Source organism: Stegostoma tigrinum, chromosome 31, assembly GCF_030684315.1.
Source record: "Stegostoma tigrinum isolate sSteTig4 chromosome 31, sSteTig4.hap1, whole genome shotgun sequence".
Classification (NCBI taxonomy): Eukaryota; Metazoa; Chordata; class Chondrichthyes; order Orectolobiformes; family Stegostomatidae; genus Stegostoma; species Stegostoma tigrinum.
This window is the reverse complement of record NC_081384.1, coordinates 3,062-124,957: the sequence shown is the minus strand read 5'-3', so window position 1 is coordinate 124,957 and position 121,896 is coordinate 3,062. Positions and strand designations below refer to the sequence as shown.

Here is a 121,896-nt window from a genome sequence, read left to right as displayed (position 1 = left end):
AACCGGCCTCTCTCCGCCCGACGCCCCCCCCCTCAATAACCGGGAACCGGCCTCTCTCCGCCCGACGCCCCCCCCCTCAATAACCGGGAACCGGCCTCTCTCCGCCCGACCCCCCCCCCTCAATAACCGGGAACCGGCCTCTCTCCGCCCGACGCCCCCCCCCCTCAATAACCGGGAACCGGCCTCTCTCCGCCCGACCCCCCCCCCCTCAATAACCGGGAACCGGCCTCTCTCCGCCCGACGCCCCCCCCTCAATAACCGGGAACCGGCCTCTCTCCGCCCGACACCCCCCCCCCCCCGCGGGAGAGTGTGGTACCGAGCGATGAACAAACAGAAGGAAGGTGCCGGTGAGTGTGGGCAACGTTAAAGACTGAGACGGGGCGGGAACCGGGGCTTTGATGTACATTTTCTTTACTTCAGTACAACTGAAATTCTGAGAAGGGTGAAAAGTTTGGTCAAGCTTGCTCTTGTTAAACTAAATTTATTCTAAATCAGCAACAGTAGGTCATCTGAAATTCGGGAATATTTACAGTTGAAAACTGGAGTGAAGACTTTCAGGCCATCAGACATCTATCTGTTCGAAAAGAGAACAGCAGATACTGGAAATCAAACACACAAACAGAAATTGCAGGAAAAACTCAGGTCTGGCAGCATGTGTGGAGAAAAAGCAGAGTTAAGTTTTGGATCCATTGATCCTTCTTTAGAACTGATTGTTGTTGGGAAAAGTTGGTGCATATGCATAAGATAGTTTGTGTACGCCGGTGAGGAGTAAAAAGATGGGTGGAAATGGACCCCAGAGAGAGAGAAAAACACTTGGACGGACAAAGGAATGGATAGCCTGGGAGAATCAGTAGCTCTTAATGGGGACTATTAGTGGCCGACAGTGGGTTGTTTGTGGTACCAGGGCGGTACGGTGGCTCAGTGGTTAGCACTGCAGCCTCACAGTGCCAGGGACCCGGGTTCGATTCCAGCCACTGGCAACTGTCTGTGTGGAGTTTGCACATTCTCTCCGTGTCTGCGTGGGTTTCCCCTGGGTGCTCTGGTTCCCTCCCACAGTCCAAAGATGTGCAGACTAGGTGGATTGGCCACACTAAATTGCCCGTAGTGTTCAGGGGGTGTGTGGGTTATATGGGGATGGGTTTGGGTGGGATGCTTCAAGGGGCGGTGTGGACTTGTTGGGCCGAACGGCCTGTTTCCACACTGTAGGTAAGCTAATCTAATATGATGACAAGGCCTAGTGCGTGGGGTTTAGGGTAAGGACATGGGAGAAGGGGCTAAGGTCTTAAAATGTTGATGGTTCTGAGGTAGGATCACTGGACCTGAAACATTAACTCTGATTTTTCTTCATCGATGCTGCCAGATGTGCTGAGCTTTTCCAGCAATTTCTGTATTTGTTCCTAAAATATTAAATTTGATACTGAGCTCCGAAGCAGGGTTTCCAAGCAGAAAATGAGAAGCTGTTCTTCCAGCTTGCGTTGAGTTTCACTGGAGCACTGCAGCAAGTACAAGACCGAGATGTTGGTTAGGGAACATTCTGGTGTGTTGAAGTCACAGGCAACAACTTCAGGGTCATTATTGCGGACAGAACATTCGTGTTCTGCCCAGGCTGCTTTTTTATCTCAGCAAAGATCTGTGGACTTGTGGACAGGATAGAAAGTCCTGAAAGGATACAGTGAGACACAGACCATTTGCAGATGTGAGTGGAGAAATCACAGATGGAATTTAATACAAGGCGGGGAGACTAGGACCCGTGGGCACAGCCTTAAAATTAGAGGAGGTAAATTTGAAACTGAAATGAGACGACATTTCTTCAGCCAGAGAGTGGTGGGCTTGTGGAATTCATTGCCGCAGAGTGCAGTGGAAGCCGGGACGTTGGATGCCTTCAAGGCAGAGATCGACAAATTCTTGATCTCAGAAGGAATCAAGGGCTACGGGGAGAGTGCAGTGAAGTGGAGTTGAAATGCCTATCAGCCATGATTTAAATGGCGGAGTGACTTGATGGGCCAAATGGCCTTACTTCCGCCCCTATGTCTTATGGTCTTATGTGTCAGGTGCTGCTGTTTGGGAGATCAAATGGTAAGGATGAGCATACAGTTAATAGCAGGACCCTGAACAGCATTGATGTACAGATGGATCTTAGGACTCAAGTCCATAGCTCCCTGAAAGTGGCCACTCAAGCAGACAGGGTGGTAAAGATGATGTAAGGCATGCTTGTTTTTATTGGTCAGGGAATTGAGTACAAGAGTCAGGATGTCATGTTCTATCTTTTTAGAAGACTTTGGTTAGGCCACACGTAAGAGTACTGCGTTCAGTTCTGGTCACCACATTACAGGAACGATGTGGAGGCTTTAGAGAGGGTGCAGAAGAGGTTTACCAGCATGCTGCCTGGATTAGAGGGTATGAGCTATGAGGAAAGGCGAGAAAAACTTAGTCAGAGATAGTAGGAACTGCCAGTGCTGGAGTCTGAGAATAGCAAGGTGCGGAGCTGGATGAACACAGCAGGCCAGGCTGTATCAGAGCAGCAGGGAAGCTGATGGAGAAGATAACAAGGTGTAGAGCTGGGTGAACACAGCAAGCCAAGCAGCATCAGAGGAGCAGGAAAGCTGACGTTTTGGGTCTGGACCCTTTTTCAGAAATGGGGGAGGTGATTCTGAAATAAGTAGAGAGAGAGGAGGAGGCAGATGGAAGATGAATAAAGGAGCAGATAGGTGGAGAGGAGATGGACAGGTGAAGGAGGTGGGAATGGACCCTGTAAAGGTGCATGTAGGTGGGGATTTAGGGTAGGGGTTGGTCAGTCCAGGGAAGATGGACAGGCCGAGGAAGCAGCGATAAGGCTGGTAGGTAGGAAGTGGGGTGGGGTTTGTGGTGAGAGGAGTGGGTAGATGGGAGAAAGGATGGTCAGGTTAGGGAGGTGGGGATGAGCTGGTCTGGTTTTGGGATGTGCTCAGTGGCATTGAGATTTTGAAGCTTGTGACGTCAACATTGAAAACATTGGGCTGCAGAGTTCCTCAGCAAAACATGAGGTGCTGTTCCTGGCATCGTTGTGACACTGGAGGTGGCCCAGGATGGACATGTCATCCAAGGAGTGGGATTGGGAGTTGAAGTGGTTTGTGACTGGGAGGTGCAGTCGTTAGTTGAGAACTGAGCGTAGGTGTTCCACACAGCAGTCTCCAAGCCTTCGCTTGGTTTGTCCGACTGTAGAGGAGGTCACATCGGGAACAGCGGATACAGTATACCACATTAGCAGATGTGCAGGTGAACATTTGTTTGATGTGGAAGATTTTCTTGGGGTCTGGGATGGGGATGAGATGTAGCAATTCCTGTGGTTGCAGGGATAAGTGCCGGGGGTTGTGGGGCTGGTGGGGAGTGTGGAGCGGACAAAGGAATCACGGAGAGATTTGTCCCTCTGGAAGCCAGGTAAGGGTGGGGAGGGAAAAATGTCTTTGCTAGTGGGATCAGATTGCAGGTGGCAGAAGTGTTGGAGGATGATGCATTGGATCTGGAGATTGGTGGGGTGGTACGGGAAGATGAGGGGGATTCTGTTTTTGTTGTTATTGCAAGGTGGGGGTGTGAGGGATGAGTTGCAGAAAATGCGAGAGATGCAGTCGAGGGAGTTTTTGACCACTGTGGAGGGGAAATTGCGGTCCTTGAGAAAAAGGGACATCTGGGATGTCCGAGAGTGGAATGCCTCGTCTCGGGAATGGTGAAGAAGGGTCTGAAGAAGGGTCCAGACACAATGTCAGCTTTCCTGCTCCTAGAAAAACTCAGGTTGTTTTCTTTGGAGTGGCAGATGGTGAGGGGAGACTTTATAGAAATCTATAATGTTATGCCACGCATAGATAGGGTTGACAATTGGAATCTTTTTCCCAGAGTTGAAATGTCTAATACTACAGGGCATGTATTTAAGGTAAGGGTGGAAAGTTCAAAGGAGACGTGAGGAGCAAGCTTTTCACACGGAGCGTGGTAGGAGTCTGGAATGTGCTGTCAGAGGTAGTGGTGGAGGCAAATAGGAGCATTTAAGTGACTTCTAGATAAGCACATGAATATGCAAGGAATGGAGGGATTTGGACCAAGGGCAGGCAGGAGGGATCAGTCTAAGTTGGTGTCATGTTTGGCACAACATCGTGGGCCAAAGGGCTTGTTCCTCTGCTGTACTGTTCTATTGTAGAGGATACTGAGCAGCAAATACAGTAAACTACAATAAGTGAAATACAGGAAAGTGCTGTATCATCTGGAAGATGTGTCTGGGGACATGGATAGTGAAGAGGAAGGCAATAAACTGGTATTTGCATAGGAAGATGCTGTGGGGTGTGGGGGCAATGTTGGGAGTGGACGAAGGTGTTCCAGAGGGAATTTTCCCTGTGGAAGGCCGTCTAGTGGTGGCATTCTGTTGGAGGTGGCAGAAATGGCAGCTAATGACCTTTTGGATGTGAATGCTGGTGGGGTGGACAGCAAGGACCGGGGGAGGGAAAAGAAGGTGAGAGGGCTGAAGTCAGGGAGATGGGTCGGACACACTGAGGTTCAGTCAACCACTGGTGGTGGGGAATCCTGAGCTAAGGAAGGAAACAGACATTTCGAAGGCTCCCTTGTAGCATCATCTGGCATCATCAGAATAGGTACAACAGGGACGGAGAAACTGAGAGATTGGAATAGATTCTTTACAGAAAGCAGGGTGTGAAGATGAACAGTCAATGAAACTACTATAATTGGTGATCTGTGATAATGGGAACTGCAGATGCTGGAGAATCCAAGATAACAAAGCGTGGAGCTGGATGAGCACAGCAGGCCAAGCAGCATCTCAGGAGCACAAAAGCTGACGTTTCGGGCCTAGACCCTTCATCAGGAGCTTTTGTGCTCCTGAGATGCTGCTTGGCCTGCTGTGTTCATCCAGCTTCACACTTTATTATCTTGTAATTGGTGATCAGCTTGTTTTGCTTTGCGTGCCTGAGCAGTTAAAGGCAAGTATTCTATATGCCTATTTAACTGCCTTGCCTGCTTGCATTGCTGCCTTCAAATATCTGTTGGAATGGATGCTCCCTCTCATCTTCTGCCATTCAGAAAGTTCTCCATTGCTTTTTTCATTGTCCCAAAATGCATAATCTCTCATATTTCATGAGTAAACTCGATTTGCCACTGTTCAGGTCATCTGACTAGCTCATCGATATCATCCTTTAGCCTCGACTTCCATCTTCGTAATTTACCACACCACCATGATGTGATTGGTTGCATTTTAGTACATTAATGCAAGTGGCTCCACAGATAGTGGATGAACTGATAGTAATTTTCCAAGAATCTGTAGACTCTAGAAAAGTCCCAGAGGATCTGAAAATTGCTAATGAAATTTTTATTCAAAAAGGGAGAGATGCAATAAAAAGGTTAATTACAGGACAGTTGGATTAATATCTGTCATTGAAAAAGTATTACAGTCTGTTATAAAAGATGTAATAGTAGAGTATTAAAATACATAATATGATCAAGCAGAGTTAGCGTAGCTTCATGAAAAGAAAATAATAGAACTACTGAACCATTGAAATGATACAGCACAGAGGGGACCCATTTTGTCCATCTTGTGTTAATACAAAGACCGCCGAATGCCCTTTCTAACCCCATCTTCTGGCACACAGCCCACAGCCTATAGCCCTGCAGCTTACAACACTTAAGGTGCAGATCCAAGTAATTTTTAAAACAGTTTAAGGTCTCTACCTCCAACACATGAAGCAAATTCCAGATACCCACCACACCCGGTTTAAAAAAAAGTTTTCCCCTCTAATCCTTCTGTCACTTAGCTTAAACCTATGACCCCAGTTTTTGTTCTTTCTGTCAAAGAAACAAATCCCTCCTGTCTACTCAATCTCTATCCCTAAGAGTTTTGTATGACTCAATCATGTCCAAATTTCCCCACCATCACCCTGCCCTTTTCTGTTCCATGGAAAGCAACCGTAATCTCTCCAATCTCTCCTTATAGCTACAATTCTCCAGCCCTGCGATATTCTAGTAAATCGTCTCTGCACACTCTCCAGAACAATTACATCCTCCCTGTCATGTGATGACCACAACTGCACACAGTACTCCAGTGTAGCCTTACCAATGTCTTGTACAGTTTCAGTATTATATGGCTACTTTTGTATTCTGTACTTTGGCTGAAAAAGGAGAGCATTCCATTTGCCTTCTTTATGATGTTTGCCTTCATTACTCAGACTTTTGAGTGTAGGAATTGGGACTTCATATGAAGTTTGTACAGGATGTTAGTGAGGCTTCTTCTGGAGTATTGTGTGCAGTTCTGGCCACCCTGCTATTGGAAGGAAATTATTAAATTAGAGTGGACTCAGAAAAGATTTACCTGGATATTGCCAGGAGTGAACACAGCAGGCCAAGCAGCATCTTAGGAGCACAAAAGCTGATGTTTCAGGCCTAGACCCTTCATCAGAAAAGGGGGATGGGGAGAGGGTTCTGAAATAAATAGGGAGAGGTGGACCGAAGAGGGGTAGAGGAGAAGAGAGGTAGGGAGGGGATAGGTCAGTCTGGGGAGGACAGACAGTTCAAAGGGGTGGGCTGAGGTTAGTAGGTAGGAAATGGAGGTGTGGCTTGAGGTGGGAGGAAGAACAGGTTAGGGAGGCGGGGACGAGCTGGGCTGGTTTTGGGATGCAGTGGGGGAGGGGGGTTTTGAAGCTTGTGAAATCCACATTGATACCATTGGGCTGCAGGGTTCCCAAGCTGAATATGAGTTGCTGTTCCTGCAACCTTCAGGTGGCATCATTATGGCACTGCAGGAGGCCCCGGATAGATGCGTCGTCTAAGGAATGGGAGGGGGAGTTAAACTGGTTCGTGACTGGGAGGCGCAGTTGTTTATTGCGAACAGAGTGTAGGTGTTCTGCAAAGCGGTCCCCAAGCCTGCGCTTGGTTTCTCCAATGTAGAGGAAGCCGCAACGGGAACAGCAGATGCACTATACCACATTGGCAGGTGAACATCTGCTTAATATGGAAAGTCGTCTTGGGGCCTGGGATTGGGGTGAGAGAGGAGGTATGGGGGCAAGTGTAGCACTTCCTGCGGTTGCAGGGGAAAGTGCTGGGTGTGGCGGGGGTGGAGGGGAGTATGGAGCAGAAAAGGGAGTCCCAGGGGGAGTGGTCTCTCTGGAAGGCAGATAAGGGTGGGAATGGAAAAATGTCTTTGGTGTGATCGGATTGTAGATGGCGGAAGTGTCAGAGGATGATGCGTTGTATCCGGTTGGAGGATGATGCGTTGTATCCCTTGTCTGCTCCACACTCCCCTCCAACCCCACCACACCTAGCACTTTACCCTGCAACCACAGGAAGTGCTACACTTGCCCCCACACCTCCTCCTTCACCCCTATTCCAGGCCCCAAGATGACCTTCCATATCAAGCAGATGTTCACCTGCACATCTGCCAATGTGGTATAGTGCATCCGCTGTACACGGTGTGGCTTCCTCCACATTGGAGAAACCAAGCGTAGGCTTGGGGACCACTTTGCAGAACACCTATGCTCTGTTCGCAATAAACAACTGCACCTCCCAGTCACGAACCATTTTAACTCCCCCTCCCATTCCTTAGACGACACGTCTATCCAGGGCCTCCTGCAGTGCCATAATGATGCCACCTGAAGGTTGCAGGAACAGCAACTCATATTCCGCTTGGGAACCCTGCAGCCCAATGGTATCAATGTAGATTTCACAAGCTTCAAAATCTCCCCTTCCCCACTGCATCCCAAAACCAGCCCAGCTCGTTCCCGCCTCCCTAACCTGTTCTTTCTCTCACCTGTCCCCTCCTCCCACCTCAAGCCACACCTCCATTTCCTACCTACTAACCTCATCCCACCCCACCCTTGACCTGTCCGTCCTCTCCGGACTGATCTATCCCTTCCCTACCTCCCCACCTAAACTCTGCTCTCCACCTATCTTCTCCTCTATCCATCTTCAGTTCTCCTCCCCCTCGCTCCCTATTTATTCCACTTCCCTCTCCCCATCCCCCTCTCTGATGAAGGGTCTAGGCCCAAAACGTCAGCTTTTGTGCTGCTGAGATGCTGCTTGGCCTGCTGTGTTCATCCAGCTCGACACTTTGTTATCTCAGATTCTCTAGCATCTGCAGTTCCCATTATCTCTGTTGCCAGGATTAGAGAGTTTTGAGTTATTAAAGTAGGTTGGGACGTTTTTAACTGGAGTGTAGCACATTGAGGATGACCTTATGCAAGTTTATAAAATCATGGGGGCATAGATAAGATGAATAGCAAGGGTTTTTTCCCTAGGGTGGGGAAGTTCAAAATTAGGGGCATATTTTTAAGGTGAGCTTTTCCTCACTTCATAAATTTAAAGTTATTGCAACAGAAGAGGAATTCAGGCAAGATGGGCCGAATGGCCTCCGATGCTGTAACAATTCTGGTAAAGTCAGCCTCATTGTTGTGGGTCTGGATAACGTGTAGGTCAGACTATGTAAGAGTGGCAGATTCTTTCCATAAAGGACATTAGTGAAGCAGATGGGCTTTTACAGTTGACACTGGTTCCGTGGAAGTCATTAGAATAGCTTTTTTTTTTCCAAAATTCTAGGTTTTTATTGAATTCCAATTTCACCATCAGCCATGCTGGGAATTGATACCCGCAACACTAGAGCATTTAACTGAGTGTGGATTACTTGTCCAGTGACTGCACCATTGCCTTTGCTGTATCCAGTTCAATTCAACCATTTATTTCTTTACATAAAAGTGAACTGAATTGGTTCTACAGTAGTATTTGTCATGGTAGGTACCTCAGTTGGAGATTAAGATGTATCATTCTCTCTTTACCTCTGTCTGAAGATGCTTGCAAATTTTTACTATAGACTGTGCCATTTGTCTCACAAGAAATGATTTCAGTATTAATATGGGAATTGATATGTATAATAAACCCAAAAAGAGCATCTTACTGCTAAGCCTATGATGTTTAAACAGTGATTAAGGATTAAGGCGTTCTCTGTCATAGAGAATAGATTCAAGTTTAAACGTCAGGCAATTTTAACATTTTAATTGAAATTAAAAATCTTTTCTTTTTAGCTGCCTCCGTTATTTTGAAGTATTTGAATGACCAGAATCGGCCATACAGTGCACAAGATGTTTTTGGGAATCTCCAGCGAGAATACAGCTTTGGGAAAACAGTAGGATTGTTTGGTGTTGTTGCTTGTTCTTTATTTTAATTTTAAAATGTTGTCTCTCTATGAGAATTAGCAATTTTTGAGGAATGGAACTGTCTCAGGAGATACCATGAGCCAAAGGCATGTGCCTCTTGGTGTATCAATCTATTCTATTGGAAATTAACATATGGACAGAGTAAGACCCCTTGGCTGATCCAATCTGTCCTGTAAAATGGATGCTTTTTGTATCACAGTAAATATATTGTACACCTTACTGTGAGATATGTAATCTTCTGGAGGAGGCTTGAAAGCCTGTCCAGTTCCAGAAAAATATCAGGCATATTTTCAATCTAGTTCATTGAGGTGCATGAACTAGTTCAGTAAACTACACTGACCTTATGTAATATTATATAATCTAGAGTATGATAACTTTTGTCTTAGGTGACCTCTGTTAGAAACAGGTAAATAAAAGCAAAAATAGTCGGATGCTCGAAATCTGAAATAGAAATTGGTTCCAAAGAAGAATCATACAGGACACAAAGCATTAATTGTTTCTTTCTACACTGATGCTGCCAGAGCTGATGAATTTCTCCAGCACTTTGTTATTCTTTCTGCATGATCACGTCCTGCCTAGCTTGACAGGATTTACCATTCACTGCATCAGCTGGCAGCCAAGTCCATAGGACTGCTATTCTCAGGGAAAAGGACCACCTCCAAACTATCATTTGACATCTAATCTACTCAGTTCTTACATAATTTGAGATTGAGATTCTTGGTTTTACCTAACAGATTTTAGATTTTACCTGATCTGTTTCTACAAATAAACTCCCTTTTTATTCTGAGGATCAAGCCTCACTCTTCATGGAGTTGACACAAAAGTTAAAAATGTTAGACTAAGTTCACAAAATTCCCAAATTTACCTGATTGCCAAAACCAGGTTGATAGAAAGCACTGACTAGATTTTATACTGAACAAAAATGACTATTGTAAGTAATTATATTGTAGCTACAGGCAAACAGTTATATCCTATCAGTATGTAATAATTAAAACTCCTTTATAAACTCCCCCCAACAAGTACAGACAGGGGAAAAAAACATATGGATGGAGAGGAAAAACTGGAAAGTCATTTCAACTTTTTGCCCTCAAATGTGTTCAGTTCTTGTCACCTTATTACAGGAAAGATGCAGAAACTTTAGAGAGAATACAGAGGAGATTTACCAAGATGCTGAGATAATAGGAACTGCATTTGCTGGAGAATCTGAGAAAACAAAGTGCAGAGCTGGATGAACACAACAGGCTAAGCAGCATCTTAGCTGCCTGGACTGGAGGGCAGGTCTTCTGAGAAAAAGTTGAGGGAGCTAATGCTTTTTGCATTGGAGCAAAAAAGGATAAGAGGTAACTTGATAGAAGTTTAAAAGATGATGAAAAGCATAGATAGAATGGATAGTCAGAGACATTTTCCCCAGAGCGGAAATGACTATTACAAGGGGGCATAATTTTAAGATGATCCGAGGAAGGTATAGGGGAGATGTCCGAAGTAGGTTCTTCACACAGAGTGGTGGGCGTGTGGAATGTGCTGCCGGCAGTGGTAGTGGAGTCAGATACTTTAGAGATTTTTAAGCGACTCTTGGGTAGGCACATGGAGGATAATAAAATGTAGGGTATGCAGGGTAGATTGATCTTAGTGGGATAATAGGTTGGCACAGCATTGTGGGCCGACGGGTTTATACTGTGCTGTGCTGTTCTACGTTCTAAATTCTGTTGAATTGGTCCTTGCTGATCTGAACGTTTCTTCATGGCTTCACTTTTTTTAGATGCTTCCACTGGTTTGCAAGAGGCACAGGATATCTGATGTACTTCTAAATTGTCTCTGATTTATCTTTAAATCACAGCATACAATAGTTGCTGAGGGAAAGATTAACTGGTTTTCTTCAGGTTTAAAATAAGTTTGACTGCAGGAAAAAAGAGACAGTTTCCAGGTTGGTGGAGATCAAATCCCTTTGCTTTAGCTTTTTCCCGACAGCAAGCTGTTCAGTTAGCTGACACCGGATTTCTCAACTGTTGTCAGGCATTGGCTTTTGTCGCTGGTTGATGGACTAATGACCAGTTTTCAATCAAATTGTTGTTGCCAACTAGCTGCATCTACACACAACCCAGTGGCTCCTGTTTATCTGCAGACACTCAATTGCTGCTTGTTCAAACAGCGACTTGCCATTGTTGTCAGCTTATTTGCTTTGCAAAACATGCAGATATCCTTTCAGAATGCTAATTTTATAACCATTCTTCCCCATTTTGGTTCACATTTTTAAAAAAGCACAAAACAGAAAGACAGTTCTTACAAATCTCATACGAAGTGTTCCTAACTCTGCATTTTGCTAAAGTGGAAAACCTCTGCACATTAAGCTTATCTTGGTAACTGATTTCAATTGACAGCTGGATAAGTCTCTCACTCTCTCTCTCTCACTCCTTCCCTCCCACGCCCTCTCCCTTCCTCCCACGCCCTCTCCCTTCCCCTCCCCCCCCGACGCGCTCTCCCTTCCCCTCCCCCCCCGACGCGCTCTCCCTTCCCCCCCGACGCGCTCTCCCTTCCCCCCCCCACCCCGACGCGCTCTCTGACCCTTCCCACCCCCTACCTCCCCCACTGTCTCTGCCGGTTTGGGTTTAGGATTATTGGACTCAAACACAGTGAGTGGTAAGGTTTAGTGTCTTTTGTTTTGGCTTTTGAATTCAGTTGGTTTAAACAAGGTGTGCCTTATATAGTCACGGCTCTTTCAGTCACTGAGAGATTCCTTGGGCTGGAAGAAATCCCATCAGGAGTTTTACAGAAAGTGAGCAAGGCAAATTTTTGGAATTGACAGACAAGCTGAATTTGGGGTTGCTTTTGACCGTGCGAAAAGCAAAGTTAATTGCATCAATAGTCCAACATTTATAATTGCCATCGGAATCTTTGGAAATGGCTAAAATTTAATTACAGATGATGGCCCTTGAATTGGAGGCAAAGAAAATGAAAGAATAGGCAGGGATGAAGGTATAAGGTTTAGTGAGGAGGTTAGTGATAATGAGAAAACCCGTTGTTGCCAAAGCCTGGTGGGGATATATGTTTAAACATGTCCAAGCATTGCCTCACTTCAACGCAAAGTATGTAAAAGCCTTTTTTATTTCATTGAAGAAAGTGGCTAAACAAATCAAATGGCCAGTGACCACATGGGTAATGTTGATCTGAACAAAATTGCTGGGTACAGCTTGTGAGGTATTTACATCACTATCAAAGGACATGCCTGGAGAATATAAGGAATTGAAGGAAGCTGTCTTAAAGCTGTGTATGAGCTAGTGTCAGAAGCCTGTAGACAACATTTCAGAAATCTAAGGATGGACCCTGGTCAATGTACATAGAGTTTGAAATTATTGATTGTATTTTAGTACACATGATAATAAAATCAGTGAAAAACTTTGTTTCTGAGCGGTACAGGCAGATCACAGCAAGCAAAGGATGTACAAATCAAAAAGACTTAAGGAGAGTCTAGGCCCAAAACGTCATCCTTCCTGCTCCTCTGATGCTGCTTGGCCTGCTGCGTTCATCCAGCTCTACACCTTGTATTCTAAGGCTTACAGGCATACTGGTTACATTGCAGGTTACATTATTTAATGCTAGAGCCCATTCAACAATCTGATAATGGCTAGAATGAAGCTGTTCCTGAACCTGATTGTGTGTGTGTGTGTGTGTGTGTGCAATTTTGATTGGTGGATAAGGACATTGAAAATAGATTGACCATATGACACTCTTAGAGAAATGATTATTTTGGAGGCGGTCAAAAATTCATCCCTGAAATAGCAAGAACTCATGGAAGAGCAGAATGTTAAGACTGCAAGATTAGTAGCAGAAATGGCAGATGGTTATGAGCTGGTTCATAAATCAAAGCTTGGCTTCTGACGTCATTTTCAATTTGTGTGGGATAGAACTTGGGGAAAAGAGAAATTCTCAGGTGGTGAGGGAAAAGGAGATCTCATTGAAGATTATGAAGATAGTTTACCACAGGGTGAAAAGGAAAGACTTGAGGGGAAAAATTTAGTGAAAAAGCTCAAGTGTTTTTATTGCAATAAAGCAGGTCACATGAAGTCAGTGTTGGTGGCTTTAAAAAAGCTCTGGGAAGATGGATGTGGGAAAACAGGATAATCCATTGAGTTTTTCTGAAGGAAAGCACAGTGGAGGCTAAAAAGCTGCACCAGAACCTACAACTTGGTCAGAGGTTGGTTGAGAAGAAAGTGCCAGATCTCTTTAAAGAATTTAATTGCAAGGTTAAGATTTATTCATACATTGCCAGGAAGAGCAGGTGAAGAAATTAAAATTTTAAGAGATAAGGGAGCATGTTAGCCTTTGGTGAGAGACGAGCAGATATGTAATCCAGAAGGAGTATTGCTAGAAAAGGTGACTATGTATGTGTAATTCATGGTGAGAGAGTAGTGTTCTACTTCATAAAGGGAGGTTGGAAAGTCTGGTGAAAAATGAAGAAGTGGTGTTAGGAGTACTAGAAAATCTCTCGGTTCCGGAATACAATTTGTCCTTTGGGATGATGAAGCTGGATCACAGGGTCGGAGTGATGCCTACTATGTTGTTGAAAAGCCAGTGGGAAATCAGGCAACTGAGGTATTACAGGAAGTATATTCTGGGATTTTCCTGATTCTTTGGGAACAAGCTTATTGAACCGTAGGTTGAATCAGGGAGGAGGAGAAATCAAAGAATTAAAAATAAAGTTGAAATTTATTTGTTAGAGACTATGTTTGATCAAATGTTTGAGAAATGAACAAGAACAGGTGGAACACAAAGTAGATAGTTTAGTTCAGATAAATTAACTGAATTACAACAGAAAAATGAAAACATTAAGCAGTTGTCTCAAAAAGCATACACAAAAGAAGAATCTGAGTGTATCCCAGAATGTTACTATCTTAAAAATGACACCTTGATGAGGGACTGGAGACCAATCACTTATTCAGGTAGATGAGAAATGGGCAGATGTTTATCAAATTGTTTTACTAGTGAGCTACAGAAAGGAGATGTTGCGGGTAGCCCATGAATTACAGCAGGAGGTCATTTAAGAGTAAGGAAAACTCTAGCCAAAATCCAAAAACATTTTTTTAAGCATGCATTGGGATGTGGTTGAATTTGCTGAACATGTCAGGTATTTGGGAAATCTCATGCAGTAATAAACCCAGCACCCTTAATACCTGGTTTGAGGAATCTTTTACAAGGGTCGTAATTGATTGCATAGGACCCCTACCTAAAACAATAAGTGTGAGTCAGTATTTCTTGACCATACCGGTGGTATGGTGGCCCATAGTTAGCACTGCTGCCTCAGCACCAAAGGCCCAGATTCCGTTCCAGTGTCAAGCGACTCTCCGTGTGGACTTTGTACATTCTTCCCATGTCTGTGTGGGTTTCATCCAGGTGCTCAACGTTTTTCCCCACAGTCCAAAGATGTGCAGGTTAGGTGGATTGGCCATGCTTAATTGCCCCTCCTGGGGATGTGCAGGCTAGTTAGATTTGCCATGGAAGGTGCAGGGATAGGGTGGGATGCTCTTCAGACAGTTGGTGTGGACTTGTTGGGCCGAATGGCTTCCACACTGAGATACAGTCAAATTAAGGATCAAATGTTACATCAAAATTATGTTTTTGGAAAGAGGTTATGAATAGCTTGGAAATAAAATGATTCAAATCCACTGCCAACCATCCACAATTGCAGGGAGCATTAGAATGGTGGTATTAGAGGATTAGATAGGGTGGACAGTGAGACTCTTTTTCCGAGGATGATGACTTCAGCTTGTTCAAGGGGGCATAGCTACAAAGTGAGGGGTGATGGATTTAAGACAGATGTCAGAGGCAGGTTCTTTACTCAGAGAGTGGTAAGGGCGTGGAACGCCCTGCCTGCCAATGTAGTGAACTCAGCCACATTAGGGGCACTTAAACAGTCCTTGGATAAGCATATGGATAATGATGGGATAGTGTAGGGGGAGGGGCTTAGATTAGTTCACAGGCCGGCGCAACATTGAGGGCCGAAGGGCCTGTTCTGCACTGTATTGTTCTATGTTCTATTAAACTTTAAAGACCACGTGATGGGCTTATAGTCAAGACGATGCAGAGGATTGGGGTAAAGCGATTCCATCTGTACTTTTTGCAATTAGGGATGCACCAAATGAATCTATCAAATTCAGTCTGTTTGAATTAGCTTTTGCACATGAGTTGAGAGGACCACTGAGATTAATTAAGGAGAAATGACTAAATCAGAGTTCAAAGACCACATGTTTGTACTATGTGTCAAATTTTAGGGAAAGATTAAATATAGTGGATGAATTTGCTAGACAACATTTGAAAGTAGCACAGCATGCGATGAAACAGGAAGCAGACTGATTTTTTGACTCACCATGTTACTAATGGAGATAAAGTGTTGGTGTTGGTTCCAGTGGTCGGTGAACCTTTAATAGTAAGTTTTAGTGGGCTTTTATTGAATGGAAAGGAAATTGAATGAGGTGAATTATTTGATAAGAATGCCAGATAGAAGGAAATCTCAGTGTGTGTCATGTGAATATGCTTAAAGGGTATTTTGATAAGGAAAGAAAGCAAAACGAGAATGTGATACAGGTTACAACAAAGAGTGAAGAAGCAAGTTCAATGATTCTGAATTGGACATTGCTCAAATTAAATTGGACAGTGAGGAAATTCTCAAAAATAGGAATAAATTATTGAATTACCCTCCAGAGGAAAATCGAAATGACCTGGAAGAGTTGTTATAATCACAGAGGGAGACATATGGGAATAAGCTGGGAAGTACTAATCTAATTAAGCATGTTATTGAGATAGGAAATGCTGTTCCAATAAGCATCATCCTTACAGATTTAACTCTCTAATATTGACACTGGTTCAAAAAGAGGTTGAATGCATGCTCAAAGGCAACATAATCAAGGTGAGTTGTGGCAACTGGAGCTCACCCATAGTAATGGTGCCAAAACCAGGTGGTATCCAAGGATTGCGTGGATAGTGGCAGTTACAGTTCATATCCTATTCCATGTTTGGAAGACTGTATTGAGAACGTGGGACAATCAACCTATATTTCTAAGTTGGATTTACCCCGAGGATATGGTGTTTTGGCTTTCGTTAGCAGGGGGATTGAGTTTAAGAGTCGTGAGATCTTGTTGCAGCTCTAAAAACTTTGGTTAGACCGCACTTGGAATACTGCGTCCAGTTCTGGTCGCCCTATTGTAGGAAAGATGTGGATGCTTTGGAGAGGGTTCAGAGGAGGTTTACCAGGATGCTGCCTGGACTGGAGGGCTTATGAAGAGAGGTTGACTGAGCTCGGACTTTTTTCATTGGAGAAAAGGAGGAGGAGAGGGGACCTAATTGAGGTATACAAGATAATGAGAGGCATAGATAGAGTTGATAGCCAGAGACTATTTCCCAGGGCAGAAATGGCGAGCACGAGGGGTCATAGTTTTAAGCTGGTTGGAGGAAAGTATAGAGGGGATGTCAGAGGGGGGTTCTTTACGCAGAGAGTTGTGAGAGCATGGAATGCGTTGCCAGCAGCAGTTGTGGATGCAAGGTCATTGGGGTCATCTAAGAGACTGCTGGACATGCATATGGTCACAGAAATTTGAGGGTGCATACATGAGGATCAATGGTCGGCACAACATTGTGGGCTGAAGGCCCTGTTCTGTGCTGTACTGTTCTATGTTCTATGTTCTATGATACTGGCAGGTACCTTTATCCCGAGGACCGAAGACAATCATAGACAGCAAGAACTGCAGATGCTGAAGTCAGAGTCAACACTGTGTGGAGCTGGAGGAACATAGCAGGTCAGGCAGCGTCAGAGGAAAGGAAAGTCTATATTTCAGTTTGGGAGCCTTTATCAGAACTGACCAGGTTCTCATGAAAGGTCCCGATCCAAAACATTGACTTTTCTGTTCCTCTGATGCTGCCTGACCTTCCAGCTTCACCACTGCACCAGCAGTATATAAAAGTCCTAACCAATAAAGTCATTTCTGGATTACCCAATTGTGTGGTGCACATCGACACACTGGTGATTTTTAATCTAACATTTGCAGCATCTATTGGAAATATCCAAACAACTTTGGGAGACGGGTGTGGTGATAAACCTGGCTATGAGTGAGTTTGCAAAAGCCCAAATCACGTTCTTAGGCCTTGTTATTGGATATGTACTGATAGCCCCATGGGATGTGAAAACAAAGGTTATTGGGGAGTTTCCCATACCACCAATGAAGACAACAATTCTATGATTCCTGGGATTGAATGGCTTTTATCAGAAGTTTGTACCAAATTTTAGCAATGTATTTGCTTCAGTGACTGACTTACTGAAGAAGTGCAGTAACTTTCAGTGGATGGCGGATTGTCAGAAGATATTTGATGGCCTGAAAGCCCAAGTGTTAGCCACATCTAATATCACAAAGCCATTCAAGATGGCTATCAATGCAAATGATGTGGTGTTGGTGCTGTACTTTAACGAGAAGATGATGAGATAACAGAAAGACTTATTGGGTGTTTATCCAGAAAATTCAATAATTATCAACAGAAATATTCCTAGATTGAGAAGGAGACTTGAGCTTCCTGTTGGCATTGCAACATTACAACATTTATATTGCCAGTAATGTGTCTGAGACAACTGGAAATACTGATCATAACCCATTGAAGTTTTTGAAGTAATTTTAAGGACAAAAATTCCTGACTGACTGGATGGAGCTTATTGCAGACATTCAATTTGGAAATTATTCACTTGGCATGACATGACAATGTAACTGCTAATGCATTGTCGCATCTGGGATGAAGGAAGACAGGTGTTTGGTGGTGAGAATACACGGACTGAAATAGACTGTAGTAGTGAATGTTTGTATGCTTAGAGTCAATGTAGTATATATGTATTGAAGTGTACTCAGCATAAGACTAAGCATTTTTAAAAATTAAGCAATCTTTGTACATTGATAGTTCATTTTTTATAAAGGGGGAGGCATGATGATGCAGTCACTTTAAGAGGCATATTTTGTCCAGGTTTCTTTTGAGAAAAATTGAACGAGAAGTACAAAGCAGTCTGTGGTAATGTGAACAGCTTATGAGACCTTGTGGTTTTTTTAAAAATTGGAACAGTAGAAGCAGCTTGGATGCGTGTGGACAGCTCTCACAGACCAGGATGTCTGGCTTTTTTTAGCTTCTAGATTTATTAGAACTTGCTGGAGTTTTGATAAAGGAGAAGCTACAAAACCCTGGTGAGACCACACTTGGAATATTGTGTCCAGTTCTGGTTGCCCTATTATAGGAAATATGTGGAGGCTTTGGAGAGGGTGCAAAGGAGGTTTACCAGGATGCTGCCTGGACTGGAGAGCTTCTTTAACGAAGAGAGGTTGACTGAGCTCGGACTTTTCTCTCTGGAGAGAAGGAGGAAGAGAGGTGACCTGATCGAGGTGTACAAGGTAATGAGAGGCATGGATAGAGTCAATAGCCAGAGACTTTTCCCCAGGGCAGGATTGACTGCCACGAGGGGTCATAGTTTTAAGGTGTTAGGAGGAAGGTATAGAGGAAACATCAGAGGGAGGTTCTTCACCCAGACAGTTGTAAACGCATGGAATACTTTGCCAGTGGTAGTCGTGGAAACTGAGTCATTAGTGACATATAAGCAACTGCTGGACATGCACATGGACAGCAGTGAATTGAGGGGAATGTAGGTTAGGTTATTTTATTTTTGGATTAGGAATTTTCCATGGCACAACATCGTGGGCCAAAGGGCCTGTACTGTGCTGTACTTCTCTATGTTCTATGTTCTAAGCTGTGTTTTTTCCCCTTCCTCGGTTACAGCTAGAAACCGGGGTTTCTGTTCCTACTACAGGCATTGCATGTGAGAAAATCTGATTTATGAATTTGTGTTTTTACCAAAGGGTATATTTATGGGATATTACTGCATTGGTGCAGTTAATTAGTAATCGTTACTATGTCTGTTATTCTGTTAAATTTTACAATAAAGTTAAGTTACTCTAAGTTCTTCTTTCTTTTGTTGTATTTTAGTGATATTACTTGAATAAATTTTATTTTGCAAAGCCCTGTATAGTTTGACCAGTCAAGTGGCATCTGGGACACAGCACTTTACACTTCTTTAAAATAAGAAAAAGTTAGGGCCTAGGCTACCTCGTTAAAATATTTTGAAGTGGTCTGGTCTGCTATCTCTCAGTTGGGGAACCTAAATTCAGAACTCTTTGTCCATCTGTCTGTCTTCTTTCTCTCTTGCTCTCTCTTTCTCTTTCTTTCTCTCTGTATGTCTCTCTCTCTCTGTCTCCTTCCCCCCCACCCCCCATACTGAAAGGGTGTTCTGACCTTTTAAACAAAAATCCTTTAATGGAAGTAACCAGCAGCTACCTGAACTTATTTTGAAATTGGAGCTGTATAGTACATTACTTAGGCCACACGTGGAATACTGAGTGCAGTTCAGAACTCAAATCTATAGGCAGGATATAATTGCTCTGGAGAGAGTGTAGAGGTGATTCACCCCAATGCTGTTCAAGCTGAAGTGTTTCAGCTCTGAAGAGAAACTGCATACATTTTTTCCAAAGAAGGGTCCAGACTCGAAACGTCAGCTTTCCTGCTCCTTTGATGCTGCCTGGCCTGCTGTGTTCATCCAGCTCCACATCTTGTTATCAACATAGGTTAGTGTTGTTTTCTTCTGAGCAGAGAAGCCGAGTCGGGGAACCTGACTGATGTCTACAAAGTTATGGTAGGGAGAAACATTTTCCCTCAGAGATCATAGATCTAAGGTAAGGGAGAAGCGGTTGAGAAGGGATTTAAGGTGAAATGTTTTCACCCAGAGGGTGGTGGGTCTCTGGAACGCTCTGCCTGAAAAGTCGTAAAAGGTGGGAACCATTACAACAGTTAAGTATATAGATGAACACTTGGAACACCATAGTATACAGGGTATGAACGGAGTCCTATGAAGTGGGATTACAGTAGATAGGTGCTTCATGCCAGCGTGGTCTTGATGAGCTGAATTACCTTTTTCCATGCTGAAATCCTGTGTCATAAACACCGCACCCTGTTACTTTCTACCATTGTGAATTATATATTTCCACACTTTGCCTTCCATGTTAAAGGCAGCCAGCAATCCATCCTGCCACTTGTTTCCTCACCCCATATTCTGTAACCTTCCACATCAGTCTTTTTAAGCTATGTCAAAGGCTGTCTGAAAAATCCAATAATTTACTTCAACTGTAATACCATTGTCTGCTCTCTCTTACCTCCTCAAAATAAATCAATAAATTTAGTCTAGCAAGTTTTTTTTTCTATTTTAAATCCACTTTCATGCTTATTTTCTTTTCTAGATGTTCTTCTACCTTTATGTTTAGTATGGATTCCACATTTTCTCTCACCATTGCTGTAGGTTTGTTCTTTTAGTGAAATATGCATTTTCTGCAATCTTTTGAATATTGGTTTTAACTGTTTTTTTCATTTGTATTACCTTATTAAAAGCTGCCTGAAGCCTGGTGTGACTTATTGAAAAAAAATCAAGCCTAAAGGCTTGAAAATATTATATTCTAGATGTGTTTCATTTAAACCACAGATGTGATTGTGTTGAAGGTGATAATGCAGAAAAAAGTGAAAGGCTTAGAAGTGAATTTTTGTTCTTTTGAAAGTGAATGTTATTAGTTTCCTAAGACTTTGCAACTTCTGAGAACTGGAAATGTTCTTGAAACTTGTTTTGTTATTTGGGTTTTGTATTGTTCCTGGAATAGAATCATTTGATGTTTTGTTTGAGGCAGTGCAACAACAATAGAACAGATAGTGTTAGTAAGTTTTGCAGTAGCAGTTCTTTTCATTGCATTTAATCTTTTGTTGCAGACTGCAGTGAAAGCTCTTGAGCAGCTAACTCAAGATGGTAAAATAAAAGAAAAGGTTTATGGGAAACAGAAAATCTACTTTGCTGATCAGGTGAGAAAGTGAGGCATTTTTATGATAACACTTGTACTGAAAGGAGATGTTTAATTGGTTCATTTGTGTTTTGGTGAGCCTTTCTCCAGAATCAGGTAGATTGTCTCTTACCTGCAGTTCAAAAGTATAAAGCAGGGGAACAAGAAATTCAATGTAAACCACAGACACACAAATCACAATTTGCCTTCACATTATTTAGAATTAATAGGTCAGTTTCATTAAATATATTTTCCTTTAGTTAAATTTAAATTTCAGTCGATTTGTTTTTCTAAGGAGCTTTTAGTAATCTGTTTTTGAAGGCAAGTATTGAAGATTGAAACTGGCCTTATCTGATGGAATGGCTGGTTACTGAATATCTCAGATTATAGTTGCCAATGACTTCTGTTGTGAAGCTATCGTGCAGGCTGCAACAAAATCTGGTAACATCCAAATCTTACTACCGGCATACGATATTTGTGCCATATGAATATCAGATATTGAGCAAGAGAGAACCGACCAACCTCCAGCAGCATCGTGATCACCATGTCTTTGGCCGTAAACATTTGAAGAGAAATCATTAAAGAGAATCTTAACTGACCCTAACGTGGCAGAGCAGAGACTGGGATCTTTGTGATCAGTGACTCATTTTTAGACTGTTCATTAAATTCTATAACTGTTGTTAAGGATAGGAAAGTAGTAAACTCAACCACCTGCAAAGTGTCACGCAGTCCTTACAGCATTGAAAGAGCATGTTTTGCTGGAGCATTCCAGTTGAGTCCCAATCCCTCAACTTCATTTCCACACCCAGCGTACATATTTTCCACAAATGCCCATCCAGTTGCCCTTCAGATAACTGAAGCTCTGTACAGATTTTCTGGTGTCCTGACAATTTTCTAACTGACAAGTACTGAACTCTAAAGAATACATCTACCCAACCATTCAAGTACCATCTGTCCTGCATGTGTCAGAGCCTGCAAATTACACATTGTTGGGCATATCAATCATCTCATAAGCAATTGAAGCAGAATATAAAGCATATTTTCTTCCAACCCAAGGGATGACTTACAAAGAGCTTTTTGAGGATAGATGGAGCTAGTAAGATGGATAAGGGGGAACAAGTGGATGTAGTATGATGCTCCACCTGGAAGTGTGGTGGAAGCAGGTTCAAGTGAGACATTCAGGAGGATGCTGGATGATATTTAAATAGACACAATATGCGAGAGTATGGGTAAAAGAAGGAAAGTGGCACTAAATTGTGATGCTCGTTTGGAGATTTGGTGCTGACACAGTGGGCTGAATAGTTTCTTGTGCGGTAACACTTGTGCGATTTTGCATTTCAATTTTTTAAAAGTGATCGGATTAACAGTGTATTAGGACTCGTGGATTTGGAGGTAAATTCCTGGATTGAGGATTTGTTTGTGGATAATAGTAGGAATAAGCAGGACATTTTCAGGTTGGTACATCGTAACTAGTGGAATACCACAATAATCAGTGGAACATAGAGCAGTACAGCACAGAAACGGCCATTCAGCCCATGATGATATGCTGAACATGGTGTCAAATTAAACTAATCCCTTCTGCCTGCCCTTGGTCCATATCCCTCTGTTCCTTGCATATTCATGTGTTTATCTAAAAATCCCTTAAATGCCCCTATCATCAGCCTCCACCACTACCCCTGCCAGCATGTCCCAGACTCCTGTCACTCTGTGTAAAAGACTTGCCCTCACATCCGTCAAAGAGACCAGATTAAATCACACACCAACGGTCCAGACTTCGAGGCAAAGAGATTTTATTTGTGATATCACAGACGGTCACCGCTGACATAGGTCAAGTCTGAAGACTCTGACCAACACACAAAAGAAACAGAACTTATATAGCAGTACAAACAAGTTAAAACAAACTGCAATTTGTACTGTGTTTTAACAAGGCAAGGTCATTACTTAGGCAACCAGACAGACATTAATTAAAGCGGACAGCAGTGAAGAGTGTACAGATGCTGTGAGCCCGAGCTTTTTGCTATCTATCGTACGTGACTTCTCAGACTAGGGAAAGGCTGGTTGCAGTTACAGCAATATGTAAAGTTTCATAAAGCTAAGGTTTCCCTACTTTGTGCTCCTGGTCATGTATTATTTTAACTCATTACTATTCAGCCCAAATTAAACGATCTCAACAAACAAGTATTCCACACATCTCCTTTGAACTTACCCCTCTCAGTTTAAACGTATACCCCCTAACATTGGGCACTTCAACTTGGAAAAAGATTCAGACCATCAACCGTATCTGTGCATCTCATAATTTTACAGACTTAAATCAGCTCTCCCCTCACTCTCTGCCACTCCAGTGTTTTCTAGCGTCTCCTTATAGCTCATGTCCTCTAACCAAGGCAGCATCCTGGTAAATCCTATCTGCACCCTCCCCAAAGGCTCCACATCCTTCTTGTAATATAGCGACCAGAATTGAACAGATTAATCTTAAGTGTGGCCTAACCAAAGGCTTATAAAAATGCAGAATGACATACTGACTCTTCAGCTCAGTTCCGCAACTAATAAAGGCAAGCATGCCTTACACGGTTTTTAACACCCTATCTACTTGATTGGCCACTTTCAGGGAGATCCCTCTATACATCAGTGCCATTCAGAGTCCTGCCATCAACTGTTTACTTTTCCTTACCATTTGTACTCCCATAGTGCAGCATCTCACACTTACTCATATTAAACTCTATCTGTCATTTCTCCAGTATGGATCCCTGCAGAACATCACTAATCATGGACCTCCAGTCAGAAAAACACCTTTCCACTACTACCCTCTGCCTTCTGTGGACAAACCAATGGGGCAGATGCCATCGGGCCCAGGGGACATGTCCACCTTAATGCTCTTTAAGAGACCCAAGACCACTTCTTTCTTGATCTTCAAATGCCCTAGAATAATAGCATGCTTCACACTAATTTCACTACCCTCCATGTCTTTCTCCTGGGTGAATACATAAGGTGGAGGAAGCTAGGGTCAAGTTCAGCTAGAGAGGATTACATGCAGGCAAGGAAGGAGCTCAAAAATGGTCTGAGGAGAGCCAGGAGGGGGCACGAGAAAGGCTTGGCAGAAGGAATCCGGGAAAACACAAAGGCATTTTACACTTACGTGAGGAATAAGAGAATGGTCAAAGAAAGAGTAGGGCCGATCAGGGATAGCATAGGGAACTTGTGTGTGGAGCCTGAGGAGGTAGGGGAAGCCCTAAATGAGTTTTTTGCTTCTGTCTTTACGAAAGAAACGAACTGTGTAGTGAATGAAACCTTTGAAGAGCAGGTGTGCATGCTGGAATGGATAGAGATAGAGGAAGCTGATGTACTGAAAATTTTGTCAAACATTAAGATTGACAAGTCGCCAGGCCCTGATCAGATTTGTCCTCGGCTGCTTTGGGAAGCGAGAAATGCAATTGCTTCGCCACTTGCGAAGATCTTTGCATCCTCGCTCTCCACTGGAGTCGTACCTGAGGACTGGAGAGAGGCAAATGTAATTCCTCTCTTCAAGAAAGGAAATAGGGAAATCCCCGGCAATTATAGACCGGTAAGTCTCACGTCTGTCGTCTGCAAGGTGTTAGAAAGGATTCTGAGGGATAAGATTTATGACCATCTGGAAGAGCATGGCTTGATCAAATACAGTCAACACGGCTTTGTGAGGGGTAGGTCATGCCTTACAAACCTTATCGAGTTTTTTGAGGATGTGACTAGAAAGGTTGATGAGGGTCGAGCTGTGGATGTGGTGTATATGGACTTCAGTAAGGCATTTGATAAGGTTCCCCATGGAAGGCTCATTCAGAAGGTCAGGAGGAATGGGATACAGGGGAACTTAGCTGCTTGGATACAGAATTGGCTGGCCAACAGAAGACAGCGTGTGGTAGTAGAAGGAAAATATTCTGCCTGGAAGTCAGTGGTGAGTGGGGTTCCACAGGGCTCTGTCCTTGGGCCTCTACTGTTTGTAATTTTTATTAATGACTTGGACGAGGGAATTGAAGGATGGGTCAGCAAGTTTGCAGACGACACAAAGGTCGGAGGTGTCGTTGACAGTGTAGAGGGCTGTTGTAGGCTGCAGCGGGACATTGACAGGATGCAGAGATGGGCTGAGAGGTGGCAGATGGAGTTCAACCTGGATAAATGCGAGGTGATGCATTTTGGAAGGTCGAATTTGAAAGCTGAGTACAGGATTAAGGATAGGATTCTTGGCAGCGTGGAGGAACAGAGGGATCTTGGTGTGCAGATACATAGATCCCTTAAAACGGCCACCCAAGTGGACAGGGTTGTTAAGAAAGCATATGGTGTTTTGGCTTTCATTAACAGGGGGATTGAGTTTAAGAGTCGTGAGATCTTGTTGCAGCTCTATAAAACTTTGGTTAGACCGCACTTGGAATACTGCGTCCAGTTCTGGGCGCCCTATTATAGGAAAGATGTGGATGCTTTGGAGAGGGTTCAGAGGAGGTTTACCAGGATGCTGCCTGGACTGGAGGGCTTATCTTATGAAGAGAGGTTGACTGAGCTCGGTCTCTTTTCATTGGAGAAAAGGAGGAGGAGAGGGGACCTAATTGAGGTATACAAGATAATGAGAGGCATAGATAGAGTCGATAGCCAGAGACTATTTCCCAGGGCAGAAATGGCTAGCACGAGGGGTCATAGTTTTAAGCTGGTTGGTGGAAAGTATAGAGGGGATGTCAGAGGCAGGTTCTTTACGCAGAGAGTTGTGAGAGCATGGAATGCGTTGCCAGCAGCAGTTGTGGAAGCAAGGTCATTGGGGTCATTTAAGAGACTGCTGGACATGCATATGGTCACAGAAATTTGAGGGTGCATCCATGAGGATCAATGGTCGGCACAACATTGTGGGCTGAAGGGCCTGTTCTGTGCTGTACTGTTCTATGTTCTATGTTCTAATACTGATGCATAGTGCTCATTTTGGGTCTTGCTCACATCCTTTGCATCCAAATACAAGTTTTCTCCTTTTATCCTTGAGTGGCCCTACCTCCTCCCCAGTTAACCTCTTGTTTTTAATGTATGTATAAATCTTAGGACTTAACATAACCTGCCTCTATGTTCATAACTTAAAGTGTTCCACTTAACCCCCTTATTTAAATTTACTTATGTTTCAAAGGTTGGGGAGCAAATTTTGTGAAGAGAATACAGTGTGAAAGAAATTTAGCCAGTTTGATGAGCGAGTAAAAAGATGAAGATGGAACACAATGTTGTGAAATGTGCAGTTATGCATTTTGAAGGGAAACTTTAAAAAGAAACTTCTTTGGATGAAACTGGCAAGTGTTTACTTCCAGAAGGACCTTGTTAAACCATAGAAAATTAGCATCCGGCTACACTAAATAATTAGGGAGAGAAATAGGATGTTAGCTTTTGTTACAGACCGAATAGAGTACAGAAATGAAACAAGACAGGATTGTCGCAGCACAGAAAGAGATTGTTTCGACCGGTATGTCAGCACCAGCTGTCCAAATTATTAATACTTAAATGCCATTCTTCTATCTTTATACCGTAACCCTACACATTTATCTTTTTGATATATCTAATTACCTTTTGAATGCTTCAGTTGAATCCACTTCCACTGTACTTTACATCAGTGTCATCCAGACCATAATATCTTGTTGCCTGCAAACTTTTTTTGGTGACATAGCTTTTGCTGCTTTTATCATTTACTCTGAATTTTTGTTATCTCATTTTCAGTCCTTCCATGAATAGGAAAAGATTCTCTCTAACCCTTCTCTTCAGACCCCACAATCAAATCTCTTCCCAGCTATCTTTCCTTCAAGGAAAGCAGTCCTATCTTCACTATTTTCATAACTCAAGTTCCTCATCTCTGGAATCATTCTTATTAATCTTTTCTGAATTCTAATGAGTCACATCTTCTCTAAAGCATGGCACCAAGAGCTGCAAACAATATCCTAGCTGGGGCCGAATTAATTTCCTTTAAAAATTCAATATAACCCACTTGCTATTGTATTCCATGTCCAATTTCATAAAGCCCATTCTGTTTTCTTAACCACATTCTCAACCTATCCTGCAGTTTTAAATAACTTGTGTGTCTTTTTGATCTGTACATCCTATGATCAGCTATGCTCGTAAACAAAGCTTTCCACTGTATTTTGGTACACGTAACAATAAATCAATCAATCAGTCAGTCACTTCTGTGCCTAGGTCATGTAGTCCTACATAATTTTTGCTTTTGAAGTTAATGACATTGGTGTTGATCACTGAAGGATTTGAAACAAAACCAGGTCAAACTGTCATTTTTGGAAATGTGACTGTGTCCAGTGAAACAAAACCCTTGGAGTGTTAATGGAAAATTGTTGCTACTGCAGGGTTTACAACAGGGCGTGTAAACTTGGCTCTGGTTTAGAATAATCGTGCATTGATTTTTAGCTTGGAAAACCCAGAGGTTGGAAGCATTCAGGATAATTTTAGAGAAGACCTGCTCATAAGATTTAGGAGCAGAAATGCAACGTTTAGCCCAGTGTGCCTGCTCTGCCATTTAAGTAGATCATGGCTGATCCTCAGATCCTCACTGCCTTTTCCCCCACACCCCGATTCCCTTAATTAAAAATCTGTTTATCTCGGCCTTGAATATACTTAACACCCTGGCCTGTACAACCCTCTGTAGTAAAGAATTTTAAAGAATCTCAATGCTGTGAGAGAAGAAATTCCTCCTCAGATCTTTGAAAAAAAAGAATACAGGCATGGACTATTTTCTAAATGGTGAGAAAATTCGTAAAGCAGAAGTACAAAGGGATCTGAGAGTGTTGGTCCAGGATTCTCTAAAAGTTAACTTGCAGGTAGAGTTCTTGATTAAGAAAGTGAATGTAATGTTGTTTATCTCAAGAGGCTTGGAATATAAAAGCAGCGATGTGCTTCTGAGACTTTATAAAGCTCTAGTTAGGCCCCATTTAGAATACTTTGTCCAGTTTTGGGCCCCACACCTCAGGAAGGACATACTGGCGCTGGAGCTTGTCCAGTGGAGATTCACACGGATGATCCCTGGAATGGTAGGTTTAACGTACAATGAACGGCTAAGGATCCTGGGATTGTATTCATTAGAGTTTAGACGGGTGAGGGGAAATCTAATAGAAACTTACAAGATAATGTATGGCTTAGAAAGGGTGGATTCTGGGAAGTTGTTTCCGTTAAGCGGGGAGACTAGGACCTGTGGGCACAGCCTTAGAATTAGAGGGGGTAAATTTAAAATTGAAATTAGGATACATTTCTTCAGCCAGAGAGTGGCGGGCCTGTAGAATTCATTGCCACAGAGCGCAGTGGAGGCCGTGACGTTAAATGTCTTCAAGGCAGAGTTTGATAAATTCTTAATCTCACAAGGAATCAAGGGCTGCGGGGAGAATGCAGGGAAGTGGAGTTGAAATGCGCATCAGCCATGATTTAAATGGCAGAGTGGACTTGATGGGCCGAATGGCCTTACTTCCACTCCTCTGTCTTATGGTCTTATCTGTCCTAACAAGGTAATCCCCGACTCTGAGATTATGTCCTCTGGTCATAGACTGTCCCATCAGGGTAAACAATCTCTGTATATCTACCCTGTCAAGCCCTTAAGGATCTTGTATGTTTCAATAAAGCCACCTCTTATTCTTCTAAGCTCCAATAAATACAAGTCCAACCTACTCAAAGTGCCCGCATAAGAAAATACCTGGGATTAACCTAGACAATCATCTTTGGACTGCTTCCAATGTGAATGTATCTTTCCTTGGATAAGGTCACCAAACTGTTTGTAGGATTCTAGGTATAGCATTACTAGTGTCTTGTATGATTTTAGGAAGACCACAGTATTTTTAATAGTCCATTCCCTTTCAAACAAAGGCCGAAAGTAAATTCGCCTTTGTTGACGGTAGATTATTGTATAAATATTCTCAGGAGACTCAAGGTACAGACTAATAATTATTTATTTTGTCAACACATCAGTAAGGTACCACTCCAGAGAAACACTGAATTAGAACTCTGACCTCAACAAGAAATCACAAATATTTATGCATTGCGAATCACCATAGACAATACATTACCTGAATTCCAAAATGATCTGATTTGAACAAAATCCTTATTACTCATACACTCCAAACTGGCAGGAGTGCCTAGCATCTCTGTTTATCGTTCTTTCCAGGTGTTGTCTTATCTCCTTCCGAGAGCCTGTTTTATTCCCTCAGCCTTGAAATCCCTGTTGTCTGTTGGTAATTGGTGCTAAATGGTACAGCTTGTTTAACCATGTTGCACTTCTGCAGAATTGTGTGTCTGTCACATCAGCAAACCTTAGCTAAATAGGAATAAATGAACTATATATATGATAAGCTAACTAAATTCCCTGTTTCTTCTAATGTAATTACTTAACTCAGTGTAAGATTTTGTTAATCTTCTTAAAATAAATTGATGTGAGGTTAAGCCATGTTAATTGGGGCAGCACGGTGGCTCAGTGGTTAGCACTGCAGCCTCACAGTGCCAGGGACCCGGGTTCAATTCCAGCCACTGGCAACTGTCTGTGTGGATTTTGCACATTCTCCCCGTGTCTGCGTGGGTTTCCTCTGGCTGCTCTGGTTTCCTCCCACAGTCGAAAGATGTGCAGGCTAGGTGGATTGGCCATGCTAAATTGCCCATAGTGTTCAGGGGTGTGTGGGTTGTAGGGGGATGGGTCTGGGCAGGATGCTGCAATGGCGGTGTGGACTTGTTGGGCCGAGGAGCCTGTTTCCACACTGTAGGGAGTCTAATCTAATCTAATCTAATCCATACCAAACCTGATACTTTGCCTTCCTTTCAGCCCATTAGCCAAAAGCCCAAGGTAGCCAACTACAGGTGCTGTTCGACCATTTAGTTTACTTTCTGCCATCATTGATATTGGCCAGATTTTTAAAAATTCATTCATGAGACGATGATTTCACTGGCTGTGACAGCATTTATTGCCCATCCCAAGTTGTCCAGAGGGCACTTAAAAGTTAGCCGTAATGCTGTGAGTCTGGACTCGCATTTAGGCCAGACCAGATAAGGATGGCAGTTTCTTCCCCTAAAGAATCAGATGGGGTTTTCCCGACAATCGGCAATGGTTTCAAGGTCATCATTAGACTCTTAATTCCAGGCGTTTTTCCCAATTGAATTTAAATTCCACAATCTGCCATGACAAGATTCGAACCCAGATCCCCAGAACATTACCTGTGTCTCGAGATTAACAGTCCAGTGACAATACCACTAGGCCATCACCTCCCCATTTTTCCAGCTTAGGGTCATAAAAGTAAGAGGTTAAACCATCTGTATTATCTAATCCTTTATTCAGGGCTTATAATCCAGTAACCAGAGTTAACATTTCGGGTCCGGTGACCTTTCCTCAGAACGGGAACAGAACAGAGGTTAAAAACCCCAAGAACTGCGGATGCTGGATATCCGGAACAAAAACAAAGTTGCTGGAAAAGCTCAGCAGGTCTGGCAGCATCTGTGGAGGAGAAAACAGAGTTTACATTTCGGGTCTGGTCACCCTTCTTCAGAACTGATGGTGGCAGGGAAAACGTCACTTTATCTGCAGAAAATAGGGAGGTGGGTTGGGTAGGGAGTAAACGATAAGATAAAGCCGAGAGAGAGAGAGAGAGAGAGAAAGAGAAATACAGTTGGACAGACAAAGGAGTTGCTGACGATCAGGCTGGGAGGGTGAATAGTTGTTCATGGGGACTGTTAGTGACTAACAACAGAGGGTGTGCAGTGGCAGGCTATGTGGTAACAAGGCCTGGTGTGTGGGGTGAGGAGCTGGGACGTTAGAGAGCTTAAGCCCTAAAGTTATTGAACTCAGTATTGAGTCCGGAGGGCTGTACGGTCCCCAAGTGGAAAATGAGGTGTTGTTCCTCCAGTTTGTACTGGGCTTCACTAGAACACTGTAGCAAGCTGGAGACAGAGCTGTTGGCTAGAGAGCAAGGTGTTGCATTGAAGTGGCAGGCAACAGGTAGTTCAGGGTCTTTTTTTGCGAGCAGAACGTAGAACAGAAGTTGCTGGAAGCTCAGCAGGTCTGGCAGCACCTGTGAAGAAAAAAATCGGATTTAACGTTTCTGGTCCACAGCTCTGAGGAAGGGTAACCGGACCTGAAACGTTAACACTGATTTTTTTTTTCACAGATACTGCCAGACCCACTGAGCTTCCAGCAGTTTCTGTTTTGTTCCTTCACTTTCAGCCTTTTCTTAGCTGCAGTCAGTTCTTAAGAAAGATCAGTGGACCTGAAATATTAACTCTTTCTTTATATGCCTAGATGCTGCCAGTTTCTCCAGCAATTTCTGTTTTTGTTTCTGCTTTCTAGTATCCGTAGTTCTATGTTTTTTTTAAAATCTAACATTCCTGTTTGATCCCAGACATTGATAGTCCTTGCACGTTCCTGTTTGGAGTTGGAAACCTCAGGTTCCCAAAAGTAAATTGCTAAATTTCTTCAGACACTTGGCTTTAAAAATATGTCAAATTCAAATTAACGTATTCTGTTCAGAAATTGTTACCTCCCTGGAGCTACTTCTCTGTGTATTTATCCTTGCTCTTAACTAAATATTTAATGCTTGATGAACTACTCCTCCTTGCTTATCACCTGCTGAACCTGCATGCTGGCTTGTTGTGATTTATACACCAGGACTCCCATGTATCTGTGATTTAGCTTTTCTATTTAAATAATATTCACCTGCTGTATTCTTACAGCTAAAGTGCACAACCTTACATTTTCCCACATTATATTCCATCTACCAAGTTTTCACCCACTTGCTTAACCTGTTCTCCATAAGACACTGGCCTTTTTAAATTTGTTTTTAGAATATGCATGTCACTGCCAAGGCCAGAAAATTTATTGTCCACTTCTAATTGCTATTGAGAAGGTAATGCTAAGGTTAAAAGTGTGTTTCTTTGTTGAACTGCTGCAGTTCATGCAGCATACCCACAGCGCTCTCTGCAGTAGCCTGATACAACTGAATGAAATGGCCTAGCAAATCAGAAGGCAACACACAGTCAACTGTATTGCTGACTGTCCACAGTTACAGTGGGCCAGATTGGGTAAGGACAGCAGATTTCTCCCCCTGAAGGACATGTGAACCATCTGGATTTTTATAACAGTCCAATCATTTCATGTGTTTTATTCATGAATAGTTTTATTCCAGATTCATGAATTAATTCAGTTTAAATTCCCTCAAGCTGCTGTGATGTGATTTGAACTAGTGTCTCCAAATTGTTTATTAATAATAATAATGTCCAGTAACATTAACTTCTCTCCTAACTATGATGCAGTCTTGACTTCAGTCAAGCTTTGAAATTGACATAGAGAATCAGTAACTGATGTAGTAGCAGGCACCACAAGCCAGAGGCTCATTACTCTCTGAAAAAAGACACACCAGAATCCAGTGCTTTCCTGATCTTGGGTTAAAAATTTGTTTCCAAGTCCTTCAAAGTATTAAGCTCCTATTCAAAATACGTTTCCAGCCCTTTAATTAGTGGATATACATCTTCTGTGTTACTTCTGAATCTGTGCTGCTAAATAGATAATCCTTTCAAAGGAGTTTGAGGTTCTTTAAGCTAGGAATGTTTTTTTAAGTTCTCCTTTGGACATTTTTTTTCAGGTCCAGCACGACACCCACCATATGGACACAATGCTGTATTCCAGATGTGCTTTTGTTTCACACAGAGTTATCTGTTCATACAACAGTGCTGTTGCGTAATGTTGGCTTCAGTGTGTATAATTTTCAGATGCAAGGATCGACAAATGTTTGAAGCCATGCGCAAAGGAAGATGGTTGTGGTTGTTGCCAGAATGTCTTGGCAACAAGACTTCACTGTAGGAGCTCCTCAGAGTAGTGCTTAGCATCCATCCCTTTTCAGCTACCTCATGAATAGCCAGAGGAGATTCACGCGGTTGATCCTGAGTATGGGGAGCACAGTCTTCTGAGGAGAGATTGAGGAGATTGGGCTTCTATCACTTGGAGTTTAATAATAAATGACCTTATTGAAACATGTAGGATTCTTGGGAGTTTAACAAGGTAGATGTGGAGACATTGTTTTGACAGAGTTGAGGACCAGAGGGCATAATCTCAGAGTAAGAGGTCACCCATTCAAGTCAAAGATGAATTTCTGCTTGCAAAATAAGGGTTATGGGAGAAAAGGCAAGGAAGTGGCAGTGAATGTTATCAGATCAGCCGTGACCCCATAGAATAATGGAGTGGACTCAATGGGCTGAATGCACTCCTTTTGCTTGTAAACCATATGGTTTTAATGGTTTAATTTTGCCACAACTGAGAGGTCAGGCTGTGGATGTTTGATTATTAATGAACAGTGTCCAGAGGATTGGGAAAAGACAATCTGTAACAAGGGAGAATTCCCGTTGCCCATGGACATTGAATTGGATTATCACTGTTGAACATTCTACTAACAATATTCTGGGGATTACCATTGATTAGAACCTGAACTGGACCAGCCATATAAATATTGTGGTTACAAGAGCAAGTGAAAGGCTGGAAGTAACTCAGCTCCTGACACCAATGAATGAATAAGAAAAATAAAAGAATTCATTAATTAGGTGACCTGAACATTGAGAAGTACAGCAATGGTGTTGGTGTTTCATCACCTCCAAGTTCCACACCAAATCTCTCTCAAACCTGGTACGTGCATGTATCCTTTATCATCACTGGGTCAAGGTCTGTTGTTTGGTAATTTTGCAAGATTTGCAGCAACTCCTAATGCACACCACCAACCCAGGATGATGAAGAATAGACAATAAATGTTGTTCTGTCAGTGTTGTTACATCATGGTTTCAGTTATTCTTGTCTGATTCCCTCTCCAGAGTCAGTTTGCAGCTGTTAGTGAAGCTGATTTGAAGACCCTAGACATTGAGATCAGTGAGCTGAGTGAGAAGTTCCAGAATGTTCAACAGAGCTGTCGGCAGATGGAAGCAGGTGTGTTGGGAAGGAACTGTTGAATTTTTAGCAGTTCAGTACTAAGGTTCAGGAATGCCTTTAATTATTTAAATTTTTACACTTCCTCTTCTTTTCCTGTGCTCTGGGACTGGGAGATAAGGAAGAGCAAGGCCTTGGAGGGATTTGAAGGCGAGAATGGGAATTCTAAATTTGAAGTTTGGAACCACTAGCAGTGTTGGTCATCAAGTGTAGAGATGGTAAAATCACTCGGCACACAAGGCCACTTAGTCCGGCGTGACTTTTGCTCTTTGAAGGAGCTATCCAATCATAGAACATTACAGCACAGTACAGGCACTTCAGCCCTCGATGTTGTGCTGACCTGTCATGTCAATCTGAAGTCCATCTAACCTACTCTATTCCATGTATGTCCATATGCTTGTCCAATGACGACTTAAATGTACCTAAAGTTGGCGAATCTACTACCGTTGCAGGCAAAGCGTTCCATTCCCTTACTACTCTGAGTAAAGAAACTACCTCTGACATCTGTCCTATGTCTTTCACCCCTCAATTTAAAGCTATGCCCCCTTGTGCTCGCCGTCACCATCCTAGGAAAAAGGCTTTCCCTATCCACCCTATCTAACCCTCTGAATATCTTATATGTCTCAAATAAGTCACCTCTCAACCTTCTTCTCTCTAATGAAAACAGCCTCAAGTCCCTCAGCCTTTCCTCGTAAGACCTTCCCTCCATACCAGGCAACATCCTAGTAAATCTCCTCTGCACCCTTTCCAAAGCTTCCACATCCTTCTTATAATGCGGTGACCAGAACTGTACACAATACTCCAAGTGCGGCCGCACCAGAGTTTTGTACAGCTGCAGCATAACCTCTTGGTTCCGGAACTCTATCCCTCTATTAATAAAAGCTGAAACACTGTATGCCTTCTTAACAGCCCTGTCAACCTGGGTGGCAACTTTCAAGGATCTGTGTACATGGACACCGAGATCTCTCTGCTCATCTACACAACCAAGAATCTTAGCATTAGCCCTGTACTTTGCCTTCTGGTTACTCCTACCAAAGTGCATCACCTCACACTTGTCCATCAACCACCACCCTCTGTCTTCTTTCAGCAAGCCAATTTCCGATCCAAACTGCTATATCTCCCACAATCCCATTCGTCCGCATTTTGTATAGTAGCCTACTGTGGCGAATCTTATCGAACACCTTGCTAAAATCCATATACACCACATCAACCGGTTTACTCCCATCTACCTGTTTGGTCACCTTCTCAAAGAACTCAATAAGGTTTGTGAGGCATGACCTACCCTTCACAAAACCGTGCTGACTATCCCTAATCAAATTATTCTTTTCTCAATGATTATAAATCCTATCTGTTATAACCTTTTCCAACACTTTACCAACAACTGAGGTAAGGCTCACTGGTCTATAATTACCAGGGTTGTCTCTACTCCCCTTCTTGAACAGCGGAACCACATTTGCTATCCTCCAGTCGTTTAGCACTATTCCTTTTGACAATGACGAGTTAAAGATCAATGCCAAAGGCTCGGCAATCTCCTCCCTTGCTTCCCAGAGGATCCTAGGATAAATCCCATCTGCCCCAGGGGACATATCTATCTTCACACTCTGTAGGATTTCTAATACCTCTTCCTTGTGAACCTCAATCCTACCTAGTCTAGTAGCCTGTATCTCAGTATTCTCCTCGACAACATTGTCGTTTGCTAGAGTGAATACTGTTGAAAAATATTCATTTAGTGCTTCTCCTATCTCCTCTGACTCCACACTACTTCCCACTACTATCCTTGATTGGCCCTAATCTTACTCTCGTCATTCTTTTATTCCTTATATTCCTATAGAAAGCCTTAGGGTTTACCCCGAATCTATCCGCCAACAACTTCTCATGTCTCCTCCTGGCTCTTCTGAGCTCTCTCTAGGTCTTTCCTGGCTACCTTGTAATCCTCAAGCGCCCTAACTGAGCCTTCACATCTCATCCTAACATAAGCCTGCTTCTTCCTCTTGACCAGAGATTCCACTTCCTCTGTACACCACGGCTTCCGCACTCTACAGCTTCCTCCCTCTCTGACAGGCACGTACTTATCTAGGACACACGGGAGCTTTTCCCTGAATAATCAGTTCCATTCCTCTCCACTTTGAAGAAAAGAATTAAGCTCAAGAATAAAGCATCATGACTCAGTCTGTCCCATGTAAATTAGAATCAGAGGTAGGCCAGCAAAAATGTAAATTCACGAAACTATTTAGGTGTGGTCAATACGTATTCTTATGCTACAAAGGAGGACATGTAAGAACATAAGATAAAGGAGCAGGAACAGGCCATTTGGTCCATCAGGCCTGGCCCTCTGTTTGATAAGATCACAGTTGACGTGTCTCAGACCTCAACTCCTAGTTTCATCAGCTCAGCATAGCTGTTAACTTGGATTTCTAAAATCCACTGACTTCCTCCTTAATATTTTCAGTGATTCAGCCTCCACAACTCTTGAGTGGTAAGGAATCCAGACATTGACTACCCTCAGAGAAAAGAAATTCCTTTGAACCTCACTTTTAAATGAGTGTCCCTTTATTCTATAACAATGTCCACATCTAACTGTCAAGCCCCCTCAAAATCTTTTATGTTCTAATAAGGTCACCACTCAATCTTCTAAACTCTAATGAATAAAGACCTAAACCTCTTAGCTGTTCTTGCTTAATTAACCCTGTAATTCCAGGAACCAGACTAGTGAATCTCTTTTGAATTGCTTCTAATGTCAGTATATCATTTTTTAAATACAGGGACTACCAACATTCTGTACAGTTGTAACCAGAAAACTTTGTTGTTAAATTCTAACCTCTTTGCATAAAGACCAAAATTCCATTTTGCCTTAATTACCAGCTTCACTCTTAAGCCATGTTTTTGGGTTTCACACATAAGAATATCCAGATCGCTCTGTGCTGCACTTCTGTAGCGTCTCTTTGATTCTTCTTACCAAAGTGTATGACCTCTCAGTTTTCTATGTTAAATTCCATCTACAAAAATTTTGCCTGTTCACTCAACCCATCTATATCCCCTTGGGTAGATTTCCTATTGGCTCATTAAAACATGCCTAATATAGACACTGAATAATTGGTACCCTAGAACTGTTCCTTGTGATACTTAGCTACTTGCCTTTTTCCAACCTAACAAAGACCCAGTAATCCCAAATATGTTTTCTATATGTTAACCAATCCCAATCGTCAATTTGTGCTAAAATATTAACCCCGTTTCTGTCAGCTCCTATCTTGTGTGAGAACCTTTTGTTTTTGGAGAACCTTTTCATGGCACTTTATTAAATACCTTCTGGAATTCCAAATACAGTAAATCAACTGGTTCCCTTTATCAACTCTACATTGTTGTATTCTTGAAAAACTCCTAACAAATTTGTCAAACATGATTTCCTTTCACAAAACCATTGGATAATGTTAGCTTTTCTAAATGACCTGCTGTTTCTTAGTTAATAATGTGCTGTAGCATTTGCCCAATAATAGACGTTAGGTCATCTGGTCTATAGTTTCCAGCTTTCTGTCTCCCTTTTTGAACAGGGCATCACATTGTAATTTTGTCTTCTTCTGGAATCCAGTGAATTTTGGACTATTTTGACCAATGTCTTCACTATCATGGCAGCTACGCCCTTTGAAACTGTTACATGGAAGTACTCAAGTCTTGCCAACATATCTATCTTTATCCTTTATAGTTTGTCAAATATGTTTTTGTGATAAGAGTGTGTTACAAAATCTTTACTTCCAACAGAGCCTGCATGTCCATTATCTTTGAGATCATGATAATGTGTCACCATGAAGCCTAATGAAAAACATTGGTTTAAGTTATCTGCTATTTCTCTGTTCCCAGTCAATTTCCAGTTGTATCCTCTAAAGGTCTATTACTAGTAGTGTACCACAAGGGTCGGTGTTGGGTCCACTGCTGTTTGTCATTTTTATAAACGACCTGGATGAGGGCGTAGAAGGATGGGTTAGTAAATTTGCAGATGACACTAAGGTCGGTGGAGTTGTGGATAGTGATGAAGGATGCTGTAGGTTGCAGAGAGACATAGATAAGCTGCAGAGCTGGGCTGAGACATGGCAAATGGAGTTTGATGCAGACAAGTGTGAGGTGATGCACTTTGGTAGGAGTAACCGGAAGGCAAAGTACTGGGCTAATGGTAAGATTCTTAGTAGTGTAGATGAGCAGAGAGATCTCGGTGCCCATGTACACAGATCTGTGAAAGTTGCCACCCAGGTTGACAGGGCTGTTAAGAAGGCATACAGTGTTTTAGCTTTTATTAATAGAGGGATCGAGTTCTGGAACCAAGAGGTTATGGTGAAGCTGTACAAAACTCTGGTGCGGCCGCACTTGGAGTATTGTGTACAGTTCTGGTCACCGCATTATAAGGAGGATGTGGAAGTTTTGGAAAGGGTGCAGAGGAGATTTACTAGGATGTTGCCTGGTATGGAGGGAAGGTCTTACGAGGAAAGGCTGAGGGACTTGAGGCTGTTTTCATTAGAGAGAAGAAGGTTGAGAGGTGACTTAATTGAAACATATAAAATAATCAGAGGGTTAGATAGGGTGGATAGGGAGAGCCTTTTTCCTAGGATGGTGATGGCGAGCACGAGGAGACATAGCTTTAAATTGAGGGGTGAAAGATATAGGACAGATGTCAGAGGTAGTTTCTTTACTCAGAGTATTAAGGGAATGGAACGCTTTGCCTGCAACGGTAGTAGATTCGCCAACTTTAGGTACATTTAAGTCGTCATTGGACGAGCATATGGATGTACATGGAATAGTGTAGGTTAGATGGGCTTGAGATTGGTATGACAGGTCAGCACAACATCAAGGGCCGAAGGGCCTGTACTGTGCTGTAATGTTCTATGTTCTAGGTCCTACACTTACCATAGCTACATTGTTTTTATATATGAAGAAGTTCTAGCCAATTTGCCTTTACAATCTACTTTCTCCCTCTTTATTAACATTTTAGTCTTGGATGGTTCCTAAAAAATAATTCCTAACCCACTGGTGTGCCAGTAATTTTCAATGCTTTCTATGCATTAGTTATTGAATGGATACTTTTCGTGACTAGCTTTTTTAAAAAAAGGTGATTCATCCTTCTCACTGAGTTCCTCATTTTGACCTGAGTAAGATTTTTGCTGAGCATTATGCTTATATGTCTTTGACTGTTCATCCCCTAACACTCTGTTTAGTCTGTTAATGTAATTCTTTTATCATCCCTCTGTAATTGCCCTTTTCTAAGTTCAGGATCTTGGTTTCAGACCAAAGTTGCTGTCCCTGAGATTGAATTTGAAATTCAGTCATGTTGTGATTGTGACATCCTAGAGGATCCTTAACTTTCTTATTAATCCTTTCTCATTGCACATTACTATTACGATGATTGCTGTTACATAGAACTGACATGTTCCACGGACTGAATTGGCTACCTTCTATGACCGTTCTAGATTCCAACCCTCTTAAAATAATAATTTGGAACACTGTGCAGTTTTGATTTACAGTTTCATAAAAAAAGTAATGAACAGGCTTTGAATGAATTGCGAAGAAAAATGCAGAATGTTGATTCTAAAACTGAAATTATTAGTGAAGGCTGAAAAGGTGGCTCTTTTTCTCCAAAAAAATGGAGACCGACGAGTTACCTGATGGGTAAGAGATATTCGAGAAGATTGGGGGAAAGAATTGTTTTTATTGTGGTGGAGTATAAAATTAGAGGCCATCAAGCCCCTGTTCAGCTCAATGGGATTCTGCCTTAGGCCTTTGAGTTCTCAAGTGTATCATTCTTTCTTCGGGACAAATCCCTTTGCTGTTCATTAATGTTACTCCAAAGGCCCACATAGAAGAGAAAAGCGGGTGCAGAGGATTTATATCAATCCTGAATCCAGTGTATGTTGATGCCTTAAATTTTAGGCATCGATCTGGTGTCTTGCTCCTGGCAAATTTTCCCTGATCTTCCCTCACTGTATTTCGTATATTTTTAAGCATCAGAACAGCACAATTTCAAGGGCTTTCGAAGTGGTCTCATTTTGCAAAGATGCAGAGATAAAGTGATTGTGTTTTTGAGGGCGGGGGTGATAACTACATAGGGGATAAATTGGGGAGGGCAATGGTATTTGAAAAGAATGAGCTGTCAACAATTTCAGATGACATGGAAACACAAAGGAAAACTGGACAGTGAGCAGTTTATGGGAATAGGATTGAGGTACAGAATAAGCTTAGAGATGCCATCACCCAAAGCTGAGAAGAAAGATTTGTAGTGACACAAAATCTCAAAATCTTCATGTTGCAGAAGTGCCTCAGTCAGGTAAGCACTTTTGAATTATAGACATGGATTGACCGTGCTGAATTGCCCATAGTGTCTAGGGATGTGTAGGTTAGGTGGGTAAGCCTTGGGAAATGTAGGATTACAGGGATAGAGTAAGGGCTGGGTCAAAAAGGGATGCTGAATTGCCTGCTCCTACACTGTAGGGATTCTGAGATTTATTCTATAAGACTGTTATATAGGGAAACATGGCAGCCCATTAGTAAAGAGATTTTCAGGAGCTCTTACTGACAAAAAAGGGAGGGGATGTTACTTGCTTTCTGAGTAATTGGTGGAGACAAATCTGATAACGACATCCAACTTCTGTGCTTGTGATACCAGAACAGACACTAATTCCATTTGTATCTGAATTAGAACTTAAAGAGCTCAATAGTTCGATGACAACCGAAGAAGTGTCTTTGGAAATTGCAGCATTAAACCAGGAATGTGCATCACATCAAAAGAGACTGCAAAAAATCAAATCTGCAAGCAATCACGTTGCCCCAGAGGATAAAGAAAAGGTGAAAACATTATTCAGCAGGTCTGCTATACATGGTTCAAAAATGCTGGGCTTCATTTGGCCCAGAATTTTTGTAATCAAGTATTTTCTGCAAATTCATATTTGCATACACCAGAGGATAAAACTCTTTTTAAAACTAGTTGTAAGCATTGAAAAGTGTGGACTTTGTGTTACAGCATTTTATGTTTAACTATTACAGTTTAAACAAGAATTTTTTTTTTAAAACTGTGCTACAACACAGACTTAATCTATCACCCATTGATAGTTACATTCATGGACAGGGCACAGGTTCTGCCGGGTATTATGGGTGGGAAGCAGACAGAAATGTATAACATTCTTGGAGATCAAAGGTTCGAATGCAGGTGATAAAATGGGTTGACTTGACTTGTTTTTCTGTGATGATAGCTGGTGACTCATAAAGTTCTACAGGGGTCAGTGTTGGGGCCACACCTATTTGTGTCATACATTAATAAACTGATGAAGGAACTGAGGGCATTGTTGATAGGTTTGGAGATGACACAAAGATAGGTGAGAGACAGGTGATGTTGAGGAAGCAGGGAGGCTGCAAAATGATTTGGACAGACTAGGAGAGTGGAAAAAGATCTAGCAAGTGGAATATAATGTGAGAAAGTTGAAGGTTATGTACTATGGAAGGAAGAAGAGAGGCATAGATAATTTTCTAACTAGAGAAAGTCTTCACAAATCTGAATCACGAAGGGAATTAGGAGTCCTAGTTCAGGATTCTTCCAGGGTTAGCATGGGGGTTCATTCGACAGTGAGGAAGGCAAATGCAATTTAATATTCATTTTGTGTGGACTAGAATATAAGCTGAGGCTGTATATCACTCTAGTCAGACCACATTTGGAAGGAAGGATGTATTGACCTTGGAGGGCCTCCAGAGAGGTTTATAAGAATGATCCTGGGAATGAAGGGCTTATCACATGAGCACTCTGGAACTGTACTTGATGGAGTTTAGGAGAATGAGGGAGGATTCTCATTGAAACTTGCCGTATACTGAGAGGCTTGGATGCAATGGACGTGGAGACGATGTTTCCACCAGAAGGAGAGACCCTGTAAAACAGAGGTGAGGAGGGATTTCTTCAGCTGGAGGGTGATGAATCTGTGGAACTCATTACCACAGAAGGCTATAAAAGCCAAGTCATTAAGTGTCTTTAAGGTAGAGATAGTTAGGTTCTTGATTAGTAAGGGATTAAGGGTTATGGGGAGAAGGCAAGAGAAGGGGTTTGAGAAACATATCAGGCATGCCTGAATGGCAGTGGAGACTCTTTGAGTCAAATGGCCTATCCTGCTGCTGTATCTTACGATCTTTTAGTCCTTTTGACTTTCTGTTGTCTAGATTGATTGTTGTTGGTCACAGAGCAATGAAAGACTCATGGGGTCATATGGAAGATCACTTCGACCCAGATCGTTGGATTGAGTTAATAATTCAACAGTCAATGTCCTTGAGGTTATCAGAGGTGTTGATTTATTGAACCAACTCAATTAACCAGAAAATACCTCCTCAGATCTCGCTTCAACTGATTTTCTTTAAAAGTCATCTTTTACTCATGATGAGAAAGACAAAGAGAGACATGGTATTACTTCTTTACAAGCCTCTTCACAACTGACCAATTCTCAAGTCTATGGCAAAAGTGAAACCAAGTATCCAGAGGCTATTTCTCGGCAACCTTCAACACTAGACCCCTTACAAAATTCAGTCTTTCTCATTATTATACTTCATTAAGCATGTTTGTGATATATGTAAATGATTTGGGGAAGGTGTAGGTGGTCTGATCGGCAAGTTTGCAGATGACACTAAGATTGGTGGAGTAGCTGATAGTGAAGGGGACTGTCAGAGATTACAGCAGAATATAGAAAGACTGGAGAGTTGGACAGATAAATGGCAGATGGAGTTCAATCTGGGCAAATGCGAAGTGATGCATTTTGGAAGATCAAATTCAAGGGTGAATTATACAGTAAATGGAAAAGTTCTAGGGAAAATTTGATGAACAGAGAGATCTGGGTGTTCAGGTCCATTGTTCCCTGAAGGTGACAACGCAGGTCAATAGGGTGGTCAAAAAGGCATATGGCATGCTTTCCTTCATTGGACAGTGTATTGACTATAAGAGTTGGCAGGTCATGTTGCAGTTGTATAGGACTTTGGTTTGGTCACTTTTGGAGTACTGTGTACAGTTCTGGTCGCCACATTACCAAAAGGATGTGGATGCTTTGGGGAGGGTGCAGAGGAGGTTCACCAGAATGTTGCCTGGTTTGGAGGGTGCTAGCTATGAAGAGAGGTTGAGTAGATTAGGATTATTTTCATTAGAAAGACGGAGATTGAGGGGGGACCTGATTGAGGTCTACAAAATCATGAGGGGTATAGACAGGGTGGACAGCAAAAAGCTTTTTCCCAGCGTGGGGGACTCAATTACTAGGGGTCATGAGTTCAAAGTGAGAGGGGGAAAGTTTAAGGGAGATGTGCGTGGAAAGTTCTTTACACAGAGGGTGGTGGGTGCCTGGAACGCGTTGCCAGCGGAGGTGGTAGACACTGACATGTTAGCGTCTTTTAAGATATATTTGGACAGGTATGTGGATGGGCAGGGACCAAACAGACACAGACCGTTAGAAAATAGATGACAGGTTAGACAGAGGATCTTGATTGGCGCAGGCTTGGAGGGCCGAAGGGCCTGTTCCTGTGCTGTAATTTTCTTCATTCTTTGTATTCTCCTACCAATCTTTTAAAAGCTTTTCACCCAAAGTCATTTGGCTTTTTTCAAACAATTCCCAGTTCTTTTGACTTTTGAATTTCAAATACTTACATGATAAATCTTTTGCAACTCAGTAATTGTCCAAATTTTCCATCTTTAAGGTATCAGAATCTACAAATATATCTGTTTCCAAAACTGTCTCTGTCAGTATTCTATACCCTTTGATATTCCTGCCTGATGATATGTCCCAATTTCCCATTCCTGCAGAGTTAATTTAAAACCTTCCCAATTAGATGAGCAAAGCACATCATGAGGACCTCAGTAATGCCTCTGTTCAGATGTAAACCACCTGGCCTGTACAAGACCTGTCTTCCCTGGAACCAATCCCAAAATCCCAAGAATCTTAAGCCGTCCCTCAAAAACTTTATAGCCACACATTCATTTCTTATTCTTCTTTTCTACACTTGCATGTGGCACTGAATACAATCCAGAGATCATTACATTTGAAATCATTCATATTAATTTTCTATCAAGTTTCTGACTGCATAGCACATCCCATTTTCTATGTATGTTGGTTCCAGTTTGGACCTCTGTTGGAACAAAATGGGTGTGCTGAAGCTGTTCAGCATCGTCTTTGACCCTGCCACCAGGGAGGCAACACGGCATTCTGAATTCATGTCTACAGTTGTAAAATGTTTCTTCCTAACAATCACCTGGCTCTATGCATCTTCCAGTTTCCTTTGTAACCCTCTTTACTGCACCATGTGCCATGGACTCGTACTTCTCAGCTGAGTTATCATTCTTTCCAGTATTCAGAACTGAATACTGGAGAGTGGGATGAATTCTGGGGATTCCTGCATTGCTGACCTGTTCTTTTGTGATTATTCATTTATTCCCTCTGAGGTTCTGAAGTGACCACCTATATAAATGTGCTATTCACGTAGCACTCTGCTCCACAGCAAAGGCAGTTGCTGCACAAGTTCTGAAATCTGGAGCTCAGTCTTTTGTGATTATAGAATCATAGGTTAAAATTTTACAGTACAAGAGACCATTCCACCCATCATATCTCTTCAGGCTCCCAAAAGAGATAAAATGGTGTAGAGCTGGATGAACACAGCAAGCCAAGCAGCATCAGAGGAGCAGGAAGGCTGATGTGTTGGGCCTAGACCCTTCTTCAGAAATTGGGGAGGAGAAGGGGGTTCTGAAATAAATAGTGAGAGAGGGGGAGGTGGATAGAAGATGGATAGAGAAGAAGATAGGTGGAGAGGAGACAGACAGGTCAAAGATGCGGGGATGGAGCCAGCAAAGGTGAGTGTAGGTAGGGAGGAGATAGGTCAGTCCCGGGAGGACGGACAAGTCAAGGTGGTCGAATGACGTTAGTAGATAGGAAATGGGGGTGGGGCTTGAGGTGGGAGGAGGGGATAGCTGGGAGGAATGACAGGTTAGGGAGGCGGGAATGAGCTGGGCTGGTTTTGAGATGCAGTAGGGGGAAGGGAGATTTTGAAGCTTGTGAAGTCCACATTGATACCATTGGGCTGCAGGGTTCCCAAGCGGAATGTGAGTTGCTGTTCCTTCAACTTTCGGGTAGCATCGTTGTGGCACTGTGGGAGGCCCGGGAAGGACATGTTGTCTGAGGAATAGGAGGGAGGGTTGAAATGGTTCGCGACTGGGAGGTGCAGTTGTTTATTGCGAACTGAGCGTAGATATTTTGCATAGCGGTCCCCAAGCCTCCGCTTGTTTCCCCAGTGTAGAGGAGGCCACAACGGGAACAGCAGATGCAGTATACTACATCAGCAGATGTGCAGGTGAACATCTGCTTGATGTGGAAAGTCTTCTTGGAGCCTGGATTGGGGGTGAGGGCAGAGACGTAGGGGCAGGTGTAGCATTTCCTGCGATTGCAGGGAAATGTGCTGGGTGCGGTGGGGCTGAGGGGAAGTGTGGAATGGTCAAGGGAGTCACTGAGAGTGTGGTCCCACTGTAAGGCACATAAGGGTGGGGAGGGAAAATGTCTTTGGGGTCAGATTTCAGATGGCGGAAGTGTCAGAGGATGATTGTTGGATCAGAGGTTGGTGGGGTGATATGTGAGGATGAGGGGGATTCTGTTTTGGTTTTTATTGCGGGGAGGGGGTCTGAAGGATGAGTTGCGGGAAATGCGGGAGTCACGGTCGAGGACGTTTTCGACCGTTGACATTAAGACCTATATCAAGCTCTCTTTTGAAACCTCATATTGAATCCACCTCCACCACACTCCTAGGCAGTGTATTCTAAATGTGAAACAACTTTGAGAAAACAAGTTTCTCCTCACCTCACTCCCAGATCTCTTGCTGACAATATTGAAATTATGACCCCCTAGATACTGACATACCAATTAGTGGAAATAGAATATCCTTCTTTAGCCTGTCAAAATTGTTCATAATTTTGAACCCCTCAAAAATCGTTAATCTTGTTACAGACAATCCAATGCATCATCGACGACACTTCCGCCATCTGCAATTTGACCCCACTACAAAAGACATTTTTCCCTCCCCATCCTTATCTGCTTCCCGGAGGGAGCACTCTGCCCGTGACTTCCTTGTGCGCTCCACACTCCCCTCCAGTCTCACCACCCCCGGCACTTTTGCCTGCACTGGAGTAAGTGCTACACTTAACCCCACACCACCTCCCTCACCCCCATCCCATGCCTTAAGAACACCTTTCACATCAAGCAGATGTTCACCTGCACATCTGCCAATGTGGTATGCTGTATCTGCTGTTCCCATTAAGGCCTCCTTTACATTGGGGAAACCAAGCGGAGGCTTGGGGACTGCTTTGCGGAACACCTGCACTCAGTTCGCAACAAACAGCTACACCTCCCAGTCGCTAACCATTTCAACTCTCCTTCCCAATCCTTGGACGACATGTCCATCTGGGCCTCCTGCATTGCCACAATGGTGCCACCCGAAGGCTACAGGAACAGCATCTCATTATTTCGCTTGGGAACCCTGCAGCCTAAGGGTGTCAATGTGGACTTCACAGGCTTCAAACTCTCCCCTGCCCTGACCGCATCCCAAAACCAGCCCGACTCGTTCCTGCCTCCCCAACCATTCGTCCCACCTCAAGCCCCACACATTAAGATTGATAAGTCCCCAGGGCCAGACCAGATTTATCCTAGGTTGTTCCGGGAAGCGAGAAAGGAGGTTGCTAAGCCGCTGGCGAAGATCTTTGCTTCCTCACTCTCCATAGGAGTCGTACCGGAAGATTGGAGGGAGGCAAATGTTGTTCCTCTTTTCAAGAAAGGGAATAGGAAAATCTCTGGAAATTACAGACCAGTCAGTCTTAGGTCTGTGGTCAGCAAGGTTTTGGAAAGAATTCTGAGGGATAGGATTTATGACTATTTGGAAAAGCATAGCGTGATTAAAGGGAGTCAGCATGGCTTTGTGAGGGGCAGGTCATGCCTTACAAATCTTATTGAGTTCTTTGAGGAAGTCACAAGACAGGTTGACGAGGGTCACGCAGTGGATGTGGTGTACGTGGACTTCAGCAAGGCATTTGATAAGGTTCCCCACGGCAGGCTCATTCATTAAGTCAGGAGGTATGGGATACAGGGTGATTTGGCTGTCTGGATTCAGAATTGGTTGGCTGACAGGAGGCAGAGAGTGGTTGTAGATGGTAAGTATTCTGCCTGGAGGTCAGTGCTGAGTGGTGTCCCGCAGGGCTCTGTTCTTGGGCCTCTGCTCTTTGTAGTTTTTATAAATGACTTGGATGACTCGGTTGAGGGGTGGGTTAGTATGTTTGCTGATGACACAAAGTTTGGAGATGCCATTGATAGTATCGAGGGCTATTGCAGGCTTCAGCGAGACATTGACAGAATGCAGAGCTGGGCTGAGAAATGGCAGATGGAGTTCAACCTGGATAAATGCGAAGTGATGCATTTTGGAAGGTCGAACTTAAATGCTGAATATAGAATTAAAGGCAGGATTCTCAGCAGTGTGGAGGAACAGTGGGATCTTGGTGTTCAAGTGCATAGCTCCCTCAAAGTTGCCACCCAGGTGGATATGGTGTTTTGGCTTTCATTACCAGGGGAATCAAGTTTAAGAGCCGTGAGGTTATGCTGCAGCTCTACAAAACCCTGGTGAGACCACACTTGGAATATTGTGTCCAGTTCTGGTTGCCCTATTATAGGAAAGATGTGGAGGTTTTGGAGAGGGTGCAAAGGAGGTTTACCAGGATGCTGCCTGGACTGGAGGACTTGTCTTACGAGGAGAGGTTGACTGAGCTCAGACTTTCCTCTCTGGAGAGAAGGAGGAAGAGCGGTGACTTGATCGAGGTGTACAACGTAATGAGAGGCATGGATAGAGTCGATAGCCAGAGACTTTTCCCCTGGGCAGGATTGACTGCCACGAAGTGTCATAGTTTTAAGGTGTTAGGAGGAAGGTATAGAGGAGACATCAGAGGGAGGTTCTTCACCCAGAGAGTTGTGAGCGCATTGGAATAGTTTGCCAGTGGTAGTCGTGGAAGCGGAGTCATTAGTGACATTTAAGCGACTGCTGGACATGCACATGGACAGCAGTGAATTGAGGGGAATGTAGGTTATTTTATTTTATTTTTGGATGAGGATTATTCCAAGGCGCAACATCGTGGGCCGAAGGCCCTGTCTGTGCCACACTTTTCTATGTTCTATGTTCATCTCCTACCTGCTAACATCATCCCATTCCCTTGCCCTGTCTGTCCTTCCTGGACTGACCTATCTCCTCCCTACCTCCCCACCATAACTCATCTTTACTGGCCCCATCTCCGCCTCTTTGACCTGTCTGTCTCCTTGCCACCTATATTCTCCTAAATCCATCTTCTATCCCCCTCCCCCTCTCTCCCTATTTATTTCATAACCCCCTTCCCCTCCCCCATTTTGAAGAAGGGTCTCGACCTGAAACGTCAGCTTTCCTGCTCCTCTGATGCTGCTTAGCCTGCTGTGTTCATCGAGCTGTACACTGTGTCACCTCTTAATCTTCCCTGCTTGAAGGACAATCAGCCTTGGTTGAGCGAGAGACAAGACTGGCTGCACAACATCCCAGGGTTTTGTTGTTTTACATGAAACAGAGAGGGAGGCAAAAGAGTTGGAGGAGTTGCATCACTAACCAAGGAGAATATCGCTCCTGGAGTCAGAGAGGACGAGCTGGACAGCTCATCCACTGTGGCAATATGGGTAAAGCTCAGAAATAAGAAGGGTGCAGTCACTCTGATGGGATTTTACTGTAGGCCTCCCAACAGCCACAGAGACATTAAGGAACAAATAAATAAGCAGATTGTGAAAAGATGCTATAAAACAGGGTTAACATTGTGAGTGAATTAGCAACATTCACTGGCTCTTCCTTAGAGCAAGAGGCTTAGAAAGGGAAGATTTTGTTAGGTGCGAAGAAGAGGGTTTCTTGAAACAGTATGTGCATAGCTTATCTAGAGAAAAGGCCATACTGGACCTTGTATTAGCTATTGAGCTTGGTCAGATGACTGACCTTTCAATGGGACAGCATTTTGGAAACAGTGATCACAATTCTTTAAATTTTAAGGTAGCTATGAATAAGGATAAGTCAGGACCTTGAGAGAAGGTACTATGTTGGGGGATGGCAAATTACGTCAGTGTTAGGCAAGGGCTAGGAGGTGTTTATTGGGAACATCTGTTATTGGGCAAGTTCACCTTTGATGGTAGGAGTTGTTCAAAGATTAACTGATCAGAGTTCAGGACCAGCATGTTCCAGTAAGGAGGAAGGACAAGGATGGTAAGGGACTGTCAGATCATGAGGAAGGTTGTGAATTTAGTCAAAAGGAGAAAAGAAGCACGTGTTAGGCTTAGGAAGCTAAAATCGGACAGAGGTCATGAGGAATATAAAGAAAGCAAGCAAGAAGGAACTCAAACAGGGAATTAGAAGAGCAAGAGGGACTATGAAATGACCTTGACATGTAATGTTAAAGAGAGTCCCAAGGCAATCTGTACATACTTTTAAAAAAAGAGGACAACTATGGAGAAGGTGCAACCACTCAAGGATTAAGGAGGGAACTTGTGCTTGGAGGCAGAAGATGTGGGCAAGATCCTAAATGAGTACTTTGTGTCAGTATTCACATAGGAGAAGGACAGTGAGATTTCTGTGGAACATGCTAATCTGCTTGGCATTTTGAGATCAAGAAAGAAGTGATGTGGGGACTCTTCAACAGCGTCAAGGGCGATTAGCCCCCAGGGCCCGATGGTGTCTGCCCCAGGTTATTAAGAGAGGAAATTGCTGGGGCCTTGACCAAGATCTTTGTGTCCTTGTTGGAGATATCAAGAACTGCAGATGCTGGTGTCAGAGTTGATACAGTGTGGAGCTGGAGGCACAAAGCAAGTTAGGCAGCATTAGAGGAGCAGGAGAATCGATGTTTCGGACCTAGATCCTTCATCAGGACATCTTTGTATCGTCACTAGCTACTGGAGAGGTCCTGGAAGACTGGCGAGTAGCTAATGTTGTTCGTTTATTCAAGAAGGGAAATAGGAATAATCCAGGAAACTATAGACGGGTGAGTCTCACATCGGTGAATGGGAGACTGTTGGAGAGAATTCTTAGAGATAGGATTAATGCGCATTTGGAAAAGTATGGCCTAATTAGGGACAGTCAGCGTGACTTTGTGTGGGGAAGGTCATGGCTTAGTAACTTCATTGAATTTTTCAAGGAGATGATGAAGATGATCGATGAAGGTAGAACAGTGGATGTTGTCTGCATGGATTTTAGTAAAGTTTTTGACAAGGTCCCTTGTGGTAGGCTCATCCAGAAGATTAAGATGCATGGGATCCACAGTGATGTGGCCACTTGGATTCAGAACTGGTTTGCCTATAGAAGGCAGAGTGTAGTGGTGCAATGGTATTTTTCTGGCTGGTAGGCTGTGACTAATGGTGTTCCACAGGGATCCGTACTGGGATCTCTGCTGTCTGCAATATGTATAAATGACTTAGATGAAAACATAGATGGTGGGTTAGTAAGTTTGCAGACGATACAAAGATTGGTGGGGTTGTGGATAGTGTAGAAGGTTGTCAAAGGATACAGTGGGATATAGAACAGTACCAGATATGGGCAGAGAAATGGCAGATGGACTTTATTCCAGGCAAGCGTGAGGTCCTGCAGTTAGGGAGATAAAGTGTTAAGGGAAAGGGTTTGAGCCATAACGAGAAGCTAGAAAAACTCAGATTGTTTTGTCTGGAGTGGCAGATGGTGAGGGGAGACTTTACAAAAGTCTAAGATTATGAGGTGCATAGATACGGTTGACAGTTGGAATCTTTTGCCCAGACTGGAAATATCTAATACTAGGGGGCATTTATTTAAGGTGAATGGGGGAAAGTTCAAAGGAGTTGTGAGGGGCAGGTTTTTACATGGTGTGAGGTAGGTGTATGGACTGCACTGTCAAAAGCAATGGTGGAAGCAGATATGATCGGGGTGTTTAAGGGGCATTTAGCTAAGCATATGAATCTACAAAGAATGAAGGGGTATGGACCAAGAGCAGACAGAAGGGCTTAGTTTAATTTGGTCTCACATTCTGCACGGCAGCCGAAGCACCCATACCTGTGCTGGATAGTTTTATGTTGTAAACCCATTTCTCTAATCCCTTTCCTTGGATTTAAAATTCCTCATTCCTGGGATCGTTCTGGTGAATCTCCTTTGTACTATCTCCAGGGCTTTAACATCCTTCGTCAAATAAGTTGCCCAGAACTGAACGTGCTACTCCGAATGTGGTCTGATCTATGATTTATAGAGGTTTAGCATCACTTTCTTACGTTTATGCCCCCTACCTCTCTTTATAAACCCAAGGATCTGATAAGCTTTCTTGACAACTGTTTCAGCTTACCTGGCCATCTTCAAAGAATTATGCATGTGAACCTTGAGATCCCTCTGCTCCTGTACCATTTAGCCTGTATTGTCTGTCCGTGTTTCCTCTACCAAAATGCATAACAACATTTCTGCACCTTAAACCTCATCTACCAGGCGCCTGCCCTGTTGGCCAAATTGTCAGGTCCTCTCTGAAGTCGCTCAGCGTCATCCTCAGAATTCACTGTTCTCCCTAGCTTAGTATCATCTGCAAATTCAGAGCTTCTGCCCTCAGCACATATATCCAAATCATTTATATAAGTCAGAAAAAGCAAGGATCCCCATACTGATTCCCATGGAACTCCAGATTGAACTAATCTCTAATCTGAAAAAATGCCCATCTGTACATACCCTCTGTTTCCTATCTTTTAGCCAGTTTTTAATCTATGCTGCCAACTGGCGACTTTCTGAAGAAGGGTCTAGGCCCGAAACACCAACCTTCCTGCTCCTCTGATGCTGTTTGGCCTGCTGTATTCATCCAGTTCTACACGTTGTTGACTCTTACACGCAAGCAGTTGTACAGGATTCAGGAACTGTCCTGGAATTTCTGCATAATACTCGATAGATTAAATTAGCTTGCCATTCCTGTATTTTTAACCTTGTTACTACTTAAAAAAGCTTAGCTATAAAACTTACAACATTTAACAAAGCCTTACTCGTGCAAATAAATCTGACATCCTTGAGGCACTTTACCAGTTGTAATAAATATACTTAAAACATCTCTTTCCACAGTCTGCACAATTCCCATGTGAACCAAATTTGCTCACACCATGTCCCTGTTTTACTCAAATATTGCCTCCTTATGAATTCTCTCTCCCTCTGTTCCGCCTATCCCCCACTCAACCATTGGCCCTGGAATCACTGAAGCTTTTAATTTTTTCATATGACAGGCTCAGATACGATAAAAATGCATTAAATGCAAATCACTTCATCCTTCAACTAACCTACCATGTGTATTCTCTGTTAATAGCTACAGATCAACTAACACCATGTTCAATATTCACAGCAATCTGCTTATGCAAAAACTTACCATTGCTGTAAAAAAAATGTCTCTTTTTAGCCCTAACCTGTCTGGCTGAAATAGCCTATCTACTTGGACACAGTATAATCCTCTATTTTAAATACTTGATTCAATCAAGTACGTTCAGCAGGGATCGAGTGAATCCCAGAAGAGTATAACGGCAGTAGAAATATACTTGAGAGGGAAACCAGAAGTGCAGAAAGGAGACATGAGATAGCTTTGGTAAATTTAGTCAAGGAGAATCCAAAGGGATTGTACAAATACATAAATAATAAAAGGGTAACTAGGGAAAGTATGGGGCCTCTTGAAGACCAGCAATGCTGCCCACGCGCAGAACCGCAGAAGATGGGTGAGATACTAAACAAGTATTTTGCATCAGTATTCACTGTGGAAAAGGAAATGGGAGCTAGAAAACTTGGGGAAATTAAAAAAAAACATTTTGGAAAATGCTAATATTACAGAGGAGCAGGTACTAGAAGTCTTAAAATGCATAGACTACCTACAGTGTGGAAACAGGCCCTTTGGCCCTACAAATCCACACCGCCCCTTGAAGCATCCCACCCAGACCCATCCCCCTATAACTCACACACCCTTCAACACTGTGGGCAATTTAGCATGGCCAGTCCACCTAGTCTGCATATCTTTGGACTGTGGGAGGAAACTGGAGCACCTGGAGGAAACCCATGCAGACACGGGGAGAATGTGCAAACTCCACACAGACAGTCGCCTGAGGCTGGAATTGAACCCGGGTCCCTGGCGCTGTGAGGCTGTAGTGCTAACCACTGAGCCACCATGCTGCCCCCATAAAGGTGGATAAATCCCTGAGCCAATCAGGGCAGGACTTATACACTTAATGGTAAGAATCTGGGCAGTGTTGCTAAACAAAGAGATCTTGAAGTACAGGTTCATAGTTCCTTGAATGTGGAGTGTCAGGTAGACAGGTTGGTGAAGAAGGCTTTTGGTATGTTTGCCTTTATTGGTCAGTGAATTGAGTATAGGAATTGGGAGGTCATGTTGTAATTGTAAATGACGATGGTGAGGCCACTTTTGGAATACTGCATTCCATTCTGGTCTCCCTGCTACAGGAAGGATGTTGTGAAACTTGAAAGGGTTCAGAAAAGACTTACAAGGATGTTGTCAGGGTTGGAGGGTTTGAGCTATGGGGAGAGGCTGAATAGGCTGTGACTATTTTACCTGGAGTGTTGGAGCACGAGTGGTGGTCTTATAGAGGTTTATTAAATCATGAGTGGCATGGATAGGTTGAATAGCTAAGGTCTTTTCCCTCGAGTTGGAGAGTCCAAAATTAGAGGAAATTTTAAAAGGGACCTAAGCAGCAACTTTTTTATGCAGAGGGTGGTGCATGTGTGAAATGAGCTGCCAGAGGAAGTGGTGAAGGTTGGTACAATAACAACATTCAAAAGGTATCTGGATGGATATATGAAAAGGAAGCGTTTAGAGGGATATGCTGAAGAAGGCTTTTGGTATGTTTGCCTTTATTGGTCAGTGAATTGAGTGCTGGCAAATGGGACTAGATTTATTTAGGAATATCTGGTCGGCGAGGAAGAGTTGGATCAAAGAATCTGTTCTTGTGCTGTATGGCTCTATGGCTGTAAACATTGCCAAAGTTTATGCATTTCAAGAGTAAAAGGCTCAACTCTTTAAATGCATCAATGTAAAGACTTTTAAACGATACGTAAATCACCTGTCCTGTAGCCCCCACAGTCCATTTCACTCATCATCAGAGGGAACCAAACCAGATATAGTATTGTAAATGAGACCTCGGTCTGTATAAGGTTCTGAAGTGCATGATTTTGGTGTAGAGTAAGTTGTACATAAGTGAAAGCTGCTTAATGTGTGCCAGGTGGGGGGTATGGGGTTCGAGGCAGGTACAGAACCCACAAAATGGCTTTTTGAGGTAGTGAAAATGCTCATGAGAATTTGTATTCAATAGGTAGCACTGTCATAACATCTGTTATGGAAAAATGTCATTATAGTTGTAGAGTGCAAGGTTTAGCTTAAGTGGATAGTGATGGAGACAGGGAGAAGCTGGTAGAGGCCAAATGAAGAGTAAAAATTTATATCATCTCGTATTTGCAGCTGGATAGCACACTGCTAAGCTCCAAGTTAGTGGTAGCAGACAGATGATGAATGTCAGGACTCTGCAGTGAATTCCTGGAGCGCAGCACAATAGTAGGTACAGAAATCTGTATCCGGACAGCTTTAGGTAGGAGTGGGTTATTCACGTATGCTGGCATTCAGTGAGTTTGCCTATGGTCAGGTGCTGGTCGGTTTTGTTACAAATCATACTGAAGAACTTCAGCAGATTATGGATGCCCTAAGGGCTGGAAATGCTCAGTGGAAAACAAATATCCTTTCATCATCTTTGTTTCGACTAGGTTTATGATGAACGAAAGCTCTATGTGAAAGAGTGGAAGAGAAGGAAGAGAATGGTGAGTATTTTTAAAAACGTAAGTAGAAAGAAGGATTTATATCAGGGTTTGGGGAACTGGACCATTGGATATAAAGGGATTAGTATAGTCAGGGGTTATTGAAGGTTTCATTTGAGATGGGAAGGTATGAGAAACATGAATCAGGTCACTCAGGTATGCTATAATTGGTCTTTTCACTGTTGTTGTCACCAAATAGGTTTAAGTATTTAATGCTTTACATTAGGAAAATCCAGTAGCCACAGGGCGCCCATGATTCTGATGATATTATGGCTGGAATGGAAAGAATATTTTGGTAATCAAATACGATTCTCCAGAGTTACACCATAAGTATCAATGGTTTGTTTCAATTGTCAAAATAGCCACCAACAAAAACAGAAGTTGCTGGAAAAGCTGAGCAGGTCTGGCAGCATCTGTGGAGAGAAATCAGAATTAACGTTTCATGTCCAGTGACTCTTCTTCAGAACTGATGATAGCTAGAAAAAACAATTTTAATGCAAAAGACAGGGTGGAGGAAGGGGCTAAGAGTAAATGTTTGGTGGAGATAGAGCCCAAAGAGGGAGAAGAACAGTTGGTCAGATAAGGGTGTGGATAACAGTCAGCCGAGGAGAGTGAATAGCAAATAATAGGGTCTATTAGTGGCTAACAAAGCGTTGTACGTAATAGCAGACCATGTAATAACAAGGCCTGGCGTTTGAGGGTTGGGGAAAGGACATGGGAGAAGGTGCCTCAAACCCTAAAATTCTTGAACTCGTTATTGAGTTCTGAAGACTGTAGAGTTCATAGCGCAAAATGAGGTGCTATTCTTCCAGCAGCAAGCCTAAGACAGAGATGTTGATCAGGGAACATGGTGGCGTTGAAATGACAGGTGACTGGAAGCTCAGAGTCTTTTTTGCAGATAGAACTTATGTGTTCTGTGAAGCAGTCATTTAGTATAAGCTTTGCTTACGCAATGTAGAGAAGAGCGGTAGACTAGATTGAGTGAAGTGCACCTGGAAGGTGTGTTTCGGCCCGTGGATACTGAGGAGGGAGGAAGTAAACAGGCAGGTGTTACACCTTTTGCAGTTGTACAGGAAGGTACTGTGGGGTTGTGGGGGTGAGTGGGGATGTTGGGAGTGAAGGAATGGACCAGGGTGTCCCAAAAGGAATGTACCTTCCAGAAGGCTAACAAGAGAGGGGAAGGGTATATGTATCTAGTGGTGGGATCCTGTTGGAGGTGGCAGAAATGGCAGCTAATGATCCTTTGGGTGGTGATGGGATGGTAGGTAAGGACAAGGTTCCCAATCACTGTTGTGGAAGGGAAAAGAACGTATGATAAGGGATGACGTGCAGGAGAGAGTGGATGGGTTGGCCAAAAAGCCAATTGTTTCTCTTTGTACTGCAATCCAGAATAAGAGACATTCACAAAGTTTCTTTAATTAACTCAAAAATCATTTTTTCATTCTAAAATAATGCTTTGCATGGCTATTTTTCTAAAGTAATTTGACTTTACATAATCAGTTGGTTTACATTTATATAAAATTGTTGACCTCATTCCTTGATAAAATACTTTAATCCAAAAGTATCCAAGCGGTTCAGTTTTTCCACATAGTCCGTAAATGGAGATATCTACTTTCATTGTTGGGTATCAGTCAAGGTCTTTGGAACATTTAAACAGAAATGTAATGTGGGTGCTGGAGAAACTCGGCAGGTTTGTGAGAAGAGAAGCAGAGCTAATGTTTCAAATCTAAAATCATCCTTTGGAACTCATTCAAAGAAAATTCACATCAGACTGGAAACATCAACTCTGTTTTTCTCTCCATAGATGCTGGCAGACTTACTGAGTTTCTCCAGCACTTTGTTTTTATTTGAAACATTAAATTGATTTCAAACCCAAGTATTGACAACAAAACTGATGTTTCTGTATTTCTGGTTGAGATTCTCTGAGTAGACGTTAGGTAGTGAATTAAAAATTTTCTTTTTTTTTCCAGGTTGGTGATTTGACTGATGCAGTTCTGGAAGGGTACCCCAAGAGCAGAAAGCAATTTTATGTAAGTTTAAAAAAAACTCTCATCGCTTCTAACTGTGTCAAGATTAGCCACATCTAGTAGAGTTTAGGATACTGTAGACTGTTTGGCAGTAGAATCATTGTTGATACCAGGAAGCCATGCTCATTTATTTTGAGAACATATTTACTTGAATAAGTTCTGTATTTACATCAGCAGCATCTGCGTCAGCATATTTACAAATTCCAGCCTAAACTCTGGTCTTGCATTCTGCATTTCCGCAGCTCCTGAATGGCAAATTGCACTGAACTCTTTTGCTGTTTTTCCCCATTAAAACCTTGACACATTCTCCCCTGATATGGTCCTCATCTTCAAACCTCAAGTCTGAGGGACATGAAACTGAACAGATATGGCTTGCAACGAGTTTAGCCATTCATCACCAGATCTGGCATGACCACTTGAAACGCAATTGGGTCCTGCCCTCTTCTGCCAAAACTGTTCATTGTTCTAGTATCAACCTGAAAGCCAAGATAGCCAAATTTCAGCTTCTTTTCTCCAGAAACAAACAATATAATCCCAACTCCCTGCTTTCAATCTAACCTGGGAATCTGGACTTTGTATTAATACTGAGACTATCCATTCAGTTGCTTCTGTCCCTCTGTTTCCACCTTAAATTTGCATCATGCTCTATTTTTTTCCTGTTTCCCTTCATCTGCTGCAAGTTGACTGCTCCCTCTATCATATTTTAATCAAGTTTTTAATCACCTGAGTTTCCTTAATGCTTTTCATTTTAGGTAAGATTGTTGATGGTTCGCTCTTGATTTCACTCCTTAATGACATTTTGGGTCTACCTACAAGCAGATGAACTGCAGCGGTTCAAGAAGGCGTCTCACAACCACCTATTCACGGGCAGTTAGGGTTGGGCGGTAAATGCTGGCCAGCCTTTGCTGCCTACCCCATGAATGAATTAAAAAAAAAAAAAATTTAGTACTGCCTGCTTCCCCTTTAAATTGCTATGATCACTGCTCTTTCTTAAAAAAAACCGTCAATGAATTTGTCTTCACACAGTTGTCACATTTCTTAACTTTGTTCTCTTTAAAGTCATAGAGCTGTGCAGCACGGAAATAGACCCTTCAGTCCAACTCGTCCATGCATCCTAAATTAATCTAGTCCCATTTGTCAGCATTTGGCCCTTCCTATTCACAGACCCATCCAGATGCCATTTAAATGTTGTAATTTTACTACCTCCACTATCTTCTCTGGCAGTTTATTCCACACATGCACCAACCTCTGCGAGGAAGAGTTTCCCCTTAGGTCCCTTTTAAGTCTTTTCCCCCCTCTCTTATGTGAAAGTAGGTCTTCTAGAAAGTGATAATGGGAACTGCAGATGCTGGAGAATCCAAGATAATGAAATGTGAGGCTGGATGAACACAGCGGGCCCAGCAGCATCTCAGGAGCACACTCTGATGAAGGATCTAGGCCCGATACGTCAGCTTTTGTGCTCCTGAGATGCTGCTGGGCCTGCTGTGTTCATCCAGCCTCACATTTCTTCATCTTCTAGAGAGTGACTGAGTGAGTTTGGGGAAGTAATAGAAATACAGAAAAGGCAAATTAATTGAACATGCATTTTGCATCTTCATTGTAGAAGATATAAGTAACATCCCAATTGTGAATCTGCATATGAAAGGGAGCAAATAACTTGAGCTTGACTCATCAGCCATCAATGATAGAGCTTGGCTGATCATTTCAGCTCAAACCAGATAATTAGTGGCAGGTGGTAGGTACTATTGCAACCATTTACGAAATAAAATTTATTTTAAAAAATCTGACCAGTCCCCTCGCTTGATTATGTAATCTTGGTTTTAACGTTCCAAAATAGTCCCATCAGAATGGAAAGTATCTCTGCTCAAGAAAGGAGGGAAATAAAATACAGGAAGCTACAGGCTGATTTAACCTAAGTAGGGAAAATGTTACAATTTGTTATTATGAAGGTTACAGCAGAGAGGTTAGTCCAAATGCAATCAGGCAGAGTCAGTATGATTTTATGAAAAGGAATTTATGTTTGACTAATGTATTAGAATTCTTCAAGGAAGCAGTGATCATTTAACTGGAGCTGGATGAACTTCGGATCATTCGGGAGGCAGAGGGGGTTATTGAGAGGAGTTACAGGGAGGTAGTCACTCCTCAAGTACAGGAAAAAGGCAAATGGATTACGGTCAGGGGCCAGAAAGGGAACCGGCAGGCAGTGCAGGGATCCCCTGTGGCCATTCCCCTCAACAATAAGTATACCGTTTTGGATACTGTTGGGGGGGATGACTTACCAGGGGAAAGCAGTGGGGCACAGGTCTCTGGCACAGAGTCTGTCCCTGCTGCTCAGAAGGGAAGGGGGAAGGGGGAAGAGGAGCAGAGCATTAGTCATTGGGGACTCCATAGTTAGGGGGACAGATAGGAGGTTCTGTGGGGACGAGAGAGATTCACGGTTGGTGTGTTGCCTCCCAGGTGCCAGGGTGCGTGATGTCTCTGATCGTGTTTTTGGGATCCTTAAGGGGGAGGGGGAGCAGCCCCAAGTCGTGGTCCACATTGGCACCAACGACATAGGTAGGAAGAGAGATGGGGATTTAAGGCAGAAATTCAGGGAGCCAGGATGGAAGCTGAGAGCTAGGACGAACAGAGTTGTTGTCTCTGGTTTGTTGCCCGTGCCACGTGCGAGTGAGGCGAGGAATAGGGGGAGAGAGAGGAGTTGAATACGTGGCTACAGGGATGGTGCAGGAGGGAGGGTTTTGGATTCTTGGATAATTGGGGCTCTTTCTGGGGTAGTTGGGACCTCTACAAGCAGGATGGTCTTCACCTGAACCAGAGGGGTACCAATATCCTGGGGGGGAAATTTGCTAAGGCTGTTCGGGTGGGTTTAAACTAATTCAGCAGGGGGATGGGCACCAAAATTGTAGTTCGACTATAGAAAAGGTTGAGAGTAGGGTGGTCCGAAATAAAGTTTCAGGGAAGCAAGATGGCACTGGCAAGCAAGAAGTTGGTTTGAAGCGTGTCTACTTCAATGCCAGGAGCGTCCGGAATAAGGTGGGTGAACTTGCAGCATGGGTTAGTACCTGGGACTTCGATGTTGTGGCCATTTCGGAGACATGGATAGAGCAGGGACAGGAATGGTTGTTGCAGGTTCCGGGATTTAGATGTTTCAGTAAGAACAGAGATAATGGTAAAAGGGGCGGAGGTGTGGCATTGTTGGTGAAGGACAATATTACATTTGCAGAAAGGATGTTTGTGGACTCGTCAACTGAGGTAGTATGGGCTGAGGTTAGAAACAGGAAAGGAGAGGTCACCCTGTTGGGAGTTTTCTATAGGCCTCCGAATAGTTCCAGAGATGTAGAGGAAAGGATAGCAAAGATGATTCTCGATAGGAGTGAGAGAGACAGGGTAGTTGTCATAGGGGACTTCTACTTTCCAGATATTGACTGGGAACACTATAGTTCGAGTACTATAGATGGGTCATTTTTTGTCCAGTGTGTGCAGGAGGGGTTCCTGACACAGTATGTAGACAGGCCAACAAGGGGCTAAGCCATATTAGATTTGGTACTGGGTAATGAGCCTGGCCAGGTGTTAGATTTGGAAGTAGGTGAGCACTTTGGTGATAGCGATCATAATTCTGTTATGTTTACTTTAGTGATGGAAAGGGATAGGTGTATACCACTGGGCAAGAGTTATAGCTGGGGGAAAGGCAATTACGATGAGATTAGTCAAGATTTAGGGAGCATAGGATGGGGAAGGAAACTGCAGGGGCTGGGTACATTAGAAATGTGGAGCTTATTCAAGGAAAAGCTCCTGTGTGTCCTAGATAAGCATGTACCTTATAAGCAGGGAGGAAGCTGTAGAGCGCGGGAGCCGTGGTTTACGAAGGAAATGGAATCTCTGGTCAAGAGGAAGAAGGCGGCTTATGTTAGGATGAGATGTGAAGGCTCAGTTAGGGCACTTGAGGGCTACGAGGTAGCCAGGAAAGACTTAAAGAGAGAGCTCAGAAGAGCCAGGAGGAGACATGAGAAGTTGTTGGCGGATAGGATCAGTGTAAACCCTAAGGCTTTCTATAGGTATTTAAGGAATAAAAGAATGACGAAAGTAAGATTAGGCCCAATCAAGGATAGTAGTGGAAAGTTGTGTGTGGAGTCAGATGAGATAGGGGAAGCGCTAAATGAATATTTTTCAACAGTATTCACTCTAGAAAACGACAATGTTGTCGAGGAGAATACTGAGATACAGGCTACTCGACTAGGTGGGATTAAGGTTCACACGGAAGAGGTATTAGAAATCCTTCAGAAGGTGAAGATAGATAAGTCCCCTGGGCCGGATGGAATTTATCCTCGGATCCTCTGGGAAACAAGGGAGGAGATTGCCGAGCCTTCGGCATTGATCTTTAACTCGTCATTGTCGACAGGAATAGTGCCAGATGACTGGAGGATAGCAAATGTGGTTCCCCTGTTCAAGAAGGGGAGTAGAGACAACCCTGGTAATTATAGACCAGTGAGCCTTACCTCAGTTGTTGGTAAAGTATTGGAAAAGGTTATAAGGGATAGAATTTAGGTGACCAAAACAGGTAGATGAGAGTAAACCGGTTGATGTGGTGTATATGGATGTCAGCAAGGCTGTCGATAAGGTTCCCCACAGTAGGCTACTGTATAAAATGCAGAGGAATGGAATTGTGGGAGATATAGCAGTTTGGATCGGAAATTGGCTTGCTGAAAGAAGACAGAGGGTGGTAGTTGATGGGAAATGTTCATCCTGGAGACCAGTTACTAGTGGTGTACCGCAAGGGTTGGTGTTGGGTCTACTGCTGTTTGTCATTTTTATAAATGACCTGGATGAGGGCGTAGAAGGATGGGTTAGTAAATTTGCAGACGACATTAAGTGGTGGAGTTGTGGATAGTGACGAAGGATGCTGTAGGTTGCAGAGAGACATAGATAAGCTGCAGGGCTGGGCTGAGAGGTGCCAAATGGAGTTTAATGCAGACAAGTGTGAGGTGATGCATTTTGGGAGGAGTAACCAGAAGGCAAAGTACAGGGCTAATGGTAAGATTCTTAGTAGTGTAGATGAGCAGAGAGATCTCTGTGTCCATGTACACAGATCCTTGAAAGTTGCCACCCAGGTTGACAGGGCTGTTAAGAAGGCATACAGTGTTACAGCTTTTATTAATAGAGGGATCGAGTTCCGGAATCAAGAGGTTATGGTGAAGCTGTACAAAACTCTGGTGTGGCCGCACTTGGAGTATTGTGTACAGTTCTGGTCACCGCATTATAAGAAGGATGTGGAAGCTTTAGAAAGGGTGCAGGGGAGATTTACTAGGATGTTGCCTGGTACGGAGGGAAGGTCTTACAAGGAAAGGCTGAGGGACTTGAGTCTGTTTTTATTAGAGAGAAGAAGGTTGAGAGGTGACTTAATTGAAACATATAAATAATCAGAGGTTTAGGTAGGGTGGATAGGGAGAGCCTTTTTCCTGGGATGGTGACGGCGAGCACGAGGGGGCATAGCTTTAAATTGAGGGGTGAAAGATATAGGACAGATGTCAGAGGTAGTTCTTTACTCAGAGAGTATTAAGGGAATGGTATGCTTTGCCTGCAACGGTAGTGGATTCGCCAACTGTAGGTACATTTAAGTCGTCATTGGACAAGCATATGGACGTACATGGAATAGTGTAGGTTAGATGGGCTTGAGATCGGTATGACAGGTTGGCACAACGTTGAGGGCCAAAGGGCCTGTACTGTGCTGTAATGTTCTATGTTCTATGTTCTATTATAGATACATAGGAACCTTTGGATGCGCTGTAGTGAGATTTGCAGAAAGCATTTATCTAGATGCCACATCAAAAATCCTATGTAAAATAAAAGCTCAATTAACATATTAGAATGGATTGCAGGTTACTTGGCTAATGGGAAGTGGAAGCTGAATGCCTAAAGTCTGTCAGTACGGTCAAATAGGTATATTGTTACATGGAATTGTATTTGTTCCGCATGGGACAATCAAGAGGTTGTCAAAATTGTAATTACGGTGTTGATGTACGGAGTCTCTTTTGGAATCTATTTCAATAATACATCTATTGGTTTATTAATACAGGAAGAAATTGGAATAGAAACAGATGAAGATCACATGGTCACTGTGCCAGACTTATGAAGAATAAAGTTTACAAAAAATGGCACTACAACCAAAGTTTAATGTAAATACAAAAGCTACTGTAGGATGCTTTCTGCCCAATTTGTTCCAACAAGGAATTCATGAGTCTTCTGTTTGGCTACTAAATGTAGAATCTACTGTGAAATCTGTTCTTTTTCGAGTGTTGCTCCATCCAGTCACTTTGAGATGATATTGCAATATTTTTTATTTCAACTGGAAGATACCTAGATCTTGCTCACCCACACTCAGAATTTCATTTGTTTGCAGCTGATTGGAGAGTTCCTTTATGGAGTGCAGTTCATTTTTATTTTGGTCAAGTCAGCATGGCCCTGCTACATGAATGACATCTGGCTTGTAGAACTTTGCCATGCATTAGATCCACTACTGTCTGAAATTCATATTTATAGCATGCCAAAAGAATTGCTCTGAATCTGAAATGAGCAATTTGCTTGCTTGGATATTGAACCAGAGCTTGGCTCATTAGTCTTCAAAAATATAGTCTGGCTAATCATTTGACTCAAAGCAGATGACTGGTGGCAGGTAATAAAAACACTGGTCTACTCTGTGTCTACATTATCTTTTCATAGACTTTTACTGTTAGGTTTTCTGCTTATTGAAAAGATTTTGTCATGTAGCTGATCCAGATTTCTGTGTTGCATTATTAACACGTTAGTTTTTTTTTCAGAATAAAATATCGTAAAATTTGCGTTTTAGTTCTGTCAGTATGGATATTCACTGAAGTTAACTGAAACACCTTGACGTTTCCAAAATTACAAGTTTTTTATTTTGTAAGGGAAACCCTGAGGTCCTAGTAGAAGATCTTACCAGGCTGAAGGACAGAAAAGGAGGTTTGAGCTTTGGAGAGATTTGAAAATAGGAATAGGATTTACACGCATTTGGAAAAAGCATGGCCAAATTAAGGACAATCAGCATGGCTTGGTGCAGTACAGGTCATATCTTAGTAAGTTGATGGATTTCCTTTTGAAGAAGTGATGAGGGTACAGTATTGGACATTGTTTACATAAATTTTAGTAAGGCTTTCAACAAGGTCCCTCATGGTAGGCTTATTGAGAAGAATAAGATGCACAGGATCCGGAGTGATGTGGCCATTTGGATTTAGAATTAGTGTGCCCATAGAAAATAGAGGGTTGTGGTGCAATGGCAATTTTCTGGCTAGTGGCCTGTGATTAGTGGTGTTCTGCAGGGATCCGTACTGGGACCTCTGTTGTTAGTGATGTATATAAATGACTTGTATGAAAACGTAGATGGATGGGTTAGGAAGTTTGCAGATGACAAAGATCCGAACAGCCATGTATAGTGTAGAAGGTTGTCAAAGGATGCAGCAGGATATAGATCAGCAATAGATATGGGCGGAGACATGGCAGGTGGAGTTTAATCTGGGCAAGTGTGATGTGTTGCACTTTGGGAGATCAAATGTTATGAAAAAATCTAGGACAATTAACAGCATTGATGTACAGAGGGATCTTGCAGTCTCGTCCATAGCACCCTACAAGTGGCCACGTAGGTAGACTGGGTGTTAAAGAAGGTATATATAACATGCTTGACTTTATTGTCTGGGGCATTGAGTACAAGAGTGAGGAAGTGATGTTGGAGTTTTGTAAAACTTTGGTTACACCACACTTAACAGTGTTGCATTCAGTCTGTTCGCTACACTACAGGAAGCATGTGGAGGCTTTGGACAGGCTACAGAAGACATTTACCAGGATATTGTCTGTAATAGAGTATGAGCAATAAGGAGAAGCTGGACACACTAGGGTTATTTTCTCTGGAGTGCCACAGGCTGTGTGGAGACTTGATAGAAGTTTTGAAGATTATGAGAGGCATTGATAGCGTTAACAATCTTTTTTCCAGAGTTGAACTGTCTAATTCTAGAGGGCACGCATTTAAGATGAGAGGAGGAAAGCTCAAAGGAGATGTGAGGAGCTGGTATTGTACACACAGTGTGGTAAGTGTCTGGAACATGCTGCCAGGGGTAGTAGTGGAGGCAGAAAGAATAGGGCCTTTTAAGTAAGCACACAAACAAGCAAGGAATGGCGGAATCTGGATCAAGAGTAGGCAGAACAGATTAACTGGGCCAAAGGCCCTGTTCCTGTGCTGTACTCCTCAATGTTCTAAGTGGAATTTTAATATTAGACATTGCTTAACCTAATACTTTCTAACGTCCTTTAGAGACAAACTGTCATCCTTACCTGGTCTGGTCTACATGTGACTCCAGACCCACAACAATGTAGTTGACTCTTAACTGCCCTCTGGACAATTAGGATTTGGTCTTCTTCCTGCAAATACATTTTTACAAAGGGAGTCAATTCAGGTGAACTTGGCACAGTAGGTGAATTTGATGTGAATGGATCTGACTTGCAGAATTTTCAGTAAGTTGAGTTGGTGAGATCCAAGCCAGATTGCATCGGAATAGACAAATCTGAAACAAAGATAACCATAAGTAGATGCTGGCTAGATAAACCGAATGGGATTTGGGTAAAATTAGAAATGGAGTAATGTTTAGGTGAAGGAGGGTAGTGTGTCTCATCTGTGAGTCAATTTTAATAAGGTAGGTGAGCTTGCAGCTTGGATAGGTACCTGGGACTTCGATGTTGTAGCCATTTCGGAGACATGGATAGAGCAGGGTCAGGAATGGATGTTGCAGGTTGAGATCTTTCATTAAGGTCAGGGAAGGTGGTAAAAGAGGGGGAGGTGTGGCTTTGTTAGTCAAGGACAGTATAATGGCCGAAAGAAGTTTTGATGAGGACTCATCTACTGAGGTGGTATGGGCTGAGGTCAGAAACAGGAGAGGAGAGGTAACACTGCTGGGAGTTTTTTTTATAGGCCCGCAAAGTTCCAGGGATGTGGAGGAGAGGATCGGCAAAACTATTCTGGGCAGGAGTGAAAAGAACAGGGTGGTCATTATGGGAGACTTTAACTTCCCTAACATTGACTGGAAATGCTATAACTCTAGTATGTCGGATGGATCAATTTTTGTCCAATGTGTGCAGGAGGGTTTTCTGACTCAGTATGTCGAAGTGCCGACAAGAGGGGAGGCCACTCTGGATCTGGTAATGAACCAGGCCAGGTGTTTGATTTAGTGGCAGGTGAGCACCTTGGAGAGAGTGACCACAATTTGGTTATGTTTACTTTAGCGATGGAAAGGGATAGGAACATGCCACAGGGCAAGAGTTATAGATGGGGGAAGGGCAATTATAATGCGATTAGGCAAGACTTAGGAGGCATAGAATGGGTTAGCAAAATGCAGGGGATGGGGACCATCAAAATGCGGAGCTGGTTTAAGGAACAGATATTGCATGTCCTTGATAGGTATGTCCCTGTCAGGCAGGGAGGATGCGATAACGGAAGGGAACCGTGGTTTACTAAAGAAATCGTATCTTGTTAAGCGGAAGAGGGAGGCTTATGTGACGATTAGACGAGATGGTTCAGATGAAGCAATGGAGAGTTACCGATTAGCTAGGAAGGATTTAAAGAGAGAGTTAAGAAGAGCAAGGAGGCGACATGAACAGTCATTAGCAGGTAGAATAAAGGAGAACCCTAAAGCTTTCTATAGGTATGTGAGGAATAAGAGGATGACTAGGGTAGGAATAGGGCCAGTCAAAGACAGAAGTGGGAAGTTGTGTGTGGACCCTGTGGAGATTGGAGAGGTGCTAAATGATTATTTCTCATCTGTTTTCACTGAGGAACAGGAGAATATTGTAGAGGAAATGACTGAGTTACGGGCTACCAGAATTGAGAGGATTAAGGTTAGTAAGGAGGAGGTGTTATCAATTCTAGAAGGTGTAAAGGTAGATAAATCCCCTGGGCCAGATGGGATTTTTCCGAGGATTGTCTGGGAAGCTAGGGAGGATGTGGCAGAGCCTTTGGCCTTGATCTTTGAGTCCTCATTGTCTACAAGTTTAGTACTAGAGGACTGGAGGATTGCAAATGTTGTGCCCTGGTTCAAGGGCAGTAGGGATGACCGAGGTAATTATAGACCTGTGAGCCTTACATCGGTTGTAGGACAAATTTTGGAAGGATTATAAGAGATAGGATTTATAATCATCTAGCAAGCAACAATTTGATTGGAGATAGCATGGATTCGTCAAGGGCAGGTTGTGTCTCACAAACTTCAGAGTTTTTTGAGAGGGTGACTAAGCATGTGGATGAGGGTAGGGCAGTTGACGTGGTGCACACGGACTTCAGTAAAGCCTTTGATAAGGTTCCACATGGTAGGCTATTGGAGAAAATATAGAGGCACGGGATTGAAGGCGATTTAGCAGTTTGGATTAGAAACTGGCTTTCTGTAAGAAAGCAACGAGTGGCGGTTGATGGAAAATATTCAGCCTGGAGTCCGGTTACCAGTGGTGTGCCTCAAGGATCTGTTTTGGGATCACTGCTGTTTGTCATTTTTATAAATGACTTGGACGCAGGCATAAGTGGATGCGTTAGTAAGTTTGCAGATGACACTAAAGTTGGTGGAGTGGTGGACAGTGTGGAAGAATGTTGCTCTAATGGAGCAAGTTGGATAAACTGCAGAATTGGGCCGAAAGGTGGCAAATGGAGTTTAATACGGATAAATGTGAGGTGATTCATTTTGCGAGGAATAATAGGAAGGCAGAATACCGGGTCAGTGTAAAGATTCTTGGTAGTGTGGATGTGCAGAGGGATCTTGGTGTCCATGTACATAGATCCCTGAAAGTTGATAGTGCTGTTAAAAAAGGCTTACGGTGTGTTAGGTTTTATTGGTAGAGGGATTGAGTTCCTGAGCCGTGATGTCATGCTGTAACTGTACAAAACGCTAGTGCGGCCTCATTTGGAATATTGCGTGCAGTTCTGGTCGCCCCATTACGGGAAGGATGTGGAAGCATTGGAAAAGGTGCAGAGGAGATTTACCAGGATGTTGCCTGGTCTGGAGCTATGAAGAAAGGCTAAGCGACATGGATTTGCTCTCATCAGAGAGAAGGAGGCGAAGAGAAGATTTAATAGAGACATACAAGATGATCAGAGGATTAGATAGGGTAGATAGTGAGAGTCTTTTTCTGAGGAGGATGACTTCACCTTGTACAAGGGTCATAGCTACAAATTGAGGGGTGATCGATTTAAGACAGATGTCAGAGGCAGGTTCTTTACTCAGAGAGTGGTAATGGCGTGGAACGCCTTGCCTGCCAATGTAGTTAACTCAGCCACATTAGGGGCATTTAAACAGTTCCTGGATAAGCATATGGATAATGATGGGATAGTGTAGGGGGACGGGCTTAGATTAGTTCAAAGGTTGGTGCAACATTGAGGGCCGAAGAGCCTGTTCTGCGCTGTATTGTTCTATGTCCTATGTTCTAAGTGTAAACTCCTTAGTGAAGAGATTGAGTCAATTGTGATTTAAGTTAGATGGGGCTTTCCAATATTTAGTTGTCCCAATAACACTGGCATCTATCCAACAATGTGGAAAATTACCCAAGTATTACTTCTAATGTAATCCCAAGGAAATCCAATCCTGCTTGTTACCATCCTGTCAGATGACTTTTCACTGATTGATAGATTTGCTTTACTGTCACATGTGCTACCTAAGTACAGTGAAAAGCTTATTCTTTCATGGGATGAGGAAATCACTGGCTAGACCAGCACTTATTGCCCAGAGGGCAGTTAAGAGTCAACCACATTGCTGGGAGTCTGGAATCACATGTAGACCAGACCAGGGAAAGACGGCAGTTTTTTTTCCCTCTAAAGGGCATTAGTAAACAAGATGAGTTTTTCTGACAATGGATTATAGTCATCTTTAGCCTCTTAATTCCAGATACTTTTTATTAAATTCAAATGCCACCATTCACCACGATCGAACCTGAATGCAGGTCTCCATGAAATTATCTATATCTCTGTATTAATGATCCAGTGATAATACCATTAGGCCATTGCCTCCCCCAGGCAGATCATAGTAAGCAAGGGCATATAGATCATGGGGTGTAAGAAACATTGGACAGAGTTAGGCATACAGGTTACACTGTGTACTAGGCAAAATCACATTAACAAGATCAGCATCACATGAAGTGTAATAATAGCAGGAAAGAAGCTGTTCTTTTGAACCTGCAGGTGCATGTTTCTGTATCTTTTGCCTGATGGAAGAGGTTGTAGGAGAGCATTACCAGGGTGTGCTGGGTCTTTGATGAATTTGGCAGCTTTTCCATGGCAACGAGATGTGTAAATGGAATTCATGGGTGCAAGGTTGGCTTCCATGTTGGTCTGGGCTGTGCACAACTTTCTGTAGTTTCTTACCAACCTGACCAAAGCACTTGCCGTACTAGGCCATCGAGGCACAGCTCTCAAACTTTCGTGTTTGTTTGGGGCCCCAATATTGATTTAGAAGGCCCAATGTAATTTTAAACTGATTAAATGATCTTCCTTCTAAATTAATGTCAAAAATAGGCATGTCCACTGATGATTGCAGTGTTCAGTACCATTTGGATCTCCTCAAATAATGACACAATCATCACTACATGCAGTAAGACCTGGACAACACTTCGACTTGGACTAAGTGGTGAATAACATTTTATACAAATGAATGATTCAATCCGGATGGTAATAAGAAGTAAACCAAGGGTGGTACTGCAAAGTAACTGAGGAGGATTATGGGAGAAGATGGCTCACTCACTATGACTGAGAAGGGGATTTTGGAGGATCTGGTGGTCAAAGCTTAGAACCCGAATTAATAAATGGACCCTACAGAGACTTGGTTTGAGAGAAGGGCAGGTCTAGCAGCCCAATGTTCCAGGCTTTAGATGTTACAGGCATATAGACAGACTCGTGAACAGGCTGGGGACCATGTACAGGCAGGTGGAATTAATTTAGAATGGCATCATGGTCAGCACAGACGTGGTGGAATGGAGGGCCTGTTCCTGTGCTGTACTGTTCTGTTTTTAAAAGGAAAAGTTAAATTTTCTATCCAGAAGTCTAAAGAAATGGCAGATGGTGCTTATTCTAGACAAATGTGAGGTGATGCATTTTGGAAGATCAAATTCTGATGTGAATTATACATAAGATGGCAGAGCCTCAGCAGTACTGACATACACAGGGATCTGAGTGTAAAGGACCACAGATGTCTGAAAATGGCAACACAGGTGGATAAGGTGGTCAAGAAGGGGAAGATGCTTCTGTGGAATTGCTTCGAATCAGAGGACTCGACCATATCCAAGATCTCAGTGGACAACTCAGTTGAGTACGTCACTGTCAGTGACTTCCTCAACAAGTGCATGGATGACTGCATGGCAAAAAGTCAGTCCATGAGTTTGCAAACCGAAAATGTTGGATGAACTGAGAAATCCACTGCCTACTGAAGACCAGGCATGTGATTTCAAAGTCAGACGACCCACATTTGTACAGAAAATCCAGATATGACCTCTGCAAAGCCATCAAGAGGTGTCAAAAGGCATTACCAGACCGAGTTAGAGGCCCAAATGAACTACATGGACACCCACTGCCTCTGGCAAGGTCTACACAACATAACAGGACACAAAATGAAGCAGAACAAGATAACAGACAAAAACACATCCCTCCTTCTGTACTCAGTGCTTTCCACGCTTGGTTCAAGCAGAATAATGTTACCTGCCTTGACAGCCTGGATGAGCCTGTTCCCTCCATCACCGCTGCAGACATCAGATCGGTCTTCCTGAGAGTCAACCCAAGGAAAGCGATGAGCCCGGACAGAATCCCCAGCCATGCACTTAGATCCTGTGCTGACCAGCTAGCAGAGGTATTAGCTGACATCTTCAACTTCTCCTTGTTACAAGCCAAAGTCCTCTACAGCTTCAAGAAGACCATCATCCCAAGACCTACGAAAACACATGCAACGTACCTAAATGACTACCCCCAGTGGCTCTGACCTCCATAATCATGAAATGCTTTGAGAGGCTTGTAAATGCCCATATCAACTCATTTTGCAGCCTACCTTGACCCCTACCGGCAAAACAAATCCACAGCAGATACCATTCCCCAGCCCTACACTCATCCCTGATACATCTGGATAAGAAAGGCATGCATGTGACTCCTACTCACTGACTACAGCTCCACCTTCAGCATCATAATCCCTTCCAGACTAACCTCAAAACTTTGAGACATAGGCCTTGGCTCTCCACCCTTTGCAACTGGATCCTCAGATTTCTGACCCACAGACTGCAATCAGTGAAGATAGACAACAGCACCTCCTCCACAATAATCCTCAACACTGGCACCCCACAATGATTCATTCTTGGCCCCCTTCTGTATTCCCTGGACAGGCAACTGTGTGGCCAAATTCCGAATGAACACCATCTGAAAGTTTGCTGATGACACCAGTGGTAGGATATATCAAACAACGATGAGTCAGAATACAGGAAGGAGACAGAGGGCTTGGTGTTGTGGTGCAATTAAAGCAACCTGTGTCAGCAAAACTACTGATCATTTACTTCAAGATGAAAGGAGGCGGTCACACCCCTACCTACATTGACGGAGCTGACGTGGACAGGGTCAAGTTCCTAGGAATGATGATAACTTACGATCTGTCCTGGACCTCCCATGTAGATGCGACTGTCAAGAAGGCACACCAACAATCTCTTCTGAGATGGCTTAGAAAATTCAGCATGTCCATAAGTCCCTCAACAAATTTTACAGATGCACCACTGAAAGCATCCTAATCTGGTTGCATAATGACCTGGTACGACAACTGCTCTGCCCAGGATGGCAAAAAACCACAGGAAGTTGTGTGCACAGCCCAGACCATCAGGGAAGCCAAGTCCCCATCTACAAACTTAATTCGCATTTCTCATTGTTGCAGAAAGGCTTCCATCATCAAAGACCCCTCTCACCCCGGTAATGCTCTCTTCCAACCTCCTCTGTCAGCCAGAAGATACAAAAGCTTGAACACACACACTAACAGGTTCAAGAACAACTTCCCTGCTGTTATTAGACTGCTAAATAGACCTCTCTAACTTCAAACAATGTTGATCTCACTAATGGTGATCTTGTTGCACATCTCCTGTGCCACCATAACCTTGTGTTCTCACTCTGAGTGCCCTATGATCTGTATATCCTTGCTTGCTACGATCTGCCTGTACCGCTTGCAAAACAAAAGCTTCTCACTGTACCTGGTATAAATGACTACAATAAATCAAATGAAAAAATCAAATTAGAAAAAATTTGTAAAATTCAGAACATTCTTTCAGTTTTGCATAAGAGTCAAACTGAACTCAACTATGAGTTCAGAAGAAGTATAAGTTGTGAGGAAAGGTCAGCGGACCCAAAATGTTAGCTCTGTTTTCTCCTCCACAGATGCTGCCTGGCCAGTTGAGCTTCACCAGCATTCTCTATATTTGTTTCAGATTTCAATCATTCACGCTATGCTGCTTTTATAAAAGTGTGAACATTTTACTTTAGATGTACAAAGTGCCAGTGAGGCTGCATTAGAGTACTATGAAGCGATAGAGCTAGTTCAGGCTAGTTTATTAGGAAATGTTCGATAGGTTAGGCCTGTAGCCATTGGTGTTTGGAAGAATAAGAGATGATCTTACTGAAACTTATAAAATTCTGAAAGGGCTTGAGAGGATAGATGCAGAAAGGTTGTTTTCCCTGGTTGTGTGTCCAGAACGAGACATCATTTGAGCCCATTAAAAGTGCATGCAACAAAGACTGGAAGAAAAACAAAGACTGGAGGAAAAACTCAGCAGGTCTAGCAGCATCTGTGAAGGAAACAACAGTTAACGTTTCAGGTCCAGTGACCCTTCCTCGGATTCATTCAACTGATTTCTGGGAAGCACAGCTACAATCAAATTAGCATTATGAAACACAGCAATATATGCTGGGAAACGTATGTCTTTTTATATTCTGATCAGGGCTGATTGTTTCTTGTAATTATATATTAAGGAAATCAGCCATCAAACGATGGAGGCATTTAAGAGACACTTTGATAAGCACATGAATATGCAAGGAATGAAGGGATATGGACCAAGGGCAGGCATAAGGGATTAGTTTAGTCTGGCATCATATCACAAAATGGTGGGCCGAAGGGCCCGTTCCTGTGCTGTATGGTTCTGTGTTCTAATGTGACCAGGAACTGCCATAGGGATAAACTGATCAGGTTTCAGACAGAGTGTCCTAAGCTGCCAAACAGGAAAAGCAGATAAATCTAGTGAGAAGAACCATGTAAGCTTCTATCTGAATGTAACTTATGATCCTAACTGATGGTTATACCAGATAAAGCTGACTCCAGAGTTAGACCTGGCTTAAGAGACTGCAAATGTTAGTTTTGCAATTTGATTGCCATAGTGGTAAGTCAATGATTATATTTACACAAGGCTGTCAATGTACTTTAAATAAAAGAACATACATTTATTACACAAAAAGAAATTTTGAAAGATGTCATAAACAGCAAAAAGGATTCAACTCTTTTTCCAAGCAATGTTTTTTAACTCACTCAACTCCTGTTAAGAATCACTCTGACCTTCACTTCAGAATTTCTTAAATGAAATGGCAAGATCTCTGAAAGGTTTCCTTTCAGTGATTTTCTGTATATTCACTAGGATTAATTCTGTTTTGTCTTCCACAAGACAGAGAAAGGCAAGTGAACTGACTTTTCTCTTGACTTTGCCTACTTTGAGACTGTTACATTTTAAGACTTCCACAATCCAATCTGTTCTTCTAAACTCAATCTACTTCTGGCTTCTGGCAACCTGCCACTATAAATCACAGACATTTCACTATAGTAAACACCTAGCTATGATTTAACCCAGTAACTTAATTTGTCATTTAAAGTCACATGATTTATTGGCAAAGCCTTCCTCGACTCATTATTCCAACTGACTTTTGCCTCTTTCTTAAACAGGTCATACCATCACCAAAATAAAAATAATTTTAATTTTACTTTAACTTTAGAACCAAGTTCCTAAATAATATTAAATGTTTCTGACAGTTTACTGTTTGAGGTTGTTGACTTGCTCGCCGAGCTGGCTTGTTTTTGTTCAGACATTTCATCACCCTGCTAGGTGACATCATCAATGGAGCCTCCAATGAGGCGATGTTATTCTACTCCGCTTGGTATTTATACTGTCCCGTCCATTATGGTGAGTCTTGTTATTTCTGGTTTTGATCTGTTTGGGTTTGTATATGGGATCCAATTCTATGTTTGTTGATGGAAGTATGTGTGTCAAACCATGCTTCTAGGAATTCCTATGCATGCCTGTTTGCCTTGGGCTAGTATGGTGACATTTGTCTAGTTAAATTGATGGCCTTCATTGTCTGAATGAACCAATATGAAGGAAAATTTGTCTTGATGTTTTGCTGCTAGCTGATGTTCATGTATTCTGATGGCTAGTTTCCCTCCTGTTTGTCCAATGTAATGTTTGTGGCAATCGTTACATGGTATTTTGTAAACCAAATTTGTTCTGCATGTTGTGGGAATGGGGTCTTTAATCCTTGTAAGTGTTTGCTGTAGAGTGGCTGCGGGCTTGTGGGCCACCATAGTTCCGAGTGGTCTGAGAAACCTTGTTGTCAGTTCTGATATGTTCCTGAGGTAGGGCAGTGTGTTCGGTCATACTGTGTCCTTCTGTTTTCTATTTTGTAGGCATCTGTGGATGAAGTTGCATGGATATCTATTTAAAGTCAGGATCTCGTATAAGTGTTCTTCATCTTTCCTGCTTAGTTCTGGAGTGTTGCAGTATGTCTTTGCCTGTTTCAATAGTCTCCTAATGCAGCTTTGGTTGTGGACTTTGGACTGGCTGCTGCAGAAGTTGAGGATTTGAAACACCCTTTTCATGAATCACTACTTTAACATCCAGAAACATAAGTTGATTCTTGTTCTTCTTTCCTTATAAATTTAATTCCTGTGAATTGCTGTCGATAAGGTGGTGGGTCCATCCTAATTTGTTGCATTTAATAATGACAAATACGCCATCTATATACCGAATCCACAATTTAGGCTGAATGTGACGGAAGGTAGTGTGTTCTAGTCTTTGCAATGACTGCTTCTGAGATTAGTCCCAAGATGGGTGACCCTATTGGTGCACTGTTGATCTGTTTGTATATTTGACCATTGAACAAAGATGATTTTAAACTAAAACAAAGTTGTACACACAAAGGACGTCACAGGCATATCATCGAAGTGGTAGCAAACCTCAAGATGCCTTGCCTAGAGCAACTGACCACAGGCAAAGGCCTCTGCTATGGCAACTGTGCGCATGACGGGGCTTCAAATGGAATAAGACTGCTAGCAAATGAAACTGAATAGCCAAAATAGTTGGAAGAGAAATAAGAAATCCTACAAAATGGAAGTCGAGTTTGAAAAACAGAGATTGCACACAATCCCATGCTTGTGTGGGCTTGTTTCTGCAGTATCAAATATTTAAAATTAAATTTCCTTTTCATATTTGAAATGTCTTTTACCTATCGATTAATGTTTGAAATATGCTAACAAAATCTGATTTGCTAAAGTTTTGTAAAGTGAAATCCTGTCCTTTCTTTTCACTAGCGTCATAGGAATTAATTTTTCTTAAAATTAATTATCTCTTTCGGGATCAGAACAGGTTTTCAGCAGGTAAGTGCTGAGGCTATTTCCTTTGGCTGAAGTGTTTCAGATAGGGCAGATCTTTTTCGGGCTGAGATGAGAAACATCTTCATTCAAAGGATTGCAAATCTTTGAAATTCTCAAGCTGACAGGGCTTGGAATGCTCAGTTGTTAAAGGTATTTAAATCTGTAATTACTACATTTTTGGATTCTAAGGAGATCAGGATACATGGGAGTACGTTGGAAAATTAGAGTTGAGACCAAAGATCAGCCATGATCTTAGTAAATGGCAGAGCACCCTCAAGGGCACAACGCCGTAACATCTTACAAGAAATTGATTAACTTTTTTAATGACATACCTCCAGGTCAGGTAAAACTTGAATGTGAACCTACTGGCCTAGAGACAGGGGCACTACCAACTATGCCACAAGTCCCTCTCATGGCCTTATAATGAACCTATTTGTTTTTCTGAACATTTTCAAATCATCAACGTCAATTCACATCTTTAGTTAGAATAAAGAGTGCAAATTGTTTCAGTTGTTTGCTTCAATATTAATTTTTCACTGTTATCAGAGCTGATATCATATTTCTAGAAATTTCAGAGTATAATACTGCTCTCAGTCCAGCAATGATAAACACCTGGCAACTCAATGCAGCTGACTGTTTAACTGCTGTAGTACCCCAGCCACGATCTCCCGCAGTGTCTGAAACAGCAGAAACAACAGAATTAGACATTTTACATCACAGTTAAATCTCATCCAAAAGAGATCTGTTCACACATCACAAAATCTATTTTATCCTTGCCACCTTTCCAAAACATACTTCCAAATGCAAAATGTTTGAAACTACAAATTGCAACAAGTGAAAAAAGAAAGACAGGTTCCAGATTCAGGTGAGGTCTCAGAATGGACAATCAAAACCGAATCTGAGCATTGTCATTCTTCCTTCTGAATCAGTTGCTAAAGTGTGTATTTCTCCACTTACCTATGTGGCCTGTCAAGTATTCAGGTCGCAATTTTCTTTAGCAGCAAACAAATGTGCTTCTTACAAATATGGATTGCAAACAGGAGCTGCAAACTCAGTTGACTTTTCTCCTACCTCTTGTCCATGGGCAATGAAAGCAATTACAGTTTCCTTACTGAGGATCAATAAATCTAGCAGACTAGGAATGAAACCAAAAAGCTTTTTGATCTGCACTGAGGCACCTACTCACTGAGGTACTGGTGTAGGGTAAGAAACACACCATACCACAATGATATTGATAATGTACTCAAATGGAGTTTAAGCCATTTGTCTGCGTCATATTTGAGTCCATATTTAAGGACCAACAGCCTCAATAATTTTTTTTATTCACTTTAATTCAAGGTAATATTTATCACATTTCATTTTGCTACAGCAAATGCAAGTTGTTATCACAGTGGCCACGGGAAACTAGACTTTGTCTGAGGAGAGGCCAAGTATTCATCAACTGAAAAAAACCTGAAAGAACTGCGAATGCTGTAAATCAGGAACAGAAACAGTATTCACTCTAGAAAATGACAATGTTGTCAAGGAGAATACTGATATACAGGCTACTAGACTAGGTGGGATTGAGGTTCACAAGGAAGAGGTATTAGAAATACTACAGAGTGTGAAAATAGATAAGACCCCTCAGCCGGATAGGATTTATCCTAGCATCCTCTGGGAAGCCAGGGAGGAGATTGCCGCGCCTTTGGCATTGATCTTTAACTCATCATTGACTACAGGAATAGTGCCAGAAGACTGGAGGATAGCAAATGTGGTTCCCCTGTTCAAGAAGGGGAGTAGAGACAACCCTGGTAATTATAGACCAGTGAGCCTTACCTCAGTTGTTGGAAAAGGTTATAAGAGATAGGATTTATAATCATCGAGAAAAGAATCATTTGATTAGGGATAGTCAGCACGGTTTTGTGAAGGGTAGGTTGTGCCTCACAAACCTTATTGAGTTCTTTGAGAAGGTGACCAAACAGGTAGATGAGAGTAAACTGGTTGATGTGGTGTATATGGATTTCAGCAAGTCGTTCGATAAGGTTCCCCACAGTAGGCTACTGTATAAAATGCAGAGGAATGGGATTGTGGGAGATATAGCAGTTTGGATCAGAAATTGCCTTGCTGAAAGAAGACAGAGGGTGGTGGTTGATGGGAAATGTTCATCCTGGAGACCAGTTACTAGTGGTGTACCGCAAGGGTCGGTGCTGGGTCCACTGCTGTTCGTCATTTTTATAAACGGCCTGGATGAGGGCGTAGAAGGATGGGTTAGTAAATGCGCAGACGAAACTAAGGTTGGTGGAGTTGTGGATAGTGACGAAGGATGTTGTAGGTTACAGAGACACATAGATAAGCTGCAGAGCTGGGCTGAGAGGTGGCAAATGGAGTTTAATGTGGACAAGTGTGAGGTGATGCACTTTGGTAGGAGTAACTGGAATGCAAAGTACTGGGCTAATGGTAAGATTCTTGGTAGTGTAGATGAGCAGAGAGATCTCGGTGTCCATGTACACAGATCCTTGAAAGTTGCCACCCAGGTTGACAGGGTTGTTAAGAAGGCATACAGTGTTTTAGCTTTTATTAATAGAGGGATTGAGTTCCGGAACCAAGAGGTTATGCCGCAGCTGTACAAAACTCTGGTGCGGCCGCACTTGGAGTATTGTGTACAGTTCTGGATACCGCATTATAAGAAGGATGTGAAAGCTTTGGAAAGGGTGCGGAGGAGATTTACTAGGATGTTGCCTGGTATGGAGGGAAGGTCTTACGAGGAAAGGCTGAGGGACTTGAGGCTGTTTGTTAGAGAGAAGAAGGTTGAGAGGTGACTTAATTGAAACATATAAAATAATCAGAGGGTTAGATGTGGTGGATAGGGAGAGCCTTTTTCCTAGGATGGTGACAGCGAGCACGAGGGGGCATGGCTTTAAATTGGGGGGTGAAAGATATAGGACAGATGTCAGAGGTAGTTTCTTTACTAGAGTAGTAAGGGTATGGAATGCTTTGCCTGCAACGGTAGTAGATTCGCCAACTTTAAGTACATTTAAGTCGTCATTGGACAAGCATATGGACGTACATGGAATAGTGTAAGTTAGATGGGCTTCATATTGGTATGACAAGTCGGCACAACATCGAGGGCCGAAGGGCCTGTACTGTGCTGTAATATTCTATGTTCTAAAAACAGAAGCTACTGGAAAAGCTCAGCAGGCCTGGCAGCATCTGTGAAGAAAAATCAGAGTTAACGTTTCAGATCCAGTAACCTTTGAGCTTTTTCAAGAACTTCTGTTTTTAATCACCAACTAACTTAATTAAGTGTGAAAATATAAAGCAGTGATAGGAATTTGAATTTTCCCAAGATTAACTGGGGTGGTCACAGTCTGACACGTAGAAAATAGATGCAGGAGTAAGCCATTCAGCTCTTTGAGCCCACATCACTATTCAATACGATCATGCAATCTCAGTCTCCTATTCCCATCCTCTTCCCCCCGATCCCTTGATCCTTTTAGCTGCAAGGGCAGTGTCCAGCTCCCTCTTGAATGTCTCTAATGAACAGGCCCCAAACAGCTTCCTGTGGATGAGAATTCCACAAGTTTACAACTCTGAGTGAAGAAATTCTTCCTCATCTCAGACCTGAATGGGTGCCCCTTATTCTTAGGCGGTGACCCCTTGTTCTGGACTTTCCCAACATTAGGAACATTTTTCCCACACTTAGCCTGTACCGTCCCATCAGGATTTTATATGTTCCCCTCATTCTTCTAAATTTCAGCAAGTACAAGCCCAGTTGATCCAGTCTTTCTTCATATGTCTGGTCCTGCCATCCCAGAATTCAATCTGGTGAACCTTCGCTGGATTCCCTCAATAGCAAGGATGTCTTCCTCAGACTAGGAGACCAAAACTGCCCATAATATTCAAGGTCTGGCTTCACCAAGGCCTGTATAACTGCAGCAAGACATCCTTACTCAAATAACCTTGCTGTGAAGGCCAGCATGCCATTAGCTTTCTTCATCACCTGCGTGTCAACCTTCAGCAACCATTCGACTATGACAGCCAGGTCTCACTGCACCGCACCTTTAGAGGTGCAGGTTTAGAGGAAGTTGAATATTGCCTAGGACAGAGCATTTTAGCAATGGAAAGAGGCTCGATAGGCTTGAGTTGCTTTCTTTAGAGCAGAAAAGGCTGAGGGATACAACGCATCATCCTCCGTCACTTCCGCCATCTACAATCCGACCCCACCCCCCAAGACATTTTTCCATCCCCACCCTTGTCTGCTTTCCGGAGAGACCACTCTCTCCGTGATTCCCTTGTTCGCTCCACGCTGCCCTCCAACCCCACCACACCTGGCACCTTCCCCTGCAACCGCAGGAAATGCTACACTTGCCCCCACACCTCCTCCCTCACCCCTATCCCAGGCCCCAAGATGACTTTCCACATTAAGCAGAGGTTCACCTGCACATCTGCCAATGTGGTATACTGTATCCATTGTACCCGGTGTGGCTCCCTCTACATTTGGGGAAACCAAGCGGAGGCTTGGGGACCGCTTTGCAGAACACCTCCGCTCGGTTCGCAATAAACAACTGCACCTCCCAGTCGCGAACCATTTCAACTCCCCCTCCCATTCTTTAGATGACATGTCCATCAACGGCCTCCTGCACTGCCACAATGATGCCACCTGAAGGTGGCAGGAACAGCAACTCATATTCCGCTTGGGAACCCTGCAGCCCAATGCTATCGATGTGGACTTCACCAGTTTCAAAATCTCCCCTTCCCCCACCACATCCCAAAACCAGCACAGTTCGTCCCCTCCCCCCACTGCACCACACAACCAGCCCAGCTCTTCCCCTCCACCCAATGCATCCCAAAACCAGTCCAGCCTGTCTCTGCCTCCCTAACCTGTTCTTCCTCTCACCCATCCCCTCCTCCCACCCCAAGCCGCACCTCCATCTCCTACCTACTAACCTCATCCCACCTCCTTGACCTGTCTGTCTTCCCTGGACTGACCTATCCCCTCCCTACCTCCCCACCTATACTCTCCTCTCCACCTATCTTCTCTTCTCTCCATCTTCGGTCCGCCTTCCCCTCTCTCCCTATTTATTCCAGAACCCTCACCCCATCCCCCTCTCTGATGAAGGGTCTAGGCCCGAAATGTCAGCTTTTGTGCTCCTGAGATGCTGCTGGGCCTGCTGTGTTCATCCAGCCTCACATTTTATTATCTTGGATTCTCCAGCATCTGCAGTTCCCATTATCACTAAGGCTAAGGGTGTGCCTGATTGAGGTGTATATGATTACGTAGGGCATGGACAGCCATTCCCCTTAGATGAAGGATCAATAATGGACAGGTCACACTTACAAGGTGAAGGGCAGGAAGTTTAGAGGGGATTTGAGGTAAAAAACTTTCACCCAGAGGGTGGCTGGGGTCTGGAATGTGCTGCCTGGAATGGTGGTAGAGGCAGGAAACCTCACAACCTTTAAGAAGTACATGAATGAGCTTTTGAAGTGTACAAACATGCATGATGATGTGTCAAGTGCTGAAAAGTAGAAGTAGTTCAGATAGGCTGTTGCAGACTTGATGGCCAGAGGGCCTCTTTTGTGTTACGATTCTATGACCAACTAAGGATACTGGAGAATTATTGCACAATGAGGGATTTTGCCAGGGCTCCATTTCATGGCTTGCTTACCGGCAGCACCACTGCAAATAACAGGTTTATTCTCACCAACAGATGATGGAAGGATAACACATTGCAAACACTTTACAGGGAAAATACAATTTCATCCAATCAGTGCCAAGCAGGCCACAGTTTACAAATAAATCACAGTACAGACACAACCATTTTGACAGACACACACAACCACCACTTTGGAGTTCCATGAACAGTGCGCTAGCCCTTAACCTAAAAGGTAAGAAAAAAGAACAGTGAATACAAGAAACTGGTAGCTAACAATGAAAAAAATCCAATGGTCTTCGCATCTTAAAGTGGTAAAATGGTGGGACAAGGAGGAGTACAGCCACAAAATGGGATTATGTAAGTAGGCTGAATCATGACCAAAGTACTAAATTAGAACTTTGTTTCTGCCTATAGCAAGGAAGGTGCTCTCCACACACATGAAAGACTTAAAATGGATATAAAGAGAGTGTTGGATAGGCTGCTGTACTTAAAAGTAGATAAAGCACTGGCATCAGATGGGGCAACAGATCCAAAGACACTGAAGGATATGAGACTGGAGTTTGCAGAGCACTGACCTATATCTTTCAATCCTCTTGGACTTTGAGACAGCACCAAATTAGAAAACTGCAAATGTTCCAAGGGTGTAAATATAGGTCCAACAGACACAGTATGGAGAAAGAACATGTAACAGTGGTGGCGACTCGAGATAAAAGAGTGTGAGGAGAACAGCAGAAATCCAATACGTTCTGTCACTCCAAAGCATATCAGCCAAGTAAGAGAGAATTCAAAAGTGACATCATAGGAAAACAAGTAGTTGACTGGTTGGTGAGCGTTTTACTCATTTATAAACTCAGATAATTTCAGACATTGCAAAGTTTTTTTAGCTTATTTTGTTGGCTGTTGAATCTTCCCTATTCATCTTGCTTCAGGAGATCAGATGCAGAACCATTTTGAGTGGAGATGAGGAATAGAAGGGCAAAAGTCATCACTAGTGAATGTAATCTACAGGTGCCTCCAATAATAACCACAAGTAGCAAAAGGTATACAAAAATAAACACTGGGTGATTGTGATAAAGGGATGGCAATAATTAAACTGGAAAAACCAGATTAATATATAGTGTCCACAATGAGGAGGTTCACAAAATGCTTTTGAGATAGTTTCCTCCAGCAGCACATTTTGGAACTGATCAAAGGGCAGGTCATATTAGATTTGATAATGTGCAACGTTACATGATTAATGAATGATTTCAGACTTAAAGCACCTTTAGCTAAAAGTAACCACAGTATGACAGAATTTTCTAACCAGTGTAAGAGAAAATCGGGCCTAAGACTAGTAACTTAAACCTAAATGAAAGCAACAATGAAGGTAAGAAAGCTGAACTAGTTGAAGTGAATTGACATACTAGGCTAGGCAATAGATCAATAAAGCCACAGTGAAGGAATTTTGGGGGATATTTTGGAATACTCATATTCCTACTATAAAAAAAATTCTAAAAGGAAGGACTCACCACTTATAGTTAACTACAAAAATTAGGGAAAGCATCAATTTTGAATGTGCATAAATGAGTAGCAGGTCATGCAACTGGTTAGAAAATGAAGAACACAAGAGAATGACTAAAAGGTTCATCAGGAGGAAGAAATGAGAATATAAGATGATACTAGGAATGTAAAATGGATAGCAAGAGTTTCTTTAGGTATTTAAAAAGGAAAAGAGTAAATGAAGTGAATATTGGTCATCTGGAGAGTGCAAATAGGGAATTAATAACGATAATCAGGAGATGGCATATGAAGTAAACAAATATTTTGCTTCTGTCTTCACCATAAAGGATACAAAAAACACTTCAGTAATAGCTTTAAATAAGGGATTGAAAGGGAAAGAGAAATTTTGTGAAATTACAGTCATGAAGGAGATGTACTAAGCAAATTGACCAAGCTGTGGGCTGACAGTTCTCCAGATCCGGATGGACTTCATCCTAAGATTTTAAAAGATATTGCTAATGAGGTAGTAGATGCACCACTGTTAACCTTCAATGATACCCTAATTATTATAATTTCGATTTCCAGAACTTTGCTCACAGATATGTATGCCTTGGAACTGCAAGTGCATCATCTAAATACTTCTTAAATTTAATGAAGTTTTCTGCCACCGTCACTCTTATAGTTAATGGTTTCCAGATTTTCACCACCATCTAGGTGCAAAAGCTTTCCCCCACATCTCTTCTAAACCTTCGGCCCCTTACTTCATGCCCCTGTCATTGATGCTTCCATCAAGAAGAAAGTTTCTTCCTGTACACTCTATCTATGCCTGTCATAATTTTATACACCTCCATTATGTTCCCCAACTGTGTTCTCACGAAGGGTCACTAGACCCAAAATGTTATCTCTGATTTCTCCCCACAGATGCTGCCAGACCTGCTGAACAGCAATTTCGGTTCTGTTTCTGATTTACAACATGAGCAATTCTTTCAGGTTTTTCTATATCCCCTAACTCCTCAATGGAAATTTAAGAAGATAAGAATTATGAGCAGGATTAGGCAATTCAGCCCCTCGAGCGTGCTCCACCATTTGATACAATCATAACTGATCTTACCTTGGCCTCAACCCCACTTTCCTGCATAGTCTCTGTAAACCTTCAATCTGTCTGTTTCGTCTTCAAAATTTACTCAATGTCTTAGCATCCAACACTCTCTGGGGTAGCGAATTTCAGATTCACGATGCTTTGAGAGAAGTAATTTTTCCTCATCTGCTTTAAAACTGTTACTCCTTATCCTAAAACTGTGATCTTTCATTCTATTTTGCCCATGTGAGGAAACATCCTTTCTACATCTACTTTGTCAATCCCCTTCAGCACCTTATATACCTCAACTAGATATCCTCAACTCTAATGACAAAAGACCTAAACTGTTCAATCTCTCCTCATAAGACAAACCCTCAGCTCTGAAATCAATTTAGTTACCTCATCTGAACTGCCTGTAATGAAAATAATCTGTCCTTAAGTAGGAGGTCCAAAACTGTTCACAATATTCCACATACATTCTCATCAATGCTTTATACTTTCTCAATTTTCTATTATATTTATTTCGCAATAAACATCAAAATTCTATTTGCCTTCATTATTACCCGCTGCATACTAGGTTTTTGTGATTAATACACAAGGGTAATCCGCAAATCCCTCTGCATTGAAGCACTCTGTAATTTCTTTCCATTTAGATAATAAGTTGCTTTTCTATTCCTCCGACCAAACTGGATGACCGTGCAGTTATCCATGTTAAACTTCATCTGGCTAATTTTGGCCCGTTCATCCAACTTATCAAAATCCCATTTGTAAATTTCTTAATTCTTGTTTGTAACTTACTTTCCTTTCTGTTTTAGTGTCATCTCCACATTTGGTGATTGTACATTCTATTCCCGTATCTAAGTCATTAATATAGATTATAACTATTTGGGGCTTAAGGACTGAAGCCTGAAGCATTCCACCAGCCACATCTTAACAGCCAGAAAAAGACCCATTTTTCCTGACTCTTTGCTTTCTGTTGGCTAGTCAATCCTTTAACAAACTAATAAATAACCTCTAACCCTATGTGATCTTGTATCAATCTTCTGTGCAGCACTTTACCAAATGCATTCTGGAACTCCAGGTATACTACATCTGTAGGATCTCCATCATCCAAATTGTTTGTTACATCTTCAAAGAATTCCAGAAAAACAGTTGACATTAGTGACATTTAAGCGACTGCTGGACATGCACATGGACAGCAGTGAATTGAGGGGAATGTAGGTTAGGTTATTTTATTTTTGGATTAGGATTATTGCACGGCACCACATTGTGGGCCGAAGGGCCTGCACTGTGCCGTACTTTTCTATGTTCTAAGTAATGATTAACCCTTCTTAAAACAATGCTGACCCTGGGTAGATAATATTTTGAGTTTCCAAATATCATGTTATTACTTGCTTAACAATGGATTCTGACAATTTCTCAAGGGCACGCTAAACTAACTGGTTTCTAGTTCCCTACCTTTTGCTTCCTGCCATTTTAGAATTACCATTTTTATTAGGATTTTTCTGAGCCAATAGAACCTTTCCCGCATCCAGGAAATTTTAGAATATTATAACTAATGGATCCTTGTTTCTATTGCCACTTCTTTTAAGATCTTATTCTGCAGGTCATCAGGCCCTAGGCACTTATCTGTCTTTAATCCCAAAAGTTTGCTCAGTACTTTTTCCCTGGTGATGATGAGTTCCTCCTTATCTATAAACTCCGACTTACTTGTTACGATTGGGAATGATACTAGTGTCCTCCTCCACGAAAAGTGAAGTAAAACACGGATTAAGTGACTCTGCCATTTCTGAGTACTCCACTATTGACTTCCCAATCTCATCCTCCATAGAGCCATTGGTCACTTTAGCTATTGGAATAAAACAAAGAACTGTGGATGCTGGAGATATGAAACAAAGACAGAAACTGCTGGAAAAATTCAGCAAGTCTGGTAGCATCTGTAGAGAGAAAGCACTGTTGAATCCAGTGACCCTTCTTTAGCACTGACTGTAACTAGGGAAAGGTGGTGAGTATGCTGAAGACAGTGGCTCACGGCAGAGTGGGAAGTGAGCGGGTGGGTGGAGGTGGAGTCCAGAGAGGGACAGAGACAGGGAGAAAAGCTGGGGAGGCACAAACAGATGGATAATAGTATACGAGGGAGACAGAAAAGCTGAAAATGGGGATCCTAAGTAAGTGAAAATGGGTTGGCTGCGCTGAAAGCTGCCCATGTTACAGGGTTTGAGCTGTGGGGGTGGATAAAGGACATGGAAGATGACGTTCAGGTTCTTAATTTATTAAACTTGATCTTGAGCCCCGAAGGCTGTAGGGTCCCTTTGCGGAAAAGGAGATGCTGTTCTTTCAGCTTGCACTGAACCTCACTGGAACACCACAGCAGGCCCAACACAGAAATATTGGCCAGGGAACATGGTGGTATGTTGAAATGGTAGGCAACTAAAAGTGCAGAGTGTAGGTATTCTGCGAAGTGGTTGCTCAATCTGCATCTCATCTCAACAATACAGAGGAAGCCACATTGTGAGCAGTGAATACAATAGGCTTGATTGAGTGAACTGGAAGTAAATCACTGATTCACCTGGAAGGTGGGTCTGCAGCCTTGGATAGTGAGGACGGAGGAGGTAAGCGGGCAGACGTTACACCTGCTGCATCTGAGGAGAATCACATGTCCTGGAGGTTATGGTCCCTGCGGAACACTGACCAAAAAGGGAACAGGAACATATGTCCAGTGGTGTCATCTTGCTGGAGGTGGCAGAAATCGTGGCTTATGATTCTTTGGATGCAAATGCTGGTGAGGTGGAAAGAGAGGTTTAGTAGGATCTTATGCTATTGTGAGAGGGAAGAGAAAGGTTGAGGGCAGAAATGTGGGAAATGAGCCAGACAAAACTAAGGGCCCTGTCGACCAGAGCAGCAAGGATTTGTTAGTTGAGGAAAAAGGTGGACATTCTGAGTCCCTCCTGCAGAAGGCAGCATCATTAGACCAGATGCAATGGAGGTGGAGAAACTGGAGAACGCAAAGGTGTCTCTACAGGGAGCAGGCTGAGGATGTATGGTCTGTGGGTTTGTAATAGATGTTGTTGGTCAGCCTACCCCAAAAACGGACCTAGTGAAGGTGGAAACTGGAAGCAAAATTGTCAATTTTTTCCCATTCCAAATGAGATAGGGAAGCAACACTGATGATGTAATCAAGTACCAGAGAAAGACTTGTCGGGAGAAACTGAAGCAGGATTGGAACAAGGAATTTTCCAAGAAAAGGCAGGCACAAGTGAGGTCCATGCAGGTACACATGGCTATACCTTTGATCTAAAGAAAATGAGAGGAGCTGAAGTAGAAGTTACAGAGTGAGAACAAGATCAGCCAGATTGTTATGAAAAAGGACAAAAATGGGCTTGAAATCAAAGTTCTAAACTGGGAGAAGATTGATTTTAATATGAGTTACCTGGAATGGATTGGGCAGATACTTTCAGATGAAACCTTCTCTGAACAGTGGGATGCACGCAGTCGCTCAGTGGTTAGCACCGCTGCGTCACAGCATCAGGGACCTGGGCTCAATTCCACCCTCAGGTGACTGTGTGGAGTTTGCACATTGTCTCCATTGTCCGTTTTTGGGGTAGGCTGACCAACAACAAAAGAGATGCCAGAAGACTGGAAGACATCCAATTGTGGCAGACTTGTTCAAGAAGGGAAAATCCAGGAAATTACAGGCCAGTCAGCCTAAGCATCAGTGGTGGGGAAACTACTGGAAGTAATTCTGACTAATTTAGTTAATCTGCATTTGCAAAGGCAGAGATTAAACAAGAAGTTAGGACATAAGAATGTCTTGCTGCAGTTATACAGGGCCTTGGTGAAGCCACACCTTGAGTACTGTGTGCAGTTTTGGTCGCCTAGCCTGAGGAAGGCAATTCTTTCTATTGAGGGAGTGCAGCAAAGATCGCAGAACTGACATGAGGAATCTACAGGGCTTGTACTTGCTGGAATTTAGAAGAATGAGGGAATCTCATAGAAACATATAAAATCCTGATGGGACTGGACAGGCTATATGTGGGAAGAATGTAATTAATGCTGGGAAATTCCAGAAATAGGGGTCACAGTCTAAGGTAAGGGATAAGTTATTCAGGACTCAGGTGAGGAAGGATTTCTTCATGCAGAGAATTTTGAACCTGTGGAATTCTCTCTCACAGGAAGCAGTTGAGGCCAGTTCATTAGATACAGTCTAAAGGGTGCTGGATGTGACCCTTGTGGCTAAAGGGATCAAGGCATATGGAGAGAAAGCAGGAATGAAATACTGAGATTACATGATCAGCCATGGTCATATTGAATGGTGATGCAGACTTGAAGGGCCAAATGACCTACTCCCGCACCTGTTTTCATGTTAGCATGGCTTTATTAAGGGGTGGCCATATCTGACCAAATTGATGGAACTTTTCAAAGAGCTGAGCTAGTGCGTTGCTGAAGGCAATGTTTTGATGTACTTGATTTGGATTTTGGAAAAACTTTTGATAAGATTCCACATGGGGGATTATTAACACAGGTAAGAGCTCATGAGATCCAAGGGAATTTGGCTAATTGGCTCCATAATTGGCTGAGTGGCAGGAAGTAGAGTGATGACTGATGGGTTTTTCTTAATGATTGGAAGCCTATATCCAGGGGGGCCAGGGTTCATTGGCATTAGTCTTTGCTTTTTGTGGTTTATGTAAATGATACAAACTTGAATGTAAGGAGGTCTGATCAGTAAGTCTGCAGGTGATACTGAAATTAGTGGGGTGGTAAATAGTCTGGAGGATCACATTAGACTACAAGTAGATATCATCAGGCTGGTCAAATGGACTGCGCTGTGGCAAATGGAACTCAGTCTGGATAAGTGTCAAATTTCCCACTGTCCTTCACCTGGCTGAGCTTGTTCTCACACTAAGATAATCAAATGTGAGGCTGGATGAACACAGCAGGCCAAGCAGCATCTCGGGAGCACAAAAGCTTTTGTGCTCCTGAGATGCTGCTTGGCCTGCTGTGTTCATCCAGCCTCACATTTGATTATCTTGGAATTCTCCAGCATCTGCAGTTCCCATTATCTCTGACATTGTTCTCACACTGAACAGCTTCTAATTAGCTGGACAAGTGGTTAAGGTAGCACTAGGAGAGCATTTTGCAGGCAGTGACCATAACTCTCAGAAGGTTGCAGAAGCTGGGTCACTGAATATTTTTGAGACTGAGACAGATAGCTTCTAAAATTTTCAAGAAGATTTGTAGCTCAGGTTGTGGATGAAGTTGTAGACATGCTTTCTGAGTTGGTCAGTATAGCTGCGAATGTTTTGTCACCCTGCTAGGTAAAAACGTTAAGTGAGCTACGGTGAAGCATCAATGTTCTGTCCTGCTATTTATTTATATGCCTCAGCTTGCTGGGGTGGTTGGCATTACTTCTGGTTTTCTCTCTCGGTGTTTTGTACATATTGATGGAGTTCTGGTTGGAATGCCAGGCCTCCATTGCCAACTGGCCCCCAGCATTTATTGCCCATCTCCAGTTGCTCTTGAGAAGGCGGTAAGCTGCCTTCTTGGACCTCTGCAATCCAGCTGCTGTGGGTTGGACCACAATGCTATTAAAAAGGGAATTCCAGAATTTTGGCCCAGCAACAGTGAAGGAATGGCAATATATTTCCAAGTCAGGACAGAGAGTGGCATGGAGCAGAAAGTGCAGGTGATGTTGCCTTACATCTGTTACGTTGTGCTTCTATATTGAATACAATAGGATATAAATAGGCTGGAGACTTGAGCAGAGAAGCAGCAGGTGGAATTTAATCCAGAAAAATACGAAGAGAAGTATGTTGGAAGATCAAATGCAGGAGGGAAGTATGCAGGAAATGGTGTTTACCTTAGAAGCATTTAAATAGCGAGGGGTTTAGGAGTACAGGTTCACAGTTCCCTGAAAATAGCAACACAAGTCAACAAAATAGTCAAGAAGGCATATGGCATGCTTCCTTTCATCAGTTGAGGCAGGCAGTATAAAAATTGGCAAGTCACGTTGTAGCTGTGCAGAACTGCAGTTCAGCCACACTTGGAACATTGCGTACTGTTCCGGTCACCACACTACCAGAAGTATGCCCAGGCTTTGCACACATGAACATAAAAAATAGGAGCAAGATGAAACCATCTGATCTCTCAAGCCCACTCACCCATTGAATAAGATCATAGCTGAACTTTTCGTGGAGCCGTCCACTCACCATAACCCTTAATTATTTCAGAGTCATAGAAATGTACCTCACGGGAACTGAGCCTTTGGTCAAATTTGTCTGTGTTGACCAGATATCTGAAATAATTCCAGTCCCATTTGCCAGTATTTAGCCCGTATCCTTCTAAACACAGCCTATTCATGTGCCATCCAGCTGTGTTTTAAATGTTGTAATTGTACCAGCCTCCACTACTTCCTCTGGCGACACACACCACCCTCTGCATGAAAAAGTTTCCTCTTACACCCCTTTTAAAACATCCCCCCATTGACCTTAAACCTGTGCCCTCTAGTTTTGGACTCCCTCACCCTGGGGAAAAGACCTTGTCTATTTGCCTTATCAAAGCCCCACATGAGTTTATAAAACTCTAATCGGTCACTCCTCTGCCTTGGACACTCCAGAGAAAACAGCCCCAGCCAATTCAGTCTCTCCCTGTAACTCAAAATCCCCCCAACCCTGACATTATTCTTGTAAATCTTTTCTGAACTCTTTCAAGTTTCAGAACATCCTTCCTATAGCAGAAAGACCAGAATTGCACGCAATACTCCAAAAGTGGCCTAACCAATGTCCTGTCCAGCCGGAACATGACCTCCCAACTCCTGTACTTAATGCACTGGCCAATGAAGGTAAGTATACCAAACACCTTCTTCACTATCCAATCTACCTGCACCTCCACTTCCAAGGAACTATGAACCTATACTCCAAGGTCTCTCTGTTCAGCAACACTGCTCAGGACCTTACCATTAAGTGTTCAAATCCTGCCCGGCTTTGTCTATCCAAAATGCAGCACCTGACATTTATCTAAATTGAACTTCCTCTGCCATTCCTCAGCCCACTGACCCATCAGACTTCCTATGTCTACATCCAAATCATTTTTATAAAATGATGAAAAGCAGTGGACCCTGCAACAAACCTTGTGGCAGACTGTTGGTCACAGGTCCCGAGTCTGAAAAGCACCCTTCTACCACCTTGTCTTCTACCTTTGAGCCAGTTCTGAATTAAAATAGAGACCAAAATAAAAACAGCAGATTCTGCTATCCAAGGTAAACAAACAGGAGGCTGGAAGAACTCAGCAAGCCAAGCAGCGTCTGGAGGAAAGGAACAGGAAAGGAGTCCTGAAGAAGGATAATACCCAAAACATTGACTGCTCCTTTCCTCCAGACACTGCTTGGCTTGCTGTGGTTTTCCAGCCTGCCGTCTGCCTAATCGGTTTCAAAATAGCTAGTTCTCCCCATATTCCTTGTGATCTAACTTTGCTAACCTGTCTACCATGAGGAACCTTGTTGAACACCTGACTGAAGTCCATACAGATCACATCCACCACTCTGCCTTCATCAATCTGCTTCAAAAAAAACTCAATCAAGTTAGTAAGACACTATTTCTCACACACACAGCCATGTTGGCTATCCCTAATCAATCCTTTCCTTTCCAGATACATCTACAGTCGGTTCTACTATAACGGTTGTTTCTTCAATGCAAATTGGCTTTAATGCAATTGAAGAATTTAGACCACTGTTTATAAAATGTAAACATTCCTTACCGGTATCAGCTATAATGTGATTCTGGCCCCATTAGTTTAAATGGTGCTGCTATGGCATGATTTGCATATAACATGAAATGGCACAAGCCCGGAACTACTGTGTTACATCAAAACTGACTGCAAATCCCGTCCCTCAGGATTCCCTCCAACAACTTGCCCACCACTGATGTCAGGCTCTCTGGTTTACAGTTCCCTCGCTTTTCCTTACCATTTTTCTTAAATAGTGGCACCACGTTTGCCAACCTTCAGGTCTTCTGGCACCTCTCCTGAGCCTATTGATGATATAAATAACTCAGCAAGGGGACCAGCAATCACTTCCCTAAGCTTTCCAGAATTCTGGGGTACACCTGATCAGATTCTGGGGATTTATCCACCTTGTTGCATTTTAAGATGTCCAACACAACCTCTGCACGATGGACATTTTTCAAGATGTCGCTATTTATTTCCCCATGTTCTATATTTCCATATCCTTCTCCACAGTAAACACTGATGCAAAATACTCTTTTTAGTATCGCCCCCATCTTCTGCAGTTCCACACATAACGTTCGGCAAGGCCCCATAAGTAGCCCTATTCTCTCCCTTGTTACCCTTTTGTCCTTAATGTATTTATAAAATTCCTTTGGATTGCCTTACCCTTTTTGCCAAAGCTATCTCATGTCCCCTTTCTGCCCTCCTGATTTCCATCTTTAATATACTCCTACTGCCTTTACACTCTTCTAAGGGTTCACTCAATCTCAGCTGTCTATATCTGACATATGCTTCCTTCTTATTCTTGAACAAAACCTTAATTTCTCTAGTTATTCAGCATTCCCTACACCTACCAGCCTTGCCCTTCATTCTAGTAGAAACATACTATCTGTGGACTCCCAATATCTCATTTTTACGGCTTCCCATTTTTAACCCGCCCCTTTACCCGTGAACATCCGCCCCCAATCAAGTTTTGAAAGCTCTTGCCTAACACTGTCAAAATTGACCTTCGTCCAATTTAGAACTTTAACTTTTTGACTGGGTCAATCATCTTCCATCACCATTTCAAAACTAATAGAATTCGAATCGCTGATCCCAAAGTACTTCCCCAAGCAGTCACCTGCCCTACATTGTTTCCCAAGTGCAAGTCATGTTTAGTACTTACTCTAGAAAGTACATCCACATACTGAGTTAGAAAATTTTCTGTTATGGACTTAAATTCCTCTGCATCCAAACTTTTAACACTAAGGCAGCCCCGGTCTACATTTTGAAAGTTAAAATCCCCTACCATAATCGCCATATTATTCTTACAGATAACAGAACAAAGCAGAACAAAAGACTGGAACAGGCCCTCCAAGCCGGTGCAGATCATGCCCTAATTAAGCTAAATAAAACCTTGTGCCCTTATTTCATCCTTATCCCTCTATTTTGTAACCATCAGATATCTCTTAAATGTTGCCTGCTGTATTCTTTCACAATTGTCAGCATTACCAGCAACTCCAACAATCTCCTTACAAATCTGATAACAAGGTGTAGATCTGGATGAACACAGCAGGCCAAGCAGCATCAGAGGACCAGGAAAGCTGATATTTCGGGTCTGGGCTCTTCTTCAGAAAAAAAATTCAAAGAGAAAAACTCTTCATGCAGCAAATGGTTAAGATTTGGAATACATTACCACAGGGTGTGGAATTCTAATAACACCAGCACAAGAAATCTCAAAGGAAACACAGCTCTAACACCAATCCCAAGGAGGTACGGCACTAAAGCTGGAGCTCAGTGAAGGGGGAGCATTGAACTAAGACTTGAGTTCAGAGAATGCTGTGCAAACATAATCAGAGAGCTAATAAAGGTGATAATGTACAAATAACCATAAAAAGCATTTTTCTATTTTGCCATCCATGGGCTCATCTAAGCACTTCTCAGAAGTTGTTTGATGAGGATTAAAGTTACATCAAACATCCGCCATAAAGAAAACTGATTTTTCTGCCAGGATTTTGTGCTCGAAAATTGTTCTGAGATCTGACCTGCGGTTTGCAGTGTTCCTCGATCCAGCTGAAGACGCAAGCTGACAACTCCTGGAAGCTGGTCACAGAGATGCAGGCATTGAAGGTCTGAAACAGGGAGTCCATGATGCTCTGAAATATACTGAACTTGACCTGATCAGTCACCTGATCCTTGCCTTGGTGAGGATTATTCCGATGGGCTTTTACAATTGCTTCATAATTCCTGAAAACAGAACATCACTTGTAATTCAGTTTGCATTTATTTGCACTCACCTGGTTCCATTTTATCCATCTAATCATAGTGCGGATATCACTTGCAATGGCTTCAGTTTCCACTCTAGCACTATTTAGCTTCCAATCCCCAATCTAAATAATAGAGAGGAGGGTGGGTGAAGGTAGGTGGCATGGCACTAAGTGGACACAGGTTGGGGTATTTCCCAGCTCTATTCCCCTCCCCTGTCCTGAAGGAGGGTCTAGGCCCTAAATGTTGACTGTCCTCCTCCTCTGATGTTGCTTGACCTGCTGTATTCTTCCAGTTCCACGCTGTATTGACTGGGATCTTTTATTTACAAAATTGATCTGGATGTGAACATACAAGGCATGATTAGTAAGTTTGTGGATCTTACAAAATTGTGAGGTATCACCGACAGTGAGGAAGGTTATCAAAAATTATAGAAGGATCTTGATCAGATGGGGAAATGGGTTGAAGATTGGCAAATGAAATTTAATACAGATAATTTGTTTCATTTGGAAAGACAAACCAAGGTAGGACTTTGTAACACTGATGGTAAGGTCCTGAGGAGTGTTGTGGAACAGAGGGACCTAGGATTACAAGTAAACAGTTTGTTGAAAGCCGCATCACAGGTTAACAGGGTGGTGAAGGCGGCATTTAGCATGCTGGCCTCCAGTGATGGAGGTATTAAGTATAGAAGTTGGGACATTACACTATAGTTATAAAAGTCGATCATGAGGTCACACTTTTGAGTATTGCGCACATAGTTAAACTGGAGCATGTGCAAAGAAAATGTACAAGGACGTTGCCGGGACGATTAGGCTAGAGTGATAGGGAGAGTTTGGCCTGGATAGGACTTTATTCCTTGGAACGTAGGAGAATAAGGGGTGATCTTATTCAGGTGTATATGGTCATGAGGGGCATAGTCAGGATGAATGTATATAGTCTTTTTCCCCAGTGATGGGGAATTGAAAACCAGAGGGCACAGACTTATAATAAGAGGGGGAAAATTTAAGATGATTTGAGGGGAAACTTCTTCACACAGTATTGCGTATATGGAAGAGACTGCCAGACCAAATGGCAGGTACGATAGCAACATTTGAATATGTATATGGATAGGAAAGATTTAGAGGGATGCTTACCAAACGCTGGCAACTACAACTAGATCAGTGGGCACCATGGTCAGCACTGACCAGTTTCCATGTTCTATTACCCCATGACTCTATGTCTGAGTGGGTATAGGGTATCCTGAAATGGCAGGATAAACAGACGAGTCATTATCCATACTGACACAAATGACATGGGTGGGAAGAGCGAAAAGGTCTGAACTGTGATGAAATTTACCTTAAGTTTACTTACTTTGTTATTATTATGAACAATTTCTGTCATTGATGTAGGTACTGTAGAGGGGCAACTTATAAAAATTTTCACTGTATTTTTCAGGTAAAAGTACGCATGACAATACACTTCTATTCTAAGATAACATGGTGCGAAGCTGGATGCACACAGCAGGCCAAGCAGCATCAGAGGAGCAGGAAAGCTTGACGTTTCGGGTCGCGACCCTTCTTCTGAAGAAGGGTCCTGACCCGAAGCATCAAGCTTTCCTGCTCCTCTGATGCTGCTTGGCCTGCTGTGTTCACCCAGCTTCACACCGTGTTATTGCAGGTTCTCCTGCATCAGCAACTCCTACTACCTCTGTTACACTTCTATTCTATTCTACTTTTGGCTATATTGACCGGGACATCTGACATGTGAGAGTCGAAAAAAGACCAGTTGATGAGAGGCAAGACAGTCGTGTTCCTGTGAATATGCAGGGTGGAAATGGCAGGATTTGGGAACCGTGAATCACCAGGGAAATTATCACCCTCATCAATAAAAAGGAAGCATACCCAAGATCAAGGCAAAAAAAAAGGCAAAATCCTTGAAGAATATAGAAAGAGTAGGAGACAGCTCAAACAGGCAGTTAGGAGGGATAAAAGGGGCTATGAAATGTCCTTAGCCAGAAGGGATTAAGGAGAATCCCAGGGCATTTTATATTTATATTAGGAGTAAAAGGGTAGCTAGGGAAAGAGTAGGCCCACTCAAGGATAAAGGAGGGAGGTTGTGTGTGGAGCCAAAGAAAATGAATAGAATCCTTCATGGATATTTTATGTCAGTATTCACCAAAAGAGGGATGTAAGAGATGATGACATTAAGGAATACCCTTGGGCAGATCAACATAATGAAGGAGGAAGTGTTGGGTGTCTTGAAATGCATTAAGGTAGATAGGCTTCCAGGGCCATGTGGAATCTATCCCAGGATTCTATGGGAGGCAAGAGAGGAAATAGCTGAGGCCTTAACAGATATCTTTGCATCCTCTTTGGCTTCAAGCAAGGCTCAGAGAAATAATAGAATGGTTAATGTTGTTCCTTTGTTCAGGAAGATGATTTGGTAAGCCTGGCGTCAATAGTGGGGAAGCTGTTGGAGAAGATACTGCGAGACAAGATTTATTCACATTTGGAAATGAATGGACTTATTAGGGATAGGCAGAATGGGTTTGTACAAGGGAAGGTCCTGTCTCACCAACTCGACTGAGTTTTCTGAGGAGCTGACAAGAGTGATTAATGAGGGAAGGGCAGTGGATGTTATCTATATGAACTTTAGTAGGTCATTTGATAAGGTACCTCACAGCAGGCTGATAGAAAAGTACAGTGTCATGGGATGAACTGGCTAGAAGGATACGAAATTGGCTTGCTCATAGAAGACAAGAGAAGATGTGGTGGAAGGGTGCTTTACAGAATGGATATCAATAACGAGAGGTGTTTTGCAGAGATTAGTATCAATACTGGGACCTTTGCTGCTTCTAATATATATGAAGTGATCCGGAAGAAAATGTAGGGGGTCTGATTAGTAAATTTGTGGATGACCCTAACACTGATAGAGTTGCAGGTAGTGAGGAAAACTGTCAAAGAATAAAATGAGATATGATAAACTGCAGATTTGGGGAGAGAAACGTCAGCTGAAGTTTAAGCCAGATGAATGAGAGGTGATGCATTTGGAAGATCAAATTCAGCTGTGAATTATACAATAAGTGGCAGGACTCTGAAGAGCATTAACATAAAGGAGGTTCTAAGCGTTCAGGTCCACAAATCCTTGTAAGTGGCAACACAGGTGAATAAGATGGTCAAGAAGACAGACAGCCCCAGACAGGGCATCAAATATAAAAGGTTAGAAAGTTATGTTACAGCTGCATAAAACTTTAGTTAGGCTACATTTGGAATATTGCGTGCAATTCTGGTTGCCACACTACGAGAAGGATGTGGACACTTTGGAAAGGGTGCAGAGAAGGTTTACCAGGATGCTGCTCAGTCAGGAGGATTTCAGTTATGAGATAAGGCTGGATAAACTCAGGTTGTTTACACTGGAAAAATGGAGGCTGAGGGGCAACTTGATAAAGGCCTACAAAATTGACAGGCATGGATAGGGTGGGTAGCCAGAGCCTTTTTTACAGGGTGGAAAGGTCAACTACAAGGTGGCACAGGATCAAGATGAGAGGGGGATAGTTTAAGGGAGAAGTGCAGGGAAAAGTTTTCGAAGATAGGTTGGTGGGTGTCTGGAATGCACTGCCAGTGGAGATGGTAGAAGCAGGCATGTCAGCAACATTTAAGGTTTTTCTTGATAGACACATGAATAGGAGATTAGATAGATAGAAACTATGAATGGGCAATTAGTAGTGTGTCTAAATAAGAAGTAGGAATTGGTGCAGGCTTGGTGGGCCGAAGGGCCTGTTCCTCTGTTGTATTGTATACCAAGATGATAGTGTCACACAACACAGTTTCACAAAGACTGTTAGGCAGGCACTCCTCCTGAGACTGTTATGGACAAATGTATCGCAGCAAACAGGTTGGTGAGGATGAGGTCACATACATTTTTCCCCTCTTATTGGTATTCTCAACACCTGCCACTGACCCAGTACAGTAACTAAAAACTAAATTTACTGCAGATACTGTAGATCAGAAACAAAACAGAAACTGTTGGAAAAGCTGAGAGAGTCTGGCAGCATCTGTGGACAGAAATCGGAGTTAACGTTAAAGATTGAGTGGCTCTTCCTCAGTACTTGCAGAAGGGACACCTGACCTGAAACAAGTACAGTAACTATATCCTTAAAGACTCAAGATAATAAAATGTGAGGTTGGATGAACACAGCAGGCCCAGCAGCATCTCAGGAGCACAAAAACTTTTGTGCTCCTGAGATGCTGCTGGGCCTGCTGTGTTCATCCAGCCTCACATTTTATTATCTTGGATTCTCTAGCATCTGCAGTTCCCATTATCACTCATCCTTAAAGACTCAACCACTTTGAAGTTTAGTGGTATTACTGAACTACTCATAGTACTGGATATTGAAGTCTCCCAACCAGAGCACACTGTGCATGCTTGCCACCTCAGTGCTTTATCCAGGTGTTGTTCAATATAGAGAAGTACTGATTCATCAGCCTATAGTGGGGTAACATGGTAATCAACAGCAGGTTTCTTCGGCCATATTTGACCTTAAGCCATAAGACTTCATGGGGATTGCAGCCAGTCAACGGTAAGGAGTCTCAGGGAACTCCTTCCTGACTATGTACACTGCAGCAACACCTCTGCTGGGTTTGTTCTGTCAGTGGAACTGGACATACCTAAGAATGGTGAAGATATCGTCTGGGATATCAACTATAAAGTACCATTCCGAGAGTATGACTGTCAAACCATTGCTTGACTGGTTGTGAGACAGCTCTCTCTCAATTTTGGCACTAACCCACACAAATTCATGAGAATTTTGCAGGCTCAACACCGTTAACTTGTGTACTTGTATAATTGATAAGGCTCCTGTCCACTGATTTTGTCCAGGAGAATGCACAAAATATACCGTTAGCAAATCTTACGCCTTCATAATCTTTAGAGCCATGACATCTTTGCGCAGAGTGGAGAGTTCTTCCTCTTGCTTCTTCTTCTCCTTGTGCAGAAACTGGATGTAATCAATAGCTGTGGAAATAGAAGAATTTTAACATTCCAACAAAATAACAACACTTACGCGCTAAAGGCACTAAAAGCTACCCATCTTTTGAACCCTGGGCTCAGCCAGCTGCTCATAAAAGCTATAGTTTGGACTGTATTTTATAAAAGCTTCTGTATAAAATTAGAAGAGGATTCCTTGCTCTTTTGAACCCCAGATCCAAGCTGCAGATGTTAATTTCTGCCCACATGGCAGAACAGGATTGAATAAAGATTTTGAATACATGAAAATAACCAAAACTCATTTTCATATCATTAAATCCAGTGAGTTAGCAAACCAAAGTGCAAGTCTGTATTGCTCCCCACCAACCCCCCCACCCCCCAACCTCCCCCCCAACCTCCCCCCCCCCACCCCCCCCCCCCCCACCCCCGGCCACCTACTTGCCTGAATAGCTGCCCAGAAAATGTCAGACAGATAAAACCATATCTAACTCATGGGTGAGCCAAAGTGACCCAACCTCACTATCTGACTTGCCCTCAAGTACCAGACCCAACCACACACTTGACTCCAAAATGCTCCCTCAGCAGCCTCAATAGAAGCATGTCACATACCTGACATCTACACACCTGCCACCTTATCCCTTAACTACTCTCTGTAGCTTTTAAATGGTTTTGGCTATTTAAACATTTTTTATACCAGAATATAGCAGCTAATGATGTTAAAAAAAAGGGCATGAAGAATCTGTGATGATTCTCTCTACAAGGATTCTTTCATCTGATGAATGTGGGAAATACACGAGCAGTCTTTTTGCTTTTAGGAAATAAGGCACCTCCCATAACTATTAAAAATATATCTAACTCAGCTGTTCAATACATGTAATGATTTAGCCATCACTGCTTCCTGGGGAAGAGAATTCCTCAGACCAACAGGAAAAAAAACAAACTGTCTTCGATGGAAGGCCTCTTATTCTTAAACTGTGTCACCTAGTTCTAGAGTTCCCTACGAGAGGCAACATATGACCACTATCAAGTTCCCTCAGGATCTTATTTTAAGATGACCTTTATTCCTCTAAACTCCAACGGAGTTTTTTCAATTCATTTATAGGTTGTGGGCATTGCTGGGTTACTGCCCATTGTCAACTGTTCACTGAATAGTTAAGAATTAAATGTGGGTTTCTGTGGGTCTGAAGTCACATGTAGGCCAGACCATGTAAGGAAATCAGATTTCTTTCCTGAAAATACATTAGTAAAGCAGTTGGGTTATCACAATAATCAACAGTGGTTATACAGTCACTATCTATCTAACTAGCTATGTTTAAATTCCATTTTTTTCCCGAAACCCAATTTCACCATCTAGTGTGGTGGGATTTAAATCCATCTCCCAAGAATGTAAACCTGGGGTTTTGGATTATCTAACTACTTACATTATTGCTACGCCACCATCTCTCCCAAAATAGAATCCTTCTAACCCAAGTTCTGAGTTCAGAGAACGTTCTCTGAATTGCTTCTAACAGGAATATGTTTTTCTTTCAAATAAGGTGATAAAAACTGTACATTATTATATCGGTGGTGCAGAGAAGCTTTAGCTCGTTTCAGTGCTTTCAATCCTTTACGCTACTATTAAATCCAAGCTACTGACAACATGCGGGGAAGGATGCTCACACAACATCTTCAGCAGTGGATAATTCCTATGTTGACAGACAGAAAATATATTTAGTGCAGTGGCTCAGTGGTTAGCATTGTTGTCCCACAGTGCCAGAGACATGGGTTCAATTCCACCCTTGGGTGACTGCGTGGGTTTTCTCTCACAGTACAAAGATGCATAGATTAGGTGGATTGTCCATGCTAAAATTGCCCTGTATTGTCCTGCATTTGTCAATGGTAACAGGGGTAAGGGTGGGTGCTCTTTGGAGTGTTGGTGCAGTCTCACTGGCTTGAATGACTTCTTTCCACACTGCATAAATTCTGTGACATTATGCTCCCATCTGCGGAATGTCTGCCTACATTAAATCAGCAAATACAGTATTCTTTACTAAAAATTAAGGGTCAGAATTTACATACTTTTCTGAAGAACTGTGGCTTTACTCAATTTCTGGGATCCAATCAAGAAATCTTGTTGTTGGCACGTAGGGACGATTGACTGTAATTCATCATATCCTTTCTGTGAGACAATTATTCAGAAATTGTTCAGAATGAGTCAGCTAATTACAAATTTGCTGTACAAACCTTAGATACTGCAGCTTTGAAGCTGTTTAAATTTAAATGTCACACCTTGATGGCATCCCGTCTCTTTTGCTCAGCCTGCGTGTGAGCCTGTCTCCGTCGGTCTTTATAAGTTTCTTTATAGGCAAGTTCCTGCCTGTAATCACTATCTTCATCATCTGCAGTTGGAGAACAATCATTGTCTGTCATGCAATCGGCTACAAGGAAACAGAATGTTTCATTCACTTCATTAACAGTTGAAGATGTTTTCAGATGTTTCTCTTTATCAGTTTAATCTTTTAATTCTTCCAAAAATAATCAAAAATATCATGAACTAATTACTATAACTCATATTAACTTATCCTAGTATTAAACCTATACTGGCATGGCACAATGGTTAGCACTACTGCCTCACAGAACCACTGTCCCAGGTTCAACTCCAGCCTTGGGTGACTGCCTGTGTCTGCTTGCACATCGTCACTGTGTCTATGTGGTTCTCCTGTATGGCGCTCTGACTGCTACCTAGAGTCCAAAGGTATGCAGGTTAGGGGGATTGGCCACAGTAAATTTGGGGTTCTGGGAGACGGTAGGGGCCGAGAGTCTGGACGGGATGCTTTTGGAGGGTCGGTGCAGATTTGATGGGCTGAATGCACTATAGGGATTCTCTACAGTTTTTGTGATTTGTGAACGCCTTAGTGACTCACTGGATAAACTTCCCACACAGCAAAGAGATCTGATGAGAAAATCTTCGCTTAAGAGTCATAGGGGTATACAGGATGGAAACTGACCCTTCGGTCCATGCCAACCAGATATTCTAAATTAATCTAGTCCCACTTGTCAACATTTGGTCCAAGTCGTTCCCATTCATACACCCATCCAGATGACCATTAAATGCTGTAATTGTATCAGCCGCGCCCCCCAACTCCTCTGGTAGCTTATTCCATAAATATACCACATACTGTGTGAAGATGTAGCCCCTTAGGTCCCTTTTAAGTCTTTCCCCTCTCAACTTAAACCTATGCCATCTGGCTTTGGACTCCCCTTCCCTGGAAGAAAGTCCTCAGTTTTTCATCATCCTATTCAGGTGCTCATGATTTTCTTAACCTCCAATGCTCCAGGGAAAAATGCCCCAGCCTATTCAGGCCTCTCCCAACAGCTCATCTGGAGTTTGGGTTTTTAGTTTTGTTGAAGTCCAAATCAAACAAGAAAAGTGATTAACATTTAAAGAGACTAAATAATGTACGACAAATATCCAAAATTTCTTTTTATGTTTCTAGTAGGTTGGCATGCAAAGCCCCTACTTTTCTGAACTGTAACCAAACACCAAACAGAGGGGTGCAAACAATGAAGACAGACAGGGTGTGAACTCATTTGTCAATTCCTTACCTGTGTTAGGTACAGAGGAGGCACTGGTGGAGCCTGTGTTGGATGTAATGCTATTTGCTCTTGACACTACGCTTCCTTTTCTAGTATTGTCAGCAAAGAACCCTGGTGAAAAAAAATCAAGTAATTCACTGTGTGTAAACTCAATAAGAAAATGCTCATGCATGAAAGGAAGATATTGGCAGTCAAATCTGTTTCTTATGCTTACATTTTGCATTTATGTACTATCTATCATGATTGTGGCATTTCCAAAAATTCCTTCCTGGCAACTGGTTGCATCTTTTAAAGAAATACATGAAAATGTATATCTCGAGGACTGGAGTAGTTGAAGTTATGCTGCAGTTATACAATGCATTGGTTAGACTCCACTTGGAGTTCTACGAGCTGATGTAGGCACTAGATCGTGGCCTTGACAGAAATGCCTTAGGTTTACAAGAATGACAACTGTACTTCGGCAATTAAATTTTGGAGATTATACAAATGAGGCCTGTCTTCTCTAGAATTTACAGTGCTCAGGACGATCTGATCAAAGTCTTCAACATATTAAGAAGAAAATGTGACGTAGATAAATTATCTCCACTGGGTGAGGATTCTAGAACTATGGGTTATAGTCTGAGAATTAGAATTAAACTGTTTAGGAGAGATGTTAAGAAGCACTTCTACACCCAAATTATAGATGTTTGGAACTTTCTTCCACAAAATGCTATACGATGAATTCTCCACTTTGGTGATATTGTTTTGTCAGGCAGAGAGATTTCTTCTTCTTGTTGACGAGGTGTTGGATGGTCACTCTCCTCGAACCAGTCTTGGTGTTTCCTAGTCTCACAACCAATAATGTTTTTATAGCATGAAAGGATGGCTGTCTTTAGCCTTTCCCGATTTCCTCTATTCTATTAGGTTCTCTTATTCTCTCAGATTTTGGTGAGGACATTGTTGTTAGTTTACCAGTCTGCGTAACTCTTGAAACTGCTCAACAGTGGCTTCTTTCGGAATTATTTCTTCATCTTCAGTTGTTTTTAGTGGCATGTGGCACATGAAGGAGCAGATGAAATGTTGGCCTGTCCATCACTTTGGTAAGGAGGACAAACTTTTGATCTCATGGTTGAACAATGCAGTTGTCAATCAAGTACCTGTGCTTTGATCACGAGTACCTCCAAGAAGTCCTGAACTTGTCCTTTTGGCGGAACAGAGTGTTGGAGGTGGCCAGCTGGTATCATGCTCATTTGGTGAGCGCGATAGTCTTGTTAAAGAGTTGGAATCCTCAACTCCTCCATTCTGATTGTTCCTTTCCAGAGATGGGTAACCTTTTCAACCTGGTGCTGAAATCGCCAAGAAGAATAATTTTATCTTCCTTAGGTATGTTGGTGACTATGGTGTCTAGGGTGGAGAGCCATGAGACATTAGTTGATGCCAGAGAGCTGCAACAGTTCCTATTTGAGTTTGTTTTCTATGGCGAATTCAATTCTATTTGCCCGGGGTTGATCTTCGGATTTACCTCTCAAGAAGGTGTAACCAGCACCACCGTCATCATCATTTTCCCTCAGCTGCACTTCGATTCTCCTGCAGGGCAAAGTTAACAATGTTGAAGTGCCCAATTCATGGACAATAAGGGCAGTTCATTGTTCCAGATGATGTTTTCTTGTTATCCATAAGGGTTCACACAGTCCGAGTTTGATTTGACTTCAGTTTCTATCTCACAGGTAGATGAGCCGACTGGATGCGCATTTTCAGCCAGGGTGCTAATGGAACAAGCTATATTGGGTCATTTTTACTAGCCCCTTCCTTGTGCTGGGTGAGCAGGTGGATCCAGAGGGTTGCTCAGTTGTGAACCAAACTGCTGAAACAGTCCCCTGTTCCTATTCCAAGAGTGAAACAACTGAGTTCAATCCCAGTCTTATGTGCACAGAACTTAGAACATTACAGCACTGTACAGGCCCTTTGGCCCTCGATGTTGTGCCGACCTGTCACACCGATCTCAAGTCCATCTAACCTACACTATTCCATGTACGTCCATATACTTATCCAATGATGACTTAACTGTACCCAAAGTTGACGAATCTACTACCGTTGCAGACAAAGCATTCCATTCCCTTACTACTCTGAGTAAACAAACCACCTCCGACATCTGTCCTATATCTTTCACCCCTCAATTTAAAGCTGTGCCCCCTCGTGCTCGCTGTCACCATCCTAGGAAAAAGGCTCTCCCTACCCACCACATCTAACCCTCTGATTATTTTATGTCTCAATTAAGTCACCTCTCAACCTTCTTCTCTCTAATGAAAACAGCCTCAAGTCCCTCAGCCTTTCCTTGTAAGACCTTCCCTCCGTACCAGGCAACATCCTAGTAAATCTCCTCTGCACCCTTTCCAAAGCTTCCACATCCTTCTTAAAATGCGGTGACCAGAACTGTACACAATACTCCAAGTGCGGCCGCACCAGAGTTTTGTACAGCTGCAGCATAACCTCTTGGTTCTGGAACACAATCCCTCTATTAATAAAAGCTAAAACACTGTATGCCTTCTTAACAGCCCTGTCAACCTGGGTGGCAACTTTCAAGGATCTGTGTACATGGACACCGAGATCTCTCTGCTCATCTACACTACCAAGAATCTTACCATTAGCCCTGTACTTTGCCTTCTGGTTACTCCTACCAAAGTGGATCACCTCACACTTGTCTGCATTAAACTCCATTTGCCACCTCTCAGCCCAGCTCTGCAGCTTATCTATGTCTCTCTGCAACCTACAGCATCCTTCGTCACTATCCACAACTCCACCGACCTTAGTGTCGTCTGCAAATTTACTAACCCATCCTTCTACACCCTCATCCAGGTCATTTATAAAAATGACAAACAGCAGTGGACCCAACACCGACCCTTGCGGTACACCACTAGTAACTGGTCTCCAGGATGAACATTTCCCATCAACTACCACCCTCTGTCTTCTTTCAGCAAGCCAATTTCCGATCCAAACTGCTATATCTCCCACAATCCCAGTCCTCCGCATTCTGTACAATAACCCACTGTGGGGATCCTTATTGAACGTCTTGCTGAAATCCATATACACCACATCAACCGATTTACTCTCATCTACCTGTTTGGTCACCTTCTCAAAGAAGTCAATAAGGTTTGTGAGGCACGACCTTCCCTTCACAAAACTGTGCTGACTATCCCTAACCAATTTATTCTTTTCTAGATGATTATAAATCCTATCCCTTATAACCTTTTCCAATACTTTACCAACAACTGAGGTAAGGCTCACTGGTCCATAATTACCAGGGTTGTCTCTACTCCCCTTCTTGAACAGGGGAACCACATTTGCTATCCTCCAGTCATCTGACACTATTCCTCTAGACAAAGGCGAGTTAAAGATCAATGCCAAAGGCTCGACAATCTCCTCCCTGGCATCCCAGAGGCCTGGTATGGAGAGAAGGTCTTACGAGGAAAAGCTGAGGGACTTGAGGCTGTTTTCGTTAGAGAGAAGGTTGAGAGGTGACTTAATTGAGACAGTTCTGAATATAGGGACTTCCAGATCTCTCAATTCTTTCCCTGCCACCTCTTGTCAATCATTACAGGGCAATTACACATTGTGTAACTGGGAGCTTGAATTCTTCTAGGTAGTTGCCTTGTGCTGGATATTTTTTAACATGGGGATGGCATTGCACATTATCAGTCACACAGTCCTTGACAGAAGGTAGATTGAGCTCCAGTGGCAAGAAAACCTCAGATGTAGGCCAGACCAAGAAAATCTTGGTATCTCTCTACTGTAGACATCATCTGCTAGCGAGTTTTGAGAAGATTTGTAGCTCAGGTTGAGGTTCTGGGTGTGAGTTTGCTCGCTGAGCTGGAAGGTTAGTTTTCAGACGTTTCGTCACCATTCTAGGTAAAATCATCAGTGAGCCTCCAGTGAAGCGCTGGGGTTATGTCCCGCTTTCTATTTATCTGGTTAGATTTCCTTGGGTTGGTGATGTCATTTCCTGTTCTTTTTCTCAGACAGTGGTAGATTGGCTCCAAATCAATGTGTTTGTTGATGGAGTTCCGGTTGGAATACCATGCTTCTAGGAATTCTCGTGCATGTCTCTGTTTGGCTTGTCCTAGGAGGATGTGTTGTCCCAATCAAAGTGGTGTCCTTCCTCATCTGTATGTAAGGATACTAGTGATAGTGGGTCATGTCGTTTTGTGGCTAGTTGATGTTCATGTATCCTGGTGGCTGGCTTTCTGCCTGTTTGTCCAATGTAGTGTTTGTCACAGTTCTTGCAAGGTGTTTTGTAACTGACGTTCGTTTTGCTTGTTGTCTGTTTAGGGTCTTTTAAGTTCATTAGCTGCTGTTTTAGTGTGTTGGTGGGTTTGTGGGCTACCCTGATGCCAAGAGGTCCGAGTAGTCTGGCAGTCATTTCGGATTTTGATGTAGGGGAGAGTGGTTATGGTTTCTGGGCCCGTTATGTCTGTTTGTTTGGGTTTGTTGCTGAGAAATCGGCGGACTGTGTTCATAGGGTACCCATTCTTTTTGAATACGCTGTATAGGTGATTTTCTTCTGCTCTTCGTAGTTCCTCTGTGCTGCAGTGTGTAGTGGCTCGTTGGAGTAATGTTCTAATGCAGCTTCGTTTGTGGGTGTTGGGATGGTTGCTCCTGTAGTCCTGGCTCTTCACCTTCGCCCTTGAGGATTCCCTGCACTCTATCAGTGCCATCCTGGATCCTGGCACCAGGAAGGCAACACACCATCCTCAAATCCTGCCTGTTGCCACAGAAACCCCTTTCAGTCCCTCTCACTACGGAGTCCCCTATTACCACAGCTCTGCATGATATCTGACTCGTCGGCTCTGCCTCTACGCCAATTTTTGACTCGCAGACCTGTCTGCCTCTCGGACTGGCAGCGTTGTCTATCTCAACAGTTTCCAAGAGTCAACCTGTTCATGATAGGTACTTACCCTGGGGTCTCTTGTACTTCATTCATGCGTTCCTTCCTCATCGACATCCCCCTTCTCTCTTCTGGTATCCTTGGTGTAATGAGCTCACTGAAGGATCTGTCCAGAAAATTCTCGTTCTCTCGGATGAGCCTGAGGTCATTTAGTTCTTTCTTCAGTGCTGCAACAACCTCCTTCAGAAGCTGAATGTGTACACACTTTCCACAGCTATAGGAGCCAGAAGCATCAGCAGTGTCCCTGACCTCCCACATCATGCATGAAGCATACTGAATCAGCTTGGCAGTCATGTCTTCACCTCTTCAACAGTGGCGTAATCTCCTCACTGAGCCTCTTTGCCGAAAACTCCTGAGCCAAAGACTCTCACTTTACTCACCAGGCACTTCCCTCGACCCTTGTTTTTTGCTGTGAGTCTGTGGACTCTTAATTAGGTTAGAGGAGGAGGGTGGGAGGGAGGGCTTACTATGTAGGTCCTGGGACCGAGAACACACCTACTTAAATAGCACTCACTTACCTTCCCAACAGCCTCTCTACTCCGACCTCACGTCCACCCAGCTCCCACCACTCTCTGCTGCAAAAAGGCCCTCACTCTGGCCATCCTCTTGTTCCTCACGTAAGTATAGAAAGCTTTGGGGTTTTCCTTCATCCTACCCGGCAAGGTTTTCTCTTATTCCCTTCTAGCTCTCATAACTCCATTCTTCAGTTCCTTCCTGGCTACCTTGCAGACCTCTAGAGCCATGACCAATTCTACCTTCGTCAACCTTAAGTAAGCTTCCATCTTTCTCATGACTAAGTGTTCCTCATGTCTTGTCATCCAAGGTCCCTTCACCTTCCCATCCCTTCCTTGCCTCAGTGGGACAAACATATCCAGTACCTGTAGCAACTGTTCCCTAAACAACCTCCACATTTCTATCATGAACATCTGATCCCAATTGGTGCTCTATATAGTTCTTGCCTAATAGCACTGTAATTCCCCCTTCCCCAATTAAATACTTTGCCAAACCATCTGCTCCTACCCCTCTCCTTGACTATCATAAAAGTCAGAGAGTTTCCCACTAACAGATCCAACACCTGACCTGGTTTGTTGCCAAGCACCAAATATAATATGGCTTCCCCTATAGTCGGCTTAGAACATAGAACATAGAAAAGTACAGCACAGAACAGGCCCTTCGGCCCATGATGTTGTGCCGTGGAATAATCCTAATCCAAAATTAAAATAACCTAACCTACATTCCCCTCAAATCACTGCTGTCCATGTGCATGTCCAGCAGTCGCTTAAATGTCACTAATGACTCCACTTCCACGACTACCACTGGCAAACTATTCCATGTGCTCACAACTCTCTGGGTGAAGAACCTCCCTCTAACATCTCCTCTATACCTTCCTCCTAACATCTTAAAACTATGACCACTCGTTGCAATCAATCCTGCCCTGGGGAAATGTCTCTGGCTATCGACTCTATCCGTGCCTCTCATCACCTTGATCAGGTCACTTCCCTTCCCCCTTCTCTCCAGAGAAAAATGTCCGAGCTCAGTCAACCTCTCCTCGTAAGACAAGCCCTGCAGTCCAAGCAGCATCCTGGTAAACCTCCTTTGCACCCTCTCCAAAGCCTCCACATATTTCCTATAATAGGGCAACCAGAACTGGACACAATATTCCAAGTGTGGTCTCACCAGGGTTTTGTAGAGCTGCAGCATAACCTCGCGGCTCTTAAACTCGACCCCCCTCGTAATGAAAGCCAAAACACCATATGCTTTCTTAACAACCTCGTCCACCTGGGTGGCAACTTTGAGGGAGCTACGCACTTGAACACCAAGATCCCACTGTTCCTCCACACTGCCGAGAATCCTGCCTTTTATCCTATATTCAGCATTTAAGTTCGACCTTCCAAAATGCATCACCTCGCATTTATCCAGGTTGAACTCCATCTGCTACTTCTCAGCCCAGCTCTGCATACTGTCAATGTCTCACTGAAGCCTGCAACAGCCCTCGATACTATCAACGGCACCTCCAACATTTGTGTCATCAGCAAACATACTAACCCACCCCTCAACCGAGCCATTTATAAAAACTACAAAGAGCAGAGGCCCAAGAACAGAGCCCTGCGGGACACCACTCAGCACTGACCTCCAGGCAGAATGCTTACTATCTACAACCACTCTCTGCCTCCTGTCAGCCAACCAATTCTGAATCCAGACAGCCAAACCACCCTGTATCCCATACCTCCTGACTATGAATGAGCCTGCCGTGGGGAACCTAATCAAATGCCTTGCTGAAGTCCACGTACACCACATCCACTGCGCGACCCTCATCAACCTGAGTCGTGACTTCCTCAAAGAACTCAATAAGATTTGTGAGGCATGGCCTGCCCCTCACAAGGCCATGCTGACTCCCTTTAATCACGCTATGCTTTTCGAAATAGTCATAAATCCTATCCCTCAGAATTCTTTCCAAAACCTTGCTGACCACAGACCTAAGACTTACTGGTCTGTAATTTCCAGGGATTTCCCTATTCCCTTTCTTGAAAAGTGGAACAACATTTGCCTCCCTCCAATCTTCCGGTACGACTCCCGTAGAGAGTGAGGAAGCAAAGATCTTCACCAGCGGCTTAGCAACCTCCTTTCTCGCTTCCCGGAGCAACCTAGGATAAATCTGGTCTGGCCCTGGGGACTTATCAATCTTAATATTCGCTTATCTACATATTGAGTCAGAAATCCTTTCTGGACACACCTGACAAAATCTGTTCCATCCAAACTATTTGCACTTAGGAGGTTCCAGTCTATATTAGGGAAGTTGAAGTCACCCATAACAACAACCCTGTTACTTATGCACCTTTCCACAATCTGTCTCCCAATCTCTTCCTCAGTGTCTCTGTTGCTATTGGGGCATCTACAGAAAACTCACAATAAAGTGACTGCTCCTTGCCTGTTTCTGACTTCCACCCATACAGAGTCAGTGGAGAAACCCTCCTCCTCAGCCTCCCTTTCTGCAGCTGTGATACCATCCTTGAATGCAGTGCCACTCCCCCACCTCTTTTACCTCCCTCCCAATTTCCTTTGAGACATCTATACCCTGAAACATCCAATAACCATTCTTGCCCGTGTTATCCAAGTCTCCGTAATGACGACAACATCATAGTTCTAAATTATTGATCCATGCTCTAAATTTGTCACCCTTATTCCTGACACTTCTTGCATTGAAGTAGGCACACTTCAACCCATCACACTGACTGCTACCTTGCCCTATAATTGCTTATCTTTCCTCATAGAGTCTCTGCTTGCTCTGTCTGTCTGTCTGTACACTGGCTACCCCATCCTCTGGTCTATAGCTCCGGTTCCCACCCCCCTGCTAAACTAGTTTAAATCCTCCCAAAAAGCTCTAGCAAACCTCCCGCCCAAGATATTGATGCCCCTCTAGTTCAGGTACAACTTGTCCTTATGTACAAATCCTACCTTCTCCAGAAGGTATCCCAATGATCCACAAACCTAGAGATTACTACCCTACTCATCCCAACTTTCAGCTTCCTTACTAACTCCCAATAATCACTTTATAGGTCATCATCCCACTTCCTAGCTATGTCATTGGTACCAATAGGTAACACGACTTCTGGCTGCTCTCCCACCCCCTTAAGAATCCTGAAGACCCGATCTGAGACATTCCTGATCCTGGTACCCAGGAAGCAAAGTACATTCTGGGAGTCTCACTCGGTACCATAGAAACTCCTGTCTGTTCCCCTAACCAATGAATCTCCTATCGCTCTCCTATTCTCCCATCTTCTCTTCTGAGCCACAGAGCCAGACTCACTGCCAAAGACGTGGTCTCTAGCTTTCAGAGCTGGTGTTCCATCAGCTTTCTTGATTACCTTCTGTACCTGTGTGTGATATTTCAAAGGTCTATACATTTGAACCCCCATGTCTCTTTGGACACCCCTTGAATTGAACTTCATACCATCTTGAAGTTGTCAAGGTGACACTTGCTGTCCTCTTTTCAATCCGAAATGGATAACCTCATACTTGCCTACACTGAGCTGCATCTGCATGTTTTGCCCTTCATTCAGTCTGTCAACATTTCTTTGCGGTTTTATGCTATCACCTACACTGTCTACTGCCTAACTTTGTGTCACGACCAAATCTGAACATGGGGCTTTCTATGTTGCTATCTAATGTGAATAATTGAGGCTCTAACACAGATCGTTGTGGGACACCACTGGTCATATCCTGCCAATTTGACTACCTACCCACTATCCCTACTTACTGTCACCAGCCACTGAAGCAATTTCCCAACCGTATCCGCAATTTGCCCTCAATGCTGTGGGCTTCCAAATTACTTAATAATCTATTATGTAAGGCTTTGACAAATGCACTGCTACTAAGTCAATATACAGACCCAAAACCTTTGGCCTCAAACTTGTGAGAGGCAAAGAAAACATCAGCCTCCAAGAAAGAGAACACTTCAAAGAACTCCTAAACTGTGACACAATTGTTTATGAGGATATGATCCTGGAGTTCCAGTTAGTGTGGCAGAAGTTGAAGCCACCCTTTGACATGTGAGAAGTGGAAAACCTGCAAGAGCAGATGGAATTCCAGAGATTTTCAAACTTGGAACAGCAAAACTTACGTGTCATTTCCATTAAGTGTTCCTGAAAATCTGGGACAAAGAAGAAATCCCTGTTGACCTTAGGGATGCTGTCATTGCTACCGTATTCAAGAACTGAAACAAAACGTACTGTGGGAACTATGAAGGAATCTCCCTACTGTCTGTTGCTGAGAAGATCACCTGAATCCTCACTGGACATAATCTCCTAGACTCTAAGGGAATGCTTCCTGAAAGCCATTGTGGCTTCTGACCAAACCGTGGAACGCTGAGCATAGAACCTGGATAGAACATAGATTAGTACAGCACAGCAGAGAACCTTCGGTCCACGATGTTGTGCCGAACATTTACCTTAAACCCAAGGTCTATCTATCCTCCACCCCTACCTTATATTATCGTCCACACGCCTATCTCAGTCGCTTAAATGCCCTAGTGAGGCCAACTCCACTACCCTCTCCGGCAATGCATTCCATGCCCCTGACACCCTCTGAGTAAAGAGCCTACCTTTGACGTCTCCCCTACACCTACCTCCACTCACTTTAAAACTATGCCCCCTTGTAATAGCTACCTCCACCCTAGGAATAAGTCTCTGGCTGTCCACTCTATCTATACCTCTGATCAGTCTGTACACCTCTATCAAATCACCCCTCATCCTTCATTGTTCTGAAGAGAAAAGCCTGAGCTCTCTCAACCTTTCCTCGTAAGACATTCCCTCAATTCCAGGCAACATCCTGGTAAATCTCCTCTGCACCTTTTTCAATGCTTCCGCATATTTCCTGTGATGAGGCAACCCGGAACTGGACACAATACTCCGGATATGGCCAAACCGAGGTTTTGAATAGCTGGAGTATGACTTCACGGCTCTTGAACTCAAACCATTTATTAGTGAAAGCTAACACTCCATACGCCTTCTTAACAACTCTATCTACCTGGCTGGTAGCTTTCAGGGAATTTGGACATGAACCCTAAGACCCCTTTGCTCCTCCAGATGGCCAAAAATCTTTCCCTTAACCCTGTATTCTGCTTTCAAATCTGTCCTCCAAAATGAGTCACCTCACACTTTTCAGGGTTAAACTCCATCGGCCACTTCTCAGCCCAGCTCTGCATCCTTTCAATATCCCTTTTTAACCTAGAACTGCCTTCCGCACTACCCACAATTTGACCCATCTTCGAATCGTCCGCAAACTTACTAATCCACCCTTCCAATCAGTTACAGAAATCACAAATAGGAGGACCCAGAACAGATCCTTGTGGTACAACACTCGTAACTGAGCACCATGTTGAAAATTTTCCGTCCACTACCACCCTTTTTCTAAGGGTCAGCCAATTCTGAATCCAATCTGCCACATTTCCCCCTATCCCATGCCTCCTTACATTCTGCATGAGCCTGCCATGGGCAACCTTACCAAATGCCTTACTTAAATCCATGTATAATGATTTTCACTGCTCAGCAACTCCAACAGAAATGCCAAGAACAATACTAATCACTCTACATAGCATTCATCGATCTGACTGAGACTTTTGCCTCAATCGATCAGGAAGTGCCGTGGAAAGTATTTTCAAAAGCTGGCTTTCTGGAGAAATTTATCAACGTTCTGCATTTCATCCATCAGAAAATAGTGACAGTCCTCACAGCTGATAACATGATAGATTCCTTTGGGTCAAGACAGAAGTCAAGTAAGGATGTGTCACTGTTCCTATCTTCTCCATCTTCAATGTCACTGTTTCCTATCTTGTCTGAATAGGCTGAGGCTTATTTTCCCATGAGCAGCAGAGGCGTGATCTTATAGAAGTTTATGAAATCATGAGGGGCACGGATAGGATGAATGGTCTAGGGTCTTTTTCCTAGGGCTGGGAAGTCCAAATCTACAGGTCACAGGCTTAAGGTGAGAGGGGAAAGATTTAAAAAGACCTAAGGGGCAACTTTTTCCACACAGAGCACAGTGCCTGCATGGAATGAGCTGCAAGAGGAAGTGATGGAGGTGGATATAATTACACCATTTAAAAGGCAATTGATTTGAGTACATGAATAGAAACGTTTAGAGGGATATTGGCCAAATGCTGGCAAATGGCAGTAGGTCAGATTGGGATGTCTGGTTGGCATGGATGAATTGGGCCGAAACCTCTATTTCCACACTCTAGAACTGTACAATCTTTACCAACCGTCCCCAAGGCAAGTTCTGGTCTGTCCCTCTATTAAGATCAATGGAGGAATCCTCCCAAATGTTTAAAGTTTCCTCTATCTGTCAACCCACCCCTCATCTAAAGCTGACAGTGATGCTGAGATTCAATACCACATCCACTCTGTTAGCGCTTCCTCTGGACGTCTAAGTATGAGAGTACTCAATGACATGCTGATGCCAAGATCTTTGTGTATAAGTCAGTCATTCTTCTGACTCCAAAACTCGATGTAAACACCAGCTCAAGGCTTTTGAGAAGCACCAACTGAGCTGTATCACAAGAATTCTCCTCATCAGCTTGGGGGACAGCTATACTAACAAGTGTCCTAGAAGCAGCCAACATCAGCAGCGTCAAGGTCATGATCATCCAAAACAAACGCTGCTAGGCCAGCCACATGCTTAGGAAAGCTGAGTTTTGATGACCAAAGCAAATCTTCTCAGCCTAGCTCAAGGAACCAGGGACAAAAGAAGCATTTCAAAAATTCCCTGAAAGCATTCCCCCCTCAAGAAATGCAACACAGATCTCAACACATGGGAGACCCTCGTTTAGAAGACTTGGAGGAAAGTTTGGTACAAATTCTGAGAGCACTCGTCAGCAAAAGCAAGTATGCAAAAGGAACCAAAGAAAGGAACGCCAGTGACCTCAAATCCAAAGGCCAATTACACTTCCCAGAAAGAGAGGTGGTTCTCGGATCAGGATCAGCAGCTATGCAATGAACCACACAACCCATGATCAGTGACATGGAATTTCCTCAGAAGACAATCATACATTTTAGTGACTGATTGCTGACCATGACAGATTTAGCAAAATGTCCCTACTTCTATACTCCATTGCCTTTTTGAAATAAAGGCCAACAATTCTGTTTTCTTTCCCTGTTACCTGCTGAACTTGGGTGCTAGCTTTTTGCGATTCATGGATGAGGACTCCCAAAACCCCCTGTTCCATAGTCTTCTACAGTCTTTCTCCATTTAAATAATACTCAGTTCCTCTATTCTTCATGTAAGTGCAGAATCTCACATTTCCCCATATTATATTCTATCTGAGATAACAAGTTTCTGTCCACTCATTTTATCTTCAATATCCCTCTGTGTGGATGCTGGTCTAGCCAATCTTTACCAACCTTCCCCAAGGCAAATTCTGGTCTGTCCATCAATTAAGATCAATGGAGGAAACCTCCTAAATGTTTAAAGTTTCCTCCACCTGTTAACCTACCTCTGATCTAAAGCTGAGAGCGATGCGGAGATTTAATACCACATCCACTCTGTTAGTGCTGCCTCTGGGCATCTACGTGTGACAGTACTTGATAACATGCTGATGCCAAGATCCTTGTGTATAAGTCAGTCATTCTTCTGACTCCAAAACTTGGACTAAATGTAAATACCAGCTCAAGGCCCTTCAGAAGCACCAACTGCGCTGTATCACAAGAATTCTCCTCATCAGCTTGGGGGACAGGTCCTCTGAACAATCGAAAACAAAAGTGTCATTGGGAATCACCTCAAGGTGACAGGAGGAGCAAACTGGGCTGAGGTGATATTTACTGAAAACTGTACGACGTTGTCAAACAAGCCCAACCCTGAAACGTAGGAGTTTGACCCACTCTGTAATCTGTTGTGGGCTTTCAGACACTACACTCACCGGAATCAAAGCCATTATCGCTGAAGGAAGAATCAGTCTGCAACCAGGGGAAGATTCAGAACAAGAGGAGACAAAAAAACTTTAATGAAAGTAAAACATCATATTCCTCTCGCTGTCAGCTGCAAGTGCTCTTCACTCTGCGCACCCACCCTGCCCTCCAATCACTGCCACGCAATGACTGTCCTGCACCACTCTATGCAATCCAGCCTACCATGCCGACTGCTCCCACAATACTAACTTCCCATACACACACAACCATACCTCCTCACATCCAGTCAGTCCATCTAGCCTAGCCCCGCCCCAACAATCCCAGCCCCTCACACCCTGACACCCAGCCCAACTTCCTCACACCCCAACCCCTCACGCCCAGTCCCAAAGCAACAACCCCACTTCCTCAAACCCCAAAACCTCACACCCACCCACACCCCCAGACCCCACCACCTGACTCAGCAACATCGCCAACCCCACTCCAACACACCCTCAATCCCACACCCACACCATCCAGACCCCAGTCCTACTTCAACACTCCTACCCCATTGACACCATCACACACCCAGCCCAATCCAAACGCCCCACCTCCCACACCCCTACACACACCCCATCCACATGACCATACATCCAGCCTCACAACATCCCCAACCCATCACACGCCCCAGCCCCAACTCTCACACCCACAACCTCCCTCACATCCCCACCTCACCTACACCTTCTCACAACAGCCAACCACTGCTCACACCAACACATTCCCTCCCTCGCACCCCCACCCAATCCCACTCTCTCCGCTGCTCCCTCAACACCCGCTTTCTCTCTCACTCTCATCCTAGCTCAGCCCCCACCACTCCCACTCCCCGACACCACCACTCCCGCGCCCCCACAACACCACTCCCAACCCCCTCCACCCCCACTCCCCAACACCCCCGACATCCCCACTCCCCGACACCCCCTCCACCCCCACTCCCTGACAGCCCCACTCCCGACCCCCCACAACACCGCCACTCCCCAACACCCCCTCCACCCCACTCCCGACCCCCCACAACACCCCCACTCCCCGACAGCCCAACAACACCCCCACTCCCGACCCCCCACAACACCGCCACTCCCCAACACCCCCTCCACCCCACTCCCCGACAGCCCCACTCCCGACCCCCAACAACACCCCCACTCCCCAACACCCCCTCCACCCCACTCCCCGACAGCCCCACTCCCGACCCCCAACACCCCCACTCCCCGACAGCCCAACAACACCCCCACTCCCGATCCCTCACAACACCACCACTCCTGTCCCCCATCGCCCCCCCGACACCACCACTCCCGTCCCCCCTGCCCCCTCCCTCTCTCCGACCCGACACCACCACTCCCATCCCCCGCCCGACACCACCACTCCCGCCCCCCTGCCACTCGCCCCGACACCACCACCCCCGTCCCCCCACCACTCCCGTCCCCCCTCCCCCACCACTCCCGTCCCCCCATCCCCCACCACTCCCGTCCCCCCATCCCCACGCCCCTCCCCCACCACTCCCGTCCCCCTCCCCCACCACTCCCGTCCCCCCATCCCCACGCCCCTCCCCCACCACTCCCGTCCCCCTCCCCCACCACTCCCGTCCCCCCATCCACACCCCCCTCCCCCACCACTCCCGTCCCCCCATCCACACCCCCCTCCCGTCCCCCCTCCCCCTCCCCCACCACTCCCGTCCCGTCCCCCCCTCCCCTCCCCCACCACTCCCGTCCCGTCCCCCCCTCCCCCACCACTCCCGTCCCCCCCTCCCCCACCACTCCCGTCCCCCCCTCCCCCACCACTCCCGTCCCGTCCCCCCCCTCCCCCACCACTCCCGTCCCCCCCTCCCCCACCACTCCCGTCCCGTCCCCCCCCTCCCCCACCACTCCCGTCCCGTCCCCCACCACTCCCGTCCCCCCCTCCCCCTCCACTCCCGTCCCCCCCTCCCCCACCCCCACCACTCCCGTCCCCCCCTCCCCCACCCCCACCACTCCCGTCCCCCCCTCCCCCACCACTCCCGTCCCCCCCTCCCCCACCCCCACCACTCCCGTCCCCCCCTCCCCCACCCGCGGGGCCTTTCCGCTTGTCCCGGCTCGTGTCCACCAGACGGCCGCGGTCCCACCAGATCCGGAGGAGCCTGAGCCTGAACCTGGGACCCGCTTCCTCCGCCAAACCCACCCCCCTCACTGGATCCCCACAGTGGATTCCTCACCCTCCCAAACGGATCTTCGGGCGCTCCGCTCAGCTCCGTCATGGCGCCGCTCTGACCTCTGACCCCGCGGGCTACGCCACCGTGTGGCTAGAGGTGGAACAGCAGAGTTGTGACAGCGCTGTATTTCCCCTTTAGAAATCCATGCTGACTCGTCTTAATCAAATCACCTTGTTATCAAGATAATTCTATCCTGAATAGATATTTCTAGGACCTTCCTCACATCACAGTTAAACTGACTCATTTGTAATTGCTGTATTTACCCTTACAAGCTTTCTTGAACAAGGCTGTAATGTTTGCAATTCTCCAGTCTTCCAGCACTTCCTTCAAGGCTAGGGGATATTTAAAGATTACGGTTAGCACCTTTGTTCCTTCCACTCTCAGTTAAGTCAGGAAGTAGGCTGAAACTTTTTTTTAATTTTTGTAGAAAAACTAGAGGGCTTCGAGCTTGAGGTCTTGAACTTCAAGTGGAAAGAAGATGGGTCTGCCTGATGGCTGGAGATTTGTGCTCACATAAACTTCTTGCAGTTTATGATCCAGGACTGAGGTTCAGCGAGTATTCTTTGCAATGATATTTTGGCCTTTATTATAAGAGTACACGTGTAAAGATGCCTCGTATGCCTTAGAATCGCAACTGTACATTGAAATACTTCTTAAATGGGGCAATGAAGGTTACGGCTTCTCCCTATTCACCCTCCTAGCCAGATCATTATCAACTCCTTTTTCTATCCGAGATAACAAAGTGTGGAGCTGGATGAACACAGCAGGCCAAGCAGCATCTTAGGACCACCAAAGCTGATGTTTCGGGCCTAGGCCCTTCATCAGAAAACGGGGGTAGGGAGAGGATTTTGAAATAAATAGGGAGACAGGGGGAGGTGGACCGAAGATGGATAGAGAAGATAGGTGGAGAGGAGAGTATAAGTGGGGTGGTAGGGAGTGGATGTGGGTGAGGGAGGAGGTGTGGGAGCAAGTGTAGAACCTTCTGCGGTTGCAGGGTAAAGTGATGGGTGTGGTGTGGTTGGAGGGCAGTGTGAAGCGGACAAGGGAGTCCCGGAGCGTGTGGTCTCCCCGGAAGGCAGACAAAGGTGGGAATGGAAAAATGTCTTTGGTGGTGGGGTTGGATTGTTGATGACGGAAGTGTCAGAGGACCGCTTTGCAGAACACCTACGCTCGGTTCACAATAAACAACTGCACCTCCCAGTTGCGAACCATTTCAACTCCCCCTCACACTCCTTAGACAACATGAAGTTGGTAGGTAGGAAATGGAGGTGCGGCTTGAGGTGGGAAAAGGGGATAGGTGGGAGGAAGAACAGGTTAGGCAGGCAGGGACGAGCTGGGCTGGTTTTGGGATGTAGTGGTGGGGGAAAGGAAGATTTTGAACCTGGTGAAGTCCACATTGATACCATCGGGCTGCAGGGTTCCCCAAGCAGAATGAGTTGCTGTTCCTGCAACCTACAGGTGGCATCATTATGGCACTGCAGGAGGCCCATGATGGACGTGTCGTCTAAGGAACGGGAGGGGGGAGTTAAAACGGTTTGTGACTGGGAGGTGCAGTTGTTTATTGCGGACTGAGCATAGGTGTTCTGCAAAGTGGTCCCCAAGCCTCCGCTTGATTTCCCCAATGTGGAGGAAGCCACAACGGCTACAGCGGATGCAGTATACCACACTGGCAGATGTGCAGGTGAACATCTGCTTGATGTGGAAATTCATCTTGGGGCCTGCAATGGGGGTGAGGGAGGTGGTGTGGGGGCAAGTGTAGCACTTTCTGCGGTTGCAGGGGAAAGTGCTGGGTGTGGTGGGGCTGGAGGGGAGTGTGGAGCGAACAAGGGAGTCACGGAGAGAGTGGTCTCTCGGGAAGGCAGACAAGGGTGGGGTTGGAAAAATGTCTTGGGTGGTGGGATCAGATTATAGATGGCGGAAGTGTTGGAGGATGATGCGTTGTACGTGGAGCTTGGTGGGGTGGTATGTGAGGATGAGGGGGATTCTCTTAGGGCGGTTATTGCAGGGGCGGGGTGTGTTGTGGGAAATGCGGGAGACACGCTCAAGGGCGTTCTCGACCACTGCGGCGGGGGGGGGGGGGGGGGAGAGTTGTGGTCCTTGAAGAACGAGGACATCTGGGATGTACGGGAGTGGAATGCCTCATCCTGGGAGCAGACGCAGCAGAGGCGAAGGAATTGGGAATAGGGGATGGAATTTGCTTTTTCTATCCACCTGCTCTTCTCTCCCTTCAGGCTCTATCCTGTCATCTACTCCCTACCCCATACCCCCCCACCCCCTATTTTCTGTATATAAACCAATGTTTTCCCAGCTACCATCAGTTCTGAGGAAGGGTCACCGGAACCAAAACATTAAATCTGATCTTTTTCTTCACAGGTGCTGCCAGACCTACTGAGCTTTACCAGCAACTTCTGTTTTTGTTCCTGATTTACAGCATCCACAGTTCTTTCAGTTTTTAAGAGACCAAGCCCAGTAAGGCTAAGGGGAATAACAGAAAGAGAGAGGTTTTTGAACGTGGCACGACTGGTTGTCTCAGCTGTTTTTGTTTTAATGAGAAGAGCATGTGGGGGTAAGGCAGGTGAATTCAGAGGGTGGATTAACACATATAAATGTGACATTGGAGCTATTACAGAGACTTGTTTGAGAGAGGTTCCAGACTGGTACCTTAATGTTCCAGGATTTAGATGTTTCAGATGAGCTAGAAAGGGATGTAAAAGAGGCGGAGGAATTGACTTGCTGACAGGGGACAATATCACAGCTGTACTGAGGGACGACACCATGAAGGGCTCATCCAGTTGAAGCCATATGGGGAGATATCAGGAACAGGAAGGGTGCGATCATTTTGATGGGATTGTACTTCAGGCCTCCCAAAAGCCAGCAGGAGATTGAGGAACAGATATGTGGACAGATAATGGAAAGTGTAAAAATAACAAGGATTTTAACTTTATCGGTATTGGCTGGGACTTGCTCAGTGCCAGGGGCTTGGATGGGGATGGTGTGGGGTAACAAGTTTCTTCAGTCAGTCCAGGGAGGACTGACCTATCTCCTCTCCAGCCATACTCTCCTCCCCACCCACACTCTCCTCCCCACCCACACTCTCCTCCCCACCCACACTCTCCTCCCCACCCACACTCTCCTCCCCACCCACACTCTCCTCCCCACCCACACTCTCCTCTCCACCCACACTCTCCTCTCCACCCACACTCTCCTCTCCACCCACACTCTCCTCTCCACCCATACTCTCCTCCCCACCTATACTCTCCTCCCCACCTATACTCTCCTCCCCACCTATACTCTCCTCCCCACCTATACTCTCCTCCCCACCTATACTCTCCTCTCCACCTATCTTCTCCTCTATCCATCTCCAATCCACCCCCCCTCTCTCCCTATTTATTCCAGTTCCCTCTCCCCATCCCCCTCTCTGATGAAGAGTCTAGGCCCGAAACGTCAGCTTTTGTGCTCCTGAGGTGCTGCTTGGCCTGCTGTGTTCATCCAGCCTCACATTTTATTATCAGAGATGATGGGAACTGCAGATGCTGGAGATTCCAAGATAATAAAATTTTATTACACATTTTATTATCTTGGATTTTCCAGCATCTGCAGTTCCCATTATCTCTGATCACAAGTTTACCAGGATGTTGCCTGGTTTGAAGGGCAGTAGCTACAAAGGGAGATTAGACAAACTTGGTTTCTTTTCTCTTGAATGTCAAAGTATCTGAGGAGGAGGTGGCCTGGTTGAAGTTTACAAAATTATGAGGCGAGGATAGAATGGATAGTTGGGAGTCTTTCTCCCGGGTAGAAATGTCAGTTACTAGGATACATAGGCATTACATTATGACAAAAGCGGTATATATTTTAAGTAGATATGAAATTTTTTTTTTTTAAAACCAGCGTGCATCAACAAGAAAGTAATGTGAGGATGCATGTGCTAGTAAAATCAAAAACTACATGCAAAATATATTTTAACATTTATTTTTTTTAAAAATTACTACAGACATGGAAGACAGACTATTGAAAATCAGATAATTATTATTGACAAGAAAGTGAACTGGACTCACTATAGTAATACAGTGGCTACAACAGCAGATCAGAGTCTAGGA

The 121,896-nt window shown here is 43.6% G+C and overlaps 2 protein-coding genes across 5 annotated transcripts; one reads left to right on the top strand and one right to left on the bottom strand.

Moving 5' to 3' along the window:
• The first annotated feature begins 254 nt into the window (after positions 1–254).
• Positions 255–76,059, top strand: psmc3ip (PSMC3 interacting protein). 2 transcript variants are annotated; one of them, XM_048560912.2, is made up of 8 exons: positions 255–347; positions 9,042–9,142; positions 20,997–21,086; positions 33,884–33,995; positions 40,675–40,820; positions 54,810–54,863; positions 56,831–56,890; positions 74,602–76,059. In XM_048560912.2, exons 1-8 carry the CDS (start codon positions 323–325, stop codon positions 74,635–74,637), a joined length of 624 nt encoding a protein of 207 aa, XP_048416869.1. In that variant the 5' UTR covers positions 255–322; the 3' UTR covers positions 74,638–76,059. The 2 variants fall into 2 exon arrangements, with proteins under 2 accessions (XP_048416869.1, XP_048416868.1); XM_048560911.2 differs by lacking the exon at positions 74,602–76,059 and adding an exon at positions 62,961–63,128.
• On the bottom strand, positions 62,961–117,897 carry mlx (MAX dimerization protein MLX). 3 transcript variants are annotated; one of them, XR_009442846.1, is made up of 9 exons: positions 117,803–117,897; positions 115,596–115,632; positions 102,271–102,372; positions 100,954–101,102; positions 100,744–100,843; positions 98,613–98,712; positions 93,501–93,702; positions 70,614–76,244; positions 62,961–65,310 (listed from the first exon to the last, which is right to left on the bottom strand). XR_009442846.1 is itself a non-coding variant. In XM_059638769.1 (8 exons), the coding sequence occupies exons 1-8, from the start codon at positions 117,842–117,844 to the stop codon at positions 76,188–76,190; spliced, it is 750 nt and encodes a 249-aa protein (XP_059494752.1). In that variant the 5' UTR covers positions 117,845–117,897; the 3' UTR covers positions 73,345–76,187. The 3 variants fall into 3 exon arrangements, 2 of the variants coding, with proteins under 2 accessions (XP_059494752.1, XP_059494753.1); XM_059638769.1 differs by lacking the exon at positions 62,961–65,310 and having other exon boundaries at positions 73,345–76,244; positions 100,954–101,063; XM_059638770.1 differs by lacking the exons at positions 62,961–65,310; positions 70,614–76,244 and adding an exon at positions 81,225–81,425.
• Positions 117,898–121,896: the final 3,999 nt, after the last annotated feature.

Bases quoted from the DNA above. Each gene is read 5' to 3' on its own strand.
- mlx (XM_059638769.1), bottom strand. From the start codon at position 117,844: ATGACGGAGCTGAGCGGAGCGCCCGAAGATCCGTTTGGGAGG. The intron at 101,064-102,270 runs GTAAGGAATTGA...CTCCAACTGCAG, and splicing joins CTCCTCTGTACCTAACACAG to ATGATGAAGATAGTGATTAC. The intron at 76,245-93,500 runs GTCAGATCTCAG...CTGCTGTTTCAG, and splicing joins AGGAACACTGCAAACCGCAG to ACACTGCGGGAGATCGTGGC.
- psmc3ip (XM_048560911.2), top strand. From the start codon at position 323: ATGAACAAACAGAAGGAAGGTGCCG. The intron at 348-9,041 runs GTGAGTGTGGGC...TTTTCTTTTTAG, and splicing joins CAAACAGAAGGAAGGTGCCG to CTGCCTCCGTTATTTTGAAG. The intron at 21,087-33,883 runs GTGAGAAAGTGA...TTCCCTCTCCAG, and splicing joins AAATCTACTTTGCTGATCAG to AGTCAGTTTGCAGCTGTTAG.